Source organism: Mixophyes fleayi, chromosome 9 (assembly GCF_038048845.1).
Source record: "Mixophyes fleayi isolate aMixFle1 chromosome 9, aMixFle1.hap1, whole genome shotgun sequence".
Taxonomy (NCBI): domain Eukaryota; kingdom Metazoa; phylum Chordata; class Amphibia; order Anura; family Limnodynastidae; genus Mixophyes; species Mixophyes fleayi.
The window spans coordinates 80,425,648-80,569,826 of record NC_134410.1 but is presented as its reverse complement, the minus strand read 5'-3'; the positions used below and the strand labels follow the sequence as shown (position 1 = coordinate 80,569,826).

General features: G+C 40.8%; 1 protein-coding gene across 2 annotated transcripts; it reads left to right on the top strand.

Moving 5' to 3' along the window:
* Positions 1-60,227: 60,227 nt before the first annotated feature.
* Positions 60,228-120,148, top strand: LOC142100772 (TSC22 domain family protein 3-like). 2 transcript variants are annotated; one of them, XM_075184575.1, is made up of 3 exons: positions 60,228-60,839; positions 117,820-117,871; positions 118,867-120,148. In XM_075184575.1, the coding sequence occupies exons 1-3, from the start codon at positions 60,526-60,528 to the stop codon at positions 119,110-119,112; spliced, it is 612 nt and encodes a 203-aa protein (XP_075040676.1). In that variant the 5' UTR covers positions 60,228-60,525; the 3' UTR covers positions 119,113-120,148. The 2 variants fall into 2 exon arrangements, with proteins under 2 accessions (XP_075040676.1, XP_075040677.1); XM_075184576.1 differs by lacking the exon at positions 60,228-60,839 and adding an exon at positions 116,732-117,028.
* Positions 120,149-144,179: the final 24,031 nt, after the last annotated feature.

Below are 144,179 nucleotides of genomic sequence, written 5' to 3'. Positions count from 1 at the left end.
CAAAGGACAATTCCATCTTGCACCACTTTTCTTTTCTGCCACTGCTCTGTGGCAGTGTTTCCTAGATGTGCTATAAACTGCCATGTGTTTGTGCCGTTGCTCTGTCGATTAGTAACCAGCCAGCTCGCTGTAGTCTTAGAGTTCATTGACAGCACTGTTATCTTAGCAGCCTTAAGCCCACTGGTAGCCACAAAAGTAGCAGCCTTGTTGCTTTAGTGCTTGCTTTGTTATACTGTACCTGCTACCCCTCCTGTTTCTGTGTGAGTTTGCTAAACCTGTTTAACATATGGGTGAGTGGGAGGGCCCAAGGACAATTCCATCTTGCACCACTTTTTGTTTCTGCTACTGCTGTGTGGAAATGTTTCCTAGATGTGCTATGAACTGCCGTCAGTTTGTGCTGTTGCTCTGTCGCTTAGTATCCAGCCAGCTCGCTGCAGTCTTTGGCTGAAAGTGGATGAAAATAATATTGTGACCTGTGTGGTGGTCAAAATTGACTAGAAAATGACTGGAAATTAGTGTTGTTGAGGTTAATAATATTGTAGGAACAAAAAAGAGCCAAATTTTTAGCATATTTTAGCAATTTTTTTAAAAAAATACAGATCAAAACCAAAGCAAAAAAACACATGAGGGCGGTTTTGCTAAGGCCAAAAATAAAACCAAAACACAAAGCTAATACAGATCCAAAACCAAAACCAAAACCAAAACATGGGGGTCAGTGAACATCTCTAATCATTATAACATTTCAAATGACACTGAGATTGTTAAAATGGGAAAATTGTATATACATTTACAATTCTAAAACATGAAGAAGCAACTTTGTTAGGTGCACCAACGCCTACTTTGTTGCACAGCCTCTAAACTTGTCCATGTACACATTTCACATTCTCAGACATTTTCAGAGCAACACATTTGCACAATATTTGCACATTTTTGGGCTGTGACTGAAATGCTCATGCTTGCTAAAATTAAAATGTCACCTGAAAGGACATAACCTTAATTAATGTAAACATTAATTTTACACTTAAAATTTTAAGAACCTTTGGCCACATCAAAACATTTAAACAATTTATGTAGCACTGCTGTAACTCCAGAGAGTATGTAGACATTCAAGTGTCACAAGTTAACTACAATTTTTTTTTAACTTTCCTCTGTACATATTGATGCTCTATCTTGATAAAACTAAAACCAGGTTGTGTGAAAACACATTGAAAGTATTGGCTGGGCCACCTGAGGTGTTTTCTGGTTCTATAGAAGTTCTGCAGGCTATCACTGAAGTGGGAGCGCCATTTAATATTGACAATCCCTACCCCCATGCTAATCTGAGTGCTACTTTTTAAATACATGCACAATGGCTTAAGTATAAGTACATCAGGTGCAAATATGAAAATAACATTTTAGAGTGCAATGCCGCAACAGTTTTTTATTGTTGTGAATGATGTGATTTCTCAATTCTTTACTGATATGAGTTTTAGAGCTGTTCTTTATACATTTTGGTAACATTAAATCTGCACAAGACGTTCATGAAAAATACAACATTTACAAGAATGTAGTGGCAGTATAGAGTTTTAACAATTTGATTTGCAGGTTAAACAAGCTATAGCGTATAATGCAAATGTTGTTCAATCTATTGTCGAAGTCAGCAAATTGGATAAAGTCATTTCAATTAAAATCGAGCAAACTTGATTGTCTTTGTCTGAAAAGATGTGTACAGTACGCTACGATGTACAAGGGCACGCTACGGAATATGTTGGCGCTATATAAATAAATGATGATGATGATGATGAAGGGCGTACGCAGCTACTACACGTGGCAGTAACAGTATTTGGTCTTTTACCATACATTCGCACAAACACGCATACTTGTAAAATAGTACACATTAATGGTAGTTGCAACACATAGTCAGTTATGTCGAAATATAGTAGTATTTATGTGTTATAATATAAGTTATATGCACATTAGTGAAATAAATGGAACAGGTTGAAGGAATCATATCATGTGTGGTATCATAATAAACCTCTTAACATTTGCTACTGTTTGGTTCACTCTGCGAAGGAATAGCAGAGTGCATACACAAGTTATGAATGATAGGGAATTATGAACTACTTAAGACTAAGGAATCTTGGCGGGAAGAGCAGAGCATACCCCCTGGAGGGATGACCCCCTCCTTTGGATTCCTTAGGATGAACTAGCCAATGATTGACAACCCCTTGGACCTTCCTGAAACCTGGACCAATAGAAGCAAGCTATACCATCTTCATTGTATTACTGTATTTCTGTGTGCATATAAGCAGCAGCTTCACATCTAGTGTTCAGACATCTTGTCCCCAGACTTCAGGATTGAATGACTGCACACTGGATCCAGAGCGCCTGCGATAAGTAACGGCTGTACTTATTATTATTTCGCTTGAATTATTCTGCTACTTTTTGAGAATAAATCTTTGTGCTTTGGAAACACAAATCGAGGTTCGACAATCGTTATTGGTTAGCGACAATACGCACTTAACACTATTTACATCATTCTCTGCAGGCATTGAGTTTGGGGATTTCTATTAGCTGACACCTGGAATTTCCCTATGACTGTGGCAGCTATATTTAGATAAAGTAACAGACATGGATGACTAGTTCAGGAGCCATGACAAAAGTTCAGTAATCCATCTGCATCACATATAAAACTGCTCAGCAACATCTACGATCAATTTAAATTTAACAAAAGTCATTAATTTGTTTAATGTGCACAACTGTATAGGCATCAAATACAAACTTATCATGGTGATAAGTCTAATTTTCTCCTTTGGTCTCAATGACAACCTTAACTATGTGTAGCTTACTTTTTCAGGTTAGGTAATGACACTTAAAAAAAAACATGCTCCTGGTGGTATATAAGGCAGCTCCTCCTCTTCCACTGTGCCTTTTTTCTGTCTCATGTACAAGTAGGGCAGGTAGTGTTTTTAAGTTTTCTATACGTAGGGGCTCACTTTGTTCCAAGAATCTTGGCGACACACCAGCTAATGCTGCAAGCCATGGATGGGGCTGGCAACCCGGAGACATTAGGAGTGGTTCTGCTGCAATACATTTGGTGCTGGTTCATCATTCTATGCTTTGGAGTTTAGACATGGAGATCCAGGCTGTGTGTCTGCACAGAGGTACCCTGCAGGAAGGGAATGTTTCTCAAGTTTGAGTTTGATGGATATGATTCACAATGGAGTCTGAGTCAGATCCCAAACAGTCAAAGAGCACTCGTAATAGATAAACCCCTAAGCAAATTGATGCTTTGCACCATATCCTTTTTCATTAGTTAGTTAGTAAATAAGTAATTTGGCTTCTCTTCAGTACTATTGCAGAACCTGGACAAAGAGTATGTGGAGCCTGTGACAAGCCTCTAAGGGAGCTGAAGGAATGTTCTGTGCAGTATTCATTTCACAAGCAAAGGGGAAAAAACATCCAACAGTACAGTATAAGGAACTTATAAATTGGATGAAAGAAGCATTTGTCACTAAAGAAGAGCTATGAGCGCCCTGCAAGGGTTAAAAGACCAAGGTCTCAACTTACGTAGGGGTTCTTCTAAAGAAGGGGTTTTCCACATATCCAGTTTTAGTATCTAGAGTTACTCTGTAGCCAAACCATTACCTTGGTTTGCAGACAAATATGCCTGGATATAAATAAACCTGGAAGCTGCTGAAATAAATGCAAGTAGCCCAGAGACCCAACTCATTGTAGCCCACTACATGACCAACCCTTGGGGCTTATGCCCCCCTTCAACCCAGTCCAGCCAGACCCTGATCTTCACCATTTTAAAGGTGAATTCCTATAAAGTCTATTATATTTACTTATTATATCTATGATCTCAGGAGCAGGGGCAGGCTGGCCTGGGCTTGGGGGCAGGGGGGCATGTGTCTCCCAGGCTGGTCCCATAGTCTACTACTTTGGTCTGGGTCAATGGGCCACCTGCATTTTTTTCGCTTTAAAATAGGCTGCTGAGTAGAGTCTTGCCCCCAGGCTAAAATTTGCCAGCCCTCCCCTGACTAGGGGTGTGATAGAACGTACCTTTGGCCTACTGGAGACCAGATTGAGGTCTTTAATAGGCCAAATAAATAGGCCTTGATAAATCTGGTGGTGTACTTCTCTATGCCACAGCTAAGTTAACTTATATCATGTTGTTGTGCTGTCATTATAACGCCTGCAAGGAATGAAAGATGCACACGGATACTCTACCCTCTCCACAAATGATCAACCTACCACTGGTACTGACTCATCAGCAATGCTCCCACACCAATTTCGTCTAGGGGAAAATCACAACAGATTACTGATGGGCAGATACAAGAGTGGAAGGAGAGGGGTTGTATGAGTTGACGGCCAGAGACTTTTCACTCTACTCAGTGCCGACACCTCAATTTGATCTGGGCCTGGGTGCCAGGTCGCGGTACTATGGATATCCAGGACAGGGAAATATTCCACCCGACTATCCTACTCACCAATGTACTGGTAAGGGCCCCTACCAAGAGATAGAGACAAAAAAGGAAGATGATTCTCAACAAGTTATCGCTGCCTCCACTTGATAGTCATCTGCATTTCCGCGATCAGCATCTAGAAGAAACAGGGGTAACACAAAATAGCCCACCTACAACGTTGTCTAATGGACTGGTACTTATCCCCTTTACTAGTGCCAGCTACAATAACAACAAGACAGCATCATAATCCTAACAAACCAAACAAACTATGTGACCAGGTGCTGCTCAACTATAAAATCCTAGCAATAAGTGTTGTGTACTACCCTGACTTCTTCCCCACAGTTCACAGACAACAATCTAAAAATAGAAACAAGGAATACGGATACCAAAAGCCTACCTTTAATGGGGGCCTGACTTCTGAACCATGGAAGGGAAAACACTACAAATAAATCACACCATACAGTACAATGCAATTTCATACAGCAGAGTGAGGGATACACAACAAAATGGGTTCCTAAATATACTACAGTGGAAACAAACCAGGTGTGGTCTCAAATGGCAATATACCTCCTAACTGCTACTGGCCTAATGTCAATATGAACTCACAGGCCAACTGCTTGAATTAAATGGGGCCACAGGCTAACCCTGACTTTTACATGCAGCAACAGGCTAATCCTGTTCTTAACTTGGTCCCCAGGCTACTCTTGCATTTTATCTGGTGTCACAGGCATTTGCCAGACTCTACTGGTATCACAGGCTAAGCCTGAAGTTACACTAAATGCGCCCCAAGCAATATACACTTCTCCTAAACGGCCCTAATGACCCAAAGTCTTATGCCCACTGCTGCCATATGGGCCTAATACTCAATTTATGTCACAGGCCTTGTGCCTGATAAAAATACTATAGGAAATGACAGAATGCAGGCTTGGGCCTAAAGATGGTTGTCCAGAGGGCCTTACCTTAGTCCGGCAGATATTGGTGACAGCAGGGGGGAACCATGACAGCTTTTTTGCTTCCCCCTGCTTCACCTCTTCCAGTCCCTCCAGCCGGTGATGCTTCTTTTGCCATTCAGCGTGTCCTTCTGCCGTCCTCTTCACGCTCCTGTGCCTTTTCTCTAGCCTTACTTTCTTCTTCTTCTTTCTCCTTTTTTTCTGCTGGCATCCTACTTTATCCCAGCATCTTCTCTGCTTCTCCAGTTCACAGTATTATGTCCACAGCTCTTGTCAGCTTGCCTCTCGATAAACGGATGACTCCTCTGCACAGGGCAGGTATATTATAGCTGTCGCATGGGCGCTGGTGTCATAGTGAGACCTGATTGGCTGGAGGCAACTCCTCACATTATAATTTGGTACTTAACCAAAATATATCCATACTACCGGCAGTAGACAGTGATGAAGCAGGGAAGCTCATAACATCAGCTGATGTGGAGAATACAGAGGGGCGGAGGAAGGTCAGAGAAAGGAAAGTACAGGCTTATTGTTCTTGTGAGTATGGTTTATCATTCATTCAATAGGTTTGTTATTTTGCATTACACTGTATTTACTGTTTGGTATATATTCTTGCAGAATCTTAATGATAGGCACAGAACAATGTGACTTCATCCTCTGCCACCTATTAAAGGATATGTGTATGTTTTATTTAAATAAAACCTTATTGCCTAAAGACAATACAAATATGATTATAATATTTATACCATAATTACCCAAATAATCATCTTACAATTTAGCACATCTGCTAATACCAGTTTTCATAACATTTACTCTACTTTAAAAAAAAAGAACTGTGACAATTGCCAAGTTGAATGTGCAAGTTAACACTTTTATTATAGGATGATATGTATTTTGCAAAAAATGCACAAATGTTTTTAAAAACAACATTTACTAATGGAAATTATTGTTTTATGTAAGGATGAGCGGACTCGGATACCTGGAATCCGAGCCCCCCCGAACAGCGCGGATCCGAGTCAGATCTGAGCACTGTCCGGGTATTCCCGCCGATTCCGAAACTTAAAACGAGGCTCTGAGTCATAATCCCGCTGTCGGATCTCGCGATACTCGGAACCTTTAAATTCCCCGCTTGCCGCCGCCATCTTCACTCGGGCATTGATCAGGGAAGAGGGAGGGTGTGTTAGGTGGTCCTCTGTCCTGCTATTTCTCGTGCTGTGCTGTGCTGTGCTCTGTCCTGCTGAGTCCAGTGGTGCATCAGTCCAGTGCTCTGTCCTTGCTGAGTCCAGCGGTGCGTTTTGTCCTGTGCTTTGTTCTGCTAAGTGCATATTAATTTCAAAAGTATTAAAAATTCTTCCATAAAAAGAAAAAAAAAAGAAAAATTCTACAAAAATCCTTTTAAAATAATATAAAAAAAAAAATGAAAAAAAAGTCCTTGCCGAGTCCAGTGGTGCATCAGTCCAGTGCTCTGTCCTTGCTGAGTCCAGTGGTGCATCAGTCCAGTGCTCTGTCCTTGCTGAGTCCAGTGGTGCATCAGTCCAGTGCTCTGTCCTTGCTGAGTCCAGTGGTGCATCAGTCCAGTGCTCTGTCCTTGCTGAGTTCAGTAGTGCATCAGTCCAGTGCTCTGTCCTTGCTGAGTCCAGTGATGCATCAGTCCAGTGCTCTGTCCTTGCTGAGTCCAGCGGTGCGTTTTGTCCTGTGCTTTGTTCTGCTAAGTGCATATTTATTTCAAAAGTATTAAAAATTCTTCCATAAAAAGAAAAAAAAAAGAAAACTACAAAAATCCTTTTAAAAAAATATTAAAAAATATTCTAAAAAGTCTAAAAAAAATTATTTCAGTCCATTAACATTAATACTGCAATCTATTAAAAATTGTTCACTGTTCTTGCAGTATTTAAAAAATAGTACTGTAATACAACGTGTGCTGCATATAATGGAGTACCAAAATTTGGGGGATAAAGTAGGGAAAGACCAAGACCCACTTCCTCCTAATGCTGAAGCTGCTGCCACTAGTCATGACATAGACGATGAAATGCCATCAATGTCGTCTGCCAAGGCCGATGCCCAATCTCCTAGTAGAGGGCATGTAAAATCCAAAAAGCAAAAGTTCACTACAATTAGTAAAAAAAGATAATTGAAAACATCTGAGGAGAAACGTAAACTTGCCAATATGCGGAGTGGCAAGGAACGGCTTAGGCCCTGGCCCGTGTTCAGGACTAGTGGTTCAGCTTCACCCAAGGATCTAAGCCCTCCTCCTCCCTCCCTCCAAAAAATTTAAAAGAGTTATGCTGTCAGCAACAAAACAGCAAACAACTCTGCCTTCTAAACAGATGACATCACAAATCCCCAAGGCGAGTCCAAGGGTGTTGGTGGTTGCGAAGCCTGACCTTCCCATCACTGTACAGGAAGAGGTGACTCCATCCACCATTTGCAGCACACCCTCTGCATATGCTGGAAGGATGACCCACAGTGTAGATCCAGATTTGGATAATCAAGGTGTCAAGGAGGCTATTGATGTAGCTGGCATTGTGGAGGAACTTGATGAGGAGGATGCTGATGTGGTTATTTTAAATGAGGCACCAGGGGGGAAAAAAGTGGATGTCCATGGGATGAAAAAGCCCATCGTCATGCCTGGTCAGAAGACCAAGAAATGCACCTCTTCTGTCTGGAGTTATTTTTACCCCAATCCGGATAACAAATGTATGGCCATATGTAGCTTATGTAAAGCTCAAATAAGCAGGGGTAAGGATCTTGGCCACCTAGGGACATCCTCCCTTATACGTCACCTGAATAACCTTCAAAGTTCAGGGAGAGATGAATAGCTTTTTTTGTGTGGGGGCCCAAACAAACCAATCACTTCAGCCACAGTTTTTAATACTTTAATTGTATATGTAGTTCCCAAAAAGAGGAACTGCCACTTCTATTGAATACTTTAATTGTATATGTAGTTCCCAAAAAGAGGAACTGCCATTTCTATTACTACATTCATTGTTTGTGTAGTTCAAAAAAGAGGAACTGCCATTTCTATTTATATTTTCATTCTATATGTAGTTCCCAAAAAGAGTAACTGCCATTTCTATTACTACTTTCTTTCTTTCTTTCTGTATTTCAAAAAAAGAGGAACTGCGATTTCTATTACTACTTTTTCTTTCTTTCTGTATTTCCAAAAAAGAGGAACTGCCATTTGTATTGCTACGTTTTTTTTTTTTGTAGCTCCAAAAAAAAATAACTGCGGCCTTAACTGCTATGTTGGTGTTAGACGTGCATCCGGTGTCCGCCATCTGTGCAGTGGTATTCAGACCAGTTGAGGGTTTTATATTGTGGCCCCGGTACCAAATTGGGTATCGGGGCCACTCCACTACGCAGTCCAGATAGATGCGTATCAGATATTAAACTACATTCAATGTTGGGGCCAAATCCAAAATTAATTAAAATGACCTGTCATCATCAAAAACAAGAGGTTTTAACGCGTTAGAACTACACCCTGTATATGCTGCAGAGGATGTAGGATCAGCCATCTGTAGAGTGAAATTCTGACCAGTTAAGTTTTTTTTATTGTGGCCCCGGTACCAAATTGTGTAACGGGGCCACTACACTACGCAGTCCAGATAGCTGTGCAGTGGAATTGAGACCAGTTTATGTTTTTTTATTGTGGCCCCGGTACCAAATTGGGTACCGTGGCCACCTCACTACGCAGTCCAGATAGCTGTGCAGTGGAGTTGATACCAGTTTATGTTTTTTTATTGTGGCCCCGGTACCAAATTGGGTAAACACAAAAACAATATTGTGAAGTGTGAGGTGTTCCAAATACACTGGAAATTAGTGGAAATGATTGTTATTGAATGTTATTGAGGTTAATAATAGCGTGGGAGTGAAAAACAAACAAAAAACTAGATTTTAGCACTTTTTATGCTTTTTTAAAAATAAATCAGAACCCAAAACCCTAAATCAGAACCAAAACTTTTCGTCAGGTGTTTTGGCAAAACAAATCAGAACCCAAAACCTCAAGCTAATCAGAACCCAAAACCCAAAACACTAAAAGTGCCCGGTGCACACCCTTAGTTTTATGTTGGCTGTGGCCTCTGTACCTTTGAAACGCCTGGTTGATAACCATCTTCCTTCCCTGATATAAACACTAGAACATTGTGAAGTAGGTGGCATTGATGTTGTTGGCATTGTATTCTGGCTGCTCACGTCTAAGGATGATGCACAGGTAAGCGGGCCAATAGCATTTGGACACAAGCTGAAATTAGATTGCCAGAGAGTTCTCTTACTGCACCAGTTAGACTATTAATTACATTAGTAACCACCAGTGAGTTGCGTTTGGATTCACCTCATTAAATCTTGATGAAATGTAAGCACATTGTTTTGCATTTCTTTAACATGCTGAAGAAATTGCCAAATTTGGAACATTTGCTGGTTCCACTGGTTTGAGTTGAGCTGTTTCAGGAAGGATCTCTAGACTCAACTTCTTCTGAGAAATGATCTACACATTCCAGAATAATTTCTGTATCATCACTTTCTCATGACTTATCAACATGTACAGCCATGGCCAAAGGTTTTGAGAATGACACAAATTTTATTTTTCAAAAAATCTGCTGCCTCAGTTTTTATGATGGCAATTTGCATATACTCCAGAATGTCATGAAGAGTGATCAGATGAATTACAATTAATTTCAAAGTCCCTCTATGCCATGACAATGAACTTTATCCCAAAAACAACATTTCCACTGCATTTCAGCCCTACCAAAAAAGGACCAGCTGACATCAGATCAGTGATTCTCTAGTTAACACAGGTGAGAGTTTTAATAAGAACAAGGCTGGAGGTCACTTTGTCATGCTGATTGAGTTAGAATAACAGACTGGAAGCTTTAAAAGGAGGGTTGTGCTGGAAATCATTGTTCTTCCTCTGTTAAGCATGGTTAGCTGCAAGGAAAAACATGCAGCCATCATTGCTTTGCACAAAAAAGGGCTTAACAGGCAAGGATATTATTGCTAGTAACATTGCACCTAAATCAACCATTTATCGGATCATCAAGAACTTCAAGGAGAGAGGTTCAATCGTTGTGAATAAGGCTTCAGGGCGCCCAAGAACATCCAGCAAGCACCAAGACCATCTCCTAAAGTTGATTCAGCTGCGGGATCGGGGCACCAGGGCACCGCCAGTGCAGAGCTTGCTCAGGAATGGCAGCAGGCAGGTGTGAGTGCATCTGCACGCACAGTGAGAAGACTTTTGAAGGATGCCCTGGTGTCAAGAAGGCCAGCAAAGAAGCCAGTTCTCTCCAGCAAAAACATTAGTGACAGACTGATATTCTGCAAAAGGTAAAGGGTTTGGACTGCTGAGGACTGGGGTAAAGTCATTTTCTCTGATGAATCCGTTTCAGATTGTTTGGGGCATCTGGAAAAACGCTTGTCCGGAGAAGGAAATGTGAGAGCTACCATCAGTCCTGTGTCATGCCAACAGTAAAGCATCTTGAGTCCAGTCATGTGTGGGGGTTGCTAGATGCAGATTCTAGCTGTCATTTTGTAGGATGTACTAAATAAATGATAGCTAGAATCTGTTTGGTTGCTATAGGCAACATCGATACTTTTCCAAACCTGCAGTTTAGTAAATATACCCCATGGTCTTAAAAGGAAGTATAATGGGGGCACACTATATTTCACCAATTGTTACTAATTTATGTTAAAATCACAATTCTTTATTAATACTACTTAAAAAATATATTACTACCATCCTCCGATATCCATAATGTGTTGAGATTAGCAGTTATTTCAAATCGCTAAATAAATCGCACCTTGATACATTGAACCCTAGGAGTCCATTCTTGCACTATCCACATGGATCTCCGAAGAGAAAATGTTAAATCTATATATTTCTGCGTAACCTGGAATCTGCATTTGTGGGTGGTTTAGTGGTGTAATATATTATCATTTCTGTTGAACTGTGGTGTATTATAAATATGTCATTTAAGGATTTATAGAGGCACATCTGGGGGTAGGATTCCTGTTACCCAGACAGGGGCGCACGCAGGATTGTTAGGGGGGGGATTCCCCCCCACCCAAAAAAAAACCGCGGTGCTGTCAAAGAAGTGTCCGCGGCTGCTGTATAGTACAGTGCCGATATGTGGGGCACTTCGTTAGCGGAGGGGAGGGGTTTCTGGAGACCCAGAAAGCCCCCCTGTGTGCGCCACTGCCAGAGGAGTGGGAATTTCAGGCAACAAAAGAATAGTAATAATAATAGACAGTGCTACAGGTCCATGACCCCTGTCTAGAAAATACTACTGTAACCGATGTTTGTGAGATAAAATAAAATTTGTACTGAATGATGTTAAAATCTCCACATAAAATCTAGCTTCAAGTCCCAAAATAAAATGATAAAGCCATCTGTTTTTCAATAACACCAATAGGGCTAAAGCTTTAGCAAAGAAATCACTTGCAGTTATATAGTGTGCCTCTTCTCCAGTGTCACATGGGATGGTAGTAAAAGATCAAGTGAGAAGATTATCCAAACCAGGATCCTTAAAGTGAAGCTGCAGCAACTGTAGCACTGGTGGCATATGTGAAATAGGTTGTCACTGCAGCGAAAAATACCCCAATCAGTCTCTATGTCAATATGGGGATCCCATCACAAAGATTAGGAAAGGGGCATCTCTAGCTGCCTGAATAACAGGAATAGAGTGGAGTATCTGCAGTATGCCTACCAGTCCAGTTCTTTTTATATGTCTGTCTTGTTCATCTCTCTTCAATCTCTCTTCATCATCATCAGCAACAATTATTTATGTAGTGAAATAAGTAAGTGAATTCTAACAGCGCCCCTCAGTCAACCGCAGATAAGATATTTCTTATGTAAACCATACACTAGTTTCAGAAATATAACAACAGAAATAGTAATCATAAATGTGTAAGTGCTATTGGGATACTAAAGCAAAACATATATCAACATGAAAACTTATATAAATGTATAAAAGCTGAAATAAAAACAAAGCACACTGAAATTTTATGGGGATTAATGTCTTCCCAATTGAGTATCAACATTGTAACATAAATACGTAAAGCAATAATAGTGTAATTCTGTTACACATGAAACATTGAAACACCATCTAAATAATAAAGTGTCTAATCCTTAAGATTGTGAGCAAAACTCTTCACACCCTCAGTGCTTGGTGACCAGAGTGCCCAATTGTGCTTCCCTTTAGTGGTAGAAAACTTACTGAAGGTTTTCTTTAAGCCTTTGAGGTTGTTTTCATCTTTTATAACTGGAAGTGTCTTCTTACAGGATCCCTCCTTTGTATATATCTCCTTTCATTTCCTCATTATAAAGTGAGAATAAAACACACAGAAAAAGAACATCTGGCATAATATCGTTTAAAACTTAGAAATGTTGATAAAAAGATAATACACTCATATAGAAATTGACTTTGAGGTGTTTGCTGTATGAAATTACACATGAGTCCAGCCCGCAGTCTCTCTCTACCTATCACACAGGTTATAGACCTACTGAATCGCCCCCACACAGCGCTTTCACCCACCCCACGCACTTCAGGTTTTCCACTACCTATTGAATACGGGCAATAGGATCCCAATATACTATCCCACACTGGCACACAAGGCTTTTGGCTACCAACAGGCTAGCAAGGCCCACATCAGCAAACAAAGGGTTAACTCTTCACACCTCCAGACTGTTACACAGATGTAAATGCAAGCACACACTAGGCTTAGTCAAATGTCAAATGTATCAACAAATCACACACCGGTATTCAAAGGGTTAACTTGGTCAAGCTATATTCTTCTTAACAGGCTAATGGATTTATTAGAGTATCTAGGACTCAACTTACTAAATTTATAGATTTAATATACAAAGGTACAGAGCATTCAAATATAAAAAAAAAAACATTTAAAAAATTTACATAACATACACAAGCAAAGCAGTTTAAAATAAAATGGTTACATTCAGAGTATAACTTACATGAGTTGTATAAACTGTGCCATGGGAAATTGGCTAGGAAGATGAACAGCTTATAAATGTGGATTGATTTTCCCAAAAGACTCATAATTTGTTGTAACTGGTCTCAGCTTTTTAAAGACACTTCCACACCTGTCCCTACCCTCAGTGGATGTGGTTGGTGACACTTTTTTCAATCACCATTTGCATGTTGTCTGATTTACTATTCAATTCTACTATGTGACCTAACTTTTCTATGAAGCGTCACCCAGACCCAATTTTATTATTAATAAATACTTTACAAATGTGTCCATCTTTTGATACCAAACAGGCCTAGATACAGTGTATTAGTAGAGCTTATACTCATTCATTAAGAATTCTTAATTTGACATATGAGCTGCCCTTCATCATGCTATTGAGGTATTTCAGGTTGATCACTACTTTTATTGATTTTAAGTGGCATATTTTAAAACTTAATTATTCTTGTCGATATACTATAGCCAAGTCAGACACCATGCTCAGCAGTTCCTAAAAGTCTATTTAGGTGTTAAAACTCCCCCAGGCAAAGATATATCTCACCACAGGGGCCTTTGAAGCTGCTACAGGTGACACTGCTATCTTCTAACACTGGGATGTGCACAGCCACCGAATACACACACACACACACAACACACACACAGATTTTCTGGCTTCACATTTTACACTTTAGTAGCTTATTAATGGATTCATTTGATATACCATATTTACACTGCAGTTATGATTTAGACCTTGTTCCCCACAATTATGTGATAGGTTAACCCTTATAAATAACTGTAAGTTCTCTCTGTTCACGGCAGAAATGTAAAAAATACTCCAAATAGCGAAAATGTGTGCAAGTACTCCTACTGTAAAGATTGAGTGAACAATGACAGTGGATAAGAAGATCTTTAACTTCCCCAGGGTATTAGAAACACTGGCAGTTATATAAAATAGAAGAGTTGGTCACAGATACTCGTTTCTCAACCTCCAATGTGTTTGAACCATATAGATCAGTCTTTATCAAGGTAGATAAGATACAAGTGTCAGGAAGCCATTTTGTAGTCATGTACACCAATCATATTTTACATAGACAAAAAACAAAAACATCTAATCTAGTCGATTTCAAGAGAATAACACTGATTTTCATCTTCAAATTAACACTCCATAGCAGTCTAGTAATAAAATTCCTTTATTCATGATTTAAAACGAAACTTTAGTTTAGTATAAATGACGATCTAGAGACGTGATTTGTTACTGTGATTACTTTCAACTATATGGGCGATCACTGAAGGTTTCGTCCAAAGTGAGCAATGTAGAGAGTATCTATGGTTACATGAAAACAAGGAAGGATTATGCATAAATGTGGCATGCGGTCTGCTGGGGTTTGTGATTCAGACCTTGTTTTGTAAATAGCGCAAGTCTATGATCGCTGTTATTTATAAGAAACTTCTAAGAAATGTTTCGATCTAGTTCATAAGGAATAAGATGTAAAATGAATAGGTACTAATTCAGCTATTCACAAAATTTTAATAACAAGCAAATACTATGCATAATATGAACCATATAATTAAAGTATGATTCATTTGATATTCATTCATAAAGATTAATATATGAACACACACAGCAGATTCCAATTGAATTATATACATTTCACTAATACATGTTATTAAGCAAATGGAAGTTGTTTTCATATTTTCATCTGGTCCATTTCAACTTGTTACCATGTTACTTCATGTGATCAGAGTGGATGATCATTTGAAATCTAGAAGAACCGATAATTACAATAAATATAAAGGGGGAAAGAAAACAAGCCAAAATGAATAAGAAGATTGATTAACTCCAAGAGATACCCTGAATAAAATCATGCTTTATGCACTTTAAGACAAAAAAGCATTTTAGTTCGAAATCTTTATTCAAACCATGAAGGATAAGGCAATTGAGTTTATATATCCATGACATTTCAGTCCTCATTAGCTGATTGTCTATATAACAGCACAGTGGCCTAGTGGTTAGCACTTCTGCCTCACAGCACTGGGGTCATGATTTTGATTCTTCGGGTCATGAGTTTGATTCCTAACCATGGCCTTATCTGTGTGGAGTTTGTATGTGTGTTTGTGTGGGTTTTCTCAGCGTGCTCCGGTTTCCTCCCACACTCAAAAAAAGCATACTAGTAGGTTAATTGACTGCTATCAAAATTGACCTTATACTGTCTGTGTGTATGTTAGGGAATTTAGACTGTAAGCTCCAATGGGACAGAGACTGATGTGAACGAGCTCTCTGTACAGCGCTGCGGAATTAGTGGCGCTATATAGATAACTAATGATGATTTCTATATTTCCAATTTCTCTCTATTGAATCTATCCCTCAGAAATTCAGCAGCTCTTTTTCTTAAGGATGAGCGGGCTCGGATTCCGCTAATCCGAGCCCACCCGAACAGTGCGGATCCGAGCACTGTTCGAGTATTTCCGGCGCCAAAAAAATGAAACTGAGGCTCTAACGTCCAAGTCTCGCGTCGGATCTTGCGAGACTCGGATTGCATAAATTCCCCGCTAGCCGCCGCCATTTTCATTTGGGCTGTGATCAGGGTAGAGGGAGGCTGTAGGGTAGTGGTACTCCTGCGTGATCAGTGCAGTTATGCTTTATGCTTGTGTCCAGTGCTCTGTCCTTGCTGAGTCCAGTGGTGCTTTATGCTTGTGTCCAGTGCTCTGTCCTTGCTGAGTCCAGTGGTCCTTTTGTCCTGTGCTCTGTCCTGCTGAGTCCAGTGGTGCTTTAGTCCTGTGCATTTTTGTGCTAAGTCCATAATAATTGTCTAATTATTAAAAACTCCAAAAAAAAAAATATTAAAAAAATAATTTAAAAAGTATAAAAAAATTCTAGAGCAATATATTATTGCAGTCCTGAAATATTAGTACTGCAATACCTACATTCACGGTTTCTGCAGTCCAAAAAATAGGAACTACAATCTATATTACTACGTTCACTGTTTCAGCAGTCCAAAAAATAGGAACTGCAATCTATATTTCTACGTTCACTGTTTAAGCAGTCCAAAAAATAGGAACTGCAATCTATATTACATTTACTACGTTCATTCTTTAAGCAGTTCCAGAGAATAGGTACTGCAATCTATATTACATTTACTACGTTCAATTTTTAAGCATTTCCAAAGTATGTGTGGTTTACGGGTACACTCATTAGTGCTGCATATAATGGAGTACAAAAATGCCATCAACGTTGTCTGCCAAGGCCGATGCCCAATCTCCTAGTACAGGGCATGTCAAATCCAAAAACCCAATCCAAAAAATGGTGGAGGATTATTTTTCTGACACCATCCAAATAGACATGTCAGACAGTCCATATTGTTACTGGCAGGAAAAAAAGGCAGTTTGGAAGCCCCTGTACAAACTGGCTCTATTTTACCTGAGTTGTCCCCCCTCCAGTGTGTACTCGGAAAGAGTTTTTAATGCAGCGGGGAACCTGGTCAGTGAGCGGCGAAGAAGGTTGCTTCCTCAGAACGTTGAAAAAATGATGTTCATAAAAATTAATTATCAATTCCTCAATCAAGTACAGCACTGCCCTCCAGATAATACAGAGGGACCTGTGCTTGTGGAGTCCAGCGGGGACGAATTGATAATGTGTGAGGATGAGGAAGTACACACTGAAGGGGGAGAGGAATCAGAGGATGAGGATGAGGACGACATCTTGCCTAAGTAGAGCCTGTTTAGTTTGTACAGGGAGAGATGAATAGCTTTTTTGGTGTGGGGGCCCAAACAAACCAATCGTTTCAGCCACAGTTGTTTGGTAGGCCCTGTCGCTGAAATGATTGGTTTGTTAAAGTGTGCATGTCCTATTTCAACAACATCAGGGTGGGTGGGAGGGCCCAAGGACAATTCCATCTTGCAACTCTTTTTTTGGCATTATGTGACCGTTCAACAGTCGTTTGCCATGAGCACAAAGTAAAACAAAATTAAAACAAATTAAACAAATTAAACCAAAAGTATAATTAACTTATAAACACTACACTTGAAAGCTTGAGCCTTTAAATGAAAAAGTCACTCTTCATTGCACGAAGATTTGCAACAGGGACAGTTTTTTTGTTCACAAAGTCAACAAATAACACTTCGACCCTGTCTGTCTTTTACATACTTGATGGGATCTCAATGATGAATGCTCTGTACCATGGTTGGAGGAGGTATTGTGGCCCCGCTACCAAATTGGGTACCGGGCCCACTCCACTACGCAGTCCAGAAAGCTACCTCGGTGCAACGTTTTGGACTAAAAACAATATTGTGAGGTGTGAGGTGTTCAGAATAGACTGGAAATTAGTGGAAATGATTGTTATTGAATGTTATTGATGTCAATAATAGCGTAGGAGTGGAAAAAAAACCAAAAACTGGATTTTAGTGCTTTTTATGCTTTTTTAAAAATAAATCAGAACCCAAAACCCGAAATCAGAACCAAAACCTTTCGTCAGGTGTTTTGGCAAAACAAATCAGAACCCAAAACCTCAAGCTAATCAGAACCCAAAACACTAAAAGTGCCCGGTGCACACCCTTACTTTTTCTGAACAATTGTGTTTTTCATTAAAATGTGCTGAAAATGAATGTGTTTTGTTTCCTTTTTTTATATTCCAAATATGTTCAGAAATACATTTCTTGAGCATCATTGTGGTCTTCCCTAAATAGAAAAGGCCACACTTACATTCTAATAAGTAAATGTTATTTTTTTAATTACAAGTGATGAAGTGATTTATCTTCTATACTTGATTTTGTACTATGAAATCTTGAGTTTTACTATTATTGCCTTTAATTGTACGGTAGGCAGAGCACATTCTACATCTATGGAATCCTTTGGTCTTGATATGTCCAACAGATGGATTTTCCCTGAAGTGCACCTCTTACTAACTTATCTTTAAGATTTGGGGCCCTTCTGTATATAAAGGAAGGTTTATCTGGTAGGATCTGATGTAATTTTTTTATCCTTACCCAAAGCACGCCAATGTTTACATTTGTTTTTTTTTTATAGCTTTATGATAATAACTATATCTTGTAATAAAAAGTAAATCACATTTGTTGCGTTTTTTGGGCTCTTTGGCCTTGGGAAATAATAAATCATGCCTGTTCATTTTTCAGCCTTTACTCTTGCTAAATTTAATTTGTTATCACGACAGCCCTTTTTGCTGAAGTTGGAGTTCATTTTGTCCATCTAGGTGAAAGGATCTCTTGTTCAGTGCAATTTCTTCTCAATAGTATGTATTGGCTATATGATATACTGTTGAGCCAATTCTCATGATGTTCACTGTTTTTGAAGATGTACGTATTTACATCTGTTGGCTTTTTGTAACACTTAGGAGTAAATGTATCAAGGGGTGTGGAACTAAGGTTAAAGATTATTTATTCTCTACATGACATACTGTAATGAGACCAGGAACCACAGTGGGAATATTGGGAAAACCTGGTCTGTCAGTCAGTGAGCCAATTGGGCAACATAGGCTCATCCAGCATTGTTTTGTGACCAAAGAGGGAGGGGGACAAACCCACAGGAAGCATGGAACTGCTGGGGACCCTGTGACATTACAAAGTAGTGAAAGTGGTTAACTTCAGGGGACTGAGTGCTATCTAAGATCTGGCTGTGGGGAAGGCCAATCATTACCCATTGTCTTCCACAGGACTGGCTCAGACATTCTGGCAGAGAAACAGCAGGTGGGCTACTGCTGAGGTCATATTCTGCCTGCACCACTGTTACTACCTAGATTCCATCCACCACCAATGAAAATGGATCATGGCCCAGGGGAATGACCCAGGGAGGTGGCAAGGATCGGGGCATTTTGGGGATGAACAAAAAGGGAAAGCCAGAGGGGAGAGGTTGTTGTTGCTGTGGGATTCTGGACAGACAGACTTGGAGTGATGTTGAGTAGCCGCATTCTTTTAGTGCCAGAGAGGATTGTTTGAACCAGGAACCTATTGAGACAGATCAGGTGCTATACCTCTAGGACTGATTTGTTATCACTCCATCGGGAGACACTCGCAGATTCTGGGGAATTGGTGAGCCTACATGGGCAGGGATCCTACATAGGATTCAGGTTTATCTGGGAGGCACTTGATGATCCATGAGTGTCAGAATTCCAGGTTTAACCAAGGTACAAGTCAGCGGATTATGCACGGGTGTCAGGATTCCAGGTTAGCCAGGAGGCAGGAGGAACGAGATGATCCATGGGTGTCAGATAAATGGAGAGTTAGACAGGACAGGTGTCAGAAGTCGGACAATGCTCAATGCCAGGGAATGAGCACAAGCAAGGTCATTCTAATTCATATGTACCCAGCATGCCGATTTATGTGTACACAGTAAACACATTTTACACAATTTACCTTCAGATCTGTGCTCTTCATCTGCGATAACCATTGGCTGAAAAGATTGTGACTCTGTACTCTCTATAGAGAGCTATGGACACTGCTAGTCTTGAGTGCATGCACACTGCCGAATTGAAATGACATTGTTCCATCGTTGAACAACTAGCAGTTTAAAAATCAAATGAAATGATACAATGTGCTTTGGAACAATAATTGTTCATTGTTACAGTATACATATAAATGCGATATCGGGCCGAATAGTCATTTATTGTTTGATTGACCCGATAATCAGCTGAAAACACTGTAGTTTGTACTCAGCCTTACAAAGGAACCAACAGATGCAATCAATGGTTAATGTCAACTGAGTTCATAAAGGCGGCAGGTTCAAGACAGCAGAGATGGCAGGTATAAGGTTAAATGCAGGCTATTAGACACAAACAGAAAACTACAGCACAGGGTAACAGGTTTACCAGGTCAGGCTCTGAGGCTGGAGTTGCAAGGGAAGCAGGAGACACTGGATAACCCATGGGTAAAGGATTCAGGTTTAGTCAGGAGGCACATGTCATCGGATGATCCACGGGTATCAGGATTCCAGGTTAGCCAGGAGCTATGAGGCACCAGATAGTTCAGGGGTGTCAGGAAAACAGAGGGTCAGATGGGTTAAGGGTCAGAAATTGGAAAATCCACAATGTCAGTGAATGAGCAGAAGCAAGGTCAAAATGAAGTCGGGGTCTAGGTAGCAAGAGAAGGTGCAAAAGGACCGGATTAGCAGGAGCCAATACCAGATAGCAGGTCAGGATCAGATCACAAGAATGCACAGAGAAACCAGCAGCAGCAATGGCAAATGATGAACTGGCTCAGATTGCAGATAAAGGTCAGCCACAGGTGATCAGGATTCACGCTCAATGATGAGGAGTTAACCCCTTACAGGCAGGATCTGCAGAATGCAAAGCAGCACTACAGAGAAGTAGCTGCCGTGTAGCTGGACGTAGATAATGACAACTATAACATATAGCCTGGACATTTATCTAGTGGAAATGCTTCGGATTCAAATACATTGATGCATTCCCATCTGACGGGACCAGAGCTACTTGTGTGCCATCTACTGCTAATACAATGCAGAAAGCCGGATATGGTGAAAACTGATGCTTTATGGGCACAAGGGACTCCTCATCGAGTTGCAGATGGATAAATTACCGACAGGAAGGTATGCAGCACAGCCTTTATCACCCGACTGAAGGACTTCTGGGACATTCCTGATGCGACCCCCACTGTGGGCTGAAGGACCTAGTGGCGCAAAAGTGCAATAACGCCAACAGTTTTGGTCAATGGTGGTATTGCTGTTGGGATGTTGCTCCTTCTCTCTAGTTACTCAGTACAATGCCCAGGGTGTCCATGATGACATGAGGTAGAAGCCGATAGAAGCCAATAGTGACGGACCACCTCAACATCAGACATACCAAAGAGGCTGATACGTGGCCTGAAGAAATGCTCCCTGGGCTGGCAATGGTGGATCAATTGCTGGTTTCTAAAGGGGGTTGACGGCTATTTCTACACCTGCGTCATTTCTCCACTTGCGTCATTTCCAGGAAATGCTATATGTGAGAGAGATGGATGATGGGGGACAAAAAATAAATTACCTCACTCCTTGCAACCTTTTCAGTCTGTTTGTACATTAAAAATTGCAAATATACTTTCACCTACAAGTGGCCTTGCCAGGCTTATTATATGACTGCAAAAAAAAATATATCATGACATAAAATATTTAAAACAAATAAATTAATGACATATATAAATAAACTAAAAATGTTTTGGCACATTTCAATATATAGTAGAATACATAGGCAATGCTTTCACAAACTTACAGATTTTTTTTATAAAAACAAACAATACTAATGTACCCAAGCAGGTGATAAACTATTCAGCAGGCACATAACATTTTAAAACAGACATGCATTGGCATAGTGGCATATTACTATGGTATAAATATATAGCCACAAATTTAAAATCAATTATTCTTAAACCATTCACATTCATATGCAGTGCTTGAAAACAACAACATACCTATTTAGAAAACTAAAGTTGTAAAAAAATTTAAACTATACAATGTATCTCTCCAAACAGCAATCGATTCAGGCGAAATGGCACCATATTAATCAATGGGTTTTATATATTGGTCTATAAGGAGATGAGTGCTTGCAAGTGAATGGAGCAAAGTTTAAATTCTATTAGATGAGGCAGGTGTGCAGCTGTGTTTGTTTACGGGTGTCAGCGGTGATTTAAACTAGACCCCAGGCAGGAGCAGCTTTTACTTTTGGAAAATAGTGTGCTGCTATGTGCGCCTGAACCTAATTTAGATGTTGCTGCACAGGAACGCCCTTATAGTACATTGCCTATGTGCATATGTTCCTTACACACCCCGTTCCCTAATACAAAAGTGGAAGCTGCTCAAATCAATTTATAGGCCATAACAGGTGCTTGAAAGGGTGGGGTTATCCTGCAAGGAACATACACACAACATTTTTTCCCCCAGCACACTGCTATAGCCAGCAACAGCTTCTGATCCCACATTTTCTAAAATATTAACAACAGACCCTTTGGAACGGTTCAATTGGATCTTGTCAGGATTTCCCAGGTGTGACCATGGAGAAAGCGTAAGTGGTTAAAGTGGCTTTATTAAGAACACAAATAACAGTCCACCCCGTTCCCTCCCTGAAATCGTAAGGTGTAGTAAGTGTCCTTTGCACTCCAAGACGACTTGGAACCCATTGTGTTCCTGGGCATATAGTCCGATTCTGGTCATGCACAGAATGAATGTGCGGACAATACACGAAAAAAAGGCAGATGCACTCCTTAATGACTGAGCCTCAGAGTCTTGAAAAAACTGGATGCACATTGAAATAAAAGAAAATCAGCAGGGTTTCAAACTAGAAGACTAAGAGCAGCATATACAATTCAATTTCAAAATGAATAGATTAAATTACCAGGTAGAGAGACTGTAAACAATAAACAATGGCAGTACATGAAAACAGAGACAACCACCAGAGCGGGTGCCTTTTAGGACTCTGTCCTTATTATGAATTTGTGCTACCAGAGGTGCTGCTGTTATACCTGGACAGTTTCTCCTTGCCTGCACAGGGTTAAGCCCTCATCATCTGATCTGCATCATGAACACCTGCGTCTGGCCTTTTTAAGACAGCCTTTTCCTACAGACAAGTGCCAATTCGTTTGTCTCTGCTGCTGGTGATACTCCTTTTTGGATCCTGACTTCTCACTGGCATTTGACTCCTGCTTTGTTCCTTTATGTGACCAGACTCTGGTTTCATTGGACCTCACTTCTGCTTACTCACTGGTATATTGTGGATCTTCCAGCTTCTAACCTCTGTCTTGCCTGACCCTCCTTTTGCCTGATTCTCACATTGACCATCCAGTGCCTCACGCCTCCTAGCTAACCTGTGCCTTGTGCCTCCTTACTAACCTGGTAATTCAGTCTCCTTTTACCTGCGCTTCATCTGCTAAACCTGGTAACCTGAATATGCACTTTACTATTTGTGCCTGATATCCAGTGTCTCCTGATTCATCTGCTAAATTTGGAAATCCTGGTCATCCTGCTGTCCTGTGCTCCAGTTCTACTTTGTGTCTGTGACTCTGCATTTATCCATTATACCTATTGTTCCTGGTGCTTCTTTGATCTATGCTTGCCATTAACCATTGACTGCACATATTTTCTTCCTGTGTAATATAGACATTAAGACACTTTTGGATCTGGGAAAACCAAAGTAGCAACTAGGGCACTACCAAGCATAATGCTCCAGTCTTCCTCATCAAGGGGACCCAAGTCATCTTCCCATCTAACGTTAAGGACAGGCAAATCCCCCTGTAAACTAACAGGAAGAATGGTAGCGTATAGTATGGAAATAATTTTACGGAACCCAAGCCACGTAAGATACCCTTAAACGGAGCATTACAGAACTGGGGAACAATGTTATGAAATTGAGTTTGGAGAACATGGCGTAGCTGTAAGTAGCCATAAAATAACTTGTTCGGGAGCCCATATTCTGACTTTAATTGGTCAAAGTATTTCAAGTAGGTGTCAGAGCAGAGCTGACCAACTGAACAAACTCAGGATCCCAGCCCACATAATCCAAAGATTCATGCACCACGTTCCAATCCAGAATTGTCTGTCTAAGAAAAGGGGCCGTACCCCAAGAGACCGTGGTCCCCAGAAGCACACTGTCCGCTCATGTAAGTATCTGCAAAGGGTGTCACCCGGGTCGCTCCCAACTCATTCCTATTAGTGTGTCAATTGAGCTGCAATATAATAGGCTTTAAAATTAGGGAAGACTAATACACCAGAAGCCCTGGAGCAGCAAAGTGTATCCAAACATATGCACACTCTTTGTCCCCCCCAGACCAGAGAGGAAAGTTATTTATTTATCCTTGAGAAAACCTGTCCATGAAAATAAATAGGTGCAAATTGTAACGAATAAAAGAAATTAGGCTTTATAATAATTTATTATTAAATATTTATTAAATTTACCCAACCCGTCATGGATAGTGGTAGTTTCCTGTAGGTATGGAGTTTAGACTTAATGTATTCAATGACAGGGTCTATGTTAAGTGTAACATAGTCAAGCGTGTTGTTAGAAATCTGTATCCCCAAATATTTAAGCTGAGTCTTCCATTGTAACAAAGAATGTATCTGTACATTCCTTGATATGCCTCCACAGAGAGGAAAGATATTATATTTGCTCCAGTTTATTCAAAGACCAGAGTATGTGTCAAAGCCATCAACCAACCTCAGCAGGTTAATAAGGGAAACATTGGCATCTTTCAAAAAAAGGAGCATATCATCCGTGTATAAGGTGATTTTAACAATGGAACGCTCACCTGTAGACCACACACCCTAGATACCATCAAATAGGACACACTAAAGGCTCTATAGCAAGAACAAACAGGGCAGGAAAGAAAGGGCAGCCCTGTCGTGTTCCCTTCCCCAAAGCAAAGGGGGCAGAGGTGTAGTTAATGCACATTCTTGCCTCCAGTGCAGAATAAAGCAGTTTCACCCACCCCATAAATCTATGGCCAAACCCAAATTCCGCCAAAACCTCCCAGAAAAAAAGACAGTCCACTGAATCAAAGGACTTGGCCACATCAAAGGACACAACCATTTGCTCCATCATCGTGGGGGAAAACATTTGAATCTGAATGAACAACTTCCAGAGATTAACTTCCCTGTTTTAAAACCAGACTGGTCTGGATGGACAATCTGGGATATTATCATGTTTAACCTAGTGACAAGTACTTTGGCCAGGATCTTAACATCCGTGGTCATTAGTGATATGGGCTTGTAGGAATCTGGTAGAAGAGGATCCTTTCCATGTTTGGGCGTGACTATAATTGAAGCTTCCGACATAGACAGGAGAGAATCCCTTCCTCAGACTATCTAATGTGTCCTTAAGATTTGGGATGAAATAAAATTCTTATACACGAAGTTGTTAGGGGGAATAAGACACTTGGGAGCTCTATAGTTTGTCATAGTACGCCCGAGTGTGAGTATCACCCTGACTATCTAAAAGAGCAGGGATACATCTAGGGTCCAATTCAGATTTGGATAAATAGGCCATCATACTACCACTCTTATGCCCCTGATTGTACACAATGTGCATGGAAAAAAGTAATTTCCATTTGTACTTGTCAAGTAAAAAGTCTGTCCAGTCCCTTTGAGCCTGGAGCCAGAACAAACGATCCCGCCTAGAGGATGAGAAAAGCTAGGTCTCTTCTAGGTCTCAACACTTCTGTTCCAACTGAGTCTCTGACTGTCTGGAAAACCTTTTCCGCCCAATATTCTGGTAAGGTGCCCCAAAGAAAAGCCTTGAAGGTATCCTACAACATAGGGGAGCTAACAGTACAGGAATTAACCCCACAGTATCCTTCCCATTTCGCTATTAGGTCACTGTCCATACCAATTAGGGTAAGTCGAAAAGGATTACATTTTCAGAATTTGGTTCCAGTATCGGGCTTAAGGGTGACACATAAGGATAGAGGGGAATGATCTGAGATTCTTCTAGCCAAATAACACAAATCCCCAACTAAATGGAGCATGGTATGGGAGACCAGGGCTAAGTCAATTTGCAATCCGGGACAAAGTATGATGGGATGCTGAGTGGCATGAAAAATGTTGAGCCTGTGGGAACCTAAATCTCCAGTCGTCAGTCAGACCAAGTTTGGCTACCAATTTTGCAAATACCATGGGCTTGGAGGGAATGGCCAGGCACAAACAGACTCCTTCGATAGACACCTCTCAAGAATTAGAAGACTGGGATGAATGGTAAGTCCAACCCACTCATGGTCGATTAAGAGCAAGAGCAAGTGTGCAAATGTGTTTCTACCAAGCACATTATATCGGGATTATATTTCTTAACCTTGGTCAGTACCAAAAAACACTTAATCTTAATATTAAGACCCCGTACATTCCAAATTAGCATACTGAGCTCCCCACTTCTGTGTCCTCAGTCATCATTCCTCAAACACATATGGACTAGTAACATGCCAGTCCTAGAATGTACCAACTCCTGAGGCACCTGGTCCAGTGCAATACAAACATATAACGGGAAATGTAAGACCCAATGCAAGAAATGACAGACCACTGAGTCCAACCAAATGAAACAAACACCCATACAATAGCAGATAATAATAGTACATTTACCATCAGGAAAAATTAGCATGACATTATGCAGTGGTATCTTAGCTAAACCCTAAATCCACCACGTATAGCCATACCCAACAAGATATACCTGGAACCCTGAATCAAAAACCTACACCCGAAACATCCTACAAAAGAGGGAAATTTAAACCCTTTGTGGTAACACAATGAGAACTTCTGGCGGGAGCCAACCCTCTACAAATGCCCAGAACAGAAATTTCCAGGGAAAACTAACCAAGGAGTAAAAGGCAAAAGAGACCGTTCTTAAAAGTCATACAGCACTGACCTCTCCTTATAAAAGGAAATTCCAGTAAATAAAATAAAAATTTACACAACATGGCAGGAACTGGGGTAGAGGACAAATAGCATCAAGTGGTACCCCATACCAAACCTACCAAACTAAGAAACAGAGTGTGGTGCCTAGAGGTCTGTGTGATGAAACCTTATGTGTTCAGAGAAACCCATACACCCCCCACCATAACTCAATATAGTCACCCAACAGGGGTTATTATACAATACAGACACCCCACATGATACAGCTCATAGCTAAGTTTATTCACTGTACATGCTGAGCCCTCTCTGGCGGACAGCCATCCAGCCACTCTATGGCATCTTGAAGAGTGACACAAAGTGACTTCTGCCATCCGCTACTACTCTCAGATCTGATGGAAACAGCATGGAGTATGGAAACAAAAGATCCTGGAAACGTCTCTTGACCTAAGAAAATTGCGCATGGATCTTTTGCACATCCACGGCAAAATCCAGGAAACAGGCACAGTCTGATTTTCAAACTTCAATGGACCTTGTTGACCAATTTTAGGATAGCATACCTATCTTTATAGTGTAAAAATTTTGCTATGAAAGTACCTTGTGATATGCCAGATTGCGGAGGCTCTGCAGGCAGATGATGGTCTCTTTACCGCGCAAAATTGCTGTGTAAATGCTTCTGTCCCAAACATTTGTATAAGGTTTCAGATTGGAGCCCTCAGCATGCTCAGGGAGGCCTACAATATGTGTATTATTTCTATGGAGCCTGCCTTCCAGATCTGAAAGTTTTTGAACACATTAAATTGAGAGACAAGACAAATTTCACCTTTTATGAGGGCCGTATATTTGGCCTCACCTACTTTTTCTCTCATTTTCTGGAGATCTTGCCTGATAAAGGATCGGTTCATTTGGACTGCTCCAATGGAGTCAGTCACACATTTCTCTTATGCCAAAATAGCCACCAACACTTGCTGAAGAGAAACCTCAAGGCAAGACCCTGCAGGGTCGGCAGGAGGAGGAGATTGTTGAGAGGTAGCCAGGGTGTCAGACGCCGTCCCCGCGCCTCCACGCTAAGCAGGGACGGACGTCTGACTCTCCTGCAGCGTCCCGTTGCTAGGCAACGGAGACGCACCTTCCGGCGGCGGTGTGCGCATGCGCGCCCGTCGCCATGACAACGGGACGCGCTGCTATGATTTCCTGTCGGCGGCCAGACAGCTGGCCACCGAATCACTGCCCACCAATGGGGGTTTAGCTCCTGCTATTTATATCCTGCTCTGACATCACTAGGATGCCAGAGCAACTAGTTTCCTAGCCTCCAGCGTTTCAGACATCCTTAGTGTATTCTCCATTTGATTCCTGTGTTTGACCCGGCTTCCTGACCTTGCCTTTGGATCCTCCCTGTGTCCTGCATTTATACTTCGGTTCTGACCTCGGCCTGCTGACTATCCTCTGCCTTCTGATTTTGTACCTTACCTGCCCGCTTGGTTCTGACTCGGCCTGTACCTCCACGGATTTGCCCTTACCTCGCAAGTAGCTACCTGGGAGGGCCGCGACCTGCACGTCATTCACCGCGAAGTCCAAACTCCCTTGCGGGGGTCCCTGGTGAATACCGGCGGCGTGTTAGACTCCGCGCCTCCTGGCATAGCTGAGCCAATACTTGCAGGTACTAAAGTCACCTCCGTGACAGTTTGCTCTGGCCATGTCTACTGAGTCGTCTAACGAACCTTCTGCACGTGATCTACTACTCCATTTGGCGCACAGAGTGGAGAAACAAGAAGCCGAGCAAGCCCAGTTGCTTCATTGTGTTCAAGGCGTCGCCTCATGTCTCGAGGCCCTCCAGACCTCCATGACTGCAGCCCAGAATGTTCCCGTGACCACTCCTGCGGCTGCAACAACTTCCTCCTCTCCTGCCGTGGCACCCACTGCTGTTTTGAGACTTTCCCCGCTGAAGAAGTTTGACGGAGAGCCTAAGAAATGCAGGGGGTTCCTAAACCAGTGTCTTATTCATTTCGAGTGTAATCCTGCCTCGTTCCCCTCGGAACGCATCAAAGTGGCTTTTATCATCTCTCTATTATCCGGACAGGCACTTGCTTGGGCTTCTCCCTTGTGGGAGCGAAATGACGCACTGCTTGCTAATGCTGCTACCTTTATTGAGACCTTCCGTAAGGTCTTCAATGAGCCAGGCCGCGTATCCTCTGCTGCCGCCAGCCTCCTTAACCTCCGTCAAGGGTCCATGACAGTCGGACAGTACGCCATTCAGTTCCGCACCCTGTCCTCTGAACTCAGCTGGAACAACGAAGCCCTAGTAGCGGCATTCTGGCAAGGCCTATCGGATCGAGTTAAGGACGAGTTAACGTCTCGGGAGCTTCCTACTGATCTGGATTTACTAATCACCCTATGCAACCGCATTGATCTACGATTTAGAGAACGCACCCAGGAACGTTCCGCCTCCAGACGGGTCCCTACTCGCCTATCCTCCCATGTTCCAAAATCCGATACTTCAGGAGGAACCGATGCAGATTGGCCGATCTCGACTTTCCGCTGAGGAACGCCAGCGACGCTTTAAACAGAATCTGTGCTTATACTGCGGGGATCCTGGTCATACCATATCCTCTTGCACTAAAAGACCGGGAAACGCCCCCTCCTAGTCGGTGGCAGGGAGGCCGACTTAGGAGTTGGAGTTACCACTCCCTACACTACTACTAGCACAGATTGCCTCATGCCCATCTCCTTGGACTCAGCTGTCGACCCCTTTGAGACCCTAGCCTTTGTGGATTCCGGCTCTGCCGGGAATTTTATATCTGCCACTCTGGCATCGCAACTCCAATTAAATACTCTAAAATTGCCTCAGCCGTTATTTCTCACCGCAGTGGATGGGACTCGGATCTCCAACGGGTCGGTGTCCCACATCTGTTCTCCTATTCGGCTGACGGTAGGGGTGCTACATTCTGAACTTATCGAGTTTTTGGTTCTTCCTCGTTCAGTCAACACTGTCATTTTAGGATTACCTTGGCTCAAGCTTCACTCACCCCAATTTGATTGGAATCGTGCTATGGTCACCTCCTGGGGCCCACAATGTTCTAAGTCCTGCCTGTCTGGTCTAAAGTCTGGCCACTCTACTCTTCCTTGTCGTCGGACATCTCCTCAAATTGAATTACCTTCTGCATATAACTCCTACCGAGATGTGTTCTGCAAGACTGCAGCCGAGGCCCTACCTCCTCATCGGGCCTGGGATTGCTCCATTGAACTTCTTCCTGATAAACCGCTTCCCAAGGGCAGGATTTACCCATTATCTCTTCCTGAGACTGCTGCCATGTCTACTTATATATCTGAAAATCTCCAGCGTGGATTTATCAGGAAATCTACCTCTCCCGCAGGGGCGGGATTCTTCTTTGTCAAAAAAAAAGACGGGACACTGCGACCTTGTATAGATTACCGGCGATTGAATGCCATCACTGTGAAAAACAGATACCCGTTGCCTCTCATCTCGGAACTATTTGATAGGATCTCTGGTTCTAAGATCTTTACTAAATTAGATTTGAGAGGAGCATACAACCTCATCCGGATACGCTCTGGTGACGAGTGGAAGACTGCCTTTTGCACTAAAGAGGGTCACTTTGAGTATCTCGTGATGCCCTTTGGATTGTGCAATGCCTCTGCTGTGTTTCAGTCTTTTATTAACGAGATTTTTCAAGACCTTCTCTACGTTTCTGTTGTAGCTTATCTTGACGATATTTTAATCTTCTCTCCAGATTTGGCCACCCATCGTGCTCATGTTGCAGAGGTTCTTTCTCGGTTAAGAACAAATAAATTATACTGCAAACTCGAGAAGTGTGTTTTTGAGGTATCCCGGATCCCCTTCCTGGGTTACATTGTATCTGGAGTCGGACTGCAGATGGATCCTGTGAAATTATCTGCTATACTCGAATGGCCCAGACCAGTGGGACTAAAAGCAATTCAGAGATTTGTCGGATTCGCCAACTACTATCGACAGATTATACCGCACTTTTCGTCCATTATTGCACCCATTACCCATCTGACCAGAAAAACAGCTAATTCCCAAGTTTGGTCTCCGGAAGCCATTACCGCTTTTGAACTCTTTAAAAAAGCCTTCTCTTCCGCTTCAGTGATTGCTCAACCTGATCAAAACAAACCATTTCTAGTCGAAGTTGATGCCTCCTCGGTTGGTGTCGGGGCAGTCTTGTCGCAAGAGACTATTTCTGGGAGACTAATACCTTGCGGGTTCTTCTCTAGGAGATTTTCCCCTTCTGAATCTAATTACGGCATCGGGGATAAAGAGTTGTTAGCTGTAAAATCTGCACTCGAGGAATGGCGCCACCTCCTGGAAGGTGCTCTCCACCCGGTCACCGTACTTACCGATCACAAGAATCTAATCTACCTTCGGGAGGCTCGGTGCTTGAACCCCCGTCAAGCCAGATGGTCCTCGTTCTTTGCTCGGTTCAATCTCAAACTCACCTACCGTGCTGGTTCACTAAACTCCAAGGCTGATGCTCTGTCCCGTTCCTTCGACACCTCTGATACTCCTCATTCGGTAGAACCTCCACCGGTCTTAGAACCTTCTTGCATTGTGGCCGTCACTCGGACACCGCCTGTCGGTTGCTCCTTTCTGGAACCACACCTTCGCCTGAGGGCGCTCCGTTGGGCACATACTTCCAAGTTTGCTGGACATGCCGGATCAGAGAAGACTCTTTCACTACTCTCTCGGCAATACTGGTGGCCCACCATCCGTACTGACGTCCGGGAGTTTGTAGCCTCATGCACTACTTGTGCTCAGAATAAAGTACCTAGACAACCTCCCGCTGGACTGTTACAACCTCTTCCAATTCCTGACCACCCTTGGTCTAGCATCTCAATGGATTTCATCACCGACTTACCACCCAGCAACGGCTACAACACCATCTGGGTCACTGTCGACAGATTTTCTAAAATGGCCCACTTCGTCCCCCTCCAGGGCCTTCCTAATGCAACTAAACTAGCACAAGTCTTTATTAAAGAGATCTTCCGCCTACACGGTTGTCCTCGGGAGATAATCTCGGACCGTGGCAGTCAGTTTGTTTCTCGTTTCTGGAGAGCCTTCTGCAAGGACTTAGGTATCAGTCTTAAATTCTCCTCTGGGTACCACCCACAAACCAACGGTCAGACGGAGCGAGTTAATCAAGATTTAGAATTATTTCTTCGTTGCTTTTCTTCACACAACCAATCCAATTGGAGTCTTCTGTTACCTTGGGCCGAATTTGCCCACAACAACCACAATCATTCTTCTTCTGGTTATTCCCCATTCCTTACTGTATATGGAACCCATCCCATGCTTCCCTCATTTTCTTTCCCTCCCCCCACGGTCCCTGCCGCCCACGCCATGACTCAAGATATGGCTAAACTATGGGTTTCCACCAAACAGAATCTTCTCAAGTCTGGACGTCATTATAAATCCTCCGCTGATATTCACAGAAGAGTCGTACCAGCCCTCCAGGTTGGGGACAAGGTCTGGTTGTCCACTAGGAATTTGAGACTTCGGGTTCACTCCATGAAACTGGCACCCCGCTTCATTGGACCCTTCTCAGTTACTCAAATTATTAACCCAGTTACGGTTAGACTCCAACTTCCTCGGGCACTAAAGATCCATAACACCTTCCATATTTCCCTCCTTAAACCGCTGATACTCAACAAGTTTTCCCACGTCACCCCTGTTCCTCATGCTATTCCCACCACTATGGGGGACGAATATGAGGTTAGTCAAATCCTGGAAGAACGTAAATTTCGAGGACGTTTACAGTACCTGGTACATTGGAAAGGCTTTGGTCCAGAGCAGAGGTCTTGGGTTTTTAAAGAAGATTTGCATGCTCCAGGATTACTATCCGCCTTTCTTAAACAGCGCTCCTTACCAGATAGGTCTTCCGATTGTGAGGAGGGGTGTACTGTCAGACGCCATCCCCGCGCCTCCACGCTAAGCAGGGACGGACGTCTGACTCTCCTGCAGCGTCCCGTTGCTAGGCAACGGAGACGCACCTTCCGGCGGCGGTGTGTGCATGCGCGCCCGTCGCCATGACAACGGGACGCGCTGCTATGATTTCCTGTCGGCGGCCAGACAGCTGGCCACCGAATCACTGCCCACCAATGGGGGTTTAGCTCCTGCTATTTATATCCTGCTCTGACATCACTAGGATGCCAGAGCAACTAGTTTCCTAGCCTCCAGCGTTTCAGACATCCTTAGTGTATTCTCCATTTGATTCCTGTGTTTGACCCGGCTTCCTGACCTTGCCTTTGGATCCTCCCTGTGTCCTGCATTTATACTTCAGTTCTGACCTCGGCCTGCTGACTATCCTCTGCCTTCTGATTTTGTACCTTACCTGCCCGCTTGGTTCTGACTCGGCCTGTACCTCCACGGATTTGCCCTTACCTCGCAAGTAGCTACCTGGGAGGGCCGCGACCTGCACGTCGTTCGCCGCGAAGTCCAAACTCCCTTGCGGGGGTCCCTGGTGAATACCGGCGGCGTGTTAGACTCCGCGCCTCCTGGCATAGCTGAGCCAATACTTGCAGGTACTAAAGTCACCTCCGTGACACAGGGTATCACCCGAGTTGGCTTGTGTAGAGGATCTGATAAACCACTCCAGGCAAGCTGTCATAGCAGCAGATTGACTGGACTTGCTCATGGTAGTTAAGAGTAGAAGGATATCAGGGAGGTGGAAAGGAGGAATACAGATAAAATGTAAAAGTGCTTCTGCAGGCATTGAAGCAGGTAAGTGAAACCAAGGCACAATTACTGATGCACAATTCAAGGGAATGGTTCACAGTCCCTTGCGATGCATAGAGTAGCAAATGAAATTCACAGGTATGCAACAGGGTATACAGTGTCTACAGATTCCCAGCAGGGGAAGCACATACTAAATTACAGGCAGGTATCACGCAGGATATAACAGCCCAAAATATGCAGAAAGGGTACCACGTTGAAGCCAGCAAAGGGATCCATGCATATAGGAGTCGATAGACCTATATTTCGCACAGCAAGCGGGCAGAGACTGGGGCTCTATAACTTGCACTAACTAGTGAGTAGCGGAGGTGGGATGTAATAACGTGTCCAAAAGGGAAAAAAGGCACTCACCACCCGACCATCCAGCAAGCACAAGGACAAGCAGTGTCTACAGCGCCTGTTCCCTCCGGATAAAGAATAACAAATACTGCACCGGTCCTCACTCTGACACTGAGATTGTTGCAGCATGGGGAGCTGCCTGCACGTGGTCATGCTGTTGTCAGAAACCATGGGACACAGAAAACTCAGAGTCAGCCAGGAGAAGAGCGTCGGACAATGATTTCTAGGTAAGTGGAGATAGAAAGGAATGAAGTTTCAGGATAAATAAGCTGGATCTTTGCTGTAGAGGCAAACAGGTGCATCCTAGTCCATATTCATCCAAGCCACACCACATGTCTGCATGCTTTTATGCATTTGGTTGCCACCAGATTATTTTCTGAACAAAGATTTGCATTAATGGACAGATGTACAGATGTTATACTTATCTTCCCATAGCGATAAACCACTGCTTCTAATGGTTTGGTGTGGTGGTGCGGTATCTGAATTGGTGTCTGTCGATGCTGTGGGTTGCAGTCATGAGGCCTGATTCATTAAGGATCTTAACTTGAGAACTTCTTATTTCAGTCTCCTGGACAAAACCATGTAACAATGCAAGGGGTGCAAATTAGTATTCTGTTTTGCACCTAAGTTAAATAAGGCCTGTTTTTTCATGTAGCACACAAATACTTGATAGCTTACTTGTACACTGAAATTTAAAGCCCGCAGCACACCCTCCTGATTCGGGCACTAGGCCCGTGGCCACGGTCGGGCACAAGGCTCGTGCACATTGAGTTAGGGCCAGGGCCCAGGGAGTTGGGCACTAGACCCCAGCGGTTAGAGGGCAAATAGCCCAAGCTGTATAAAGGGCACAAGGCCCTAGTAGTTAGTTAGGTAGTGGGCATAAGCCCAAAGTGTACTAAGGGTACAAGGCCCTTATAGTTAGTGGCCCAGAGGCCATAGTGAGGAAGGCCGCAAGGCCTAGTTAGGCAGGGGCTAGTGTCCCCTGGGAAACAGGGCACAAGGACATAGTTAGAGGCCTAAGCAGGAGGGCATAAGGCCCTGGTGGTGAAGTCAGAGGCGTGAGAGAGCCCTGACTAGTCTAGTGAGTGGTCCTGTGTAAGTGGTGAGTACACTGAGAGTAGAAGGTAACAGTAGAGCAGAAGGCTCCTGTTGGTGCTGTAGCAACCGGCTGGTTGGCTAGCAGCTGTGTACTCTGGTGAGTAGCTTGCAAAATACTGTATTACTGTTTTTATTCTGTCTGTGCGGCGAGTATTGCTTGTATACTGTATTTTTGGTGTGCTACATATTTGTTTCCAGGTGCAAGACATCAGGCCCCCATTAAAGGTAGGCTCTTGTACTTGTTGTTGTCCTGTACTAACCTGCACTGTGGGGATAAGTGTAGTTACCAGCTGGTACACATAACTAGGGAAGAGCACAGATAGTTTTACCGTCCCATAGGTCCCTGGGGTTACACTGGTTTCCAGAGGGGGTGACTGAGTGAGACAGTCTCAGTGCAGCACAGCTTGATTCAGTTCCAGGGGCGGCCCGTGGTTCTGGTTGAGTGTTCCAAGCCCAAGTTCCGTGCAGGTTCTCTGGCGGTTCCGGGTGGACGGACACGTGTTCGATACCTGGGTGGAGGCAGTCGAGCGGTTCAGTTACGATCGGCTGTTCCGCGCGGCAGTCAACTCCCAGGTTAGTGTGCTGTTCCAGTGAGCCTCAGCCGGGCCTTGTGCAGCTGGTTCTCAGGATCCGTGAGTGACCCCATAGCAAGAAGACAGTCTTCTTGGTATGACCTGGGTGAGGGGGTTAGGAACTGCCTTCTGGAGTAGTCCGTGAACACTGGCTGGTGTTCCCCGTAGAGTACAGTGAGCAGTTCCTGTTAGTACACCACACCTAGTTAGTTATAGTTAATTTAGTTGCGTTGCCGACCATTAGAGAGTTGTTAGGGTCGGGTCGCTGTTGTAGTAAGTTTAGCGTTGTGGGTGTACACCCTTAGTCTCACTGACAGCGCAGAGGGAGGCTGTGAGTTCCTTATCATCCGCAGGTGTCGGGGAGGAGCAGGAGAACAGGACTGGAAGTGGGAGTGTCCCGGTGAGTATATCGCTCAATTCCCGATTTTGGTTAGGCGGGACTGCACACAGTCTCTGGTTCTGCACCTCTGTAGAAGGCACAGGAGCATACAGACGCGTAATATGAAGGTTAGTTAAGGCAGATAGGGAGTTCTTCCACTCTTCCCACTGATCTTTTTTCTGTGTAGGCAGTGGGGCATCCCAGTCAGATGACTTGCAGGTTAGGTCCCTGAGCAGAGTTTTACCTTGGATAGTGACAGGAGCTGCATATCCTAAGGGGTCATACAAGCTGTTTATAGCAGACAAGACACCTATGCGAGTGAAAGGCTTTTCTTCATTGTTCACTTGGAAGGTGAAGGAATCAGATTTTAAGTCCCATAACAGCCCAAAGCTATGTTGAGCTGGTGGAGAATCAGTTATTAAATCTAAATCCTTTAAATCACTAGTATGGTTTTGCGAAGGATAGGCTTCCATCACTCCTCTGCTGTTAGAAGCTATTTTGTGAAGCCTGAGATTTGAGCAGAGAAGCATTTCCTGAATTCTTTTGAGGAGGCTGACAGAAATCTCATCTGTTGGTAAAGATTTTAAACAATCATCCACGTAGAAGTCCTTTTCTACGAACTGTCTAACATCTGAACCATACTCTTGCTCACCCTCATGAGCTGAATGTCTGAGTCCATAGATGGCAACTGCAGGAGAAGGGCTGTTACCAAAGATGTGTACCCATATGCGGTACTCTGCAATGTCTTTAGAACAATGTCTCTGAACCAAAGGAATCTTAAGAAATTCCTGTCTTTTTCTCTTATGTGGAAACAATGGAACATTTGTTGAATATCAGCAGTGAAGGAGATAGCGTCCTTTCGGAAGCGCATAAGTACTCCGAGAAGTTTGTTGTTAAGATCTGGTCCTGTCAACAGAACATCATTTAAGGAGATGCCTTCAAACTTGGCAGTGGAATCAAACACAACTCTGATCTGACCTGGTTTCTTGGGGTGATATACTACAGACATAGTTAGGTACCAGCATTCCTCTGTATCTTTGAGGATGGGAGCTATCTCAGCATGGCCATTCTCAAATATTTTGTCCATGAAAGAGAAGAAGTGATCTCTCATCTCTAGTTTCCTGTGAAAGTTACGTTTAAGTGAAGAGAAGTAAGTACTTGTTCTCTGTTGTTAGGTAGGCGAGGTCTGTGGGTTCTAAAGGGTAGAGGTGCAACCCAGCTGTTTGCCTCATCTTTGACTAGTTCATTCTGCATTATTTCTAAGAATTGTTTGTCCTCAATTGACAATGCTACCTGATCATCCTTCTGTGTTCTTTGGAAGACTGTGCACCCTAGATGATCTTGGTAGTTGTCACAGATGTGATTGTCACTAGAGAAGTCTATGACAGGACAGTGTGGCACTTCTTTTATGAGAAAGTGATTGTGACATGGTTGGAAAATAGAAGGACATCCATTTTCCAAGGTATGGGTAAGCATGCTGTTAACAGAAGCTGGTCTGTGTACGTTTCCCAGACATACTGTTATGGCCACCAGTGCGGCATAAACTCATAGAACAGGTAGAAGAGAACTTCACATTTAGCAGCCGACTTTCCCATAGAGACTCACAGGTACTCAGATGCCCCCAGGTCTTATGCTCAGAGTAGTATGAGTTTATGTTAACAAGGTAGCGCACAGGTACAGGAGGTGGCACACGGAGTAGCGGCAGGCCAGAGATCAGCGGACTGGACAGAGAACCAGAGAGAATGTCAGGTACAGGCAGAAGTGTCAAGGTCACAGGCACAGGTTCAGGGTCTAGGGGCAGGCGATAGGTCAGAGTCATTAGCAGAGGTTCAGAATCCAGGTACAGGCAATAGATCAGGGTCAGAAGCACAGGTTCAGAATCCAGGAACAGGCAAAGGTCATACACGGGTAATCAATCACAGGTTTCAACACCAAAGACAGGAACAGGAGCAGGCAGCAGTACTGGAACAGAACGCTATAACCGGCAGTGAGGCTCAGTCCTCACTGCCTTATATAGTACTAAGAGCCAATCAGGACAGAGGAGGACAGGACTGACAATCAGCCTCAGGAGGTAGCTAATTAATTACTAGCTAGAACTAGCATAGGTAATAACATAACCAGGAAGCATGTATAAAAATATAAATAAACCAGTTTAAATCATATGAGAGCTCCCCCTGGAGTTGGAGGATGTCCCTACACCCTCCTACATCTATGCCACAAGGATAATCCCAAATAATAATAACAGAGCATAGAAACTAGAGCATGCGCCCGGCTGGCAGATCACGCCAGGATGCGGCGTACCGCCGTGGCTCGTGACAGTACCCCCCTTCCTTGAGGAGGGGTCGAGGCACCCCGACACCCTGGTTTCGTGGGAAATTTCTTAAAGAATTTCTTTATAAGTCTCTCAGCATGGAGACGCTTCTATGGTATCCAAGTTCGCTCTTCTGGGCCGTAACCCTTCCAATGGACTAAGAACTGGACCTGCCCATGAACTTTCCTCGAGTCCAGAATTTTTTCAACGATAAACTCACGATCTCCATTCACAAGAAGAGGCCGAGGCCTATTTGAAGAAGGCCGATTGTACGTGCTAGGAGAGACAGCTTTTTTTAGAAGAGAGCAATGGAATGTGCATGGTGTTTTTAAAGAGGGTGGTAGTTTAAGCCTGAACGCCACTGGGTTTATCCTTTTCTCAATTGAAAATGGTCCACTGTATCGGGGCCCTAGTTTCCTGCAGGGCTGCCTCAATTTGATGTTCCGTGTGGACAACCAGACTTGATCTCCCACTTTCAATGTACACGGACCACGGTGACGATCAGAGAAGGTTTTGGATCTGAGGGTGGCTTGACATAGAGTGGAATGTACCCTCTTCCAGACGGACTTCAACCGGGATATAATAGTAGGTGTCCCAGAATCACCAACGGTAACAGAAGAAGAAAAAGAGTTAGCTTTCGGGTGAAACCCAAGATTGCAGAAGAACGGGGAGGTATGTGTTGCAGAATGGCAAGAATTGTTGTAAGAAAACTCTGCCCAGGGTAAGAGAGAGGACCAGTTATCATGGAACTTGGAAACATAAATGCGCAGGAACTGTTCCAGGGATTGATTGGTTCTTTCCATCTGACCATTTGACTGAGGGTGGTAAGCTGAGGACAAACTGATCTTGATTCCGAGGGAATTGCAGAAAAGCCTCCAAAACTCTGCAATGAACTGAGACCCTCGGTCCGAGACGATGTCTTCTGGGAGGCCTTGGAGACAGAAGATAGGAGTGATGAACAAGGTGGCCAAACTTCTGGCATCTGGCAACTTGGGTAAGGGAACAAAGTGTGCCAACTTGCTGAATCGATCATCGACTACCCAAATGGTGTTATGACCTGAGGACAATGGAAGGTCGACTATAAAGTCCATAGAAATATGGGTCCAAGGCCTGCTTGGAGTTGGCAAGGGTAGCAGTTGACCAGGAGAACAGATTCTGGAGGATTTGTTTCTGGCGCATTCTGGGCAGGCGCGGACATAGCTTTCCACATCGGCAAACAAAGTGGGCCACCAAAGCCAGCGGGAAAGTAATTCTATGGTCCTATGGATTCCAGGATGATCTGCTGAGCGATTATCGTGGCATTCAATAAGGACAGACTTCCTCTAATGAACCGGAACAAACAATTTATTAGCAGGAGTCTGAGCTGGAGCAATCTTCTGGAAGTGGCGGAGTGTGGCCCTAAGATCTTGGGTTAGACCGATATGAATAGCGGTCGAAGGAACAATAGGTTGTGGGTCCAGAGGCTGAGGATGGAACGCCATAAAGCTCGGGACAGAGAGTCAGCCATGGTATTCTTTGATCCTGGACGGTAAGTGATGAGAAAGTTGAACCGGGTGAAAAACAAAGCCCAGTGGGCCTGCCGAGGATTTAGAGTTTTGGCGGTCTGAATATACTAAAGGTTCTTGTGGTCAGTGAAGATCGTTATAACATGGGTTGCTCCTTCTAACCAATGCCGCCACTCTTCGAGGGTCCACTTGATGGCCAACAATTCACGATTCCCGACATCATAATTAATTTCAGCAGGTGAGAATTTTCTGGACAGGTATGCACACGGATGCAATTTTTTGCTTTGTGGATCTCTTTGAGAAAGAATGGTGCCCCTTCCTACATCTGAGGCGTCCACTTCCACAAAAAACGGGAGCCCAGGGTCTGGGTGCCTGAGAATGGGCGCAGATGTGAAGGCGGCTTTAAGGGCAGTAAAGCTCGCCAAGGCTTCTGAAGACCAATTAGCCATGTCTGCACCCTTCCGGGTGAGGGCAGTGATAGGAGCCACCAAGGAAGAGAATGAGCGTATGAACCTCCGATAATAATTGGAGAAGCCAAGGAATCTTTGAATTGCCTTGAGGTTTGTAGGAAGGACCCAGTCCTGAATTGCTTGAACTTTACTGGGGTCCATGGAGAAACCAGATGAACAAATAATATAACCTAAGAAGGCCAACCTGGAGACCTCAAACTCGCATTTCTCCAATTTCGCGTAGAGGTGGTGTTGGCGTAACTTCTCCAGAACTTCCCGAACCTGTTGGCGGTGCTGAGACAAAGACTGAGAGTAAATTAAAATATCGTCCAAGTACACCACCACAGTCTTACCCAGGATTTCACGTAAGACATCATTGATGAGATCTTGGAAGACTGCCGGGGCGTTGCACAATCTGAATGGCATCACGAGATATTCATAATGCCCAGAGAGGGTATTAAAGGCCGTCTTCCACTTGTCTCCCTGTCTGATGCGGATGAGATTATAAGCACCCCGCAGGTCGATCTTAGAGAATATGGTGGCTGCCTGCGATGGTCAAAAAAAACAGAAATTAAGGGCAGCGGGTGTTTTTGACTGTGATTTTGTTCAGGCCACAGTAGTCGATGCAGGGTCTCAGACTGCCATCTTTTTTAGCCACGAAAAAACATCCAGCACCTACTGGGGATTTGGAGTGATGGATAAATCCTTTCTTTAGATTCTCCTCCACGTACTGTTCCATAGCTTGAGTTTCTGGGGCAGACAAAGAATACAGATGCCCTTTGGGCAATTTTGAACCTGGCACAAGATCGATAGCGCAGTCATAGTCCCGATGAGGCGGGAGAGAGTCAGCCTTCTGTTTACAGAACACGTCACTGAAGCCCTGGTAAGGTGCAGGTAACAATTCTGGACTAGGCTGCAGAGTTCTGAGAGGCAGGGTCAAACAAGAAGTAGAGCACTCTGGACGCCAACGGATGATCTCCCCTCTTTTACAATCAATAAGGGGATTAAGACATTGTAGCCACAGATACCCCAGAATCAAAGGAGCGGAGGGACAGGTGATCAGGAAGAATGTGAGCTCTTCAGTATGGAGAGCGCCTACGGATAAGCGAACCAATGGAGTCTTAGCGAGTATTCGGCCCCCAACCAGGGGATTACCATCCAAACCGCAGGTGGTAATGCTCGAATCCAGTTTGACTTCAGGAATTCCAAGAGATTGAGCCAAGAGAATGTCCAAAAATTTACCTGCTGCACCGCTATCGAGAAAGGCCGACAACTCAGTGGAACGATGTCTGAAGGCTAGGCGTGCAGGGACTAACAGAGAATTTTCTGAAGAGATTACTTGGAGACCTAAGCGCACCTCTTCACCAGCGCGTTTCCCGACTTGCTAGGACAGGAACGAACTAGGTGGCCCGATTGGCCGCAATACAAACAGAGACCTAGAGAGCGTCGTCTGGAATGTTCCTCTGGAGGCAGACGGTAAGCACCCAACTGTATGGGTTCAGGGGAATCCAGAACAGTAGGACCAGACTTGGGTGGTGAGCAAGGAGATATAGATGATTCCCATTCAGTTTTCCTCTCCCTGATTTGACGATCAATCTTAATGACAAGCTGCATCAAGTCTTCAAGTAAGGGAGGTACAGGATACTGAACTAGGTAGTCCTTAATTTGCTCAGTGAGGCCCAAGCGGAACTGACTCCGCAGCGCCGGATCATTCCAGGCACTATCAGTTGCCCATCGCCGAAATTCTGCACAATACTACTCAGCAGAATGCCTCAATGCCCGGAGATGGGATTTAGCTGAGGCCACTCTGTCTGGGTCGTCATATAGCAGATCCAAGGCCTGTAAGAAGGCATCCACAGTTTGTAAGGATGGACTCGTTGATGGAAGGGAGAAGGCCCAGAACTGGTGATCACCCTGGAGTAGAGATATTACAATCCCAACCCTTTGGTGTTCAGAGTTGGATGAGCGTGGTCTCAGGCGAAAGTATAACCAGCAACTCTCCTTAAAGTTGCGGAAGGCGGACCTGCTTCCCGAGAATCGATCAGGCAAATTCAACTTCGGCTCCAGAGAGACGCCAGAGGAGTCTTGCTGAGGCTGCAGGTTTCTGGAGGCCGCTTCTTGAGCTGACAAGCGATGAGATAGGCCCTGTACAACTTGGGAAATAGCCTGGATCTGATTAGCCAGGACCAGGCCTGGAAAAAGGTTCGGGTCGCTGTTGTCCATTGCAAAATTACCTCCAATCTTCACTGGCCGGTTATAATGTTATGGCCACCAGTGCGGCATAAACTCATAGAACAGGTAGAAGAGTTCTTCACCTTTGGCAGCCGCCTTTCTCGTAGAGACTGGTTATGCTCACAGGTACTCAGATGCCCCCAGGTCTTATGCTCAGAGTAGTATGAGTTTATGTTAACAGGGCAGCACACAGGTACAGAAGGTAGCACACGGAGTAGCGGCAGGCCAGAGATCAGCGGACTGGACAGAGCCCCAGAGAGAATGTCAGGTACAGGCAGAAGGGTCAAGGTCACAGGCACAGGTTCAGGATCCAGGGACAGGCGATAGGTCAGGGTCACTAGCAGAGGTTCAGAATCCGGGTACAGGCAATAGATCAGGGTCAGAAGCACAGGTTCAGAATCCAGGAACAGGCAAAGGTCATACACGGGTAATCAATCACAGGTTTCAACACCAAAGACAGGAACAGGAGCAGGCAGCAGTACTGGAACAGAACGCTATAACCGGCAGTGAGGCTCAGTTCTCAATGCCTTAAATAGTACTAAGAGTCAATCAGGACAGAGGAGGACAGGACTGACAATCAGCCTCAGGAGGCAGCTAATTAATTACTAGCTAGAACTAGCACAGGTAATAACATAACCAGGAAGCATGTATAAAAATATAAATGAACCAGTTTAAATCATATGAGAGCTCCCCCTGGAGTTGGAGGATGTCCCTACACCCGCCTATATCTATGCCACAAGGATAATCCCAAAGAATAATAACAGAGCATAGAAACTAGAGCATGTGCCCGGCTGCTAGATCACGCCAGGATGCGGCGTACCGCCGCGGCTCGTAACACATACATCTCTAATTATAACCCATCCTAGATCTAGTCGTTAAGCATAAGGAGCATTGTATGGACCGTTGATCTGGCTTCTGACCTTGTGGACTCCTAAGATATCTCTCCCTATGAGTAGAATTATCTGGGCTTGAGGGTTCAGTTCTGGTAACAGGTGTGCTATACGTTTCAAGTGTGCATGATGGATAGCTGCGTCGGGTGGGCAGCACAGTGGCCTAGTGGTTAGCACTTGTGCTTTGCAGCACTGGGGTCATGAGTTCAATTCCCGACCATGGCCTTATCTGTGTGGAGTTTGTATGTACTCCTCTCCCTGTGTTTGCGTGGGTTTCCTCTGGGTGCTCCGGTTTTCTCCCACACTCCAAAAACATACTGGTAGGTTAATTGGCTGCTATCACAAATTGACCCTAGTCTCTACCTGTCTGTCTGTATGTATATGTCTATGTGTGTGAGTGTGTGTCTATATTAGGGAATTTAGACTGTAAGCTCCAATGGGGCAGGGACTGAAGTGAATGAGTTCTCTGTACAGCTCTGCGGAATTAGTGGCGCTATATAAAAAAATAAATGATGATGATGATGATGATGGTGTAGGAATTTCAGACCTGATATCTGGGATCTGGTTGCACTCAGTGATAGTTTGTAAGGGAAACAAGTCTTTCCAACCATGGACTCAACTTAATAGCCAGTAGCTCTCCTCCCTGTTGTCTCAAAACTCCCTACAGAAGTATTTAAGGCGCTAAAAGGTTGTAGACCGCACTGGGAGAACCCTTTCAGAGATATTTTAGATTAAAGATAGGTATAACCTATTATATAAACCTCTGAGTTTTGGTGCACCCTCACATATTATAACATTTCGAACCAGAACAAAGAGCAAAAGAGAGTATGTATAGAGGGGCACTCTAGGGGTTACATTGGTAATATGAGCAATCAGAACGAAAGAAAATCGTTTATTAAAAGGAGCATAACTTTATTGATATACATTAAAAATACTAAGTATCCCATATAATATCGAGGATTAATGATAATACACAAAATTAGCGAAAATATTAAAAGATATAAGTGACTGATAGTGACCAAAATGAAAATACTATTAAGAAGCAGTATTAACTGCTAAACTGTGTAGCTGTCTAACATCTCTAGTATGGGTGAAATACCCTTAGTATTTTAGTCAACATAACTGTTATCTAAACCTATCAATGGCATAATGAAAAATGCCTAGGGGGAAGTTAAGTGTTAATACAATTATAACCTTATTAGAAATATGTGTCAATAAAAGCACACTGTAATATAAATTTATACTCTAAATGGAGTTGAATAAGCTATTCATATAACACAATTGAATATAGTGTGATGTGTTACATGGAGACTCTATTTGAGGGATTATAAAATCCTAAATAACACCTATACAATAGTGGGTGATTAATATACCATAGGTGTGGTTACCCAATAGTTAAGGATTCAGAAAACCCACTGTGAATTTCTATGCTTTGTAGGATCGAGACTGATTGTTATTATAGCAGCTAGATTCCCTGTGAAGGACCCTGTTATACAGCCTCTGTGGGTAGTACTGCTATATATAGTTAAAGACTGCCTATCTAGCACGGGATTCCCTGTAAAAGACCCTATAATGTAGCCTCTATAAGTAGTTCTGCTTGATGTGATCAGAACTGTTGGTATAACGCGGGATTCCCTGTGGAGGATTCAATTATGCAGCCTTTATGACCCGCATATTATATGCATAGACAATCTAACCTTAATGAGGAATAAGTAGTAGCGTTATTGCCCCCTAACTGAGAACAGTGCATAGTTATAAAAAGCACTGAGGTAGAGATACTGTAACAGATTGACAGGACAGCACAACACAGAAACGCCTAACGCGCGTTTCGCTAATTGGCTTTATCAAAGGCCGTTGATAAAGCCAATTAGCGAAACGCGCGTTAGGCGTTTCTGTGTTGTGGTGTCCTGTCAATCTGTTACAGTATCTCTACCTCAGTGCTTTTTATAACTAAGCACTATTATCAGTTAGGGGGCAATAACGCTACTACTTATTCCTCATTAAGGTTAGATTGTCTATGCATATAATATGCGGGTCATAAAGGCTGCATAATTGAATCCTCCACAGGGAATCCCGCGTTATACCAACAGTTCTGATCACATCAAGCAGAACTACTCATAGAGGCTACATTATATGGTCTTTTACAGGGAATCCCGTGCTAGATAGGCAGTCTTTAACTATATATAGCAGTACTACCCACAGAGGCTGTATAACAGGGTCCTTCACAGGGAATCTAGCTGCTATAATAACAATCAGTCTCGATCCTACAAAGCATAGAAATTCACAGTGGGTTTTCTGAATCCTTAACTATTGGGTAACCACACCTATGGTATATTAATCACCCACTATTGTATAGGTGTTATTTAGGATTTTATAATCCCTCAAATAGAGTCTCCATGTAACACATCACACTATATTCAATTGTGTTATATGAATAGCTTATTCAACTCCATTTAGAGTATAAATTTATATTACAGTGTGCTATTATTGACACATATTTCTAATAAGGTTATAATTGTATTAACACTTAACTTCCCCCTAGGCATTTTTCATTATGCCATTGATAGGTTTAGATAACAGTTATGTTGACTAAAATACTAAGGGTATTTCACCCATACTAGAGATGTTAGACAGCTACACAGTTTAGCAGTTAATACTGCTTCTTAATAGTATTTTCATTTTGGTCACTTACATCTTTTAATATTTTCGCTAATTTTGTGTATTATCATTAATCCCGGATATTATATGGGATACTTAGTATTTTTAATGTATATCAATAAAGTTATGCTCCTTTTAATAAACGATTTTCTTTCGTTCTGATTGCTCATATTACCAATGTAACCCCTAGAGTGCCCCTCTATACATACTCTCTTTTGCTCTCTGTTCTGGTTAGAAGTCTTTAAGGAGTAAGGAGTGTTGGGGCCTTTAATACTAAAGATTTCAAAGAAGGTTGATCTGGCTAGATACTTGTTACTTTGATCGTCTAGGATTGCATAGAGTTTGACAGCTTTGTCTGGCTGGCCCTTTGGGTAGACTCTTACTAAATAGATTTTGGAACAAGATCTGACGCTTATGGCTTCTTTGCAGACTTCAGTACATTGTGAAGTAATCTCTGGTGTGACTATAATAGTGTTTCTTCCCTCTACACTGTGCTCCCCGCCAAGCTCGGTGTCACTGTGACTGTGTAATAAAGTCCATGGGGGAGGCCCAGGGTGTAGAGCTGTGTTGTGATCTGTGTTGTTGCACTCTGTGCAGTTGACACTGACCTTACAATCCTTGGTGAAGTGGGATGTTGAAGAGCAGCACTTGTAGCAGATGTCATTTTTTCGAAGGAAGGCTTTACGGTTCTCCAGGGACTTCTCTCTGAAGGTTCTGCATTTCTGGAGAGGATGTGGTCTCCGATGTAGAGGACACTGTTTGCTAGGATCCTTGTCTTTAGTCTCTTGACTGATATATCTGGAAGACCTGTGGAAGGAATATGGAGGATACACATTAATCTTGTGAACTGCAACTGACGTTTTGCGTGGGCTAGGTAGCATTGGGGTAGCACCTGATAGGGTAAAGGCAAAACTAGGATCGTTCCTGACCTTAGCTAGCTGGTGTGCAAAGTCCATGAAGACAGAGAAATAGGGAAATGGCACATTGTTCGCTGTTTGTATTTGGAGCCATGGGTGCCCCACTGTTCCTGCAGATTGTAAGGCAGCTTTTGGGGTTAATGCCTCTAGCTGTGTCAAGGTAGGCAAGACCCGGTAAGTCTCCTTCAGACTTGGCTACTTGAAGCTCCATTAATAAGTCACTCAGTCTCTGGTAGCCCTTGTTAGGTAATCTAGTGAAATCATCAATTATTTTGAATAGTGCAGCTTCTATTGCTTCTGGTGAGCCATAACATTCATCAAGTCTAACCCAGATCATTTTAAGGCCAGACTCTGGGTAGTTTATATTAATTGCTCTGATCCTTTTAGCATGTTCAACAGACTCATTTCCAAGCCATTTAATCAAGAGGTCTATCTCCTCGCTATATGAAAGGTCTAAGCCTCTGATTGCATTTAGGAAGGAGGATGGCCAAGCTCTGAAGCTCTCAGGTCGATCATTAAACTTTAAAAGTCCTTGTGTTACTAGCTCTCATCGTGCAAGAAACTTGGCAAAGTCTAGTGTGTCCTGGTTGGCTCTAGGATGTGCTGTTGGTGTATGAACATAGTGAGCAAGTGGTGTGTGGTCATACCTGCTAGGATTGTCTGTTTCCAGCCGGCTTGTGTCATACCACTTTTGTGTGCAGGAGGCGCTGCCTTTGTTGTAGTTAACAGACTGAACTCTTGGCGTGGGGGAGGGATGTCCCTCGTCGTTTCACCTTGTGTAGAATTCTCTTGCTTGCAAATTTGCGGTTTGTTGTTCAGATGTGGTTGCACTGCACTGCATGTTAGACTATTTTACTGATAAGGTCTGTTTGCATACCTTGTGCTTCTGGAGGGTTGCTACTCCTTTTGGAGACTTGATGGACATATTCTGATGTGCGTTGCAGTGGATCTTGGGATCCGAGCTCTGAGTCAAGTACATTGATGGTGCCTTTTATATCAGTGCGATCTGCAGTCTCCAAGAAGTCTGCTTCAGCAATGGCAGCTGCAGAAACTGCTTTATTGCTGAATCAAGATGGCTACACTGACAATTTGTAGGTTTCTGTGAAGTCAAATGGCGGTACTCCTATTGCTGAGTGGACACTGTGTTGCAGACTGTGTAGAAACTGCTGAGTTGTCATATGCAGATAACTGAGTTGGCAGTGTAGCAGGTTTGTTAATCAGAATATATGTGTTCCACTTGCTGACAGCAAATGTTTTACTGTTCTGTCTTCACTATAATCTTCTCTTTAGCCTGAATATAATCAGACAGACAGCATAACCACTCCTACTTCAATGTTGTTTATTCAAGTAGTTAAGAATGTTATAATTCAAGTGGTAAAACTGTAATACAGAAATGAGGAAATGCATTTACAACATGAACAAATGTATTGTAATGCAAACATGAAAACACATGGCAAAAGTGCATAACTAAGGAGCAATCTTACCATTGATGCTGTGCTAAGGGGAGAGATATACTGCACTTCTTGCTTCTTAGCATGTAATATCTAAAATGGAGACCTGTAGCTACCCATGGTGCATTGGAAACTAAACTGCAGAGACTCAGAGTTCAATTTAAGTTAATACCAGGCTGACCACTAGATGGAGTTTACACAGAATACACGCATATGTAAATACATAACTGCTGAAGGCATAACAAAAGGAGTAACTTTGCACCTGGGCAAAACCATGTAGCATTGGAGGGGGAGGTAAATTTAAAATGTGGGGACAAATTTATAGTTGGGATAGGGCATGTCCATTATGCACCTGTTTGTCCACCTTCATCATGCTTCTGGTCTGCCCCTATTTCATACACTGCGCCCTCCATTATTTTTCTATTTGCCTCCTTCATCATGCACCTTCTGGTCTCCCCACTGCCTCTGTATCAGATACTGTGCCTGTGCCCTCCATTATTCTTTTATTTGCCCCCTTCACTTACCTTTCTATTACATATTTCTCTTCTTATTTTTTCTCTTCTGTTTTCTTACTTCCACGCTTGCTTGTCCGTCACGTCGTGGCTCCTCTGTGCTGCGCTCCTCACTGCAAATTTCGGGCCCCCGGGCAGTTGCCCATCGTGCCCAATGGGAAAGACAGCCCTGCACATGGGAAGTGCACCACGTGACAGGAGCAGTCCCATGTGTGCGTGGGGCGATGCAGAGAGAGGAGTCTCCAGCACTGGAATTACAAGGTAAGTGTGAGGGAAAGGGGTGTTGCTATAATGTGTGAAGTAAAGGTGGTGGGCTGCTATAATTTGTGAAGGAAAAGAGGGGGGCTGCTATAATGTGTGAGAGAAAAGAAGGGGGCTGCTTTAATGTGTGAAGGAAAGGAGTAGGGCCTGCTATAAAGTGTGAGGGAAAGGGGGGCTGCTATAATATGTGAGGGACAGTTTCTGCACATGGGAAGTGCACCACGTGACAAGTGCAGTCCCATGTGTGCACAGTGCGATGCAGAGAGAGCAGTCTCCAGCTCTGCAGTTACAAGGCAAGTGTGAGGAGAAGGAGGGACTGCTATAATGTGTGAGGGAAAGGAGGGGTGCTGCTATAGTGCGTGAAGGACAGGAGGGAGGAGGTTGCTATAATGTTTGAGGGAAAAGAGGGGGCCTGTTATAATGTGTAAGGGAAAGCAGGGGGGGCTGTTATAATGTGTGAAGAAAAGGAGGGGTGCCTTCTATAGTGTGTGAAGGACAGGAAGGGGGCTACTAATGTTGTTATAATGTGTAATGAAAGGGGGGTTCATAATGTAAAGTGTGATATGAGGGAAGGGAGGGAGCTGTCTTAATAGTACATAGGTGGGAGGTAGGCAGGCAATTAATTTAATGGTGGATTTTTGGTGGGGGCTAATACTTAATGGATGATATTTCATGTGTGGAGTGAAGGGGGAACAATTTAATTTAATGGTGGGCTATTTAATTTAATAGTGGGGCCTATTAAACTAAGATGGGGTGACGGGACCTTTAATTTAATGCTGGTTTGGTTTGGGGCTATTAATTGAATGTGGGCCAGAGTTTGGGGAGGAGGGCTCTTTAATAAATCTGAATATTAATTATTTAATGCTGGGGATGCTTATGGGAAGTGGTTATATTAAACTAAATGCTATTAATTTTTTGCTGGGGTTGGTTGGAAGGAAATATCAATTTATTAAATGTGTATACTATTAATTCAATGTCAGGGCTGGTTGGAAGGAAATAGATCTATATATCAAATGGGAGTGCTATTAATTTACTGTTGGGGCTGGAGGGCGGCCTAATTATTAAATGTGGGTGCTATTGATTTAATGCCGGGGCTGGTTGGCATTATCTAAATTTCATGTACCCATTATTTTTTACAAATAGATCCTCCAGCATTCCAAGATCCAGACAAGCTGCAATTGAGCTAAAGACACCAGCAGCCACAGGTAGTGAAAGGCCTGGATTGCTTTAGAGATAACCTCCTGTGTCTTGAATCATCACATCTAGGGTTTCCTAAATGTTACTACAACTAAATTCCAGTAGTTCTAAATTATCCTTACTTTTGTGTTGGCCCCACCTACAATTGTTTTAGCCACGTAAACATGAGGCCTCTTCAATAATTTTTTCCGGGCCCACGCCCTGTGTTGCTAGACAGGAGGTAGATGCTAAAATTAAACTCAAGCATTTTTTTTTGTAAAAAGTTTACATTGTACAAGGTATGCAGCAACTAATTACTTAACTATCTATGTGCACAGATCCAGAGGGTGGGGATAAGAACTGAGGGCTGAAAAAAGCACAAGGGGATTTAATATCTCAGGTTGTGTTCATCAACCTCTCTAAGGGTTAAAAGTTAACAGGATGGAATACACCCATCTGATGTCACTAGGGAACGGTTAAGGAGATGTCAATAAAAGTGAGGGGTATCCAGGACATTGAGATAAGTAACTTGTACCTCCTCCTGTCTGTCCCTGGTGTATAATTGCTTTCTCTTGTGCCTTGACTATTGCTGTTCCCCTATATCTTGTTTTTTCTTTTATCTGCATTTCTTTCCTCCCTGTATTTTCTCCTTATTATATTGGTCCCGTATTTTACTTTGTGTGTTTTTTTTTATTCTAGCCCCCTTCCTCCAGCTTCATTTCTGCCCCCTTCCTGGATGCCCCACCTCGAACATCAGGGTTTGCTGCCCTTCCCTTTTTGTTTTTGGTCCTAGTTCCCCTCAGTTGGCGATGGAGAGCCCTAGTGGCACCTCCACTGCGTCTGGGGTTGGAAAGGCCCCTTTCCACAGTTCAGGCTGGGAGGCATAGCCCCATTATGAGGCAGTGGGAATGGCTCCCCCCACCCATTCTTGGGGCTCTGAGCCCCTGCCCCTGAATTTGGAATTTGCTGGGAGGAGTTGTGCATCCCCACAGCCCCAGTATGAGGTGGCGAGAGTGGCACTTCCCACAAGTAAGGCCGGGGGAGTAGTGTGGTCCCCCAGCCCCAGGATCCTGCATTCTTATTGGTGCAGGGCCCTTAGGGGGCCATGGGAAGGCCCAGGTATTACAGCAGGTTGAGGGGCAGGTCTCTCCCCCACCCTCCTCTGGCATTAGATACTGCAACCCTGTGACTCTGGCCTGGAAGGGAGGTGGGCCCCCTGTTAATTGGGTCCATGGGGCCAATGTTGGTTTCGAGGTTGCATAAGTGGCCTGTGGGCTTGTGTGCAGCCCATTCTGTGGAATGGAGCTCAATGGCTCCAATGGTGGCTCAGACTCACCGGGTCCATCATCCTGGTCTTCTCAGGGCTCTGCTCCGGCCTTGGGGCCTGTACAGTACTGTAGTGGGGTCGGTACTGGACTTTGGGGAACCAGGTGTCCCTTTGGCGCCATGACGGGTCCATCCAGTACAGGTATGGAGCAGTTCCTCCACAGAGGGAGCAGCTGTCTCAGGTGCATCCCTGTTCCCTCTGATCACCTTCCCCTTCTATCTCAGTTCCTGGCTCTAGGGATTCCTATGAGTCTGCATGGGATTCTGCTGCTGAGGCCTGGGATGGGGTATAGTGGCCTTAGTTGGTGGTCATTTGTTGTATAATTCGTGGGGTATCGTTTATCTCTCAGCAAGTATGCCTCCGAATCCTGGTTCCTCGGTTGTTCCATGCAGAGGAGTGAGCAGAACATAGTACCTGATGTGACTCTGTTTTTTTCTAATTGCTCTAGCTCTAGCTGTGATTGGATGTACGTGCTCAAGTACATGCATGTGGGGCATGACATGTACACGTCTTCTAGGCCTCCGTATGTGGCTGGCCTACAACGAGGAGTTCCGGGCAAAATACGATACTTACTCGAGCCTTATGCTTGGGTTTAAGGATGTGGAGATCTGGCTGAAGGTCTCTCAAGATGGTTGAGGGGTGTTCCCCGGTTGATGCTGGAGGCAGGCCTCAATGGTGAACAGGCCTGGCATGTTTCTCATTTAATAATTCCCATTACCTTTGAGGGGTGGTGTGTAAGTTCTCACACGCTAGCGGGGGTGGGAATGGGAACCAGTCCGCTGCCATCGCATCGGATCACCGAGTCCCTGGTTAATGTGGTCAACATGTGTCACTGGCTTGCCCACCATCTGCGCAAGTCAGAGGCTGAGTTTTTGCGAGAGGGGTTTTTTAATGGATTCTGGTTGCAGATTGTGGGGTCCGTACGGACCTCTGCTGTTTGGAATTTAAAATCAGCAGTTATGTTTCCTGAGGTTCTGGTGGTCAAGGTGCACAAGGAGGTTGCAAGGAGGTGGGTGTGGTACCCAAGAAGGTGGCCAGAAAGTTCTGATTAATTCAGCACCTGGCATTCTGATCAAGTGGGTCCATGAATGACGCAATACCCAAGCATTTTTGTACCGTGCCCTATCAGTCCTTTGAAGACACGTTGGTTATGGTTCAGGGGTTTTGGGGATGGGGCTTTGTTGGCAAAGTTCAATATTGAGTCAGTTTTCCACCTACTTTCCTTCACTTATGTCTCCCGCTCCTCCTTTGTTTCCCACTTACTCTTGTATTGTTCTCTGCTTTTGTGCTGGCGATGTTGGTGTTGTGATGGCATGTTCTGTCCTTTCCACATTTCAGCCCTGTTTTGATTCTGTACTGACTACCCAATTAGTAATTTTCCCTTTTCATTTACGTTGGGTTTCGCTTGTCTGGAGTCCCGACTCCTCCCCCTTTTATTCATGCTGCTTTATGTCTGCTTAACTTGTGTTGGCTTCTTTCATGCATCACAGCGCATCGGACACTGCTGCAGATATTGGTTTTGGGCCACACTAGGCTGCGTTGCATGAGGCAGCTAAGGACACCTCTCCTTTTTGGGGTTGGTTTGGTCGGAGTGGTTTCTTGTGGCCTGGATTTAGGGGGCACTGTACATCCATGGACATGATTTTGCGGATTAAATCCAACCTGGCCTGGGTCCATGCTTCTTGGCCTGCCCTATTGCTATGCTGGTCCGATATATTGTGCAGGAGGGTCTGGCAGTTCTTTCCCGAGGGGTGGGTAGTGGCTGAAGTTAGAAAGAAAGTCAAGTGTGTGGTGGCCCGGTTCATACACTCTTTAGGTGGGACAGAGTTCACCTGATGGATGAGGGTATGGTTTTGTTTATAGGAGACATTTCTGGGAGTTTGGTGAGTGTAGGTGTAGGTATAATGGTTGGCCATAGGTCTTGAGGATACAGGCATGGCCGGAAAAATGCAGTGCAGTCACAGCCAATGATTTTTGGGTGCACATTAATGTGGTGAGCATTTTTAACCTGTTGCTTTCGACGAGTCGGCTATAGTTTCGGTGCAAGTACTGACCCTTGTGGATCAACTTGTGGTTGCACTCCTTTCAGTCCAGAGGAGTTGTGGGTTCTGTATTACCCAGGATAATTGAAACCCTGGTAAAGTGAAGTTAGATATGCGCACCCGGGTGAAGTTGTTACCCACGTTGTTGATATCCAGAAGGGAAGTTGACCCGCGTTTCGATATTCGATTTTGGCCTTGTCGCACTGCCGGCTCTTTTCTCCACCACCATACAGTTTGAAAATGTATTTTTGCTGCAATGCAAGCCTGGTATCAATTATTTTAGGTATTTGTTAAGAGGGTAAAGAGAGTTTATGTGAGGGAAAGAATATCAACCGTTAAGCTTTTTATAAGGGAATAAAATGGTATAGAGTGCTTGTAAAAACAGTGTATAGCCTTCTTTTGTAGATTTGGGACAACATGCATTCTGCGTGACATTAATAATAAGGATCTAATGACATGGCAGCTAGCAAATGATCACTATTTTCAGTGATTTATCATTGCAAAAATAAAGTGCTGGATTGACGCTCCCATACCTTGATAATGTTCTCCTCCTACATTTATTTTCATCATCAGATTTCCATGGCAAATTGAACATGTCCACATTAGAGTAGATACCGTTCATAACAAATGCTAAGTAAACAGCGATCAAATGAAATGGATCCTAGGCTCTGGAACCAGTGGGACTCTGTGCCACCATCACCTTCCAGTGATGTTTATAAAAAGGCAGTTCAGGCTTCGCGAAAGAATGAGCTACGCTTAGGTGCAGGGGCGGATTGGGAACTTAAAGTGGCCCTGCAAAAAAGATTCTTGAAGTGGCCTCATATGGGCGGGTCCAAATCAACTGTGGGTGGGGCCAACACAAAAGTAGGCGGGATTTAAAACTACTAGAATTTGGTTGTAGTAACATTTAGGAAAACCTATATGTGATGACTTAAGACACAGTGGGTCATTTCTAAAGCAAAGCAGGGGAAAAGCTGCCAGTCCTGTGCTATAAAAATACATTAAATCTTTTACATTATCTGAGACTGATTTATGCCTCTGTGCTCAAACTTCTTTAGTTGCCTACTAACACATTCTTCCAAAATTCCCTTCATAGAAACATATCTGACTTTGTTTAATAAGTTTAACTATTACGAAACATGTTGGCAGAATCCTATTAGATCTGTCTGCCAGAGCAGCATATGAGCACCGCACCGCACTGTTGCATCTTTCCCTGACATCATGAGCTGTAACTACCAGCCAAATCTCTCTCTTTAATATTTAAAAATGTGTACTGTGTTTTTCAAAAAATGCATCAAAAATAATCCTTATAATAAATGGCTATCAAGTGCGATCACCAGAAAAGTAAAATGCTTCAAGCATGTGCAAGAAAACACTTCTTTGGTAACAATTATGTATGAGCCCTAAATGTGCCCTGTGATTGGTGGTGTTTTGATTTAATAACAGTGCAGGGAGGGTTGGCAGACAATGGCATAAGTGAAGGGGAGAGCTATTCCAAGGGTTTGCTGGTGATATAGTAAGTTTAAAGGAGGCAGGATTAATTATATTGTCAGTACAATGGGGGCTGGCCATATGTTCAGCAAAGTGATCTGAGAATGGGACCAATGCAAGGTAGAAGGAGGCAATGGAATCAAGGCGAGAACCACTAAAGTATCGCTAGAGCTGGAATAAGGCTCTGGGGGGCTCGGGGCACTTAAGACAGGGGGGGTTATTATATATGACAAATAAACAGGCAAAACTGTGTGCACTACTGTTAGGTACACGCAGCTCTGCCTTCACAGTACAGTGTGAAGCGGAGCATACCTCCCAACTGTCCTTTCAGTAGGACCAAATCCTAAGCGAGATGGTCACCGAAATTCTGGACTGTCCCACCAGATTCAGGACAGTTGGCAGACTGTGCTCCTCTCTCCTACCTGTTCTTGTCACTGTCACCACCTGTGGCTGTTGGATCATTTGCTGCTTGTCTGCATTCTGGAATGTTGGCGGCCCTACATGGAAAAAAAAAATGGGTACACGAAATTTAGAAAACTCCAACCATCCCTGGCATTTAATCAATAGCACCCACATTTAATAATTAGACCTGTTTCCCTCCCTCCAAACAGCCCCAGCAATAAATTAATAGCATTTACATTTAATATAACCATTTTCCAAAAACATCACGGCATTACATAATTAATATTCATATTTAAATAATAAATAGCTCTCCTTCCCAAACTCAGCCCTACATTCAATTAATAGCCCCAAACCATCCCAGCATTAAATTAAAGGTCCCTTCACTCCATATTAATTTAATAGGCCCAGTATTAAATGAAATTATCCCACCAATAAATTAAATTGCCCCACCATCACCCCACAAATATTAGCACCCATTAAATAATTAGACCCAACATAAACTCCGCCATAAAATTAATACCCTATCTCCCACCCATGAACTATTAAGACAGCCCCCTCCCTTCCCTCTTATCACACAATATATTAAGACCCTCCCATTCCAACCTTTAGCAGCCCCCACTTCTATCCTAAACACCCTTTAGTAGCCCCCACTCCTATCCTACATACCCTGTAGCAGCCCTCACTCCTATCCTACATACCCTTTAGCAGCCCCCACTCCTATCCTAAACACCCTTTAGTAGCCCCCCTCCTATCCTACACACCCTTTAGTAGCCCCCCCCTATCCTACACACCCTTTAGTAGCCCCCCCTCCTATCCTACATACCCTGTATCAGCCCTCACTCCTATCCTACATACCCTTTAGCAGCCCCCACTCCTATCCTAAACACCCTTTAGTAGCCCCCCTCCTCTCCTACATACTCTTTAGTAGCCCACACACACACACACACACACTTTAGCAGTGATACACACACACACTTTAGCAGTGATACACACACACACTTTAGCAGAGACACACACTTTAGCAGAGACACAAACTTTAGCAGAGACACACACTTTAGCAGAGACACACACTTTAGCAGAGACACACACACTTTAGCAGAGACACACACTTTAGCAGAGAGAGAGAGACACATAAACACTTTATAGCAGAGACACACACACTTTAGCAGTAACACACACACTTTAGCAGAGAGACACATTTTAGCAGAGAGAGAGACACATACACACTTTAGCAGTGACACACACTTTAGCAGAGAGAGAGAGACACATACACACACACACTTTATAGCAGAGACATACACTTTAGCAGACATACACTTACCTTGTTCCTTCTGCAGACTCGCCTCACTGCACACATGGGACGGCAGCTGTCATGTGACACGTCCCATGTGACCTGTGTAGGAGACTGCAGCCACAGAGGGGGGGAGAGACCATTCTCCGCGGCCACATTATGGTAGGTGGCTGGTCCCGGAGGAGGGCCAGCTACCTAATACCACACTGCTTTTCCTCCTCCCCTGCCATTCGGGGGGGGCGCGCTACAGATAATTTTTTTTTTATTTTTTTTTTAAATAAACTCCTAAAAAGACACTAGTCAGCCTCCTGAGGTCGTCGGCCTCCCGGGGTTTTTCCCGGTAGGTTACATTGCCAATCCGCCCCTGCTTAGGTGCTTGGGACGTAGTTAATCAATTTTTTTTTTTAATTAACATTTGGAAGAAAAGCACATTCTGACAGAAATTGGAATTTTAAAGTTTTGCTAATACCTCACTATATACTGTGCAACTCATTGACCTATTGTTGGTGTTGTTTCCCTGTACTTTTCTGCTCCAGTTGTGGCAGTATAGAAGCACCAGCATTCATTAACATAAGTTCTTGTTTTTTTGAAAAGCAAAAAGCGTCTCTTTATTAATAAGCAGTAGGGCCCTTAAGTCTGCTTATAATAACTATCTGTGGGAGTTGTAGCCACAGTTTAAAACCGTTGTCTGTGTATTACTTGTATTTGTTGCAGTACAGGTCTCAGCAGACCTGGGTGATAAGGCATGCTGGCTCTTGTGGTTCACCAAATACCAGCATACCCTGGCAGCCATGGTTACGCTTGTGCCTGCAGTACTACAAGCACCAGCATGCCAAACATTTAATGGCAACCGAGGCATGCTTGCTGGGACCTGTAGTGCACCACAGAAAAAATGGTTAATGAATTCTATTTTTACCAAATTAACACAATCCCACTGCCCAGGGGTGTGGGAACAGGCCTAGTGCTTTTCAGCACAGAGCTGGTTAAACCCTAGGGAACCAGTCCTATGCTGACCAGCCTAGAGATGTTTCACTTCTACCATAATGCCAAATATGCTGTGGATTTTCCTGCTCCCTGGCATAGCCTAGTAGTTTTGTCCCCCCGATATTGTCAGTACCATCCTAGGCATTAGGTTATGGTTTTTTTTTTCAGCGATAGTCATCATTACGATGACTACCAATCCGACAAGAGTTATAGCAACACTAATATGCCGATTGCTGCAACTACGACTTTTAGAAAATGCAGACTTACCTAAAAAGTGATACAGAATATTTCCGACACCAGTGCTATAAACTGTGACAGCAGAAAATGCCGTCAGTGTGATTGTCGTCACTTAAAATGGCGATGAGTTAGCAGCTGTTTAAGGTACAAACCTTATTTAAATAATAATAATCTTACGAAAATGTATGCATTTTGTGTACTATTACAAATCACACATGTTTTAAGATATGTGCGTCTCATAATACATAGTAAACAATGGGACGCAATTTATGTTTACGCAGCTTACATTGTAAGCATAGATTGCAGTGAACGCTACATAAGGCCCTTAGGTGTCTATTTATTATGCTGCAATGAGCTAAAAATCTGGAGAGCACTGCTGTTTCGCCAGGGCTCATCAATGAGCCCTGGCATGGTAACTGCAAGTGACAGTACATTTTTGTATCACTGCAGTATGGAGCAATACTAAATTATACTCACTGTTGCCCATTACCTACCATTGATAAATAGACCTCCAAGGGGTCTATTTATGACCCTTCGTTTTTTTCAGTTGAAACTTTTTAATCCTTATCTCCTTGATAAGGATTGAAAAGTAACGGCTATGTATTAAAAGAAATCTCAGGGACAGCAGTGCCGATAACCTGCTGTCCCTGAGAAGTGACTCACCAGGGTATCGCAGTCTTATCTCCTTCCTGAGAGCTGCGGTGATCTTCTCTTGTGTGTGTTTTGTTTACTGCCCATGCGCAGACTGTAAATTACCGGCATGTGCAGAGTCATCTCCCACTGCTATTCTGTGAGAGGACAGCATTACTGGAGCAGCAGTAAATAAATGCACTTTTAAAATAATGTGGATAATGCGTGTTTTATTAATAATTATTGTATTGTACTTGAATGTTATATAAATGTAATATAAAATTAATAAAGGTCTGGAACAATAACAAAAAAATAACTAAATGAATGCTTTAATTACTTAAAATATCTATACTTGCAGTTAACAGCAGAGGTAATGTCTCTCTCTAATCTGTCTCTCGGCAGCAGTAATAAGAACTGTGAACTCCTGTGACCTCTGACATGTGACTGTGAGGATCACATGTGATCCCTCCACCTATCCACACAGACTCCGTCCAGCTCTGCTGAGCTGACAGGTAAGAAAACTTTCACTTATGAAAATGTACGCCAGCTTCAGATGGCGTACATTTTCATGAATAAAATGAGAAAGATTTCAATTGACACACTTTGATACATAGCGGCAGTGGTAGATCGCCCCGATCGCCCCCCCTAGCAGGGGCTTGCTGCCGGCGGCTGCTCTGAATGTGTTTTAAACACAATCAGAGCAGCGGGACAGCACATTATCACTGCAGAACGGACCTGCACATACTGTGCAGCCGCCGGCAGCCTTAAAAGTTAAAGAGGGGGCAGGGCTTAAATCCCCCCCCCCCCCTACGTCGTCCGGGGTAGAAAAAAATTCTAGATCCGCCCCTGCATAGCGGTACTGAGCGCTCCCCATACATTGTTATGGGGAGCACTCAGATAAACGCTAATAGGTGCAAAGCAGCAGATATCTCCGATATCTGCTGCGATGCTAGCTTAATACATAATGATTTTACCGGTAAAGCCCCGAAAACGTTGTTTTCGGGACTTTACAAGGGGGGAATAGTTTGATAAATAGGCCCCCAAATGTTTAATAATCTTTCCTGCTATCTTGGGTTTTGAAGGAACAAAAAAAGAGTGTGCTATTACACTGAGAAGATACATTTATGTTTAGATTGCCTGGTAGCATATTATATTACAGAATTAGCTTATATTAACTATGGATAATACTGTAATTCAAAGTTTACAACTAATAGGGGTTATATGGCTAAACATATAACGTATCACTTCTTGGTTTTCCTGTCAGACAGAAATGCTGCCTAGTCCGCAACATAAAAATGGCTATCTACGTGTTCCTGGGAGGGAACTCCTTTTAAATAAAAAATCTTCAAGCTCTTTGCAACACATGTATCTACTATCGTAAAACACACATGAGAGCCTGTCCCGTCCTGCACTCAGTTGTGTCCTCTTATGTAAAGTCTTTTCACAGTAGCACTGCCTCAGCTGTGTCCTCTTATGTAAAGTCTTTTCACAGTAGCACTGCCTCAGCTGTGTCCTCTTATGTAAAGTCTTTTCACAGTAGCACTGCCTCTGGGGGAGTTAGAGGACTACATTTCAGTCTTTCAATACTGGGATGTGCCTATTAGAGAGAAAGAATCTCTTCCCGGTTTCTACACAGAGAGGTGTGTGTATATGTGCACATTAGACTGAGCAGATAAGCAAGTGCTGGGTTTTTTCTCTGCTCTGCTGAGCAGCACAGCTCCACAGCCAAACCTAGATAAGGAATGCAAAATTGGTAAATTTTGAGGTGTTTAGTCAGACCTTCAGACAAATGCGATTATTTATGTAGTAGCAAACAGCAAGTGAAAACTTTTTTTTTTTGCTGTGTTTCACCACAGTCTTTCAGAGTTGACTATCACCTGCCCTTGGGTTAGCATCTAGTGTCTTAGGGTTTATAGAGAGTTCCAGAGGCATGTCAGACGAAGAAGATTGCCGTTCACCCATTGGCCTGGATTGCTGCAGCTGCTGCCTGGACCTAGCTAATAAGAGTGATATGGATGAAGGCAGCGGGCAGAATAATAACCTGGGCAGCCCAACCGTAAGCAATTTCCGTCAGTTACGGAAGAAGCTGGTCTTTGAGAACCTCAACACTGATAAACTCAACACCATCATGAGGCAGGACTCTCTAGAACCTGTGGTGAGGGATCCCTGCTACCTTCTGAATGAGGGCATCTGCAACAGCAACATCGACCAGACCTTGCTGTCTATCCTCTTGTTCTTCCACAGGTAGGTCAAGTCTAGGTGTAATGAAGCAAAGTAAGGAAGCTGTTTCAAGCGGTTGGTTTTGGGTGCAGCAGAACAAATGAAATTATAATTTTTTTGCTACAAAATATTATCCTAGTTGTTTGTAGCTTGTTGGTAGATCTAATAATGACTAAAGTGACAATGTGTCTTTATCTAGAGTACACTACACTATTACAAATGTTAATGTTACTTTGTGTAAGTGATAAGTGAAATAATGTTTCATTTGTCACCTCAGATCCACTCCTGTCTACTGTGCTGACATAATGGAATTTCTTAATTTTATCCTTTATTTTTAGATTTTCTCAGCCTATTAAATTAGCTTGGTCAAAAGACACACATAACCTCTTTATTAGTTTTCAAGGACACTTTTTTGCTGAGCAGTTGTGTTTATGCATGTCACATGAAGTGTGCTGTGTCTAGACGTAACTTTTCTCCTCAACATGACATACTCAATGCAGATATTCATAATGCAATCCTGTTGCCCTTAAACACTTGCCTTAGATTAATATAAACTGATCCAACTTACAAAATTACAATGCATATATTCATTTTTATATATCAAGACTTGCATGCATAATAAGAGATATGAAAGTATACTTTAGGCTATGTACACACCGGAGGTTTTCCAGCCAATCATCGGGCAAATCACCCGATAAATGACCGCTCGGTCACATATCGCGTTAGTGTGTATACTTACATGATGAACGACAGTCGTTCCAAAGTGCCGTTCACCGTTTCATTTGGTTGGTTGTACTGTTTAATAATCTCACTTCAATCTCCGTCCGATCATGTAGTGTGTATGCACTCACGATCACAATCTCCATGCGGTTTACAGAGTCATGGTCTTTTCAGTCGATGCCTGCAATGAATATATCCTGGTGACTAAATATAGAGTGCTGTAGATGGAATAATTCTTTAGTTCGTTCTGAGACTGAATATTTCATTTCAGAGTCACAGAAGCTAACAAAATTTGTTATGACATGTTGATAGCTATAACAAGGCAGTTAATCAATGTAACAGAAATGAATGAATGAATTAATGAATGCATATTTTGCTGTCAATCTCTAAACGACTATAGGATCGGATAAAGAGCACAGATCTGAAGGTAAATCATGTGTAGTGTGCATGCATGTAACATTTTGCTGCAAAGGAATTTTTTTCTAGTTTGCGGCAAAAAGTTGTATGTAGCTGTCATTCCTGTCCTTTATAAATTCAAAGAAACAGGGAGACTTGGCAAGCAGAGATCTGGCTAATTAAGGTGTGAGACTAGTGACTTATGTATAAATAATAATAGATATGGCTGTATTTTGAAAGATCTTGACTGATATTCTAATTTATGACTTTAAAGGGTCTATTCATAAAAAATGGCAATATGGATGGTATTTCATCACCTCTTATTGCAGTAATAGAAAACCTCCTATTGTCATGATTTACAAGTTAAATATCGACAGTGATACTCAGCTGCCAGTTAAACTGTCTCAGAGTAGTAAGAGTAGACCAGGACCAGTTGCCCTGGTTTAGGCTTTCTGATCCACTTAGCAAAAAAAAAAAATATATATAATACTTTTAAAAATACTTTTTTAATATTGTTCACAGTATAATATTTATTTGAATTATAAATTTCTTCCTGAGATGGCCATACTAGAAGGATCGCCGGACAAATCTAGGATAACTTATAGTGGGCAGGGGTTTCCTCCGGTGATAGCAGATCTATCGTCGGTGTGAACCGCTCTATAGATCATGAGAAACCCAATCACATAAAAAACACCAGTTTTTTACTTTTCTCCCTTTGATAATTTGAATCATAAAATAGAAAGGTCCATAACTAATAGGCAAGGTATGAATACAGAATGTCCAAGGCTTTCGACCCTTGGCACAATTATTGTATTATTAAATAACTAAATAATGATTCTACACTTCGGCACCTTGTCTTGGATGGTATGTGAAATATGGTCAATAAGCAGCCACTGTCCTTGCATCAGAGTTCAACTCATGGCTGTTCATTGTGAACAATGTAAGCAGTCAGTTCACAGACAAATACAACCCTACTAGAATTATTATATAATATAATATAATTTCTATTTAGATTAATAATATAAACAACATATCTTACAGCCCCATAATAATGTATGCAAGCACTGAAAAGGGTCAATTACAGACATACCCAGCAGAATTTGGTACTTACACATTTTCCTCCATTGATAACAAAAGTCGAGAAACAGTAGCTGTCAGGTTGCAATCCCTTCAAAATATTTTTACTGCTGATCACTGAGAAATTATCTTAAAATAAACTAAACCTCCAATCACAGAAAATGCAACAAATAATGAAATGGAAAGAATTGTTGTGCTCAATGACTAATGGTGGATTCAGGGTAAGAGGTGATGCTATGCAGCCCTCCCCGATCTCCTTAGCACTTAGTGGCCCATCTTTTCTAAATTAACTTCAAGCTGCTGTTGGTGGCAGGTAATGAACAACAATAAACTGGTCAGCCACCATGTATTTTTGAAGTAATTGCAAACAAGATAGAAAATGCAATTATAATTAGCAAAGTTGAAATGGTACGCTGAAAAGGCAATTACAAACCGGAAAAGAAGTGGACAGGCAGAGCATAACCTATGTACATATAGAAGTACACACCCCGACTGGGTTTTTTGAAGTACCTCTTACACCATCCATTTTTGGAATTTGGATAAGACATGGTCAATTAGACAATTGCATTATAACAGATGTGCAATAATGTAGATATGTTTAGAAGTGTTTAATCAGGGATTTTAAAACTGCACAGGAGATGTGCTTAACACACCTGTACAGTTTCAGGAATCAGTTTCTATCCCTCAGGCTTTGTATTATAAATACTTAAGTGAATTAATTTAAAATCCCTCCAGACAATAACTTGTCCTACTAACAATAAATTATATGAAACATTTAAGAACTCCTCTTGATGTCTTCTCTAAAACACTACAATCAGAGCCACTGCAGATGCTGAATGTGTTGAAGGAATAGGGGCTATTTATCAACTGATGAAGAGCCCTATTTCTGGCAAAAACACTTGGGGGTAAATGTATCATAGTGGGAGTTGTACAAGTCGCCGGAAATCGGCAAGATGACAGTTTAAATTTAAAGCGGCGCTGCCTTGTAAAGGGAAACTTCCCTTTACAAGGTAGCGCCACTTTAAATACCGGTATTTACTATTACCGTAATGACGGCAATAGTGCGCGGGGCAACAATTGACTATGCCCCATTGTGTTGTATCACCATGTGTGCTTTTTCAAATCTTAAACTTATGTATTAAAAGGAATGACTACCTCTTACTGTATATTTGTACAGATATTAGAAGTCACCTTGGAGTTCCATGGCCTATATAAAAAACTCTCATGCCTTTGATAGACCTTAGAATATACTATAAGGATGCACTGCACATACAGTATATAACTGTAAATGTTTAATAAGTACCCTGATAAAGTGTCTTGCTGTATTCTACTTACCCCATAATGTTTATAAATGTATACACCGCACAACAGAATTAATTGACCATCGTTGTCCTGGCTCTATACATTCCATAGAATGTGAATTTGCAAATACAGTGCAGTATGGCCTTCAGCAAAAAGGGGAACTACTGGCAGAACTCAAGTTGTATTGCCAGAACATTGCACTTCAGCAAAACGGCATGTTCTGTTGTGGAACATAATTGTCATAAAATGTTGCTTATCTCTACTCACTACTAATAACCTACTAAAAGGTTTACCATGCCACTGGATTTGTTTTTAAGCGGTCAATACACAAAAATGATCTGTATAAGAGTGAGATAAGTAAGTATACCTTTTCTAGGAGTTCATTTAAAAAGCCTGTATTAAATATACAATACAAAACATTAAGTATTATTATTATTATCATTTATTTGTTAGGCGCCACAAGATTTCCGCAGCACCGTACACAGTACAAACAGTAGACTATACAGGGTGAAACAGTAGAGAACAATAAACAAAAATACCAATACTTCAGAAACTCCAGGCAGGCTGCTGCAATAAGCACGGAGCAGAAGAACAGGTGAGGAGACAGGAGGGAAGAGGGCCCTGCGCATGTGAGCTTACATCCTAAAGGAGGGTAGACAGAATCAGGCACAAGGGGAGCCAGAAGAGAGAAGGGAGAGCGAGTAGTAAATGTGAGGGGTTAAGTAGATGGTTGGTAGGCTATGCGGAAGAGGTGAGTTTTTAGTGCACGTTTGAAGCAGCACAAAGTAGGAGAGAGACGGATGGAACGAGGGAGGTCATTCCAGTGAAGGGGGGCTGCACGGGAAAAGTCTTGGATTCTGGAGTGGGAAGAAGGGATAAAAGAGGAGGAGAGGCGGCGGTCATTGGCTGAGCGCAGGGAGCGGGCCGGAGTGTGTATGGAGAGGAGGTTAGAGATGTAGGGGGCAGTAGAGTGGGAGAGAGCCTTGTAAGTGGTGGTGAGGAGCTTGAAGAGGATTCTGTAGGGGAAGGGAAGCCAGTGTAGGGCGAGGCAAAGAGGGGAGGCAGAGGAGGAGCGGCGTGAGAGGAAGATGAGTCTTGCAGCCACGTTGAGTATAGAGCGGAGGGGAGAGAGATGGAAGCGGGGGAGGCCAGTGAGGAGAAGGTTGCAATAATCCAGGCGGGAGATGATGAGTGCGTGGATGATAGTTTTGGTGGCATCCTGAGAGAGGAAGGGACGGATGCGGGCAGAAGTAGCCTGAAAACATTTGAAACAAAGTGATTTGGACCGATGAACCCAAAAGTGAACCACAGCCATACAATAAAAACTTTTCAATATAATTAAATTCCACTTTACAATGAAGAAAATGTTAAAACTAATTTTCTATATAAACAATATTAAATCCACCACCTTTGCAGCATGGGAACACATGGGTAGAATAGTATGGGTGACTGTCGATAAATAGGTACAAGTCATTACCAAACACGTATGCCAAAAATGAAAAATCCCTTCACAGCTGCATTGAAATTACTTGCATGTTAACTTATTTATTCTGAATCCATGTCACAAGAGTAATAGCTCACAGGATTCACATGAGAACATGTTACTTTGTCAGTGGACAAATCATTTTAATAAATCTCTGTTATCAATAGAACCAACTGTGGGTATTCTGGCACGGCATACTATACTTTGTGGACTTAAAGCTATAATTGTGTCTTTGAAGATCTACTTTGTTGTATATTTCTCAAGGGATTGATTGTTTTCCTCTTTACTTGAGAAGGTCATGAATTACTGGCTTTGCTAGTAACTGTCATGAATGGTATGATCAGTAACATAATAATAATCACTGCATTGAAACTGATGCAGAGATTAACTTAATTTATGACTACTGCAGGGAAAATGTAAGTGTATAGATTCACTGATTTTATATTTACTACATAAATTTCACTGCTTGAGCGGCACCCTTGACTCTTCCCTCTCTTTTATCCTCCACATTCAAACTCTCGCCCAATCCTGTTACTTCTAACTCTGCAACATCATCATCATCATCATCATCATCATTTATATCACCTGCATCCGGTCCTTCCTATCCCAGGATGCCACCAAAACCATCATCCATGCACTCACCATTTCCCATATTGACTACTGTAACATTCTTCTCACCAATCTCCCCCTCTAACACCTCACCCCTCTTAGGTCTATACTCAACACGGCTGCAAGACTCATCTTCCTCTCCTGCTGCTCCTCTTCTGTCATCCCTATTTGCCTCACCCTACACTTGCTCCCCTTCCCTACAGAATCCTTTTCAAAATCCTCACCCTCACCTACAAGGCCCTCACCCACTCCAGTGCCCCATACATATCCAACCTCCTCGCCCCTGACCGTCGCCTCTCGTCCACCCTGATCACTTCCTCCCACTCCAGAAACCAAGACTTCTCCCAGGGTGCCCCTCTTCATTGGAACAACATCCCATGTTCCATCCGACTGTCCCCTAATTTGTGTTCCTTGAAGCGGGCACTCAAAACTCATCTTTTCCTCAAAGCCAACCACCTAACCTTCTACCATATTTGAATACCTCACCCTCTCTCACTCCCCACTTTTGAGATTGATCCCCTCCTCTGACTCTCTCTGTGCCTCCTGTCTGTTTGCCTTCCCTTTAGGATGTAAGACGGCTTGGGCAGGGGTGACCGCATCAACAGTGGAGGAGAAGCTGTGGTTATAGAGGGAGGCTGCCTGATTGGGGCAGGTCAGGGTGGAAAGGGGAGAGAGGAGAGTTTCGAGAGAAGAGGTCAGAATAGCAGGATCAAGGGCGTCGAGGTCACGTCTGGACTGGGTAGATTTGGGCGAGGGGAAGGGTGCAGAGGAGAGTGAGAATGAGAGGAGATGGTATCAGATAGTGGAAAGGGAGAGATAGAGAAGTCAGACAGACTGCATAGGTGGGAGAAGAATCCATGCAATGTTCAGTCAGAAATCTCCGCTCATTTTTGCTCACGCCACATAAATTTGCACAGAAAAAGGAGTAGAGACTCCTTACTGTAACAGGTAGCAATGTGCACAACCAGACATTAAGGGTTGAGCTAGGATGCGTCCCCTTCCCAAATCTGAGTCTTCCCAAATCTATATCTGTGTGTACATTTAAATCCCCCAGCATTGTGTGATATACTTTTTCAAAATTGCCCCTTCTGGATTGACTCCTAACTCTAAATGAGGCCCAAAATGTATATGTATGTATATAGTGGACAAAGTGGAAATTTAGAAGTGGCAGTATGGAAAACATAATGGGAGTGTAAGTAAATGGAATTTGATAGTTTTACTATGAAGGCAATAGGAGAAGTTGTGGTATGGCGTACCACGGTTTACACACCCAATAAGACCACTGGATGTATATCATATCCCCTAATGCTGTGTATGGTATTACCTAGCCAGACAGTATTATGAAATAGTTGGATTTGATATATGTTATTGTCTCTTAACTTCTAGGACTAAAAAGGATTGAGGTATTTTAACTCACTGAGCCAATCAGCAGGTTTGTGATTCAACTTGTAAGAATATGCTCAGGCAGTGCAGGACAGTCATATCACGTAAAATGACACATGGTGCAGAATGTCATATTACATTACATAGAAATCCATGTGGATATGTACTTAATCTGTTGTCAGAAATCCCCTTAATACTGTTGGGTCCTGTTTTGTTTATTTGAAATCTGAAGGATCATTTATATAATATAGTAACTGGGATCAGATAAAAACACTGTCTCAACCTGTACTGATAATCTACACAGAAGGTCGCTTTACATGAAACAGAGGTCAATGGATTCAGCATATTGACAACTGAATCCCTCTAGTGCTGCAAAAGAACATAATTCCTTTTTCACTTTAATGTTACACTAATTAATTTTATCATTTCATAAAGCTGCTGTTTCCTGGTTGGAAAACTAAATAGCTGTCTAACCTTGCCCTTATGATCGAGCTTCATAAAATTATCAGATGGACCCTGATAATCTACTGCTTATTAACACATATATTCTACACTTTGACCTGAACTGGTTTTCCTATCACACAATCAACACAGATATCTAGCGAATAGAGATCATTTTGTCCTTGGCATCACCAGTATTAAGTATTGTTAATAGATTATCAACATTGTATGTGTCTGTTTTATATGCTGAATTGTAGAATTTCTGGTTATTATGTTTCTGCGCTATATGACCGTTAAAGAACAAAAGTGCATATCATATTTAGAACAATGTTTTAAATTTGCTTTATTTTTCTGTAATTACTAAGCAAGCATGTTTGCACACTGCATTTTACAAAGAGAACATATTTTTTCTGTATACAAAATGGGTGCACATATCATACAAGTAATGACTTTATTTTATACAACAAGAAGAGATCTAGAATAGACTTTGTTTTTAAATAAGTATTTTTTCAGTCTAATAATTCTTTAAGTACTCTTCCTCTTAGGTCTAGATTTACTAAGCTGCGGGTTTGAAAAAGTCGGGATGTTGCCTATAGCAACCAATCAGATTCTAGCTATCATTTTGTAGAAGGTACTAAATAAATGAAAGCTAGAATCTGATTGGTTGCTATAGGCAACATCCCCACTTTTTCAAACCCGCAGCTTAGTAAATCTAGCCCTTAGTGTCTGTAAGTATTGGATGCTATTAAAATTGACCCTAGTCCCTCCCTCGCTGTCTGTCTGTCTACCTCTCTGTCTGTGTGTGAGTGTGTGTCTATATTAGGGAATTTAGACTGTAAGCTCCAATGGGGCAGGGACTGATGTGAGTGAGTTCTCTGTACAGCGCTGCGGAATTAGTGGCACTATATAAATAAATGATGATGATGATGATGATGATATATCAGCTAACCTCTTTCTTTTAATCATTTCTTATATCTTAATTTGTAAGAAAGGATTACAGTGCCTATTTACCAATAGAGCCTTTCAATTTGCAGCATTCCATCTCCAATTTGTCCCTCCAGCTGTCAGACAGCACAACACAGTGAGTGAAAACTAATGAGGGTGCTTAAAATTAGAATTTAGGGGTAATTTTATGTTAGCATATAAATCAGGTACAACTATGTTTGAAAAACATTAACAACTTGACACGTGCCAGCTCAGTTCTGCACAAGCCACTAAGATCTCAAAATGACACATATTCAACAAACATAATTTTCATATTTATTATTTTTGCCAAGTGAGCATGTAAGGGGAGCACTCGGTGTCCTGCTTGGTCTAATATTTCCAGCAGTGATGGTGGACCCCAAGAGCTGGAATAATTACAAACATCTGGCAATGACTGAGAGCTTACAATTTGCTCTTCCCAATTGTCCTTAGGTGCAGCTTCAGTCCTAGAACAATGTACATCATCATCACCCTTATCATCATCAGCAAGGACAACAATGCTAGATATTAACAATTTCATTTTTATTTTTTTAAGTGCCATCTAATTTGTTAGGTCTTCTGTGTTTCTCGCAAAAGAAATATTGATGTCTTTGAATATGTTGGTTTAGGGCTCATGTGCCAAGCTTTCGTCCCTCGACTTGCAATGACATCTGACCTTTTACATAATGTATGGCTTTTATTTCTTGAGTAGGAGACTTCCTTGGCACTTGTTTGTAAAGGTTTAGGGTATGGAGAACTTCCAGCCATTGCACTGTCTCTTATTGCATTATTAGATTCGCTGTCGCTTAGTTAGTTAGTAATAACTTACACTTTCTTTTACAGTATAATGCTTTTTAGACGGTTTCAGCATGGGGGGGAGTAGTATTTCTTAGATGAGGTTATTGGGGCAGATAATTTGTTTTGCACTTTTTTAAATGTCTTCTGAATGGCAGACGTGCACAACTTTGCAAACAGTTTCTCAAAATAGATTGTCTAATGTAATATCATTTTAGTAGGCTATAAAGCACCAGAATCTACAAATGCAGTCTCAGGAGCGGGACAGGGCTGCTTGCTCTGCTGAGGGTGGTGAAAAGATTCAGAGACAATGAATTTCAAGCACGAGTGTGCTTGGATTAGACACTAATATACATAAAGATACATATATAAATACATATGTACCATATGCATAAAATATTGTATATTTGATTTGAATAGACAAATTCTGCATCATGTGACTCAGTGGCTTAGTTATAGTTAATTACAATAGAGCAGGAAAGTGACAAAGCTAAAGGCAAAGATCATGAGTGCTTCTGCATAGAGGAAATCCAGGACAGGGGAATGAGCGGTGTCTTGTGAGATGACGCCAGCCTTATAAAGCAGCATGGGTGGGTGCCATACACTGGTGCATGTGAGGTGTTATAGATGGTCCGGTACATCATACTATTATGAAATTGTTTGATCATACGCTGTACCACCTCACTTTCCTTAGGCCGATGTCCCCCATAATGTAATGAGGCTACTTGAAGACAGAGATGGCTGGTCTGGTCCCAAATCTAATGATTTGGTCCTGCATCTTGTGGGCCGGGCAGAGCAATGACTGTTGCCTTCCACAGGCAGCGTGGTTGTGCGCATGTGAGATTTTGAAGGCACTAAAGGGCCAAGCTATTAAAGGGTGGAAAGGCCTTTATTAGATCGATAGGGCTTTTTCTCACTTCAAAGTGTTACAACCAGGGATAATGCTGCTCTCCCCAATGGTAAGATTGTCGTTTTATGAGGAAGCCTATTTGAAAAGTATTGCGGTACTTATACCACTGAAATATCTGTTCTGTTATCGCCATCTCAGGCATTGTTCCCACTTAACACCATTGTGTCAAGTGCTAACAATTTGCTAACCCCGCCTACTTTGTATTAGCCCTGGCTGCAGTTGTTTTGGACCCCCCTACATGAGGCCACTTTAGAATTTTTTTATAGGTCCACTTTAAGTTCCCAAATCACCCTTGCTAGAGCCCCTGAGTGGGGCTCACTGCGAGGAGCTGATTGATACATATAGTGCACCATCTGCAACTGGCAATTAATTGAATCGGAGCCAATGACAGTTTGAAAGATGTGGTGCAAAATGTTATTGCAGTGCACAGGTGGAAAGTATAGATGGTTATGTACAGTACAAGTAAATTTACTTGCACCACTGATGCCATGCCACCAGACAAACCAGTGCCACCAATCAATAAATAAAGTGTCTGTCAGGATAGCACCTACCTAGCATAACAGTCCTTTCACAATGCACAACTGCCAACAATAAATAAAATAGAAAATACATGGTGGGATGACACCATCATATCTCAACAGGCAATTCAATTAATTGGAGGCAGCCACTTTTCTGCTCCGGGTGTCCCCACATAAGAGGTGAAGGGCTGCAGATAACAGCTGGAGACTCAGCAGCTTAGTTATGAGCCATTATGTACTCACTGAGATATGTACATAGCGTGCATGGGTATTAGAAGTGGAAAGGGAGTTGTAGGTATTTGCCTGTGGCAAAAATATGCTTTAGTGGAATGTGCAGAACGCTATTTAGAATATCTTGTTGAACTAGTACAATATTCAGAGTCATCATCCAAGGAGATGAGATCAGCTTGTCAGCATGCTGCTGAACCATATATCTGAAATGGCTTCCACCAAATGATGACTTTACAATCTGCTGTGCATACAAAACAGGACATAATGTACAAATGCCAAGTCCTGAATACCAAATACACTACATCAATACAATCTATGATTAAATGATTAACAACAATTGTATATATTAAGATAACCCCTACTGTAGATTATATGGGTTTATATAACTCTTAACATAAATGATATGAATAATGGAAGCCATCAGGGAGTTCTCTCATATAATTTGGAATATATACAATATAGGGATTGTCCTGCCTGAGGGTTCACAGAGAAGAGAAGTTTATATATAAATAACTCACTTGTTAGTTATGTTTTTTGTGAGTGTGTTGAGCCTCTAGTTAAAAGGCTAAGCACATTCAATTGGCTTTCTTGGAGAAGGAAGCAACCAGTGGATGGTGAAGGTTTCCACTGACTTAGGGGATCTTTGTATTAAAAGACAAAAAGCCCTATCTCAAACATAAACTGGTGATTTCGCTGGTGATTGCATCCGCATTTGCATGGGAAAGTCTATTTTGCATGTACCACCGCAATGCATATTCTGTTATCACCATCTCAGCAGGAAAAAATCAAGGAAAAGAGTGCTTTCATCTTTGAATAAATAATTTTTTCAATGTCGATTTCTATTAATTTTTTATATATATTTTTTGTTACAATTTTTTAAACTAAGTCTGGGCTCTCCGTTCCACTGCATATATATTAGGAATGTGCACCGGCCTCTTTTGGTGTCTCGTGTTTTGTGTTTTGGATTCGGATTTGCTTGAGGTTTTGGGTTCGGATTTGTTTTGCAAAACACCTGACGAAAGGTTTTGGTTCAGATTTAAGGTTTTGGATTCGGATTTATTTTAAAAAAAACATAAAAAGTGTTAAAATCAAGTTTTTTTGGTTTATTTTCACTCCTACGCTATTATTAACCTCAATAACATTCAATAACAATCATTTCCACTAATTCCCAGTCTATTCTGCAGAATCAGAGAACTTTGTAATATTGCAGTACCACTAGACTTATACTGCTGAATCAGTGAACTTTGTAATATAGTGGTACCACTGGACTTATACTGCTGAATCAGTGAACTTTGTAATATTGCAGTACCAATGGACTTATACTGCAGGATTGTTTTTGGATATTTTTTTTTTATTTCTTTTTTTTATAATTATTTTTTTTATAACTTTTTTTTGGACTGAGCACAGCACAGCACAGCACGAGATATAGCAGGACAGAGGACCACCTAACACAACCTCCCTCTACCCTGATCAATGCCCGAGTGAAGATGGCGGCGGCTAGCGGGGAATTTATAGAATACGAGTATCGCGAGATCCGACAGCGGGATTATGACTCAGAGCCTCGGTTTCAGTTTTGCAATTGGCGGGAATACCCGGCTCGGATCGGCAACGTTCGGGTGGGCTCGGATTTCAGATATCCGAGCCCGCTCATCTCTAATATATATGAATCGGCTAGCCTGGTCACACGTTTGCATATGCGCTGAGACTGCCTCGGCAAAGCGGTAAGTTAACATTTAATGATCTGGGGCAATGTCGCTCAGCTGCCTTGGTGAAATTTTAATGCTAGATTGAGGCGATAGGTGATTTTCTATTGCTGTGATAAGCTGCATTTTAGTAAATGATCAGGTAGAGAATTGGATCTTATTGGCAAAATAAGGACTAGTGTGCCCTAGGAAGCAGAGTAGCATACTTTGATGTTTGCTTGCCACCTAAGACTGTCTGGTATTACCGAGACTACAAGGCAGGTAACATTGATATATTTCCTTGCCCATATCACAAATATGGATTTTTCAGTAGCCTGCACCTTGGGCTACTATTACCATGCAATTTGTAAGTGCTAAAAGCCATCTCTTAGAAGCCTCTAAGATCGAACAGCATGTGTTTTGGCAACCCATATCCATCAAACTGAGGTGCCAGGGCCACATATGCTGGGATTTTCTCCCTGATATACAGGTTAACTTTTTCAACAGTAATATAAATCTTTTTGAAAATCTATAAAGTGCTGTCTATATATTAAACAATGCATAGAGGGAATGGAGAATTCCACAAACTGGGTGCAACCTAAGGAAAGTCCTGAGAGTGGATGAGAAGCGCAGATCTTGTGCAGAACGTAGGTGTTGAATTGATAGATATTTTGAGACGAGTGAAGAGATGTATGTTGGTGCAGTTTTGATGATGGCCTTGTATGTTGGTAGAACTATTCTATATCGGGTTTGGTAAAAAACAGGCAACCAATGTAGAGCCTGACGGAGCGCATCAGCAGAGGAAGAGTTCTGAGACAGGGATATTATGTGCTGCTTTCATGATTTGCCAATTAATCATCTACAGGCCCTAAACCCTTTTTGTCTCTGACTGTGTAAACTACTTAGTATCACTTTTCTTATGTAAATTGGATGTTGTTTTACTGAGTGTATATATTCTGTATGCTTTATATAATAATTTGTATTTAATACGGGTGATTAAGATGGATGCAACAACATTATGTAATGAACAAGAGCATATTTAGCAATCACTGGGCCCCATAGCAAAATTTTGTGGTCAGGGGCCCAGCAATCCATATCTGCTTAAAGCTCCAGAGACCCTTGCTCTGCTTTTCTAAACATGCAAGGGGGTTGGAGCATGCACATTGGAGCCTCTGTTTGGTATTTCAGTTTTACTGTGATTATTATATTCTTAAAAATGATCACAGTGGAATTGAAAAGCCAAATGAGGCTCCATGAATATGCTGGTCCCTGCTCATGCTCAGAAGATCTGGACATGGTCCTCTAAACAGATGGACACACATAGCAAAGCCCATAGCAGTCCATGTGATAATGACCATGTTCAGTTGTTGCATGGAGAGCCTAATTAATTTATAATAACATTCCTGGTGGGTGTAAGTAAATATAAATACCAAAGACTGTCAGCACCAGATGTTCAGTAATAAGAGGCAAAAAATGCCTTGTTATGATAAGGAGATGAAAAGGAGAATTTTATGATTGTGGTCATTATCTTACATTTTTATTTCCCTTCATAACTGTTTTCCATCTGTATATTTTTATTGTTAGGTGATCTCTGTTTATGACAGTGCAGGTATATAGGTGACCATACTGCAAAAGTTTATCATAAAAGCCTCAAGCATGGAATCCTCTACCATAGACACTTGGGTAGGTCTAGTACCCTGAGGTCATTCTTAACAGATACAGAAACAGGATACACATGCCTACAGAGGGATAATAATTACATATTTAAGTAATTTGCAGATCAACTTGAGTGACAAGTGACAACATTTCTAGACACCACATTTTCTAATCCTGTTGTGTGGTACAGCAGCAATAGTGTCAATTCCCCTGTGGACATATATAGCAATAAATCTACGCAAAAAAAAAAGAAGTAAACAGAGTGTGTCTGGTATCACTCATGAATGTACATAGATTAAACCACACTAATGCAAGCACACATATAGACCACAATTAGTGATACACCCATAGAGACAGTGGGTGAAGAGGGATCAGGACTGGATAAATGTGTGGCGTGTTATTGTGTCTGAAAGCAGCATCACATTATAGCACATTGCATACCACATATTAGCTTTCAACACCTCATAAATCTTGTTTTCCATGCATCACTGCACCTCCTGTATGTGTCATAACTGAGAAGCAGAGCTACATGAAACGCTGGTGACTGGTGGATTCCAGACACATTAGGAGAAGACTTATGCTACCTGTACATTTTATAATGGATAAGGCACATTTATTTTAAACAGTTATAACAATAATAAGTAATATAAGTATCAAAAATGCATTTCACTCTTTTGCTGGAGGTCTACAAGAAAATTTTCTTTAGACTTAGTGGCTTAAAGTAAAAAACATTTTTACTAAACTGCGGGTTTTGAAAACTGGAGATGATGCCTATAGTAACTAATCAGATTCTAGCTGTCATTTTGTAGAATGCACTAAACGAATGATAACTAGAATCTGATTGGTTGCTATAGGTAACATCTCCACTTTTTCAAACCCTTAGGCTTCAAAGCCGACTGATCAATTGAGGTCAGCTACTTGCAATTTCCTTATATTCCTTTACAAAACATTGCAGGTTCTCTGTGAGACTCTGACAGAATCTAACTGCACAGTAAATTACTATAAAATATTCCTCATATTATGGATCAGCAAGTGGATTCCTAGCATTGGCAGATTAAATTACAAAGAAGATATTTTCCATAATTACCAAACAAAATAATTCAATAATTACCAAACAAAAGCCAATGACAAAAACCATGGCAGTTGTGGGAAATTAAGAAAAACTGGTTGCACTAACCATAAGCTGTAAAATATAATTGCCTATTGATAAAATCTGTGAATATGAAACTAAACTCTTCTGTTTATGCATAAATATTTTTCTTCTGTATACACTTTTTGCTGCATATTTTATTGCTAAGAAGGTTTGCTTTAATAATTTGACCCCCAAGGGACAATTATTCTTTACACTGTATGACAGTATATATAAAAAGTAGTTGACATATTTGTTCAAAATGTTTCATGTCTGGTGACTAGACAAATTATTGAACCATCACAATATCTGGTCTTGGTAAACAGGTGTGTCTGCATAGTCAAGCAATGCAAGAATGAATTTGCCACTTGACATACTCAGCATAAATCATCTTCAATGGAGCATACGTCTTGCATGGAAAAATCATTTTACTTACTGTAGTAGTAGTAGTAGAAGATAATATCATTTGTTTTTATCATTTGTTACTTCAGAGTTCAGACTTTCAAATGTATCAGGTCAACTGCGTTGGCTGCACAAGGAAGGACTTTTATTCTGTAGTGTATAATAATAATAATAATAATAATAATAATGATAATAATAATGTAAAAAACTATTTACTATACATTATTTAAATTGTATTGCCTAGTTATTTTATATATAAGGATGTCAGGTAAAAATAATTAAAGAAAAATCTGAGGTAGCTTTAGGCATAGGTTTTTCCCTTTTTCTTTTGTTTTAAATCTTTTTATTTGCTTTTTAAAAACAATACAATAGAACACAACTATTATTATAAATATAAATAAATAAATATAACATATATACAACAATGATCAAATACGGAAAAATATAATATTGTCAAAACACAATTTTTATCTATATTATTCTCCTTCTGTTAAACTTACAATTAGAGATGTTCAGGCTCGGTACCCTGAGAATCGAACACACCCGATCTTAGCAGATCCTAGTACTGAACCAAGCCGGCTCTGTACTTTCGCGCGCCCCCGGAATTGAAAACGCGGTAAAACGTCATTGTTACGTCGTCAAATCTCGGATCTCGCGATTTTTGTATTCTATAAGTATCGCCCTCCACGGCGATCCAGTGCCATTTCACAGAAGGACACAGAAGGGGTAGCACAGTTATTGGTAGTCTGTAGAGCAGTTGGGCAGAGTCATATGTAGAACAGAAAGAGGAGGGGGGAGCAGTGTTCTTCAAAGTCTACAGTGACATTCAGGAGATCTGAATTGCTACATTGCTAATTGTTATTGCTGAAATAGAATTAATAGGTCTGGCAGGCTTGGTCTTCTAAATCTGCTGGCCCATAATGTACAGTGTTATATAGGTAACACACAAAGAGGAGAGCTCCATTGCTCCATTGCTAATTGTCATTGCTGAAATACAAATACTAGGGCTGGCAGGCTTGGTGTAACTCTGCAGTCACATTGTACTGTGTTATATAGGTAACACACAAAGAGGAGAGCTCCATTGCTAATTGTCATTGCTGAAATACAAATACTAGGGCTGGCAGGCTTGGTGTAAATCTGCAGTCACATTGTACTGTGTTATATAGGTAACACACAAAGAGGAGAGCTCCATTGCGCCATTGCTAATTGTCATTGCTGAAATACAAATACTAGGGCTGGCAGGCTTGGTGTAAATCTGCAGTCAAAGTGTACGTTGTTATATAGGTGACACACAAAGAGAAGAGCTCCATTGCTCCATTGCTAATTGTCATTGCTGAAATACAAATACTAGTGCTGGCAGGCTTGGTGCAAATCTGCAGTCAAATTGTACTGTGTTATATAGGTAACACACAAAGAGAAGAGCGCCATTGCTCCATTGCTAATTTTCATTGCTGAAATACAAATACTAGGGCTGGCAGGCTTGGTGTAAATTTGCAGTCACATTGTACTGTGTTATATAGGTAACATACAAAGAGAAGAGCTCCATTGCTAATTGTCATTGCTGAAATACAAATACTAGGGCTGGCAGGCTTGGTCTTCTGAATTTTCAGTCTAATTGTATTGTGTTATATAGGTAACACACAAAGAGGAGAGCTCCATTGCTAATTGTCATTGCTGAAATACAAATACTAGAGCTGGCAGGCTTGGTGTAAATCTGCAGTCACATTGTATGGTGTTATATAGGTAATACACAAAGAGGAGAGCACCATTGCTATTTGTCATTGCTGAAATACAAATACTAGGGCTGGCAAGCTTGGTGTAAATCTGCAGTCACATTGTACTGTGTAATCAAAATGGATTCAAAGCAGTACAGAGAAGACCGAAGCTTTATTGAGACAGACATAAATGTAGGGAAGGGTGCATAAATTAAGGCAAGATATTCAACAAAACTTCAAACCGTGATGGGGAATGGGTTGGAGGGAGTAAGTTAGGGGGAGACACTAGCCCAATGTTTTATTGAATAAACAGACACATAGGGGGAGAAGGCGTAGAGGGAGACAGAAAATTAATCATCTTCCTCTTTCTCGGGACTGTCAATGGTGTTATAGTCTCTTAGTAGGCTGTGGATCAGCCTGTGACAGTCCTGGATGGTCGATTCCTGGAAAGCAAAATAGTGTCCTTAAAGCAGTTCATAAGGCGCCAGGCCTCCTGGATTGCCCCAGTGATGTGGGTTCCAGGAAATAATCCATAAAATACAGACTGATATGTAAGGCAAGTGCTGGGCACACTCTCCTTAAGTTAATGTCCCAAGGAATCCAACAGTTCCAGTGCAGTGGGGCAGTCCCAAAAAACACGCTGTGCTGTTTCCCTTCTGGTGATGCAGAAGGGGCAGTGGACATATCAGCACAGGTTCCGGGAGTGCATGAATGTCCTGAGAGGCAGACCCCCTGGATAGCCATCCATGGAATGTCTTTGTGCCTATTAGTCAGCCTCTTAGAGGCCACATTCTCCCACACGTGTTTTGTTGTTGCAGCAGGGAGCCCTGGAACAGACTCCATAATGTATTTAGTGCTAATGAGCTTGTGGACAGTTTTTGGGTTCTACAAGTCTGGTTTAATTCCCTCCAGATGGTGCTCTCTCACAAATTGTCCAACATCCAGGTAAAACCAAGGTGTAGTCCATTTGCAAGGGAAGGAACTGTCCTACTTGTCCCAACCAAGGGAGGAGGCAGGAGGAAAAAGCGAGACATGGACCTCCCAGCAGAGCAAATGTTCGGTGGATGCAGTTGCAGACAAAGAAGGCTCACAGCATGATGGGGATATCCAGGATCCCTTTCCTACCTTTGAGGGTCTCCTTGTACATGACCGCCCACTTCACTTTGTCCATGTATTAGCTGTAGAATTACCACAGTTATCCAGAGAACGGGTGAAGCGATCAAATGAACCATAACTGATTTCATGATCTACAATTCCATTTTGCACCACTTTTCTTTACTGACACTTCTGTGTGGCAAACTTTCTTAGATGTGCTAGGAACTGCGATGTGTTTGAGTCATTGCTCTGTCGCTTAGCATCCAGCCAGATCGCTGCAGTATTTGTCCGAAAGTGTATGAAAATAATATTGTGACCTGTGAGGTGGTCAAAATTGACTGCAAATAACTGGAAATTAGTGTTATTGAGGTTAATAATAGTGCAGGAACAAAAAAAAGAGCAAAATTATGTGATGTTAGCATATTTTAGCAAATTTTCAAAAAACACTGATCCAAAACCAAAACCAAAACACACGAGGGCGGTTTTGCCAATATCAAAACCAAAACACGAAGTTAATCCAGATCCAAAACCAAAACCAGAACACGGGGGTCAGTGAACATCTTTACTTACAATACAAGCTAACATAAATCAAAATGAAACATTAAAAATAAAATAAATAGGAATAATAAAGAATAACTTATGCCCCAAAAAAATATATGTAGATCAAATTGGATAGATCACATTCAGTAATATACAGGGCATAATACTTGGCATTTACTTTGAACATCATCTAATGATTGTGGTGCCAGGAGCTACTCTATATGGATCCAGCTAATATTGGCAATGGGGGTCTGAGCTCACATATACAGTGTTTTTTTTGTAAGAAAAAAGGTGCCGGAACTCACATGACGTAGTCAATCACAGTACACACACCCACACACGTCAGCTGTTTAACAAAACATAACGGTCGCCGCCTGCAGTAAGCTCTCAGCGAGCGACCACACGACCAATCACAAGCTCAGAAGCACCCTAAGCCGAGCAGTGCCATCACAACCAGCGCGGACGAAGTACGCATACATCAGACTCGACACACAAGCAGCCTGCAGGCACTGTTTTAATGATTTTGCTGCTGTCCTGCTACGTTTGTCGGGGCGATTCAAGTCCAGGTGGACCAAAAATCAAATGTACAAAAGTTACTTTTAAAACTTGGAAAATCCATTGAAAAATAGGTGCCGGGACCCAGTTTCAGTGAGTTCTATGACCAAAATAAGCACTGTATATATATATATATATATATATATATATATATATATATATATATATGTATATATATACAGAGTGGGTGTTACAAGATGTAAACTTGCATTATCTTTTCTTGCATCGCCCAACCATTCCTTATACCTAGGAAATAATGTATTAGCTCTCTGGATTATATTTGGGAACCAGTTGCTCTACTCCTGGGGTTAACACTAATTTCCCCATTGAATTAACCTTGGTTGATTTTTGTCGTTGATGTTAAAAACCTTTGAAATCAATTATTTCATTTAGTCAAGTGGGAAAAAACAGGAGCTGGGTGTTTCCCAGTGTGAACTGGGTCATATTGACAAATGTGTCTTTCAAACTTAAAATCTTTGGGCTGAGTAAATAAACTGTCAGCCTATTATTATTTTCTACAACTTCTATACTTTTCTTATTTTAATTATATGAAGCTAAAGTGGTCACACACATGGGTATTTTGCTGACTCATTTTGGAGATTAAGAGACATATTTATCAGTGGACGAAGAGTCCTATTGCTGGAGGAAATGTGTATTGCAGCAGTACATCTCAGGATGGCAATAACAGATCAAAATATTTTTTTTAAAAAATGCTTTATTCCGAAAAATAACTCAATAGTATTTTTAAATCTATTTAGTAAAATAAATTCAATCTATTTTTAAACTTTTTTTCATTATTGGAACTGAATCCCAAGTCTGGGCTTTCATGCGCACTTCTGCACAGACTGGTTTGGAAATTAATTCTGACCATTCCAGACCAGTATTGCCAGGACTGCTCACCTGCCCCTACTATATTTTTTCTTAGATGCAGCTATAACTGATGTTTTACCACTTAGATAAGTGGTGATAAAAAAAATCCACTGCATTGGGGTTCTCAATAAATTGGCTCCCCAAACCTAAATGACTTACAATCACACCAATCATCAAATATATTTAAATCCTATGGGAGCATATTAGAGTCTTAATATATGCCATTATCAACCCCAAATCTGTGTCTTAACTTACAGTCAACTGAGTTTTCAGAAAATAATTGAAACCAGTCAGACAGACACAACTAATTGTAATTCTTACTGCAGTCAAGTAAATTCCTATTGGAGTGGGTATGCATGTAAACAAGACTGCAATATAGCGAGAGCCAGATTCCAACACCCACATGGTGGAGAATGTATTTCTTCATCAGTAGATGTACAAGGAAAACTGTCTTTAAAAGTTTACCTCTAAAATTTAGTAACAATACATCTAATTTAACTTTGCAAATACTTAACTAATATACAATAATGTTATTTACTGTTTTGTTCTGATACAGTTTGGAATTTTGGTTAGTTTGTTTTAATACGCACCAGATGCAGATCTTCCAACATTTACAATTGAGGAATTGGAACAGAGTGCACAAGCAGGGTGAGTCACCAGTGCTTCAGAATCACAGCTCCCTTCCAACTTCTCTAAAAACACTCAGTTGGTATCCAAGGCATTGAAGGGGCATCTTCTAATGGGACAAATGTCCCAATGTTCCATTAATTGGGACAAAATACAGATACATGTAACGGTGTTACTGTCCCCTCAAACCAGGATTGTCTGTAAATCAGTAGAGTAGGAAGGTATGCAGGTGTCGCATTACAGCAGGTTGTTACTGCGGTTGATAAGAAGGTTTAGGAGTGTTTTACTAATGGTGTAACTTTGATCAACACTGTGCGGAAATCACTCTTAGCTGGGAACATGGTTATCCTCCGTGGGATTCAAATCACTCAGGTAGAAAATAATTCTTTATTACGACACCACAACACCATAAAATGTTCACAAAGTACAGGGTAAAATAGTAGCGTGTACCCTCCAGCAGCCTCTTGCAGTCAGCACCGCAAAGTAACAATCTCAGTATCGTCCAGAGTCTTATCATCCTGCAGTATTACCACTACTGTTAGCTAGACATTTGTGTGTGTCCCAGCCTGGGCTACTGACTCACACAGACGCTGTCCTGGCTGGGTTTCCTCCCTAAATATCTGACCCTGAAGATTTTGTGCTGCTGTCTTGTATACCAGGATCCTCCATGAAAAAATCACTCCATTGACATACTGGTGTCCTTATATTCCTGTCTGTTTACTCAGGGATTAGGGTGACAATATCCCATATTCCCACTTTCAGCAGGGGTCTATCAGTGGACACTTAAATTATTTAACTTTTAGACATACTGTCTCTGTTACCTTGATTATACCATAGAATGGCTTGTCTGACTTAGCTATGTGGCTGGGTACACTTAACAAAGGGTTACAATATTACATCAGGGAATAGCATGACACTTTATGCTTGTGTGAAACATTAAGAGATTTGACACATCGAATCTGCAGCATTACATGATCTAAGTCTGAGATACATTTTGATACAATAACTTTTATGTTGATACATATTAATACATTTCTCAATGTTATTTCAGACAATATTGTACTGTGTTGCACATCATAACAAAGTTACCTTCCAGATTACATGTTGACCTAGATAATTAACTTGGACTGCCAGCTAGCTATCTTCACAGTCACTCAGATATCGTTCTGATTACATTACTAACAAGCCACACCTCATAACAATGGACATTTGAGAAAAATGGTAATTCATTTAGCTAACACAACTGCTTAGTTACCCATCCTGTTATGCAATATGGCTTCTGCTATTCTGCTATTTTTTTACAAAATATGGCAACAGTCTTTATATTTCCAATACATACAATATTGCCGGCAATAGCAAGGGCAAAATTAGGGAGTGGTCAGGGAATGAAAGACAGATTTGGCTATCATCAGTATAGAGGTGATACTAGAGGCCAAAGGAGCGGATAAGGACACCAAGGGAGGAGGTGTAGAGGGAAAAGAGCAGGGGGCCAAGAACGGAAACTTGGGGAATTGCAACAGGCAAGGGGGGGGGGTAGAGTCACGTGTAGAGACTGAAAAGGAGCGGTTGGTGAGCTAAGAGGAATACCAGGAGAGGGCAGTGTTACAGAGGCCTATAGATTTGAGAGTTTGCAAAAGGAGGGAGTGGTCAACATTATTAAATGCAGCAGAGGGGTCGAGAAGGATAAGAAAGGAGAGGTGTCCTTTAGATTTAGTGAAGGCAAGGTCATTAGTGACCTTAGTGAGGGCAGTTTCGGTGGATTGGAGTGGGTCAACAAGTGAATGAGAAGAGAGAAAGTAGGTGAGACGATTGTAGACAGCCCGTTCCTGAAGTTTGGAGGCAAATAGAAGGAGGGAAATAGGGTGGCAATTAGGCCAAGGGAAGGTTTTTTGAGTATGGGGGAGACAAGAGCATGTTTAAAGGGAGCAGAGGAGGTGGGAGGGGATGGGGGTCCTGTGGGCAGGTGGAGGGGAGAGAGGAGGAGAGTAGGGTAGGCTAGCATGTGGGTGTGAAAGTGGGGAGGAGGGGAAGGAGATAGCGTCCATAGTGGAGTGTAAGAGGGAGGTGCTTTAAATTGATTATAGCGGTAATGACAACCTTCTTTGGTTGAACTGGAGAGCATAAGGTAAGGGTCAAGGAGAGTAAAAAAGTAAAAACATTAGCACAGTAAAAACAGTGAATACCTTACATAGTAGACCCATGCCATCACATACAGTTTTGTAACCAGCATTACAGCTTCATGCCCATAGCAGACAAATACCCTCCATTAAAGCCCTGTGCCCATCATTATCTCATACCCTCACATACAGCCTTGTATCCAGATTAACAACCTCATCTCCATCTCCACTACAGTCCTCTGCCCCCAATATGCAGCCTTTTGCTCATCAAAACAGCCCCATGCTCAGCACATACATCCTTATACCATGACAGTCACTGCAGCCTTGTGCCCAAAAAAGAGTCTGATGCCTTCCATATCCAGCCACATGTATAGATTAATAGTCCCCGATACCCACCTAATAAAGTCCAGTACAATGTGGCCTCATGCCCACCAGTTATTGTGCCACAAGCACGAGTATGTCGAAGAAGACAAAGGCTGCCAGGGCTTGCTGGGACTTCCACAGTAGTATTTAATCTATTTTTTTTACATTTTATTAAAAAAAAAAATATTTACTTGAGTTTTGAAAAAAAGAGAAATTGACATGGCAACTTGAATTAAGTAGATTAGGTGAATTGCAAATCTCAATGTAAATCACTGACAAAAAAAACTTTTTCAGATGTCCCCCTTTATATGTTTACTAAGAAAATTCATGTAGAGAGGTCATTTACTAAGTCTTACTGGCTTTGGCTGAGAGCTCACAGAGCATAACATTTTCGTGAGTCAGTGAAAAGTCGAAATAAGTGCTGGCGGTATATATAGCAATAAATAAACTACAGCGTGTCTTCAAATGCCACTACTGATTATAAATAGAGCCCATATGCTAGCCCTGTGCCTTCTGCTGCCTTTCAAAGGTTAATATGCTGTTCTGGAAAGTTACAGTGTTTCTATCAGTGCTGAGGAGGGGATCCTCAGTTGACTTTTGGCTCAGACACTACAGTAGGACACAGGCATAGCACAACTGGGGAAGTTACAGAGCAGCAGAACATGATAGCAAAATAGCCGATGAACTGATTGTAAAGCTGGGCACACACTACAGGTTTTTCAACCAACTATCGCGCCAATCAAACGAAATGACTGTTAGATCCGATATCACATTAGTGTATACCCTCCCACAATCATGTTGTATTGTACCAAAGAACACCGTGTCATTTGTTTTGATTTTATAAAGTGACTAAAAATCTATATCAAAGATAGGGGTTACATAGTCACGATCTTTTCAGCAGATGGTTATGACAGATGAAGAGCACAGATATGAAGGTAAATCATGTAAGTGTATACATGTAAATCTGCATACAGACTTTCAGTCATTAAATAAATTGTTACAGAAATTGCATCTGCAGTAATTTTCTGTAGTGTTTACCAAGCTTAAGGCAGGACAAGGGCAATATATAAGGACATAACAGCAGGACAGAGATATAGGACAACAGAGAATGTCTTCCATGGAAAAACATTTGAACTATAAAGCAACAGGATTACAGAAGCTGTTACCAGCCACATAATTTTCCCAAACTCCTTGTGGTCTCAAACATCTTGCACAAACAGCTATGAGAGCTGAGTATTTGAAACCCACATAATGTTGAGAAGAAGGTGATTGTTTTAACTCATACATTATATTAAATCATACAGGGACATAATCAAATATACTACTGTACCTTAGATTAACTTTTAGTGATTAGGGGTAAGTGCAGTGGTGGGATTCAAATAAATGAACAACCGGTTCTCTGCCCTAATGACTGTTTTAAGTATACAAAAATGTGTTTTGCCCCTCAAAACACTGTGCCATAACGCCTTTGCCCTTCAAAACCCAGTGCCATGCCGCCTTTGCCCCTCAAAACACTGTGTCATGCTGCCTTTGTTGCTCCTCAAAACACTGTGCCATGCCGCCTTTGCTTCCTTTCCTTCACTTACCTTTCCTATCGGCTTCTTTCTTCTCTTTTCTTCACTTCTTGTCTTCTTGCTTCTTGTCTTCTGTCTTCTTGCTTGCCGCCGACTCCTCTCTGCGACTCTCCTCACTGAATGTCGGGTGTGACGTGACGTCACACCCGAAATTCAGTGCGGACGGAGCAGGGAGGAGGAGTGCCGATACCGCGGACAGGTGAGTTTTTTTTGTTTTATTTCAAGGACCCTGCTTCCCCACCAACGAAATGGGTGGACTCCGCCTGTAGTCACCGGTTCGCCAAACCAAGCCTAAAATTAAGTATCGGTTCTGGCGAACCGGTGAGAATCGGCTGAATCCCACCACTGGGTAAGTGCAAAGGTGGGGATTTTGATCCCTATTAGGTGATAAATTAAAGAAACTTGTTTGAAGGCAGCACGATCATTTAAAAGAAAGGTATCCACTTCCCAGAAATACATGTAAGTCATTTATTAGGAGACTGTTATATTTCCTGTTGCAGACTCTTGTCATTCTGAAACCCTGAGCCAGTGAAATTTACTAGATTACTTGATGACATGTGATGAAGCATGACTACTATACAGATATGTGTATGTTGGGTGAAGGGTAAAACATATTAATAAAATATATTTAGTTAAAGCTTCACATTTAAATAGTATTATTATTATTGTCATTGATTTATAAAGTGCCTCAGTGCTCAGCAGCATCAGACAGTGGGGCATATATAAAACGGTTATATGCACGGTAGTCAAAATTCAAACATGTAAGAAAGGGTAGGGAAAGCTTAAAATCTCATAGGAAAAGAACAGTTGAGACAAGAGAAGGGAGAGTGGCTCACAATGGAGATTGAGACAGTAGTGAGGCTGTTCCAGTGTAATCGGTAGTATAGGGGAGATTTAGAGATTTGAAGGTTGTGGCAGATTCTGGTGAAGCACAGGTCTAAGGTAGATTTAAAAGGCAGTGGAGATGAGATTGAAGATGTATAAAGACTTTGTAGGACAAGGTTGGTATCATCGTTTTATTTTTATTATCATTTTATTCTAATTAGATACTGAAGGAGAAAGAGAGTCATTATAGGGATGGTGCGGCAGATGTATTATGATATAATCATTATGTAATTTTTAAGAAAAGTTCACTTTTTTCATATACAAACATTTTTATCTATAATTTTCATTCCTACCTAATAATGACATTTCCTTTCCCAGGGGTACTCACAGCCATATTGCTGTGTCTGTACTCACCACAAGCTATCACACGGAAGCCTCTCCCTGCAAACTCTGCAACAAATGCTGAGATCATTCTCCTGTCAGATAGTCTTGGCAGGGAGTCAAACTGCATGACAAGTTATATAACCCTGTTAAAAGGGAAAACATTACCCAGCAAACACACATTTCAAAATATATCTACTGTGCTTATTAGCTTATTATTTCTCATGGTGATTCCAAAGTGTAAGTTTATGGTAGACATCAAAGGAAACAAAAAAGATTGCTTATGCATGTAAAAAAAAAGGCCTTCCTATTAGACTTGATTTTGTACTTTTTGAATAGTTACTCTTGTTAATGGTCATTTACCAATGTGGAAATATGTGAGGCGCAACACAAAAGACAATACTTCTCTATTGGGATTTGTTGTGGCTGTTTTTGACATATTGTGCAGTTTGTAAGGACATAAGAATGGGTTGGCACAGAAATATATTGTAGATGTTGAAGATCACATGCTTGCCAATTTTTCAAATTTCTCCTCCAGGAGATCTCGGAGGAGAGGTCATGTGGCAGGGGCATTTAATAGCAGGGGGTAAGGCTTAATGACACAAAATTGCATCATTAAGCTCCGCCTCCATCACAGTCTAGGAGGATGCCTACTCTTCTGGGAGCCCGAGAGGACTCCCTGAAATTCGGCATTCTCCTGGAAATTCCAGGAGAGTAGGCAAGTATGGAAGATCCGAGCTGGGAGTAATGTGCTGATCAGATATATATATGCGCTGTAAAGCCGCTGATTCTTAACACAAATGCAAAAACAAAATGATATGCTCAGTTTAAAGGTGTTTAATGCAGATGTGTTCCACATGCAACAATAAGCAGTAGTTTGAGGTGACATTTATATTTTTGCAGACATACATGTTTCATTCTCAGGCCAAACATTCTAAAAATGTTGTACAAGACCATAAAAAAATGCATTGGTAAAAAAAACAGTGGCGGTATAGAACATGTAACTGAATGGATTTGATAGTTTTACAATGAAGGCATCCAGAGAAGTGACAGTATGGAATTTCACTGTATACCGTCCCATTTCGACCACTGATATAAATGTAATGTTAGTAAATGAGCCCTATTGGAGGCCATGTATAAAGCAGAATTTATATTTGCGTGACTAAATGCACACTTCCTTGAACTGCCTGCAATTTTCAGTATATGTTCAGATTGGGTCTTATTTCAAGTTTGAGCAGTATTTCTATGTCAGACAAATGCTTTTACGCCCAACAATAGCATAGAGATGCTGATTAATAGTGTTATTAATAAATGCAAAGGTTGCATTACTCTATTCTTACACAATATAATGAAGTGTTGAAGTAATGTAATAAAGTGTTATATGCACAAGAGAGAATAGTGTTTGAGAGTGTTATTAATAAGTGCAAAATAAGCAATTTAATAAAAATGGAATTAAATAAAATCAACATCACATATTTTATCTGTCACTTTATAAATTCAATCCAATGGGCATCCAATGGAGATTTTTTTTCTGCAATAATCAAAATGAAAATTACATATTAGGAATTTGAACAGACGGTCACAACTTGATGTTATATAGCTGGTCAGGGGAGGGCTGGCAAAGTTTAGCCTGGGGGGCATGACTCGACTCAGCAGCCTATTAGGAACATTTTAAAGGAAAAAATGCAGGTGGCCCAATGACCCAGCCCAAGGTAGCCAACTATGGGATGCCCCCACCTCATGTCATCATCATTAACACATATCTTTACACCAGGCCTCTAGTACCTTCAAAAGATACGCCTTCTGAGAAGCATACCTTAGGATGCGTCCAAGTGTCATTAGGATGCATCTCCGGGAGGGGCCTACTGCAGTTATATGTGCAAGCTCTTTCTGTACTCAACTAATGCTTGTTGACCCTCATCCTGCCTCTACACAAGTCTAAGATACATTCAAAATGTGTAAATAGATGTATGTCAACTCTAAATGAGGCCCATTTTGTATAAATCGAAATCTATTTCAAATACTTCACCCTATGTTAGGATTATCTTTGGATCAATATTTATTAAAATAAAAATATACTATGTTGTGTAAGTGCATAGTTGCAAACATGTCAGTACTTTCAGGACTAGTATTGAAAATCAAGGGAAATTGATAATTATGTAACATACTAATCCCACACACCACCTCTTAAACTTGGACTGTAAAGTTTACAATATGACCTCTACAATTTAGTTTTACATTTTCTGCTGCGTTCAATAATATATTATGGAATTTATCTACAGTATGTTTCCTTGTCTTGTAAGCAGTAGCAAAGGGATATTGATTGAGTTGCGCACATTCTCCATTTTTACAATGTGTGCAAAAATCTTTAGCTGTATACACACACAGCATGTCCACATAAAGGCTGTATTGTTATCCAGCCCTAAAACATAATCCCCTGTTAACTGTCACACATTATCATACAAATATATGGCTCTTTACAGCTATTTTCAGACTAGCTCTGTATTATTTTATTGCTCTGTCCTCTTGTTTGTTTGTATTAGTCTTCTGATTTTACAAAAGCCTGAGAAGAGAGGGTTAGAGAAGGGGGAGGGCTTTGGACAGGGGTTGTTCTCGTCTGGGGCGTAACTGGGATGCCAGACATTAAGAACTGGGAGTTCTGCCAAGTGCTTTATCAAAGGAAGCAGAATGGCGGGCAGCTGGAGATGGGAGCTTGCCAGCTGTCTCTCTCGCTCTCATTTCTTTATCTGTCCTTTGTTTTCTTTTTTCTCTCTTACTATTTATGTGTGTATGTATTCATCTATGAAAATTGTTAGTAATGTTCTCTGTAAATCAAGCCATTCTTTTAATTCTTGTTTATTCATTCTGTTTACCCTTCCTCTTCTGTATGGTATACCTGACTCATAATGTACTTGACAATTTAACCATAGGTTATGCACTAAACAAAGAGAAAAGAAAATTACACATTTATTCACTTACTTTCCTTTTTTCTTGTACTTTGCACTGTATGGTACCCGCGTCACAACAGATATCACAAAATACATATTTGGCAGTAATTGTCTTATCTATTAGTACAGAACATTCCTTCAGCTTGTATGCAAATAAAATGTTAAGCAATAATTATTTTAAGCTTGATTTCCTTCTATTATTTTCAATGATGTTACACATTTTACATAGTTAAACATGAAATACACTTTTTGTGCGTACATTTTTAGTCTCTGCATTTAGAATATTATTTATTGTTTGCATATTTTAGCTTGGTTAGCTAAGGTGAAAGCTCATCAATGGACTCAGAGCCGGATTTAGACCTCATGGGGCCCTAGGCAAGATAGTGGTTTGGGGCCTCCTCCCTGAAAAAAATCCATAACAGTTTTTTAGGATAGCATATCCAAGTAGTAAGCTAATCTGTGTTCCGCTGTAAAATGGGGTGTGGTCATATCATTATATGTTTATAACATGTAAATAATAAACTGAGCAGACTGCTGCTGCCTTAAACTTTACAATAAGTGGCTCTTCCACAAATACAGGACTGGGCTTTCCAATTATTTACCATGATAATTTGCACGCACAGAGAAAAACTGCATTGGAGTCCATTCAGGGCCAGATTAACCGCTAGGCACCTAGGCAACTGCCTAGGGCCCAGCCATCTTGCCATCCCCCACTGTCACTTGTCGGCCTGTATAAGAAAAGAAATTGTAGCCGGGGAAAAAAAAAAGTCACCTGCGGCGACTCCCGGCAGCCTCCTCCTCTCTGCTCAGTTCCACTGAATATTGGGTGTGACGCCATATTCAGTGAGGACACTGAGGAGCAGAGAAGAGCCACGCGTGACGGAGATGAACAGAAGTCAGAATAGAAGAGGAGAAAATCAGAAGAAAGAAGAGATGAAAGCAATAGAAAGGTAGGTAAAGTAAGGACACAATGTGAGGGGAGATAAAGAAGGGAAGCAACATTACACTAGCAAGTAGTCCTATACTATAGGTATAGTATTATTTTATTTGGCAACCAGAGTGAGAAAAAGTTCTGCTATTTGGTGACAATATTATAGATTAAACAGTTTAATACGAAGGGCCAGTGGCTACATTTTAAATGTAATTTGGCATATTTTAGGCAAGGTTATCCAAATGATGGAGAAAACCCTTATTCAGAATATTTTAAGCATTCCAGATCTGTAGTAGTTAAATTAGTAACTCAAAACTGTCTTGTTAGTGTTTTGTTTTTACATTTTTTGCAAATGATATGGAGATGCAGTATCTCTTAAGTGAAAAAAAATATTTTACCGTCATATTTACTTATTTTGGAACAAGAAAGGGTTCAGAGAAGGGCGACAAAATTGATAAAGGGTATGGAGTCATTAGGTTATGAGGAAAGGTTAGCCAGTTTAGGCATGTTTACTTTAGAAAAGAGGCGTCTAAAGGGAGATATGATTACTATGTACAAATACATTAGGGGTCAATACAGAGAGCTTTCATGGGAACTTTTTACCCCAAGGACCAGACACAGGACACGTGGTCATCCCCTAAGGTTAGAGGAGAGGAAATTTCACAACCAGCAAAGGAAGGGGTTCTTTACAGTAAGGGCAGTCAAGATATGGAATTCACTGCCAGGGAAGGTTGTGATGGCAGATTCAATAGATATGTTTAAGAAAGGGTTAGACAAATTTTTAGCGGAAAGGTGTATCCAGGGATACGACCGTTAATTTAAAATGAAGGATAGTAGTGGATATAGGGTAAAAATAGGACTGCAATATTGAGTCTGGGGGGATTTTCACAATTGAAACAGATTGGCGGTGCTTACTCTGGATTAATTTCAAATATAAGTGCAGGATCGCAGGAGATCCAAAATAGGTTGAACTTGATGGACTGGTGTCTTTTTTTCAACCTCATCAACTATGTTACTATGTTACTATGTATATATTATTTATAACCAGCTAGCATATGTAAACTTGTTCTTGTATCCATACAACTATGCATGGACACTTTAGATGTAGATGTATCAAACCTTCAAGAAGAAAAACCTAATTTTGCCATGGGACATATGTCACACTCCAGCGGGCAGGCGCAGCACACTTCTGCCAATAGTGTACGCAGCAATGCAGAGTTTTTTCTGTAGGTGGGTGGCTTAGCTCTTTTCTCCTGCTAGACACGCCCACAATTATGCAAGCCGCGTCCCAAAGATATGACCACACCCCATATACCGGCGTGCCACCTTGTGCGTCGGCACACAGATTAGCTTAATGCTTGCCTATAGGGGTATATGCTATGCTAAAAAACTGTTATGGATTTTTTCAGGGAGGGGGCCCCAAGCAACTATCTTGCCTAGGGCCCCATGAGGTCTAAATCTCGCTCTGGGCAAGAGAGCTGCCATTCTACTGTCTATTTTGTTTCTTAAGGAACCTCACTTTACCAACGCCCAGGCCTTAATTTGTGCATTGTGCACTGAAGTGTTTTAGCACTTCTTCAGTACAAAACTGTAATGTTTTTAACGTTTTTAATGTCCTTATGACTTCCACTTTTTTATCTACAAATTAACCAACCTGAACTCAACCCATGCCACTACTCTCTAACATTCCAAGCTGAAAATAAAATAGATTAAATCAAACAAGTTTAGCATAGTATAGATGTACAGTGTTTTTTTGGCTAAAAATATTAACATTTTGATGCAGGCTTAGCTTGCCAATATAGATTGGGTCCTGCTTGAAATGATGAAGGCAGAGGATCTCTTAAAAGCTTTTATTCAGAAATTAAATATCAGACCTAATTAACGATGAGCGGACTTGGATTATCGCAATCCGAGCCCACCCGAACAGTGCGGATCCGAGCACTGTTCGGGTATTTCCACCACTGAGAAAAACTGAAAACGAGGCTATGAGTCCAAATCCCGCCGTCGGATCTCGCGATACTCGGATTCTATAAATTCCCCGCTTGCCGCCGCCATCTTCACTCGGGCATTGATCAGGGAAGCGGGAGGTTGGGTTTTGTTAGTGGTGCTGTGTCCTGTGCTCTGTCCTGCTGAGTCCAGTGGTGCTTTGTCCTGTGCTCTGTCCTGCTGAGTCCAGTGGTGCTTTGTCCTGTGCTCTGTCCTGCTGAGTCCAGTGGTGCTTTGTCCAGTGCTCTGTCCTGCTTAATCCAGTGGTGCTGTGTCCTGTGCTCTGTCCTGCTAAGTCCATTGGTATAAAAAAATTATAAAAGAATTCTAAAAAAAAATTATAAAAAAATTATAAAAAAGTATAAAAAAATTAGTACTGCAATATCTAACTACGTTCACTGTTCATGCAGTAAAAGGGAATTTTTACTGAAATATCTAACTACTTTCACTGTTCCTGCAGTATAAAAAAAATACTACTGCAATATATAACTACGTTCACTGTTCCTGCAGTATAAAAAAATTAGTACTGCAATATCTAACTACGTTCACTGTTCCTGCAGTAAAAAGGAATTTCTACTGCAATATCTAACTACGTTCACTGTTCCTGCAGTAAAAAGGAATTTCTACTGTAATATCTAAATACATTAACTGTTCCTGCAGTAAAAAGGAATTTCTACTGCAATATATAACTACGTTCACTGTTCCTGCAGTATAAAAAAAATACTACTGCAATATATAACTACGTTCACTGTTCCTGCAGTATTAAAAAAATAGTACTGCAATATTTAACTACATTCACTGTTCCTGCAGTATAAAAGAATTAGTACTACAATATTTTACTCCGTTCACTGTTCCTGCAGTCAAAAATTGTTAAAGTGCGCATGTCCTATTTCACCAACATAAGGGTGGGTGGGAGGGCCCAAGGACAATTCCATCTTGCACCTCTTTTTTTGCCATTATGTGCTCTTTGGGGCCTAGCTTTTGAAACTGCCATCCTGTCTGCCACTGCAGTGCCACTCCTAGATGGGCCACGTGTTTGTGCCGCCCACTTGTGTCGCTTAGCTTAGACATCCAGCTACCTCGGTGCAACCTTTTGGCCTAAAAACAATATTGTGAGGTGTGAGGTGTTCAGAATAGACTGGAAATGAGTGGAAATTAATGTTATTGAGGTTAATAATAGTGTAGGAGTGAAAAAAAAACAAAAATATGGATTTTAGCACCTTTTATGCTTTTTTTTAAAAAAAATCAGAACCCAAAACCCTAAATCAGAACCAAAACCTTGAGTGGGGTGTTTTGGCAAAACCAATCAGAACCCAAAACCTGAAGCTATTCAGAACCCAAAACCAGAAAAGTGGCCGGTGCACACCCCTAGACCTAAATAAAAAAAAGCATCACCAAATACTACATTATTGTACTCTGCTTTACACTGTTCTTGCAAATTTATTTAATTTAACAGATTTTTACAGAATTTCTACCCTTACACAAATTAGGCCTGAATTATTAAGCAGTATAAATGCCAATACATTACATATTTTACATAAAATCGACCTGCGCAACCCCAGAATCGGAGCATACTCCAGTGAACACAGCAACGTCCAATTAATCTTCGACAGCAAAAGACACTTACGACAGCCTGCTATTTCAGAGGCGGACGGGGTGGAGATGGAGTAGATGCACATGTTATATGTGCAGTAAAGGTGTTTCCCAGCAGACATGTGCGATTCAAGATCCAGCAAACGCAGAAGTATGCTGCCACTCACCGGACCGTGAGTGCCTCTGCGCTGGTGCTTGGCTCCCTAGCCTTCCGGCCGGCACCTATCCTAAACCGCGGCCGTCCGCCATCCTGATGGTCTGCGCATGCGCAGCTCCCAAGAACTCTTGTGACTGTTGCTTTTAATCCAAATTGGTTGATCAGGCAACTCCCTATTTAAGGCACCTGTGTGCATTACCTCATTGCCTGATCTTGGAGTCTCATTCCCTGTGAGTCTCTGAAGGTGTTCCCTGTGTTCTACTAGTGTCTTCAGTTTCCTGCTGATTCCTGATCTACTCATCGCTGGTTTCCATACCCGCTACTACCTCCTGTGTACTACTAGTGTCTTCAGTTCCTGTGGATTCCCTGTGCTTCTCATCACTGGTTTCCATACCTGCTACAGTCTCCTGTTTCCTGCCTGTGTCCTCAGCTGGACTCTGATTACCGGATCTACTCACCTGTGGTTCCTACACTCGTCTCTGCCGTCCAGCGTCTCTGCAGTCCCTGCATCTCCCTGTGGACAGACTGTTCTACTGAATAGCGGTATGCCTATCTGTTATTGACTTTCTATGTTTACTCTGCATATCCGCTAGGACAAGTCTCCACGCTCAGCAGCGGTATCCATACCCGCTATAGACTGTTATTGTTACGCTGCATACCTGTTTGGAATTAACCGTACTACTCAGTCGTTATATGCTTAACTGTGATTGACTATCCATTATTGGCCTGCATATCTGTGCTGAGCAAGTCTCTACCACGCAGCGCCACACATACCGTTATATAGACTTTATTGGATACGCTGCATACCTATTGGGATCAAGTTCCTCTGTGCTCTCAGTGTCTGCATCCTATTATCTTTGTATGCTTCCACTCATCAACACTTGTACACATCCTCACCTATTAAGCAGTGGTACAACTTGCTATACGCAGACCACTGACTTCCCCGCTACCTACCTGCACCTGGACAAGTCTTCTCACCATAAGCAGTGGTACAACTTGCTATACGCAGACCACTGACTTCCCCGCTACCTACCTGCACCTGGACAAGTCTTCTCACCATAAGCAGTGGTACAACTTGCTATACGCAGACCACTGACTTCCCCGCTACCTACCTGCACCTGGACAAGTCTTCTCACCATAAGCAGTGGCACAACTTGCTGTACGCAGACCACTGACTTCCCTGCACCTCCCTGCATCTACTCACGTCCATCCTGATCTCCGTGTTCAAATCTGCCTTTCCACTATATCAGCTAGAGGCTGATTCATTGACCAAATATTGCTGCAAGTCACTGACTTTCCTATTATTTACTGGCATTCTATCTCCATCTGCTGTGATATCTGTTCCGCTAGTCACCCCGCTACCAGAGGACCGTTGTGTGAACTGCACGACTCTGGTAAGCCCAGTCATCCGGTGAAATCCTGGGCAAGACTCCTAGTGCCCGTGACATATGCTGTTTTTCAGATGTAAGGTTTGCACTTGCTTAAGGTCAAGTCTAACACACAGATGAGAGTAAAGACCAAACACAGCATTCCTGCACACCGACACAGACTCATCTTGTTATACAACACTATAAAAGACTGACAGAGAGTGAGTACAATGGTGCTAGTTCAGATTGTTTATAATCTATTATATTATATTATATTATATTATTTGCTGAGGATTATAATATATATTTTATCCCAAAAAAAGTAGATGCATTCTTTTATATTTTACAAGAACTGCACACTTGTGCGAATGTTGAAATTGTCTCTGCTGTTCAAATTATTTCCATACATTTTTAATGTAGTCATGTGTGAACATTACCAATGCATGCCTGTTTGAAAATGTTATGTGAGTGTTTTATAGTTGCTATACACTTACATACATTTGAATTGTGGCTGTGTGCTTTAAAAGCTTGTGAACATCTTGCATATGTCGCCTACGATGTATACCTATGTAGCACCATACATTTGCAGTGATTTATTTATTTATTTTTATACTTTACTTACTTATATATGTTTGGACTCTTTTACGAGAAACTTTAAAATGAACATGAATAAATCCATGCTAGTTGTATATATGTCTTATTTTTTTATCCATCTGTCTCAGATACAGACAGGCATGGGCATGGTGAAAGTTCAGAATCTTGAGAATAACAGGTGTCATCCCCTCCAAAACCAGCTACTGGTACGCAGTTGCTGACCCAGGGAGTGTGTTTTCAGGTCACCTGTCAGCCCCTTTGGGATGTCTGATGCTGACGTGGTCCATCAATATTGGCTACGACCTCATATCATGGACACCCTGCGCATTAGCTCAATATCCTGTCAACAATATCGCTGCTTACCAAACGCTTGGTGGTATTGCACTAATGTGCATGTGGATTTTTCCAGACCACAGTGGGTGTCACGGCAGGAATGTCCCAAGCCACCTTCAGTCATGCACTGAAGGTTGTTCTAAGGGCTTTCCTGTTGCGCATCCAGCACTTTATCCATCTGCCACCCGATGAGGAGTCCCTTGTGCCCATAAAGCGGCAGTTTGCCACCATAGCCAGCGTTCCACACGTTATAGGGCCAGTAGATTGTACATATGTAGCCCTGGTCCCATCTGGTGGAAATGCTTCTATTTATACAAATAGAAAACATTTCCAATTAATCCATCCAGGTTATATGTGATGCATCTCTCCAAATTCAATGCCTGGTTGTTTGATGGCCGGGGAGCACCCATGACTCCTTTGCCTTCAGGCAATCAGGCATGTGGCACAGATTGCAACAGAGGCAAGGAGGTGCAAGGCCACGTGGTGACGCGTGGCTATTAAGAGCTATTTTCTACCACATCATTAGTAACAAGTAACTCTTTGTTGTCCTAAATATATTGGTATACATTGTACTCATAAATGGTAGGTCTAGCACCTTTGCAAAATATTATCACTCTTTGCATTATGGTGTACTTGTACAATCAATTGTCAAATATTGTAGCATTGTGAAAAGATCTCCCTAATTGTGTGTATGTATAGTTAGTCTAACTAATATTTTTTTTCTTTCTTGTTACTCTTTATAGGAGACAATGCATACCCCTTTTCCCACCCTTGTCTCCTCACTCACATTTTAATTCCACAAACGGAGCAAGAAATCGCATGCAATTTGGCGCATACATCCACCAGATTGGTAATAAAGCAGACTTTTGTCCTTTTAAAGGGCCGATTCTGCTGCCTTGACCGGTCTAGTGGAGCTTGTATGTACGCACCCAATATTGTATGTGACATAATTGCTCTCTTTGTGGTATTCCATAACATCGCTATCATGAGTGGGGTTCCATGGGTGAAAGAGGCCGAGGTTGCTGGCCAGGAGGTGGATGACGTCAATCCTAGTCTTCCAGATTCCAAAGACTATTTTGGGTATAGACGTTAATATTTTATTTCATCATACCTTATATGTAAGTATCTTTTGGTCTTTGCTTCAAATGTAAGTGACAAACCAAACCACACATTGAAATCTACACGAGAACACAAACTATTTAGATGCCCCCTGGGTCATAATTTTTCCCGCTCAGTTGCTTAGTTTGACTCTGTGTTACCCGTGAAGTGGATTGCACTGGTGGTGGAGGAGCAGGTGCTGAAACAGAAGCTGGAGGGGCAGCAGAGGGTGAAGGGTCAGGAGATGGCAGTGGGGCAAAAGAGGGTGGAGGGGCAGGAAATGTCAGTGGGGCAGCAGAGGGCTGTGGGGTAGCATAGGGTGGAAGGGCAGCAGAGGGCAGTGGAGCTATGTGGTAAACTTGGGGGGGATACTGAGGGTAAATTTGTGGAGAATAACAAGGGAAAACTTTGGAGGGATAACGAGGGAAAACTTGGGGCATAGAGGCCTTAGGAGTGAGTAAATGTTGCGTAGGGGAAGGAAAGGAAACATGTCTCATAGGGGAAGGAAGGGTATCATGTGTCATAGAGGAGATGGGAAACATGTGGCATAGAGGCAGGAAGTTTAGTGGTGAGATACTGGGTATGAGATAATGGTATGTGAGACTGGTGAAGGCAGTGTCTAAGTTTTCAAGAGTGTGAAAGATAAGGGTTGAGTTTAATTGATCTTTGCTGTTTTCCAATTTTTTTTTGTGACTGGTACATTTTTGCATAAAATTAATATATTTTTTTTGTTGGGTGTACTTATATTTCTTTAAATAAAACATTAGTCATTGGAATTATTTATGCATATATTGTGATTTACAATTTGCCTCTGGGGGATAGTGGTGTGGTATGGGGGGCTATCTCTGGTGTCAATCCCGTGGTCTCCAGAAGACTGATTTGGCAAGTAGCTATAGAAAATTTCATCAGAACCTGTAGGATTCTAAAAAGGTAAAAAAGACAGTGGTAACTAAAAACCATTTCATGGTATGTATACTGTCCCACATATGTCCTTGAACTCACCAATAGAAGAAAATGGAGGGCACACAGAAAAAAAGTGATTTGCCAGGAAGCTGAAGCTGTATCTCAAAATATCACAAGGTAGCTGAAGAAGTAGGTTGTGATCAAAAAATGACAGGGCTGAATGACTGCCTCTTCAGCTGTTATATAGCGTATGTATGTGCGTTCTCTCCTGCGATTGTTTGTGTGTAAACAGCTAAGGTACAGCTGCTTTTTGAGATTGATTGACAAATTAAAGTCAGCCATTCTAGATATGGTATAGAAGGGATCCGAGACTGACGTGCCTGCGATCCACACATGGCCTGAAAGCCAATCAGTGAGGAAAATGTTGAAAAGTCACTTACAAACATTCCAGCTGCTACCTTCACCTGAATGGATCTGCGGGCTCTAACTGTAACAATAGACCGTATTCTCGGACCATCTCCTCATTACATTGGTAATGAGAAGAGAAATGCAGCCTGTAGGGCTACCAAAGTTTACCTGCGCCATAAATATGGCAGCAGGCAAACTATTGTTCAACTGTAGCGGTACTGGAATGATTTCAGGAGGCGCAAACTGAAATTTTTTTGTGGGATTCAGGAGAGATATTAGAAGGCGTAAGTTTACAATTAAAAAAATATTTATTTTATAAGATAAGATTACTGTTATATCTGGCCCATTACAAAGCACTATAGCTTGTTATAACATTCATTGGACAAATTCCATGCCTGCTATGTAATAGTGATATTTCAGAATCAGTATGTGATTAATATAAACCTCCCAGGTCAAGTCTATATGAAAGTGGTGTAGAAGTGTGTTTATTTGCCCAATGATGGCCCATGTGTATTATTGGATATTCCCCATTGATTACCAGTTTGTTATTTTAATTTAATTTAAAAAATTGTTTATAAAAAAGTTATTTGATGACCGAAAATGTGTGTCTGTTTTATTTTTTTATGAAAACATGTACTAATATACATTTGTACACCCAAAAAGTCTTTAAGCTCAGAGCGCTTATTAAGATGATAATGAAAATAATACTTAAATGTAATAGGCAGCTCCCCGATCATTCAACACCTGTCTGCAAGTGTCAGACCTAGTACATGCATTACAAAAAGACAGGGGGCGCCAAGATAGTGCATTATAAAACATAAAACAATGCAAAAAGTCCTCCAAAGATAGGTTTTCTCCGTACCAGATATTAGTAGAATTGGAGCCAATAGGACGAATTCTCATTGGAAATACTGGAACTTGTACCAAGCCTAGGTAGAGGATGGATCCTTCCAATATAGACAGAGTAGTATCCAGATACACCTATGGACTTAAATATAGCCACAATAGTGTGATACCATAATAATAGAGACCAGATATCTCAAGGCAAATGCAAATTTAATTAGCAGCATTAGAAGCACAGTTTCTTAGGTAAAATCAATGCCCGTACATAAGATCAGTAAAAATAAGCTTATCTGCACCCGTTTACACAGCAGTAGAGGGTTCCAGCCGGCGACACCTCCAACATCCGACAGTGATCACTGGAAGCAGAAATAGTAAGAACTCTCCGACGCGTTTCATCTTAACAATAAGACTTTTTCAAGGAGTAATAACATCAACATAACTGTGCACTCCTAAATACTCAAGTCCTCTTTCACCAGAACCAATCCTAGTGCGGTGTCCGGTCAGTGGGCGGTGATCTCCTGAGGCCGATACATCACATCCGGTTAAACACTTCCGGTTTCAGAGATGGTATAACACCCGGACTACGGATAATCTTGAAAGTCCGATATGTCACAGCCGGTTAAGCACATCCGGCAAAAGATCAATGCAACTCATGGACCAAATATCAATAATCCTATACTAAACATCAGAGCCAAAAATAGATATATCACAAAAATAAAAACAGGACACAGTGTCCAGGCTAAACAAAAACAGTCTATCCCATTATAAGTGTAAACCGGAAGATTACACCAAAAATGACATTTAGAAATGGAACTAGTAAGCTGTCTAATACATCAAGAAACTAACTAAATGTATAGGCACAAGAACATACATATATATATATATATATATATATATATATTACAATATATATCCCTAACCTTACCAAGACTACCTAGAAGGAAAAGAGAGCAGTGTTAATAACCATAAACAGTACACTTTAAACTAAAAAAGAGGCCATCTCAAACGCTTCATTGAGGCCTTTCGGTGCCATAGTGTCCAATCTATACACCCAATACATTTCTCTACAGGTGAGTCTTTTGGCTAAATCTCCACCTCGTGAACCCAACACTACATGCTCAATCTCTTTAAATTTAAGACCACTAGGGTCCGCATGTTGACAAAACATAAAATGTCTGGAAACTGTGTGTAGATCTGATCTGTTTTTTATCGCCCTCACATGCTCCTGAAGGCGAAACTTAAGAGCTCTCTTAGTCTTGCCTATATAAACTTTTGCCACAAGGGCATTCAAGTTGGTAAATTACTGATGTTGTAAGGCAATTAATACGATCATTGATTTTATATTCCTTCTGATGTGATGAATCATAAAACACTTTATTCAGCGGAGAAGTAAATCTACACATATTGCAGCTATTGCATTTAAAGAAACCTCTTCTCAGGTTCTTCAAAAACGTACCCTTATTTACCTTGACCTCTTTCAGTAAACTAGGTGCCAACATGGATTTCAGATTTCTAGTTTTATTAAAAACAATATCTGGTTTTGACGGAACCAAAGATCCCAAAATGGGATCCATACGGATCAACTTCTAATGTTTATTTAAAACAGATTTTATTTTCCTCTCATCTTTACTATATTCCGTAATAAACGGGACAATATCTTTACGTCCCTCCTGATTTTTACTTTTATAAGCTAGTATTTCTTTTCTATCCATATCAGTTATTTTAGTTAGTGCATCTGTAATAACCGGATCAGGATACCCTCTCTCCCTAAATCTATCAGCAAAGATAAGGGATTGTTCCTTAAAAGATTTGTTATCTGAACAATTACGTTTAATACGGTTAAACTGTGATTTAGGAATATTATCCTTCCATTTCATGAGATGACAGCTGTCATAGTGCAAGTAGCTATTTATATCAACTTCTTTAATGAAGGTTTTTGTTTGAATCTCAGAGTCTTTACTTTCAAGAACCAAATCTAAATATTCTATATTAGTGTCATTAATCTTTGATGGAAACCTTAGATTAAAATCGTTTACATTAATATAACACAAGAAATCCTCCAATAGTTGAAGGGGGCCATCCCAGATTAAAATAATATCGTCTATGTATCTACGATAAAAAATAATATACATAGAAAAAGGATTACTCTCGCCATGAATAAATTTAGATTCCCATCTCCCCATAAGGAGATTGGCGAAACTGGTGGCAAAAGTAGTCCCCATCGCCGTCCCGCATATTTGCAGGTAGAAGTTCTCCAAAAACTTAAAATAATTCCGGGATAAGATGAATCAAATCATTTTACAAATTAAGTTCTTATGTCCATCCACTAAGTTCTCATCTAGCTGGAGATAATAATTCACAGCTTCTATTCCTTTAGCATGATCAATAGAAGTGTACAATGCTTGTACATCTATTGTTACCCATTTAAAGCTGGATTTCCATTCTATGTCACCTAAGAGTTGTAATAAAGAGGTGGAATCCTTCAAATATGCAGGTAGAGTAACAACATACTGTTTGATGAAAAGTCTACGTATTGTGATACATTAGACGTTAGGGAACCAATCCCCGCTACAATAGGTCTCCCCGGGGGTTTATTAAGGGATTTATGCACTTTAGGCAAATAATAGAAAATTGGGATAACAGGTGAATCCTGAAGAAGAAAGGAATATTCATCCTGAGTTATTAAATTCTCTCTGAGCGCCTCATACAGTATTACCTTCAACTCCTCCACAAACTTAACTGTGGGATCTCGTTCTAATTTTTTATAGGATATTTTATCGTTCAATAATCTCATGGTTTCCACAATATAGTTATCCCTATTTAGAATAACAATCCCTCCCCCCTTATCAGCTTGCTTTATGACAATCTTGTCATTTTCAATTAAACCATCTAATGCTCTACACACAGTTTCCAGACATTTTATGTTTTGTCATGCTGACCCTAGTGGTCTTAAATTTAAAGGGATTGAGCATGTGGTGTTGGGTTCACGAGGTGGAGATTTAGCCAAAAGACTCACCTATAGAGAAATGTATTGGGTGTATAGATTGGACACTATGGCACCGAAAGGCATTAATGAAGCGTTTGAGATGGCCTCTTTTTTAGTTTAAAGTGTACTGTTTATGGTTATTAACACTGGTCTCTTTTCCTTCTAGGTAGCCTTGGTAAGGTTAGGGATATATATTGTAATATATATATATATATATATATATATATATATATGTATGTTCTTGTGCCTATACATTTAGTTAGTTTCTTGATGTATTAGACAGCTTACTAGTTCCATTTCTAAATGTCATTTTTGGTGTAATCTTCCGGTTTACACTTATAATGGGATAGACTGTTTTTGTTTAGCCTGGACACTGTGTCCTGTTTTTATTCTTGTGATATATCTATTTTTGGCTCTGATGTTTAGTATAGGATTATTGATATTTGGTCCATTAGTTGCATTGATCTTTTGCCAGATGTGCTTAACCGGATGTGACATATTGGACTTTCAAGATTATCTGTAGTCCGGGTGTTATACCATCTCTGAAACCGGAAGTGTTTAACCGGATGTGATGTATCGGCCTCAGGAGATCACCGCCCACTGACCGGACACCGCACTAGGATTGGTTCTGGTGAAAGAGGACTTGAGTATTTAGGAGTCCACAGTTATGTTGATGTTATTACTCCTTGAAAAAGTCTTGTTAAGACGAAACGCGTCGGAGAGGTCTTACTATTTCTGCTTCCAGTGATCACTGTCGGATGTTGGAGGTTTCGCCGGCTGGAACCCTCTACAGCTGTGTAAACGGATGCAGATAATCTTATTTTTACTGATCTTATTTACAGGCATTGATTTTACCTAAGAAGCTGTGCTTCTAATGCTGCTTATTAAATTTGCATTTGCCTTGAGATATCTGGTCTCTATTATTATGGTATCACACTATTGTGGCTATATTTAAGTCCATAGGTGTATCTGGATACTACTCTGTCTATATTGGAAGGATCCATCTGCTACCTAGGCTTGGTACAAGTTCCAGTATTTCCAATGAGAATTCGTCCTATTGGCTCCAATTCTACTAATATCTGGTACGGAGAAAACCTATCTTTGGAGGACTTTTTGCATTGTTTTATGTTTTATAATGCACTATGTTGGCGCCCCCTGTCTTTTAATATACATTTGTGGTATGTTGTACATGGTTTTTTTTTTCATTTCATGCAATATCATACAAACATTATACATATTATACATATTGCATCATACAAAGCTATGCGGTATATTGTATATTTTTTTTCATATCAGGCAATATCATACAAACATCATACATACTGCATCATACAAAGGGTTAATAAACATGGTTAGTGTGATAATTCTGATAATAATTATAGTAATAAAACATGAGTGTAAGGAAGGAGATGCAGTTCTGTGAGTTCCACTGTCAATCTGCAATGCAAATGCATGATGTACACAAAGTTACATCTGCCGGTGTACTAGATAGAGGAGGAACATAAAAACACACTGCTACGTGCGCCAGTTTTTTTGTCATGTAAGTGATTTAGTGCGATATTCATCAAGGAACGTATCGCCTATAAACGCTTTCAACAAAAGAGGTTTCTTCAGATGAGTACGGACGTACATATGCCCTATGTGATTGAATAGATTTGTATACAGGAATATATAACTGGATTTTTCTACAAGGATGTGTGCACCTAACTTGATTTCCTGTTTCCTGACATTATAAAAAAAGTTTCAAACCAGAAAAACAACATAAACGTTGATGACGTTTTGTTAAATATCACAACCAATCTTCTAATAAAAACAAAAAGAAGCAACTACTGATGGAAACACACACCCTGCTTTCATCTAATATGCTCATTGCTAAATTCCTATGATTACTTCAATGTATATTTTAGTGCAGATTTTATTATTGGGGGAGGGAGGATATGTCTGGTTCAGATTTCACTGTAAGTATCAATAAATGCATGTTTACATAAAGATAATGTACATATATTTTTAGATTTAGTTTTTTTTCTATACATATACAACTGTTGAAAAACAAAATCGTTTTTTTAATCTGTAGTCTTTCCTGAATGTAAATATAAGTCCTTCAAAGACTGGGTACACACTTCAGGTTTTACACATGATTATCGGACCAATCACACTTTAAACGACCATTCAGCCAGATATTGCAATAGTGTGTACGCTCTAACGAAGAACGATTATCGTTACAAATCACACTGTACTGTTAGATTTGATTTTATAAACGGACTAAAAATCTCTTTCAACATGAAAGTGAAGAAAACATTCATTTGAAATATTCAATGTAAACAGCAAAGTGTGAAAAAAAGTTAAAAAGTTGAGGGCCAAAGTAATTAATAAATCTCAGAAGTATCAGAGCAATAACAAATCAGTCAGATTACACAGGAAATGTGGCTTTATTTAGAGTTAGGTGTAAATCCATCTGGAAAGGGCAGTTTTGCACATTGGCAAAACATGTTGCATTACAGGTGGTCAAATTTAAAAGGTACAGATTTAGAGTAGGAAGACAGATGCGTCCCAGCTGAACTCTAGAGCGCAATGTAAAAATAAAGCTGGTCAGTACTTGCTGCAAGCAAAAGTAGGCAGTATTTTTCCTGCATGAAAATATATAAACTACATTTGCATCCCTTGTATCGCAACATGGTTTGTCTAGATGCATTAGATTTAGTATAATCATTTGTTAAAGACAGTCAAGCTCAAATGATAGTGTGTGCAATATACATTATATGGACAAAAGTATTCGGACACTTGACCATTACACCAACAGGGACTGTAATGACATTGTATTCAAATACATATACATTAATATGGAATTGGTCCCTCTGTTGCAGCGATAACAGCTTCCACTCTTCTTAGAAGGCTTTCCACAAGATGTTGGAGTGTTTCTTTTGGAATTTGTGCCCATTCATTTTGTAGAGCATTTATGAGGTCAAGCACTGATGTTGGACAAGAAGACCTGGCTCGCAATCTCTGTTCCAGTTCATCCCAAAGGTGTTCGATGGGGTTGAGGTCAGGGCTCTGTGTGGGCCAGTCAAGTTCTTTCACACCAAATTCATCAAACCATGTCATTGTAGTCCTTGCTTTGTGAACCGGGGCACAGTCATTTTGGAAAAAAAGAGGACCTTCCTCAAACTGTTGGAAGCATAGCATTGTCCAAAATGACTTGGTATGCTGAAGCATTAAAATTGCTCTTCACTGGAATTATGGGGCCTAGCCCAAACCATGAAAAACAGCCCTTTACCATTAGCCCTCCTCCGCCAAACTTCACAGTTGGCATAATGCAGTCAGGCAGGTAACATTCTCCCGGCATCCGCCAAACCCAAACTTGCCCATCTGACTGCCAAACAGAGAAGCGTGATTCGGAATTCACCAGAACACGTTCCACTGCTCCATATTCCAATGCCAAGCTCTATCTGAAGCTTGGCATTGGTCTTGCTGATGTGAGGCTTGCATGCAGCTGCTCGGCCATGGAAACCCATTCCATTAAGATCCCACCACACATTTTTTGTGCTTAGATTAATGCCAGTGGAAGTTTGGAAACTCTTCAACTATGGAATCAGCAGTGCGTTAGCAACTTTTACGCACCTTGCGCATTATCAGTCATTGAACCCGCTCCGTGATTTTATGTGGTCTTCCACTTCGAGGCTGAGTTGCTGTTGTTCCTAAACGCCTCCACTTTTTAATGATATCACTTACAGTTGACTGTGGAATATCCAGCAGGGATGAAATTTCGCAAACTGTCTTATTGCAAAGGTGGCATCCTATTACAGTACCACGCTTGAAGTCACTGAGCTCTTCAGAACGACCCATTTTGTATCACAAATGTTTGCAAATGCATGGCTAGGTGTTTGATTTTAAACACCTCAATTCAATAATTAACAGATGCAGCCAAATACTTTTGTCCATATAGTGTATCTATAACGGCATTGTTCACTGTTGTACTCTGACAGATGATTGTTGTAGAGTGGTCCTTTAACATTACTATTTCAATGCTGTGAAACCTTGTCACATTAAGCATTTCTCAAATCTAAAGGAATTATATGGACTTTACAAAGCAAAATGTAAGTACTTATTTTACTAATCAAATATCAGGTATTTAATATTAGATTTAGGGTAAAAGATAAGTTTATCCTTTATAGTAAATTAAGGTTTTTTTAAACTGGGGTATTTAGTAGGTGGGTTATAAGAAGACTTGCAGGGGCTGGCTTGGCTGAGGTCAAGGGGGCACCTGGCGAGATCAGCAGAATCTTTTCTCCGGTGGGGGACACTAGGGATGGCACTGCTATCTTTGCTATAGATAGATAGAGAGAAGGCCTGTCTCTGACAAAAACATTATTTTTTTGCATGAAAAAAGGCATATTTATAATAAGATATTATCAGGGCTATCTTTATTTTGTTACTAGCATCATATTTGTTATGTTCAAAATATCATATACATTTTTATAATAATGACATATTTCATTAATACCTCTTCATTTTCTAAAAAAAGGAATAAAAAAATACTTAGCTCTCTCTTTTGTACTATGTTAATCCGTTATATGATTATTTTGTATTATGTGTTTTTTTTCATCTGCAAATGGAAAGTGCTTTGAGTTCTACTGGGATAAAAGCGCTATATAAATAAAAGTATTATTTTTATTATATTATTTGCCAGGGTAAGTTGAGATGTTGTATAAACAAACAGCACTTAATTTAAACCAATCTATAGACCTCTGTGACATTGTCCTCTCCTGGTTTTCCTCTTACCTCACCAACTGCTCCTTTTCAGTCTCCACATCCGACTCCACCTCCTCCTCTTCCCTGACCTGTCAGAGTCCCCATTGTTGGCTCCCTGCTCTGCTCTCTCTACACCTCCTCCTTTAGTGATCTCATCCATTATTTTGGTCTCCAATACCACCTGTATGCAGATACCACCCAAATCGACCTTTCATCCTCCCCCTTATGTCTTGTGTCTCCTGCTGTCTCTCACCCATCTCATCTTGGATGTCCTAGCCCTCTCTTAGACTCAATATTTCCATCTCTGAACTAATCATCAGACCTACTTCATGCTGGTCATTACTATTACTATCACTCTCACTCACTGTCCCGCAAACCATTTGATCTACATTATCCTGGTATCAAGATACTGTTTGTATACTGTATCATTTAATGTGTTATTGATCATTGCAGTCTGTATATATCATGTACGGTACTGCAGACCTTTTGTGGCGCCTTATAAATAAAAGATAATAATAATAAGTATCAGATCACACTACATACAGGGTGGTGATGATAGCTTGCTAAATCTCTGCAACCAAAGGCAAAGTAAAAATGCCTTCTATTTTCTTTGTTGTCTTCTGTTGTAGATCATTACTATGAAAGGAGATCATAGAACTTTTTGCAGTTCAGCAACTTGGGTATTGATTTATATGGATTCTTTTCAATCTGCCCATCACTGTGTGAAAACTTATGCAACTTATACACCTCCACAAATGATATGATGTAGCTCTAAAAGCCCTGCATGGCTGCAGTAAGATAGCAGCAGAATAGTGCAAAAAAACTGGAAGAGGGACTTCTGTACACCAGTGTACTCCACTATTAGGTCAAAAATGGATTGCACTGTCACAGAGTTCTTGTTGTCCTCTGTAAGGAACATTTGTGGAGAATCTGATGCCTAATAACTGGAACGAAACCATTAAGCCCTAATATAATTAAACAACATGAAGTTATTGATATTATGAGCATCACACATATTCCTGTGTCTAGAGATTAACATTCCACTGACTTTACTCATAAGCTGCTCCAATTACATGTTAGTGCGTGACCTTATTTCCAAAACACTCCTGCTATTATATAATTGTTTGGCATGCATTTCTCTGCACGCCTCTCTGGAGCAGAGGTTGTGTATCACATTGTACTTACCTGCACTTATATTAACAATAGCATTATATATTGGGAAAGGGGGTACAGGGCCTGATAATCCAATAGGCTGACTGGACTACAGCCTAGGCGCATGGCTTTTGCAGGAGGCGCAAATAATATGACTTACTAGAGAGAAAAAAAACATGTTTTGTATTGCGTGAATGGTAAAACTACAATCCAACCAATCCTCTATGTGCTGAATACGGCTTAGGGCTTCCTGAATGTAGGAAGTAAACTCATGGTTCCTCTTTTGATAAGTGACCCATTTTGCTGCGCTTTCTACTGTGAAAAAATTATACATATAGATGTACTTGGCAATTGCTACTTCACAGTCCAATGTAGTTTATGAAAAATAGAAACAGTTAAAGACAGACTGCATTGAATTTTATGTCGACATTACCCACATTTCAGAGTGATATATAATATATTAAAGATGAGCGAAATTGTGGTGGCATTTCATGGTGAAACAGGACAGTTTGCAGATGTGTAAAGTCCCAGCTATACTCTTTTCGGATTCCGTTCTTGCTTTGACGTTCCACAGAATACCATTCCACGCTGTATTTGTAAATTTGCATATCATTGAATTTATAGTGTATGAATAGAATTGTGGTGGCAACATTAAACAAACAATAATGGTTATTTACGAACAAAACTGCAGTGCAAATGCTATCTTGTGATGTTAAAACCTGTGCAATTACGGTTTTACGAGAAAGCACATGGATTTATGGGTCAAGATAATAGTGTCTGCAGGGGTGCAGTTAGGCAGATGGGGGTCGTTCCTCCCTGAGGACTGATTAGACGCACAAATAAATCTACTTTTGGACTATAAAACAAAACTTAGATTTTATTTTGTAGGACAAGATTATTAAAAGGATTTGCTTTAATCGGTAGCTCCGATGAGTCAGAAATCCAGTAATAAAGGCAGGTGCTCTGTTTCCTCACTTTCATAATTAATCGAAGCCATAAGTGAAGCTAAGCCGAGCAGTATTTTAGGGAGCAAATGAAGCAGTATTTTAGGGGAAAACTTTAAATTAATAAAGGTGTGATCCTAAATTGACGTTTTACTCTTTCGCATTTTCAGGTGTATCCACAAAATCGCAAATCTAGAAGCAGATGCCCTCAAAATTCTCTAGGCTAGGTGGACAAGTATGTGCACATACACATATAGGACCTTATTTAGGGTCGGACGCAAAGTCTGTTTTAGGCGCATCCAGCAAAAAAACACTTCCACTCATGTGCAGAAAGCACCAAATCCGCCTGCATCTTAGACGCAATTAACACTTGCGACTCACTACGAGAGAATGGGAGGAACGCGGAATTGTGAAGGCGTGACCATGTAAATATATCCTAGTCGCAGTGAGGCGCAGATGCAATACATGTCAAAACAGTCCTAAAGCTGCGTGGCAGGAATTAGGTGGCGCAAGCTTTAGCTAGCTGCAGGAACTGGTCGCAGCTCCATAGGGTATTAAGAGTGGGATGTAACTGGGGTTGCTTGCCACTCGTAATACCCTACCAAGCTGCGGCACACCCCCACTCCTACACTTCTTAAACGGACTTTGCGTCCGACTCTAAATGAGGTCCATAAAGAGGTGTTGTGGGTATGTACTTTTGCAGTTTGTAAATTACACTTTTAGACCAATTTACATAATCAGGTTACTGTTTTATTGATTTAACCTGATCCTTAATCCTGAGCTCACACATCTCCACACATAGGAGTGATGCTGAGTTAAGAGCAATGCAAACAAGGAGTACATCTGCTCCTGGATAAACCATGATACAAAGCAAGGGGTGCAAATTAATTTATTTGTTGCATGCAAGGAAAATACTGATTGCTTTTTAATGTAGTACACAAATATTTGATAGCTTTACTCTTACACTGAATTTTAAAAATGATCTAGGATATCCCCTATTCAAACTATATATCTTACCCGAAGGTGCAAATGTGCTCCTTTTATTTTGCTTTGCTTCTAACTCAGCATCAGGCCCATACTGCATCTAGGGCTCTTGCTAAGCTGTGTCCCTGAAACATTGCAGTGTTTATGTATTTGTGAAAAATAAAAAAAGTTTGTATTGAAGAATACATAACTCATATTTGTCTGCACAATGGAAATGCTTCATATGCATTACTGATTTAAACCACCAGGTGTCAGATAAAGGCAATTTATTTGTTGCTTGCACTGTTATACTGTTAACTGTTTAATGCCAATTAGCTAAATGTAATCTGTGTTTTATCTGCAAGTATCTCCGTATATTTTACTCTTAAGAATATACATTCCTTAGCAAAGGAATTTATAAATTTATTAAAAACTTTTAGTAGCATGTAAATCCACTATTTGACAACAATATATATCAAAGGCACTTTGCTATTGAATAAATATAGCCACCATGCTCTCTTTTACTCACTGGAGCACATTGCCATGTTAGGATTAAGGTCCTTATTCAACTATACAGGCAGAGAGTGACTGACTATTAGACAGTCTTGCTTTCCAGAAATGCACAGTGTTTGTTTATTCATACACAGGAATGAGGCCAGGGATGTCACAGCAAATCAGTCTTGTCTTTTGATCAACCAGGACACTGTTCTAAAGATGTGGGAGGAGCTTCATCTGCTTTTAGTTTAGGTTGCAGGGAATACTTTACTATTTAGGAGTGTACTAGAATGTCAGGATAAAACTGAACAATGTATTTATTCATGGTTATATCTCAAATTGTCAACTTTGAAGTTTAGTGGTCTTTTAAGTCTATTTCTTTTTTGATATCTATGTGATGTTGAATACTTTTGTGTCAAAAAAGACAAAAGTATTATAGGAGTGATACCTTTATTTGCTAACCAAAAAAAAGGATGGTTATATTTGCTAGCTTTCAGAGCACAGAGGCCCCTTCATCAGGTAAGTTTACAAATGTATTTTTTGCGATAAAATGCAAGAATTCAGTCTACAACACATTCAGCCGTTGTAGGTTCCACAGGTTGCTTAATCTAAAATTGTGGGGTACTCATCTGGAGTCCAATCTTATACAGACTGCAGAATTACACCAACCCCGACAGCACTAGTATTTGTATTTTCCTGCAATGAGAATTACCAATGGAGCTCTCCTTTTTGTGTGTTACCTATATAACACAGTAGAATTTGACTGCAGAATTGCACAAACCCTGCCAGCACTAGTATTTGTATTTTTCTGCAATGAGAATTACCAATGGAGCTCTCCTTTTTGTGTGTTACCTAAATAACACAGTAGGACTTGACTGCAGAATTACACCAACCCTGACAGCACTAGTATTTGTGTTTTTCTGTAATGAGAATTAGCAATGGAGCTCTCCTGAATGTCACTGTAGAATTTCTTGAACACTGCTACCCCCTCCTCTTTCAATTCTATTTGGCTGACCAACTGCTCTACACAGTGTGCTACCCCTTCTGTGTCTCTCTTTAAAATGGTGCTAGATCGCCGTGGAGGGCGGTACTTATAGATTTCAAATTGTGAGATCCAAGATCCGACAACGTAACAATGATGTTTTGCCTCATTTTCGATTCCGAAAAAGCGTGTAAGCACCAAGCCGACTCTGCTCGGTACTTGGATCGCCTAAGTTCGGGTGTGTTCGGTTCTCAAGGAACCGAGCCTGAGCATCTCTAATATATATATATATTATATATATATATATATTATGTATACATATATATATATATATATATATTTACATATACACATATATAGTATCCAAGTGCTTGGCACTCCTAAATAACACATGTACATTACCCTGCTGCCTTCCTCGGTACTTCACTTGTATGGATAGTACAATAAAATAGATTCCAGGTGAGGCGGCACTCCAGGATTTAAGACTGACTGTAGTTGCATCAAAATGGTGTATTTAATCCATTCCAACGTTTCAGTAGATTACAATGTCCCTGAGGAAGTACTGAAATGCTGGAATGGATCAAACACACCTCTTTGATACAACTACTGTCTGTCTTAAATTGTTGAGTGTTGCCTCATCTGGAATATCTACTATATAAATGCCTAGTGGCGTGTGGGGAAAAAACAAACCAAGCTGCAGCGCCACCTGCTGGGCAGAGTTATACACTGACCTATATATTTATTGAAGGAGAAGTGACAGTTGGGAGTGGTTGGTGGTTGCCGGGGGTGACAGTGAGGAGTTTTTAACACTTTAAGTAGCTTGATGAAGGATGTGGCGATGCAGATGAAGGATGAGGTGATGGAGAAAAATGATGAGGTGGTGACATGTGGACAAAACCACGTTAAAAAAGGGCGCTTGCGTCGGGAAGTAACGCTCTTCCCCTGAGGAGGCCTGGCCTAGGCCCAAATGCATGACAAGAACCTTTTTAACACCTTAAGTAGCTTGATTTGACTAGAATGCATGAGTATCATGCACGGGTTAACTTGTATATATACATATATATATATATATATATATATATATATATATATATATATGTCATCCTTAATTGCTAAATGTACTCTATTTACACTGCTTCGACATATTATATATATGCAGCACGGTGGCTCAGTGGTTAGCACTTCTGCCTCACAGCGCTGGAGTCATGAGTTCAATTCCCAACCATGGCCTTATTTGTGTGGAGTTTGTATGTTCTCCCCATGTTTGCGTGGGTTTGCTCCGGTTTCCTCCCACACTCCAAAAACATACTAGTAGATTAATTTTCCGCTATCAAAATTTACCTAGTCTCTCTCTCACTGTCTGTCTGTCTGTGTGTATGTTAGGGAATTTAGACTGTAAGCTCCAATGGGGCAGGGACTGATGTGAGTGAGTTCTCTGTACAGCGCTACGGAATCAGTGGCGCTATATAAATAAATGGTGATGATGATGATGATGATTTGTATCAATGAGAATATAAAGTAAAAGACTGCACAAAACAAGTTCTGTTCTGTTAATTCTAACATGTCTCTGTTGCAGTGCAAGTATGTGAAATATCTGCATGGAAAATTTTGACATGTTATATATAATTAAAAAAAGTGCTTACTATACAATACTAAATATTAGCCTAATCCTTCTTAGACAGATCACATAATGTCTAATTTCAAATTAGGTCATATTGTAGACAACCACACCTTTCATATAACAAATGATTGAAAACAAAATGTATCTGGCTTGTTTTGCAAGCCACAATCTTGTTGCGTTCAATATTGTTTTGGCTATGCCATATCAGAGGAGAACAAAGTGTTCTCAGATCAGCCCAAGTGTAAACATGACATTGGTGTGGTTTGTATAGTTGTGGCTGCTGGGAGAGACCAGTAGAGGGAGCCACGGACCATAATGCAATGGAATGAGACATGCAGACTAATGTCCAGGAATGCTAGACTCAGAGAGTGTGGGGGAAGGGACAGCTCACACTTTCACTGCTAATACTGAGTACTGTTAGTATGAAGTGCAATAGATCCACACTGAGGGGTATATTTACTAAGCTGCGGGTTTGAAAAAGTGGGGATGTTGCCTATAGCAACCAATCAGATTCTAGCTTTCATTTATTTAGTACTTTCTACAAAATGACAGCTAGAATCTGATTGGTTGCTATAGGCAACATCCCCACTTTTTCAAACCCGCAGCTTAGTAAATCTAGCCCTGAAAGTCTATTTGGGTTTGCATGTGGCACTTTTGTGTGTTGCAAGGTTTTATTTACATTGGGAAAAGTGCTCCTAGAAATATGCTTCTCCATCGAAGTGCAACTGAGAGTTGGAAAATGCACCCCAATAAGAGGATGAGGTCTGACTATCGCCAGTTCAAAGCTGGTACAAAATTCTTATGGAATGATTGTAAATGGCTGTGTGCTCTTCTGTAAAGCAAGGAGACCCCCTCCCCTCACCCACCACCCCACTCACACAGCTTAACATGGTGTTCTTTCCCCTCTTTTATATCATTTTAAGAATTTTCTTCTGCATAAAGAAATCTCAAGTTTGCAGTGCTGTGTAAAACTAGGCACACCAGTGTGCCTACTTCATGCTTGGCAACAAATGTTAGCCAACTCCTCCTATCAGGTGATGCTGTTTCCAATCCTCTGCACACACTGCCATCGGCAATCGATGAGCATAACATTATATATATATATTACAGAAAGTAACAGAGAAGTAGCATAATGTGGAGATGAAACAACATAAAAATGTATCTATTATATCTATAATACATAAATGTAAACAAAACTGGCAATGTTCCTGCAATATACGATTAACAATGATTTGCAAAAAACTACATATTATTCCGTCACTACATATGCAAAAGAGTCTGTGCATACAGGTGATTGACATGGGAGAGGGAGGTAGAGAAGTCTATCTATCTATCTATCTATCTATCTATCTATTTATTTATCTATTTCTATCTATATATCTATCTGTCTATTTATCTATCTATCAAGATTAAAATTTACAATAAAAAACTGTGTAAGATCAGCCATAACCTATATGACTGGATAATTCCCACAAGCAATCGCTCCTGTATATATGGGGTGGCTACAGGGGCAGGCTGAGCTGGGGGGGCAGGGGGGCATAGTGGACTACCTTGGGCTGGGTCACTGGGCCACCTGCATTTTTTCATTGAAAATAGGCTGCTGAGTTGAGTCTTGCCCTTCGGGCTAAAATTTGCCAGCCCTCGCCTGGGTGGCTATGTCATCAGGGTGATGTGTTTATTTTGTGGACTATATTGTTAATGGGTTAAGATCAATTGGGCATATCTGCATTATTTCTATGTTATGGAGATAATCACTAAAACTGCATACAGTACAGGTATAAATGGTAATTGAAACAGAAGAGGTAACCAGACATACACTGAACTCATTTGCAAACTTCACACTTGATTCTGCTACAGATTGCTGAAAATGACATCCACATTTACTAGTTGACATTATCCGATAATGCCTGTCTAATCTAAAATCATACCAAGGGTCACATTATATATAAATTATACTTCATACACTTGGTTGTTAACGTTTTCATATTCTACAGTTTTTAATGTTGAATTTTTAGAATTGACATAAAAATGCAATTCAAGGCCACTCTGTTAGGTCATTTATGCCTTTTTATGCCATAAATGGTTTAAAAGTTAGATAAAACAAACATGTAAAAATATGCACACTGTATAATAAAAATAATGAAAATTGCCTTTTCAGCCTACTATTGTCCTTTGGCATTACCCTGGCTAAAACATTTAGTTTGCTAAAACTGTCCTTACTAAGGAAATAAGCTCACTATAGCATATATTACTAGGCAAGAAATGATTATCCCCATGCTGGCTCAGATTTTTTTGTCATTCCTCAGTTAAGAATCCAAAACAACAGAAATGTCTGAAGATAAACACTGTGTGACATATTTTCAAAGTGTATGTGACTATGTTGCATTGAACTGAGCATGTTTATTAGCTCTGTGGTTTAGAGAAGGGGGGTATATTACGAAGTCAACCTATTTTGCATATGGGTGGTGACACCATATGATGTCACCACCCATGGCTATTTAAGGGCGTGCAGTACTGAAATAGCACTTAGTCTGAAGCTTGTTGCATCAGCATTTGTAGTCTAAGATCAGATCAGGGTGTTCCATTCAAACACCAAAGCATACAGTATAGAATATATACAACTACAGGTTTTTTTTCTTTTGCTTGTGGAGGCTTAACCCAAGATATTTTCCTGCAAACATGAGCACAGGAATGTGTAAATATCCCATGGAGGTGGCTGTGTATGAACTACACAATTTCTCTATTTCATTTTTCTCCTCCCTTCTGGGGGCAGACGTCGTATCTGTTAAACTGGATAACAGGTAAAAATGTTTTGCATTTAGATAGATGTATTTTCCTTAGCTATAAAATAGTTGCAGCAAAGCATCACAGATGCAGCTACATCCATGTCTCGGGATTTACAGTGTTCCCATCTTATAGTCTTGCAGAAAAAAAACATTTTTATATAGTATGTAATTATCTATATAACTGTAACAGCACAGTAGTTATGGGGTTTTAATTACACTATAAATATGTATGCACTTGCAGTTTAAAATTGTAGCTAATTTAAGAAAGAAATTGTAAAAATGCTGAATTTGTTATGCATCAAACATGTTTTCAGCAAGCTGTTTTCGGGCAGTAATGTATTATATTAGTTTATATTATATGCATTTTTATATACAATAGATTGTTGCATTATTTTCTAGTCAATCTTTACTATTTACAGTGCACTCTGCTGTTTTTAACCTTATTTCTATGTATTCTGATTTGCTGCCATTCTATAATGCACCATTATATAGTGTTGTAGTATTGTGGACATGTCTGAGCTTTGTTGCCATCATCATGAGACGACGGCTGGTCGGTTACAGCAGGATTATCCTGGTTTGGACTGGAACAGCTATAGCTCTGTTTCCGCCTTCTTGTTTGTTAGAGGAGACTATTGCTTTGTCTGTGCTGTCAGTTTAACCCCTCCGGGTATATACACATGCAGTACGGTCCCTAGCCACAAGCATGCTTTAGGAATCTTCTTACATCAATAGTTTATATACAACATGTATATAGAATAGACATTACAGCTGTAGCTAACAGATTTTTTTTGCATTCTTGTCCACAGTGCTTCAGGGGCTAGCGTGGTGGCAATAGATAACAAGATTGAGCAAGCCATGGTGAGTATCCACTGATAATGGAAGTCTGTTCTTAACTTGCTTGCTTGGAAATATGTAAATATTGGTGGAATTTATGTGCAAGGGAACCTTTAAAATACAAAGCTAAATCAACTACACCTTACTGTTTACATTACAGTGGTACACAGTTTGCCATATTATCTAGAGTGTGTATACTACACTTCGTGCTGAGGAGGAGTCATTGTATTGTAATCAGTGAAGCATTTGTACTCAAATATTAACAGCTAATTATTGAATAGCTGCTGAGAGAATTACCATTCTATGCAGTCTGAGGTCTCCCTGTTTGTCTATGTGAACATGTCCTGCTGCTTGTTGCTGAGCAGATTTCCCACTGAGGATCTGAGATCTCATTGGACAGAACAGGACTGCAGTGTATCCTGCAGACTGTGCCAGGCTAGGGATATGGGAATCCCATTTCTGGGGAAGGAAACCACAGACATTCATTTACACTTTCAACAAAAGCTCCTTTTTCTTTTACATCCTGAATGTCTCAAACCTTGCATTATTAATCTTAATAAAAATTATTTTCTTCTATGCATAAGTAATATTTTAATTTTAACGATTGGTAACTGCCTGATATATTTTAGCCAACACTGTAATATGCAGGTTTGCTTCACTTAGCTGGCCATTTATGTATTATGTAAACCTTAGACAGACATTAAGCGTTTATAGAGCATTGTTTTCTTACAATTCATAATAATGGTTTTGTGTACTGCATCATTGATGTAGTGTTTGGGTATAGTATCAAAATATATTTATCATATGATATTCAGATATTGACTTAATCTGGATCCTTCTAGTTAACCATGTTTTTCTTGCTCAGACCTTGTAGTCTTATCTTTACAGAATATGGTTAACAAAGCATTGAGCATCTGTTTAAGCTTTGTTTCACTGTATGTAGTTTATTAATATATGTTAATGTTTTTGTATTTTAATTTTATTGGCGCATTCCACTGATGTATTTTTTTATCTTATAGGATTTGGTAAAGAATCATCTTATGTATGCAGTGCGAGAAGAGGTGGAAGTCCTGAAAGAGCAAATCAAAGAGCTGGTGGAGAAGAATTCTCAGCTTGAGAAGGAGAACTGTTTACTAAAGAACCTTGCTAGCCCAGAGCAAATGAAGAAGTTTGAGTCCCGGCTTCCTTCAGATGAAACAACAGGAATGCCAAGCCTAGATTTTCTGCATTCATCTCAACCACGCTCAGCAGGATCTGCAGTTTAAGTGGCTCTGTCTTTGGAGTGGGCAGAGCCACTGAACTTTTCCTACTCATCTTCGATAAATGAGAAAAAAATGTAATTTTTTTCCCCCCTCTTTAAAGTGTCACCTTGGCCTGGAGGGTCGTTGACTAGCCTAAACTGGCACCATGAGATGTACCAGGGCTAGAGCATGCTTCCTCACAAGTCTTTTCTTTGAGAGAAGAGTGAGAGAAGCCATTCATGGACTCTTCAAGAAGAGTACCAGTCAGAGAGAGCTTGTGCGCTATGGAACCTGCCTTTCTTGGTGTCAGGCTTGTAATGCAATGCCAAGATAATAGCAGCAGCCGCTCAAGGAGACTACAGACCGCTTTAGAAAGAGTTCTCTTAGCATGGAGTATACATTTGCTCAGAGGGACTGTCTCTGTTTGGCTTGATCATAAACTCTTCCAATGCGGAAAACAGAGGATGGTGACCTCCAGGGACAAGAGACTGGTGAAGAATAAGATACTCCATTTGGTTGATGAACAAAGCAGAGTTTGATATGCACCTCAACACTTTGAAATGAAAATCTGTTTTTAGTTGGCTAACAATTGCCCTAGTAAATGGTAGTGGAGACGTCTTAAAATCCCCACACATCACAGGGCTGTTTAGCATACATTTAAACAGATGTTGGTTAAGCGGTTTTTATAAAGTCTCACTGAAGGCTTGGACTATGCTACATGTAACATGGATAATGTTTATCTATGTTTCTTTGTGTCTTTTTTTATACATGTCTAGAATAGTTGTATTTATATGTCCTACTGGTTTTCATCTGTCTTCATGCTAGAGCACATTGGCTGACAAGGGGCCTCCTGTAAAAGTTCACACACGACACTTTAAAATCCGGGAAAACTAAAGACTATGGACTTATTTTTACTGCAATATTAATGCCTTTAGTACTAATACTTCTGACGATAACCTTACATGGCTCAATGGAATCGGAATATTTTGCCGTTTAATGTTACTGTCAAAGATATCTACAATGTACATAACTCAATGGATCCTGCAATAAAACCTTTTTTATATACCTACAAGCATGTTTTCTTCTTCTAGATGTTTATATAGTTTTATTCAGTGGTCAAAGTTGGCTGGTATACAGTGGTATGCCATACCGCCTCTTCTACTGCCTTCATTGTAAAACATTCAATTATATTTTTTATACCGCCACTTCTAATTTTCCCCTTCAACCAATGGTTTTATTCCAAATTTTATTTTAATCAATGTAATGATAGTGCCTTATGTAATAATAAAAAAGTACAAGAGCAGACAATAATTCCTTAGCACCCCTATATGAATAACCTTTGCATAGAGTTGCCATTCAAAAACTATCCACTATACTTAACCTTATTACTGGATATGCCATCCTCTTATTTTCCTCCCTTCCTGTATGCCCTAGCACAGGGTGTTGTTGGCTCAGTCTGTAGAATCAACTTTGGCATCCATAATGTACTTCTGAATCAATAATGTTTTCTTTTATCTACTTTAAGGTTGTTTTCCAGGCTTTTGCTATAAAAATAGGTACCTTAACAACATAATATATGGAGAATATTGATTTTATTAACTCATACATCACAAAAGTTTACTAAAAGTGGATCATGGGAACACAAACGCACATTAAATGACATAGGATCCCAACCTCCATGTAATGAGTCCTCTGTCATAACTACTAGGGCAGCAGCACAAATCGAAAGGTTAACACTGAATCATTTTTCACATACTTTAACCAATGCTACAACTGTCGCTTCTAATTCAGATTAAGATAGTAGGTTTAAGACAATGTAGTCACAGCAACTAATATGGTATTATGTACTATACATATTCAAGCTGTAAATGCATTTATGGATATCTCTGGACATAGGTCAATATGCACCATAACAAACTCCAAAACTAGGCTATATCAGGATATACATAATTTTACCTTAATGCTTAGCTGATGCCAGAGAGATTTGATTTACAGTGGCCTAGTGTTTAGCACTTCTGCCTCACAGCACTGGGGTCATGAGTTCGATTCCCGACCATGGCGTTATCTGTGTGGAGTTTGTATGTTCTCCCTGTGTTTTCGTGGGTTTCCTCCGGGTGCTCCGGTTTCCTCCCACACTCCAAAAACATACTAGTAGGTTAATTGGCTGCTATCAAAATTGACCCTAGTCTCTCCCTCTCTGTCTATCTGTGTGTCTGTGCCTGTGTGTGAGTGTGTGTCCATATTAGGGAATTTAGCCTAAGCTCTACTGGGGCAGGGACTGATGTGAATGACTTCTCTGTACAGCGCTGCGGAATTTGTGGCGCTATATAAATAAATGATGATGATGATGATGATTTACCATTCATCTGATCTCTGTATATGTTCTTGTGTCATCTAATTACTCACATTTTTCTATCTTTGCTATATTAGAAAACATAAAGAAAGCATGCACATTCTCAAAGCCTATTTAATACACTTTGATGTAATTGAATGGACACACACAGATTCTGATGAGTTCACTTAGCTTTGAGTCAACTTTGATATTGTGAGCAGCATTCAGAGGGAAAAACGCTAAATAAACTACAGTGGACTTTTATTGGAAATGCTTATTAAGTCCACTATGGCGCTTCAAACACTCAAAGTACAGGTTTTTGTCAATACCTTATCTAGCATTGTGCTGTAGTGCTTACACTTTCAATATAATTGCAGTGCTGTAACCGTGCAGAATTCTTTTTTGCAGTTATATTTCTGTGGTTAAAACTCACCACAAGATCGTCAGCAAATGAATATGGGTGGTGTTGTAAGAAAGGAAAATAGTGAAACTGAGATCAGTAACTCCACCCTGATAGAAGACAGATTGTACCCTTTAATGTTTGTTTCTCTGTTACCAAGGCAGCCGGAGGGACTGAGACATAAAAATTAGCAAACAAGTACTCCATTAATTCACTATGCTAAACCCTGTGCTCTATCTAGATACTTTGGAGATATGCTTAAAATGAATGCAAATTATCTCAGATTTTGTATTTAATAGCGTGTTTTTATTCAACTTGCATATTTGACCTGGCAGCCTTATTAACCTATTAATTTTGCAATAATCCTAAAATACACAATTAAGTATTTCATCATATTTTCCTCAACCAGTACTCTGTGATATATTTTTTCTTTATTGTTTCCTGAGCTGCATTTACTATAAACCTACCTCTAAAACTAAAAATGATAACTGTGCATGCGTGAGCCAGCTTCACCAGCCACGGGGGCTTTAATAAATACTGATAACGGATACTGATTAGCCTTTCTCCAGCAAAAAGGATTTAAGGCTTGTTAAATAGGTCCCTAAATATCTATAAATAAACAATAGCAGTGAGAAGGTCATCTGATTTTGTTAAGTTCTGTTTCAGGTCAATAAACCTTGAAAAGAGCATTAGAATTTATAAAGAGCAACACTATATATTTCATTATTACTTTTATTTTGCAACTTTTGCTATTATTGTCTACAGTAGAACAATACAAAGAAGCAATGATCATAGAGCAGGAGTTGCTGGTTTTGGCAGGAGATCAATAAAAATATGTTTGACAAGAAACAATTTGTCAATGACAGATGATTATTGTACCATATTGTATAGTAAAAAGGAGAAGAACTACCAAAAGACTACAAAGTCGCAAAAATAGTGGAGCAAATCTTCAGTGCCTCCTAATGTTGAATAGCTCTTAGTGCCTTGAATTTCATAGGAGTCCAATGTACACGGGTATTATGTTGCCAATCTGTCAAAAAACAGTGACCAAATTCGGCTAAACAAATTGTTTTCATTGTAATGCTTAAAAATTGTACTAACAAAATAAACTTTTGTTATACCCCATTCATAGTGCACCAAAATCCCGTGTTTTTCCCAGGGCGAGCTGAAACGAGAGAGAGAGAGAGAGGGGGGGGAGAGAGAGAGAGAGAGATAGAGGGAGAGGGAGAGAGAGAGAGAGAGAGGGAGAGAGAGAGAGAGAGAATATTGCAGGGGCGGCAGTATGAAAGTGGTATTAGTATCTCTTTTAACTTCTTCCCACAGTACAATAGACTTGCCCTTAATACCTAATGTAGCATCAGAACTGACATGAGTGATGTTAGGTTATTTAAAAACCTGTAGTAAAGACCTACAACTATTCTCACTACATACTGTATGTTGTCCTTTCTATCATGTAAACCCACATAGTATGAATTTAAATTAAAGAAAGAGCAATTTTTTGTTGGATCAATTTAATGGCTCAAGGATATCAAAGTTGCAACAGATCAATTAAAAAATTGGGTTAAAATTATATCTAAACCGACCTACAACAATGGGGGACTTATTCATTAACAAAGTGAGGCAAAAAAGGAGTACATTTTCTCTAACACAAACCATGTGACAATGCTTGGGGTGCAAATTAGTTTATTATTTTGCATGGCTGTTATTTCATGTAGCACACAAATACTTAATAGCTTTATTTTGCACTGAAATTTAAAGTTGATTTAGGACATACTCTACCCCTATAAATCTGCCATCACATTTTAAATTTACCTCTCGCTCCAATGCAACATGGTTTTGGCCAAGGTGCAAAGTTACTCCTTTTTTTGCTTTACTTTCCGTAATGATTCAGACCCTAGAAGATTTATTAAAGAATTTTGTGCCATTTTGTAAACTACAGCACATTCAGGCTGCTGTTCCAAATCACTGCATTTATACTATACTGTGGTTTGCAGCAAAATCACTGTGTTTTTTTTTTTAAAGAGAAATGAGAATGTTTTGAGGAGTAATGGGTAGATTTAGTAAAGTTTCACTTTGTTAGCAGTTTTGAAACTGCAGTACATCACTGTACATCACCAGCCACAGGCAGAAACTAGCGAGCTGTAGGCCCTGGTGCAGGGAAGTGAGGAGGAGGGAATCAGGGCCCACAGCTCGTTAGTACAAGATGCAGGGCCCCGATGCACCGCACCTACTGCACCAATGGTAGTTCCGCCAATGTTGCCAGTGATTTTGCCCCTCAAGCTCAGTGATTTGCTATCAAGCGGTTAGGTTAGCTGGGTGTAAAGTCAATTCTCCGGTGATGTGTGGCTGTCTCGAAACCCTAAATCATATGTTGTTTTGGGGAAACCACCATTAATAATTGCAAAGAAAAAAATCCTCCCCTTCAGTAATTGGCCATGCTATCTGAGCAAATATTTGGGCCCCCCACCTAGGGAAGCCCGTTAACATTGGTCTCCTGGTACTACAGAACAGCGACTGATGCTAGCATGGCAAATTACTGAAGGAGAGGGAAGGGGTTCTTAAAACACTTTTTTCTCGACTCTAACAACCACTCCTTATTTTTGCGCTTAGCGTTTTCTGACTTTTTGTGAAACCGTAACTTAATAAATATCTCTATTTGTATTCTTTACATGTTAAAAATTGGAACGGTGATATGTAATGTGACGCTGTAAACAACTGGGGCTTTCCAGAAGGCTTACCAGCAGTTTGGGCTGTCGTGCAGTTGTGACACCAAACAAAAAAAAGCCAAAAGCTAGCGGCTTTACAAAACCGTTCTTTAAATTTAGTCCTTGGTGTATGTTGCCAGAGTCTAGCAATGTCATTGCATGATGTATTAGAGTATTCAAGTTCTGCCTGTAAAATGCTGGCAGATGTCATTAAAATATACTGTTGACCATGACACTCAGAACACTTTTTATAATTAAGTTTATTAAATGCTAAGCTGTCACTTCATCCTCTTATGAAATGTAGTATTTGTGAAATTGTTAGTGTTTTCTTGATTTCCGTGTCTTTTTATGTCCACACACAAAAATAAAGCTATGACTCAGCAGCAATCTGCAGTCATGATATTTCTAAAGAAATTTAACACCACCACAGTCATATAACTTCCAGCTGACATATCAGTAATAGTATATAAGTTTTTTTTACAGTATTGGTATAGTGGTGAAAATATAGAGTCTGTGGGCTTGAGTCACTAAGGAGAGCAAATCTACTCCTTTTTGCCTCACTTTCCTTAATGATGACTCAGGCCCTGTATTGTTATGGCACGTATAAGCTGTGCTTTACAGGATATTTTTGGCACTTGCTATGACGAAGTTGGCCCAGCCTGTCATAATCCTAGCAGTTGGAAGCAGTGGATGAGTCAGTACATTATTGATCATTTCCATGCATTTAGACCTTGCTTGGCTGGCCTTGTTTATTTATTTAGTTTCCATAGTTACAGGATGTAGTGGTTCCCACTAATCACCTCAATGTCCAATGTGCGAGAAACACTAATATTACTATAAAAAGTTGGATTTCTTTATTTTTAACAGAACATTGAATTTTATTATACACTCAGCAACTATTCTGCGCAACCAGTTTTTAGGACAATTTAACTGTTATTTGTAATGATTGTATCTGCTATTTCTCCATCTAATTGACGTAAGTGAGCTTCAGAAATGTTGTATGCACAGAAAAGGGCACCAGTTGCAGAAAGATGGTTATGTACAGAAAAAAACTAACATGTCTAGAGCATTGGGCAAAGTTTGCTTACTAAGGCTTTTCTAATAATAGTAATTAATTCCGCATGTGCAGCGCTACTGCAAAGTACAGGACAGGACGTTTTATACCATAGTTAGAAATGACTAAAATTGCTGTGAAATTTTGTGCAAATTGAGTTTAGTGGCATTCGGTGGCCAAATATTCCAATCTTTGAGTCGTACTTTTACTTAGCCATTCCACTGAATGTCTTCTGCACTATATTTGTATAGTATTATTTTCATGGAATTTATAGTCTTTGGGGTAAATTTATCAGGCTGCGAGTTTCCGGTGGGTTTGAAAACTGGAGATATTGTCTATAAATAGCAAAAAATCAGATCATAGCTATCATTTTGTAGAATGTACTAAATAAATGACAGCTAGAATCTGATTGGATGCTAAAGGCAACATCTTCACTTTTCAAACCCGCAGCTTGAGAAATTTCTTTTATAGTCTGTGCGGTAGAGGTTGGGGGTCAAATAATTTTGTTTTCATCATCTCCTGCATCGACTATTGCAATTCCCTCCTTACTGGTCTTCCCAAAGTCAGACTTGAACCCCTACAATCTATTTTGCACGCAGCGGCTAGATTGATTTTCCTTACTAACCGTTATTCCTCTGCTGAGCCACTCTGTCAGTCTCTACATTGGCTGCCTGTATTTCAACAAATCCAATATAAAATTCTTCTACTAACATACAAGGCCATCAACAAAATTGCACCGACATACATTTCCTCACTGGTCTCGAAATATCTCCCTACTTGACACCTCCGTTCTGCACAAGAGCTACGTGTCTCCTCCACTCTCATCACTTACTCCCATTCTCGGTTACAGAATTTTTTCCAGGCTGCACCCACTTTGTGGAATTCCCTCCCACGCACAATAAGACTTTCCTCTAGTCTTCAAACCTTCAAGCGTTCACTGGAAACCCACCTCTTCAGACAAGGTTATGATATTCCTCAACCACCATCTTAATTTCCCTAGATTACCCTATTACCATCCTCTACACTGCTAACTCAAGACAACAACTCTCTACCAACAATACTTTTTACCTTTGCTGGTCCATTGTGCAATATGATGTAGCACATGCCCTTGTGTTTCTAACTCCTATTGTCCTATAGATTGTAAGCTTGCGAGCAGGGTTCTCTTACTTCTCTGTCTGTATGTATTACCCAGTATTGTCTTATCAATGTTTGTTCCCAATTGTAAAGCGCTATGGAATTTGCTGGAGCTATATAAATAAATGTTGATGATGATGATGATTTTGTGGTGTGGTTGCGATAGGACTGAGAACTCTTAAGATCAAATTCCACTGGCATGATGTGCAAACTTTTGTAGCTAAATGTGGAATGATTTCATGGAATATTTTTGAAAATTTCACTTGTCTATAATCTTAGGACCAGCCAATCAAGAACGGTCTAATAGCCAGTCACTGATAAGTGACTGGTACTAATTTGCACATCAGAGATTTAATTATTTTGCGCTGGAAATAGCTAGAGTGTGGTCTGGAAAATCTGGATTACATCAGACCAAGAAAAAAAGATATTAGGTAAGCAGTAGTGAAACATCGTAAATTCAAAATTATGGCGCCATTTATTTATTTTTAATTAAATGCATCAACAATGTTTTTTTCATTTTGACAAGGGCACAATATGTGATTTTTTTCTACAAGGCATCATTATATATGATTTTATTCTACATATACTGGGTATAACTTTATTAATTTATCAAGGGGCAACACTTGTAGTGCCCGCTCTTGTGGCACTACAAGTACAATTATACATTGGTGCAACTTGTAGTGTCACAAGAGTGGACACTTTATTCAAACATTTTAACCCTGGTACCCGCCTTCAGAGATACCAGGAGGCGCCCAGTACTATGCAGCATTGGATCAAGCCTCTCAAAGTGAGGAGGTCCGATTTTTTTTTCAGGCCCCGCTAGAAGATCGGGCCTAAACCTGAGAAAGCTGGTTTGGAATGTCATGTAGGTGGTAAACTAGATATTTTCCATCCGTTTTTTTACCAGGCAGTTTGGCGTAAACCAAATGCAATTTATGGGTTTTCAAACTGCCACGCATTGTGGGCAGTTTCAGTTTTCAGCCTCTAAACCGCAAGATAGTAAATCTTGCAGTTTGGGGCTGAAAACAACATGAGCTGTGTGGTGGTTTGAAAACCGCAACATGTACCCCCCTAGTGTTGGATTGTGTTTGGACAAGATTATTTGTAAATGTATTTCTAAAATGTACATATTAAAAATGTAAAATGTGCAGATTTTATAAGATTTACATGCACAAAGGCCAGTAGTGGGCTTCAAGGGTCAATGGGGTTGCAAGTAAGAGAACTGCCAGAGAAGTACAGGATGCATCCAGAAGCATATAGAAAGATACAAGAAATATATGGTAACAATAAACATACCTTTATGTAGTGAGCATATGAATTTAAATAATTGACAGTAATTGACCCCTATTATCACTCTGTCCCTCTGCTCCTGGTTGTTTGTCTATACGCTCTGTTACTGTTCTTTCCTTATCCAGTCCTAGGCTCTTCCCACTATCCAGCTGGACACCCACCAATGCCTCACACAGCTAACTGAACACAGTGTTCTTTCTCACCCTCCTGCAGGGCTGAAGAGAGAGACAAACAGAGATAGACTCCTAGATATAAAAAGCACAATCCAATCTCTATATTTATTTCTCTTTCAAATTCAAATTAGCAAATTTATTAAATGAGATGGAATTTTCCACATACGATCTAGTGGAATAATTTGTTTTCTGCAGCATTATGAGATGATCCTGAACAAATATCTCTTATCTTGTGAAAACTATTACATAACAAGGAAGGTAATCAGTAATAGAGTGCAGTCACTTAAACGATATGTACAATTTTAACGTCTTGTTTTTCTTAATTTAACCCAAAGGATCATTTTTGTGAACACAAGTCCTGGCCTATTTGCTTTAGATTGCTATATACACTGCCTAGTTGACTGTACCTAATGATTACTTGATTTCTAAAAATCTTCAGTCCTTACAGGGCAAGTGTGATTGCACTATACCTACAGGCCCCCACATCTCAATCAGAAATAGTATAAAAGTGAGCGCTCAATTGCTCCTTGTCGGTGACAATTGTCAATGTAAGGGTTTTATAAATTGGATGAATAGGTTGAATAAATCCTAGATATATGTTAACTGTGACCAGCGGGAACTGATTACCTGGATTATGATATTGATCATATAAATACAATGTGTACAGATAAAAACATACATTTAATAGGTAAAATAAACAACCATGTGTGCCGGCCACATCAAATACATGTAAATAAGGCTATAAAATACAAATTTTACATTGGTACATATTATCCACCACTGAACGATGGAAGACGCACAGCAATAGTGCAGCTGGTGTAACCCAATATACTGTCCAATACAATGAGTCCGATATAACGAGTCCCCGAGGGAAATGTTCTGGAGATGGAGTATGGGCAGGTTTTTACAAGTCCTTGGACTCAAGTGTTAATATAGCCAAGTAAATGCCATGATCATATAAATCTTACTTGGAGGCGTTCAGGGTGAAAAAGTATCCCAGCTTAATAGGAGATGGCAATGGGAGTGTAGAAGCAGATCATCCGGGCACTGATCCCAGCGGCGTGTAGTAGTGTGCGGTGTGCGTTCCACAGTGGGATGCACAGAGTAGCTTCCGGTATGACGTCACTAGGTAGGTGTGACCCAACGCGTTTCATTCGCTCAGGCGAATTTCCTCAGGGGATCGTGGATGTTGATGACAGATGTAGGTTTATATAGTGCTCCTGATTGTCCACAGAAATATGGGCCACATAAATATATGACTAAAACACTATTAAAAGGACATATTCTAGATAGTATGCATAAACCAAATATCAATATAAAACGAGCATCATAAAAAAACATTTGATATGAGTTGAATTTAGAGTTTAAGGCCAGACTGATGCATTATAACAATTAATTAGCATTATATATATGTATGGGTATCAATTATTAATTACAGTGAAGACTGAACTATAACTTACAATTGTGGTGTATACCAAACAAGATAGATTGCTATATTTACACACAGTGTGTTAACTTACAGTATAAGAAGTTGTTATTATGGTCATAAATCAAACACATGTAGTCATGTGTTGATAAGAGATATTTGAATGGCCATATGCAACCATGCGTTTATATGGACCATAAGGTAATTGTATATTTGTTCCTGCCATATTGACATCCGATTGATGACTAGCTGGTTACACACCCACCTTTCCATCACCTTTTGGATAGTATTCTCAACATGTTTATCTACTATACCAGATATTCCCAAGTGGTCTCCCATCTCAGTACTGATCTGGCCGCACTCTGCTTGGCTTCCAAGTTCGACAGAGGTTGGGCATACCAGAGTGTTATGATCGTAGCGAACACGGAGATATCACCTTCGGGAGGTTAGTGGGGTGCAAGCTCAGCAACAATTGTCATCCTCATCAATCTGTGCAAAATAAAGGACTTAAACAAGCTTTCATTAATGTACTTATTTATATAGATAGGTCAAATTCCACATTTAAACCTTGCGGTATGAGAGTGTTAAGAAGGAGAATCATCTTTGGCTCCTCTTTGTTGATTAATTTGATATTATTCCCACCTCTCCAGTTGAGTTGTACATGTTTGAGACCTATAAAGCTTAATCCAGTGGGATCACATTTGTGTTCAAGTTTGAAGTGATTGGAGAGGTGATGTTTGTCAAACCCACTTCTGATGTTTCTGATGTGTTCACCTATCCGATTTTTTAGGGGTCTGATTGTGCGACCTATATACTGCTTATTACATGGGCATTGTAACAAGTAAACCACGTTTTTGGTGTCACATGTGATGAAGTCATTTATGGAGAAACTTGTGTTATTATATGAAGAATGGAATTTGGAGGTGGCAATAGTGGACCTATAATTCAGGGTTTTACAGTTGATATACTTCCCACAGTAGTAGAAACCAGGTTTTTTACTTGCAGTGGTTAGCCAGTCATTGTTAGTAATGTTATTTCTAATGTGATTTTTGACCAGAGATTTCTTAAGGTCAGGTGCTTTCCTAAAGACCATTTTGGGGTGTTTTGGTAATGAAGGTCCTACTATTTCATCTTTCAATAGAATGTGCCAATGTTTATTAATAATATGTTTCAGTTGATTGGCTCCATTTGAATAATCTGATATGAAGTATATCTGGTCCTTAGTTTTGGATTCAGTTCTTGAGATGTTGGACATGTCATCTGATCTATACTTCAATAGAGAGCTCTGTTCGGTAGTTGTTATTTGTTCAAAAGCGTTGTTCACTAGATGAGTGTCATATTGTTTATCTTGAAAATCTGTAACCATTTGGGTACCTTGTGTGATGTAGTCATCCAATTGTGTGCAGTCGCGTCGGACTCTTGTGAATTGGCTGAAGGGTATACTGTTCAGCCATTGCGGATGGTGATGACTATTTGACAAGATGTAGCTATTTACATCAACTGGCTTTCTATATGTCTTAGTGGCTATTGTGTTATTTAAGATGAAAATTTCGAGATCTAGGAACTCGACAGAGACTTGACTGTATTTTGCTGTAAATTTTAACCCATAATCGTTGGAGTCTATGTAGGATAAGAATTGGAGGAGGGAGGATTCAGGACCATCCCAGATGATAAAAATATCATCTATGTAGCGCTTCCACAGCACCAGATTTGCCGCGCAGCCACTGTCCGACCAAATATATTCGTTCTCCCAAAAACTCATATACAGGTTGGCATAGCTGGGGACAAATCTGGTGCCCATGGCTGTCCCTTGTGTTTGCAGATAGAATTCATTATTAAACCAAAAGAAATTGTGCCTGAGAATCAACTCTATATTTTTAAGGATGAACTCTACCTGTCTGCTGTCTGTGCTGGAATCCTGACTGAGAAAGTGTTTGATGCTCTGAATGCCTAATTCATGTTTTATGACCGTATATAGGGAAGTTACATCGCATGTAACTAACCAATATCCGTCACGCCATGTTATATTTTCCAGTAGCTGTAAAATGTGTGTAGTGTCTTTCAAATAAGCTCGCTGCTGTTTCACATATGGTTGTAGATAGGTGTCTATATAATGGGAAAGATTGGCAGTAATGGAACCGATTACAGAAATGATCGGTCTTCCTGGTGGGTTGGTGTGGTTTTTATGTATTTTCGGTAAGTAATAGATAACGGGAATTATGGGGTGGGGATTGTGCAGGTAATTGAATTCATTATTGTTTAGAATTCCTAAGTCTCTCCCTTGGATCAGAATGGATTTCAGTTTGTCCGAATATGTATTGGAAGGATTAGTTTTAAGGTGTTTGTATGTAGACGTGTCTGAGAGCAGTCTATGCATCTCTGAATTGTAGTCATCTACGTTTAGGATGACTATCCCCCCACCCTTGTCTGCTGGCTTTATGATGATGTTCCTCATGTCTTGCAATTCTTTGAGTGCTTCTATTTCTGATTGTGTTAGATTGACTGCCTTGCGTTTTTGTTGTTTAATAGTACTAATATCATTGAGAACTAAAGTTTCGAAGCTGTCAATGAGACTCCCTTTGACTTGTCGTGGGTAGAATGTTGACTCTGGTTTCAAATTAGTGTGTTTGTATGTATCTTGTTCTGATCTTATTGAGCGGTCCAACGGTGTTTTTGCAAAAAAAAAATTTTAGGGTAATTTTCCTAACAAACCGTTGGACATCTAGAATGGTGTTGAATTTGTTAATAGGTTTCGTGGGGGCATATTTCAACCCTTTGTTAAGTACACTGATTTGTGTCTGTGATAGTTCTTGTGAATTTAGGTTGAAGATACCTGAAGGTTTTATTGGAGATAAGTGGTTTATGGTTGAGACCTTGGTTTTTTGACCTCCTCTCCTTCCTCGTCGGAGGTGTCCAGTTTTCTTTTGGTGGGGTTTAGCTGGTTGGGTCTTATGTGTAGGTTCATAAATTTTGGGCCTAGCCCCAAAAAATGACCTATTTGAGAAATTGGGTCAGAAACGTATTTGTCCGTGGGGTCAGAGATGTTATCCAGTATTGGCGGATCTGAGACCAATATTGGTGTGGAATATAAAGAATTGTTTTTGGTCGATAATGGTGACGAAGCTTGTATTGAAAGAGTATCTCTGTTTGCTAGTTGTTGTTTTTGTGGTGTATTGTGTTTCCACCCTAATTCGAATGATTGAATGGCTAATGTATCATAATTGGGAATGGATACATCATATACAGATATAGTCAAGGATGAGGTGTCTGTGTCCAAATCTGCAATATCACTAATACAACTTCTAGTCGTTGAAGGGTTTCTAGTTTTACGGTGTATGAAAGACATATATTGTTGATATGTCATACCCATTTTTTTGTAGGGTAGTCTAGACGATGAGGAGATTAGGGTATAAGGACCTGTATTTCTCTGCTGTATTTGTTTAGGATCTGTATGGACCATTTGGGGGATTTTTGAGCATGTCTTTGGTTTGGTTTTAGGAATTCTGACAACAAATTTATCTCTCATGTATTTGGATTTTTTCTTGTTGATGATAGATTGTTCTTTTTTATCTAATCTGTCTTTTATTAGTTTGAGCAATTCTTGTTAATTGGGGTCACCTTTTACAGATCCTATGGTGTTGTCTAATTTATTGATTTGATCCCCAATATGTGATAGATCACATTAGAAATAACATTACTAACAATGACTGGCTAACCACTGCAAGTAAAAAACCTGGTTTCTACTACTGTGGGAAGTGTATCAACTGCAAAACCCTGAATTATAGGTCCACTTTTGCCACCTCTAAATTCCATTCTTCATATAATAACACAAGTTTCTCCATAAATGACTTCATCACATGTGACACCAAAAACGTGGTTTACTTGTTAAAATGCCCATGTAATAAGCAGTATATAGGTCGCACAATCAGACCCCTAAAAAATCGGATAGGTGAACACATCAGAAACATCAGAAGTGGGATTGACAAACATCACCTCTCCAATCACTTCAAACTTGAACACAAATGTGATCCCACTGGATTAAGCTTTATAGGTCTCAAACATGTACAACTCAACTGGAGAGGTGGGAATAATATCAAATTAATCAACAAAGAGGAGTCAAAGATGATTCTCCTTCTTAACACTCTCATACCGCGAGGTTTAAATGTGGAATTTGACCTATCTATATAAATAAGTACATCAATGAAAGCTTGTTTAAGTCCTTTATTTTGCACAGATTGATGAGGATGACAATTGTTGCTGAGCTTGCACCCCACTAACCTCCCGAAGGTGATATCTCCGTGTTCGCTACGATCATAACACTCTGGTATGCCCAACCTCTGCTGAACTTGGAAGCCAAGCAGAGTGCGGCCAGATCAGTACTGAGATGGGAGACCACTTGGGAATATCTGGTATAGTAGATAAACATGTTGAGAATACTATCCCAAAGGTGATGGAAAGGTGGGTGTGTAACCAGCTAGTCATCAATCGGATGTCAATATGGCAGGAGCAAATATACAATTACCTTATGGTCCATATAAACGCATTGGTTGCATATGGTCATTCAAATATCTCTCATCAACACATGACTACATGTGTTTGATTTATGACCATAATAACAACTTCTTATACTGTACGTTAACACACTGTGTGTAAATATAGCAATCTATCTGGTTTGGTATACACCACAATTGTAAGTTATAGTTCAGTCTTCACTGTAATTAATAATTGATACCCATACATATATATAATGCTAATTAATTGTTATAATGCATCAGTCTGGCCTTAAACTCTAAATTCAACTCATATCAAATGTTTTTTTATGATGCTCGTCTTATATTGATATTTGGTTTATGCATACTATCTAGAATATGTCCTTTTAATAGTGTTTTAGTCATATATTTATGTGGCCCATATTTCTGTGGACAATCAGGAGCACTATATAAACCTACATCTGTCATCAACATCCACGATCCCCTGAGGAAATTCGCCTGAGCGAATGAAACGCGTTGGGTCACACCTACCTAGTGACGTCATACCGGAAGCTACTCTGTGCATCCCACTGTGGAACGCACATCGCACACCGCTACACACCGCTGGGATCAGTACCCGGATGATCTGCTTCTACACTCCCATTACCATCTCATATCAAGCTGGGATACTTTTTCACCCTGAACGCCTCCAAGTAAGATTTATACGATCATGGCATTTACTTGGCTATATTAACACTGAAGTCCAAGGACTTGTAAAAACCCGCCCATACTCCATCTGCAGATCATTTCCCTCGGGGACTCGTTATATCGGACTCATTGTATTGGACAGTATATTGGGTTACACCAGCTGCACTATTGCTGTGCGTCTTCCATCGTTCAGTGGTGGATAATATGTACCAATGTAACATTTGTATTTTATAACCTTATTTACATGTATTTGATGTGGCCGGCACACATGGTTGTTTATTTTACCTATTAAATGTATGTTTTTATCTGTACACATTGTATTTATATGATCAATATCATAATCCAGGTAATCAGTTCCCGCTGGTCACAGTTAACATATATCTAGGATTTATTCAACCTATTCATCCAATTTATTAAACCCTTACATTGACAATTGTCACCGACAAGGAGCAATTGAGCGCTCACTTTTATACTATTTCTACTGAACAGGGAAGGGATTCCCCCTTTTAGTGAGCAGCTCTTGCTACCTGTAAGAGTAGAGCGCTATCTCCATATCTATTTATCCCCACATCTCAATCATCTGCAGATGCATGGTACAAGCAACTGGAAAAGTTACTTGTAATGTGAATTTTAAAACTGCTGAAGTCGTTATATGACATGGTAAGTTCCCTGAATGCACAGCACAAATGGATTCATATAGAGATCACCATTAGATACAGTGTACTAGAGAGAGTATATAATGATCATTGGCAGGTAAGCAAGGACTTGTATTTTCAAAGAAGTGAGCCTTGGGTCTAAGTAAGTGAAATATGTCTACCATGTCTTTAGAAACATTTATATTTTATGTGTCCCAGTGAAAATTGCTTGAAAGTGTATCCCTACTATGCCAGAAATAAGCCCATGATCAGGAAATATCTACCGTGATTATACTTTAATCAGTCATTCTTTACAGATTCTATTTCCCTCAATTAGAAATTATGATTTAATTTATGATGATTATGGGGTAGATTATTTGTTTAAAACATGAAATATTATACAAAAAGACCATACACTTACATCAAAGGTGAGATGCATGAGTCATTGGAAGGGAACCGGAACTAGAGAAGTGTGCTTTGGACCTTCAGACTGTGGTTGGCAAGGTAACTTAGCCAGTTGCTGACAGAGTGATTTGATTTGTTATTTCATGAATCCTATTCATTTCATTTCCTGTCTGGGATTATTCTTGGAGTTTGCAACATACAGGAGGTATTAAAGGGCCCATTTTTACCCATAACAGCAATGTCAATTTGAGCAGAATGTCATTGACACAAATAACAATTCACCACAAACTTTTTCTCAATTCTTGCTGATTGTGGCAGGCTGTATGTATGCAATATGTGAGGAAGGGGTAAACTTTGTAGATAGCTCTACACCTTTTAACCACAGACAGACTTATAACCCTCATAAGGCCTAGAACAGATGAAACCTACAAAGAGAAAGGAATGTATGATACGATGATAGCTTTCTGTGGGTTACCCTCTAGCAGTAATTACTATTCCCTTCACTCCCATTCTTCAACCACCCCACTCCTCTTTATATGTTGCTATGTTTAGTGTTCCTGCATTTGGGTCTAATAAACCTGCTGTTATACTGTACACATGTTCTTACTAGATCACTGCCCTACACAGGTTTGTCCTAGATGTGAGATTGAGTCAAGTTCTTGATGCTTATGGATTGTTCCTTTGTGAAGGTCTTTACAATGCTGTGATAACCATGGTTTTGGAGGGTTTGCTGCCTTTCATGGAAGTGTCCCATAAATATCCCATCCATATTGGGTGTGTACATGTGGATGTACATCTTACCAGACTGCCCAATCCCCTTTTCTATATGAGGAAAATCCATGACCATGATGATGGGTGAATGTCTTTACTTGCTAGCACTTGTGGTAATAGGCAGTGTCTGGTCTGGCTCTTCTACTGTGTGGGGCAAGCCTCAAATGTTTTGTCTGATACCTCAATGACCCACGGAGAGGTATTTGCTTTTTCTCCCAACCTATCACTGTCCCGGATGAAAACTCCCAATATCTGGAAACAGAAGGCGGAGGATCAACAGGTCTCACAAGAGTCTGTAGGGAGAGAGGGTCTTTTACCACTAATTGAAAGTGTTGATGTGAGTTATCTAATAGTAATGAACATCTGTTATCCTTTCCCCTTGCACCCCTCTCAGATCTCAAAGTGGCTCAAAAGAAACATTCTGCTTTTAATGAAACATTTGAAAAAGTGGTTGTGGTGAATCATTGCTAGGTACAAAATCACCCAGCTACCCTTGCTTTATTGTGCAAAATTGTATTTTGCACTTGGGGATGTCCTGTGTCAGATTTTCTCTTTTGAGGTTTATCATTGTTCAGGATGCCTGCATCCACAAACAAATGAATAAACAGAAGGCAAAAATAAAGTTTGCGATTCTATATTTTTTCTTAGATAATTGCTTTTCACTTTTGCTATGTGCTTGAATAATTGTCAACAATTCTGTTTAATTTTTAAATTTTCCTTTTTTTTGCCAAAATTGGCTTCACCCAGCACAAAAACACTCAAAAATGGATATACCCTCTATTCAAGACAGAGAGGACCTCTTTGTTAGATTTACTAAGTACACCAAGATGGTCCACCCAGTGCACATCCTGGTGCATACTTACTCTCCACTCTTGGGAGACTCCTCCAGAAACTATAAGTGCACCAAGTTGTGCGGAGGGAAAGAAAAAAAAAGTTCATCATGCAAAAGAGTGAATATCACACCAAGAAGTGGTCCACTTTAGAACAACTTTTGAATAAATAAACTTTTATTAAACTGATGTTACAAAATGTGGCCCATTCAAAATATAGGATAAGACCCAATCTCTGCCTGAAAAAATCAAAGAGTGGTAAAGTCATGTACTCCTCCGCACCCCCAGTCACAGCTCCGGGACTGATTGCTTTAAGTAAACTAAAATATAAAAAACTGACCTTGCTTGCATCTCCCTACATGCCATTTTCTATGCATGCCATTTTCTATGCCATTTTGTTTTATTAATCAAAGGTTATTCGAAAAGAATGAATATATATGTTTTACGCCTAATCTATATGAACAGTAGGATGATTTGAATGAGTTTAAACTTCATGAACTCTTTTTCTATCAGCTAGGTAAATAAATTAACAATCATGGTATGACCTTCAGTTATCTACAAAAAACATTTTTTTTCATCACTAGCAAATTATATCTGTAAAACTTCCCTTATCCTGTCTTACTTAACCCTAATCCTGTCTTACTTAACCCTTAGCATGGAATGCAACTAGGGGCACTCTTTAAGTAATATTTTAAAATAAAATACTTTATTAGATAGATAATTAAATGTTCCCTAAATGGCCAATGACCACCAGTAGCGAAATATTTAAAAACAAACATAAACAGTGAAAAAGGTGCAAAATGAGTGATTAAAATTGGCAGCGACTGCTGTCCTGCCTCACTATGTTAAGTATATTTTAGCAGTGAATCAATAATCACAATAGTAAAATATTGTAAGATCCTAAATTGTTAATCTCTCAATAAAGATTATATAATCTCTTTTAATGTCCTATTTGGTATGATATAACAATAGCTACTTTTAGCTTGACAGATAAATCAATATTATATCCAGGGCCGGTGCAAGGTCTGTAGGCGCCCTAGCCAAGGTTTCAGCCTACCCCCTCCCCCCTACGAGGTTATCACACACAAAAAAATTTTAGAAAATTTTTACATTTTGAAAAACAAAACAATATATAAATAAGTATGTGTGAACACCTTGTGGACCACAATGGGCCCGTATTGTCACACACTCAAGGTGTCTCAGTAACCACCTACAGCACACAAACAATATTCTGATTGGTGAGGTTCTCAGCCCACAGCCAATCAGTGATCACTTTGGTTCAAGAAAGAGTGTAAAATAAAAAGAGCAACCCTTACCTTCTCCTGGCTGGCAAGGATGCAGTCCAGATGCACTGATGCATTTAACACTTTCCAAGCTCCACTTCTACCCTTTGGGAAGTAACAGCAGTAATTGATTTATTATTGCTTGTTGACATAATATACATTTTTCTACAACATAGTTTGCACTTCAAATATAGAGCATGAGGTGCCAAATAATAGTAGTTTTTCTCACGCATAGTTTGCAAATCAAATATAGAGTATGACGTGGCAAATAGTCATTTTTCTATGGTATAAAAAGGACTATTTGCCACCTCATGCTCTATATTTGATTTGCAAGCTATGCGGGCAAAAAGTGACAATTATTTGGCACTTCATGCTCCATATTTGATATGCAAACTATGGTGGAGAAAATTATTATTTTATTGGCACCTCATGCTCTATATTTGACTTGCAATTGTCAGATATAGAACACGAGGTGCCAAATAATAGTAATTTCCCCCCGCATAGCTTGCAAATCAAATATACAGCATGAGGTGGAAAATAGTCCTTTTTATACCATAGAAAAATGATTATTTACTACGTCATACTCTATATTTGATTGCAAACTTTGCGTGAGAAAAATTACTATTATTTATCACCTCATGCTCTATATTTGACAATTGAAAATCAAATATAGAGCATGAGGTGCCACTCCACCATAATTTTACAATGAAATAAAGAACATGAGGTGCCAAATAATAATCCAACCCCACCATTTTTATTTTTTTAACTCACCTCTTCTTTATTGGTCTTTGTGCACGCCTTTTTACAAATAAAAAAACAATAATAATATAAAATTAAAAATAACATTCTATTTACTTACTTTTTTTCTCTTGTCAGCAGACGCAGGGGGCTCTTCACACTTCTTCTGTTCTCTCTAAAGGCTGCCAAAACGCTCCTCGGCTTCCAAAAACACAGAGGAGGGGAGTGGAGCAGAGTGGTGCATGCTGGGAGGGGAGGGGGCACTGGGAAATAACTTTACTCACACTGTCAGTGACAGACAGTGTGAGAATATGGGGGGCGGAGACAGCATTTCTCTGAACCAGGAAGGACTGGAGGCGCAGCCGAAGAGGGCTAATATCATGTGTGAGTGCGGCGGGCAGCGCGACCCAAGCGCATCCTTTAAAAAAAAAAAAAATACGACACAGCAGGCGCCATTCCGCCGCTGTCCCAAACACCGCTGACTAGATTAGAAAATCTAGTCAGCGGCGCCCTGCAGGTCCCGGCGCCCTAGGCAATTGTCTAAGGTTGCCTAATGGGAGCGCCGGGCCTGATTATATCTGAAAATCTACTAGGTGAAAGAGAAAAAAATCTATTGAGAAATACACTACACCAGATTCAGAGGCTCTATACAAATACCAACCTCTGCGTGGAAATTGAACTGAGTAAAAGGCTTGTCTCCTTCTTGGTGAAATGATATGATACTATCACTCCTAAATCAATGTTATCTTAAGAGTAGGCTACACTATGATAAAAATAGAGAATGGTATGCTACTCTAAGCGGTTCACGTCCTGGATATACCAGGGGTAGTGCCGCTGTATACTGTTACCTAGAACCAAAAATTAAAGGATCTATTATAATAAAGCATATTGAGGTGAGTGTCGACGCGCGTTTCACATACACGCTTTAACAAGGCTAACCTATGAAAACCAATGGCAGTGTTTTTATAGGGAAGAGACATCCCCTGTGATTGCATCACAATTGTTCAGCCAATCAGATATCCTAAATATCGGAAAATACCACTAAAGGATTGACAGATGTTTAGACCTATCCTGAAGCTGAGAATGAAAGTCCCTTGATGAATTTGGTAAAATCAATATGGAATGGAAACGGAAAATGTTTATATGTGATAGCAATGACTATGCAGATAATAAAATATTTAAATGGGATACACAGAAATATCAAAGAACTTATAACTCTCTCAGTACATCTGAAGTGGACTCTTCGGAAAGTGAAATATCAATTATTTCCCCCAGAGAGGGGGATCGTTTCAACTCCAATACATCTTTTTTTTTAAAGAGGCCTCAGAAACCCGGAGGGAGGGGGAAATATGGACGTAAATCGATATGAAGGGGGAAGGGGAGGCGCAAGACCAAAAGAACGCAAAAGAAAACAGATGGAGGGACAGGAGGGCTCGTACCCCTTCAGAAGGAGCAACAGTCGTCCCAAATATTAAATGATACATTAAGGATCATCAAATTTTCCAATATACAACTTAACCCCATTCATATAGATGTTCTTAGCCGTGGGCTGACGTTTTCCCCCACTCGATCCTTTGACCGCTTTCAATGGGAGAAGGATTTGATGTTGTTCACTAGAAAACAATTATTAAAGCCATTTTTCAATGATCAGTCTAGAGAACTAAAATCAATAAATCAGATCTTGACTGATGAATCTATTGTTCATGTGACCGATGAGATTTTTCATACAGAGGAGGAGAACCTTACAGATTCAAGAAGAGCTCAATGAGTGTTTGCAAACATTGAATAAGACACAACATCATGGGCCTGGAATAAAACAACTTAAAAAGAAATCCAACTTTACTCCAGATATTTCCATCTGCCCTCAAATTAAAGTCCATCGAGACTTAGTTTCAAATGATCTGGATACATTTTTAAGAACAGATTGAGAACTCTTAATGACAACTTAACCAAACAGGAATTTAAAGCACTCAAAGAAATTGAAAGTTGGCAAGAAGTAGTGATTAAACCTTCTGATAAAGGAGGCAATGTTGTACTATGGCCAGTTGATAAATATACTACAGAAATATATAGACAACTTAACAATGCACATTGCTATAAAAGATTAATCTTTAATCCTACAGCCAACTTTCTGATTTTGTATAACAGTTTAATCAAGAGTGCGTTCATTAATGGAACCATCTCCAAATCAGATTATGAGTGTGAAGATACCACCCTTAGCTGGGATGACAGTTACTCTCTGTGGAATTCCACTCATTCGGGTAGACCAAAATATATCCAAAATAAGACTTTATTACGACAGCACAACACCACAAGATGTTCACAAGTTACAGGGTAAATGGTAGCACAGTGGTTCCCAAACTTTTGCAGTTCGCGGCACCCTTAGAGTCTCCAAATTTTTTCAAGGCACCCCTCCAAAAAAATTACTGAGCAGTCCTGTTTTAGAAGTAGTTGGGTCAAAAAATTGTAATAAGTATTTAGGTCACAACAAAAATACTTATTTAGTTGTATGTAAAAATGCCCCTCTGCATCTAGACACTCTGCCCCCTCTGCATCCAGGCACACTGCCCCCTCTGCATCCAGGCACGCTGCCCCCTCCTCTGCCCTCTGTCACGCTGTCCCCCCTCCTCTGCTCTGTCACACTGTCCCCCTCATCTGCCCTCTCTCACGCTGCCCCCTCTGCCCTCTGTCACGCTGTCCCCCTCCTCTGCCCTCTGTCATGCTGTCCCCTTCTCTGCTCTCTGTCACACTGTCCCCCTCCTCTGCCCCACTGTCCCCCTCCTCTGCCCTCTGTCACGCTGTCCCCCTCCTCTGCCCTCTCTCTCGCTGTCCCCCCTCCTTTGCCCTCTCTCACGCTGTACCCTCCTCTGCCCTCTCTCATGCTGTCCCCCCTCCTCTGCCCCGCTGTCCCCCTCCTCTGTCCCGCTGTCCCCCTCCTGTGCCCCGCTGTCCCCCTCCTCTGTCACGCTGTCCCCCTCCTCTGCTCTCTCTCACGCTATCCCCCTCTGCTGCCCGCTGTCCCCCTCTGCTGTCACACTCTCCCCCTCTGCTGTCCCGCTGTCCCCCTCTGCTGTCACACTGTCCCCCTCTGCTGTCACACTGTCCCCCTCTGCTGCCCGCTGTCCCCCTCTGCTGTCACACTGTCCCCCTCTGCTGCCCGCTGTCCCACTTTGCTGCCCGCTGTCCCCCTCTGTCACACTGTCCCCCTCTGCTGCCCGCTGCCCCCCTCTGCTGTCACACTGTCCCCCTCTGCTGTCACACTGTCCCCCTCTGCTCACCGTTGCCCCCTCTGCTGTCACACTGTCCCCCTCTGCTGCCCTTTGTCCCCCTCTGCTGTCACACTGTCCCCCTCTGCTGCCCGCTGTCCCCCTCTGCTGTCCGCTGTCCTCCTCTGCTGCCCGCTGTCCCCCTCTGCTGTCACGATCCTTTTCACTCTGCTCCGCGCCAGCCATAAAAAAAAGAGAACACAGAAGCTTACCAATCCGCCGGGCGCCGGGACCGAGCAGCCTCCTCTCTCTCGCAGCTGTCACTGAATATCGACGTCAGTGACAAGCTGCTGCGGGAGAGGAGGCTGCTGGGTCCCGGCGCCTGGCGGATTGGTAAGCTTCTGTGTTCTCTTTTTTTTTTATGGCTGGCCCGCGGCACCCCAGTGACAGCGCCGCGGCACCCCTGGGAGCCGCGGCGCACACTTTGGGAACTGCCGTGGTAGCATGTATCCTCCATCAGTCTCTTGCAGTCAGTACTTCAAAGTAATAATCTCGGTCTTTTTCACAGTCTTATCCTCCTGCAATATTACCACTACCGATTAACAAAACAGTCATGGTGTCGCCCAGCCTGGGTTACTGGCTGACACCGACCCTGTCCTGGTAGGGTTTTCTCCAGCGGCACCACGATACCTAGCCAAGAGTCCTTTATGCTGATATTTTGTACACCAGGATCCTCCAAGCTAGAATAGCTCCCTTGGCATTCTGCTCTCCCTGTATTCTTTGCTGTATACACAGGAAGTTAGATCAAATGTCTCAAACCTCCCCCTTACAGCAGGGTTCTCTCAGTGGACACTTTAGCTGCTAGACATACTGTCCCTGTTACCTTGATTATACAATGGAATGGCTTGACTCAATTATCTATTTTAGCTGGATACACTAAACATGGGGTTACAATATTACAGCAGGGAATGACACTGCACACTTACATGAAACAATAACACTTTTGACAAATTGTATCAGCAGTGTTACGCCATCTGAATCTGTGATACATTTTGATACAATAACATTTATATTGATACATATTGATACATTTCCCAATGCTATTTCAGCCAATGTATTACTGTGAAGGCACATTGCATATCATTTAGAAGTTCTAACCTCATTACCTCTCAGATTAACTGTTGACCTAGCTAATTAACATGGGCTGCCAGCTAGTTAAATCAGACATTATTCTGATTACAAACCAAATCTATGCTGCACCTCATAACAATGAACATTTGAGACAAATGGTAATTACATTAGCTAACAAAAGCAAAATGATTGCTGCTGTCCTGTTATTTTCACACAATATGGGAATATTCTTTACATTTATACTACATACAATATTGCAGGAAATAGCAAGGGCAAAATGTACCTAATAACATGAAATAATAATACACTGATGTTCTGGTGTATATACTTAGACTGGGCCAAGGATTAAAAGTACATTAAACTGTAAGAAACGGGTGATGAATACAAAGTTCTCAGTCCAG

Bases quoted from the DNA above. Each gene is read 5' to 3' on its own strand.
- LOC142100772 (XM_075184575.1), top strand. From the start codon at position 60,526: ATGTCAGACGAAGAAGATTGCCGTTCACCCATTGGCCTGGATTGCTGC. The intron at 60,840-117,819 runs GTAGGTCAAGTC...TCTTGTCCACAG, and splicing joins ATCCTCTTGTTCTTCCACAG to TGCTTCAGGGGCTAGCGTGG. The intron at 117,872-118,866 runs GTGAGTATCCAC...TTTATCTTATAG, and splicing joins ACAAGATTGAGCAAGCCATG to GATTTGGTAAAGAATCATCT.